The sequence below is a fragment of the Athene noctua genome, chromosome 1 (assembly GCF_965140245.1).
Source record: "Athene noctua chromosome 1, bAthNoc1.hap1.1, whole genome shotgun sequence".
NCBI lineage: Eukaryota > Metazoa > Chordata > Aves > Strigiformes > Strigidae > Athene > Athene noctua.
The window spans coordinates 199,027,698-199,171,876 of NC_134037.1; the positions used below are offsets into that span (position 1 = coordinate 199,027,698).

At 39.8% G+C, this 144,179-nt stretch overlaps 2 protein-coding genes across 9 annotated transcripts in view; one reads left to right on the forward strand and one right to left on the reverse strand.

The window, feature by feature from the left end:
* Window positions 1-18,190, reverse strand: part of ATP11A (ATPase phospholipid transporting 11A) — a 130,609-nt gene extending 112,419 nt beyond the window's left edge. For 2 of the 6 annotated variants that reach the window (XM_074910115.1, XM_074910106.1), the window contains exon 1: window positions 17,670-18,190. In XM_074910115.1, the coding sequence (XP_074766216.1) occupies window positions 17,670-17,708 (39 nt within the window). In that variant the 5' untranslated portion in view covers window positions 17,709-18,190. The remainder of the gene's footprint in view (window positions 1-17,669) is intronic. The other 4 variants (XM_074910079.1, XM_074910096.1, XM_074910087.1 and 1 more) reach the window with 3 other exon arrangements.
* A 39,186-nt stretch (window positions 18,191-57,376) lies between these two features.
* On the forward strand, window positions 57,377-115,270 carry TUBGCP3 (tubulin gamma complex component 3). 3 transcript variants are annotated; one of them, XM_074910131.1, is made up of 23 exons: window positions 57,377-57,696; window positions 70,101-70,208; window positions 72,021-72,088; window positions 75,414-75,491; window positions 76,015-76,232; window positions 81,761-81,787; window positions 82,175-82,347; window positions 84,829-84,947; window positions 88,099-88,224; window positions 91,682-91,750; window positions 95,827-95,959; window positions 97,265-97,431; window positions 99,208-99,318; window positions 99,713-99,821; window positions 104,488-104,677; window positions 105,981-106,116; window positions 106,976-107,044; window positions 107,835-107,970; window positions 110,503-110,591; window positions 110,726-110,857; window positions 111,255-111,395; window positions 111,972-112,088; window positions 114,133-115,270. In XM_074910131.1, the coding sequence occupies exons 1-23, from the start codon at window positions 57,621-57,623 to the stop codon at window positions 114,289-114,291; spliced, it is 2,751 nt and encodes a 916-aa protein (XP_074766232.1). In that variant the 5' UTR covers window positions 57,377-57,620; the 3' UTR covers window positions 114,292-115,270. The 3 variants fall into 3 exon arrangements, with proteins under 3 accessions (XP_074766232.1, XP_074766252.1, XP_074766242.1); XM_074910151.1 differs by lacking the exon at window positions 81,761-81,787 and having other exon boundaries at window positions 57,378-57,696; window positions 75,414-75,495; window positions 76,046-76,232; XM_074910141.1 differs by lacking the exon at window positions 81,761-81,787 and having other exon boundaries at window positions 57,378-57,696.
* Window positions 115,271-144,179: the final 28,909 nt, after the last annotated feature.

Here is a 144,179-nt window from a genome sequence, read left to right on the forward strand (position 1 = left end):
CTAAACTGAGACCATTACTCCTTCCATCTGTGTATCATAAACCAAACAAACCCAATCTCCTCGTGCACAGCATTTCATAAATAATTTAGAATGGCAGTTTCATTTCCCTTAGATCAGGATTTTAGCCTGTTGAGAACAAGAAATCTTTACTACTCTTATTAAATATTTACTATATGGCTGTTCTGGCATCATCACAAGAAACACTGCATACAAGCATTATGCATTAGAAAAAATACAAAAGCTACATTTAAAACATTTAAAAGATGCTGGCAAGCAGACAATAGTTAGGAAATGAAAATAAAGCTGACAGCCTAACTTTCACTGCTGATTCTTTCCAGGACAAAAAGCAGTCTAGCAAGACAGCTTAACCCTTTGCTTTAAGGTCAACATGCATCAAGTAGTTTTCCATAAGATGAACATTTGTCACTACCTGAAAAAAAGTAGAAGTATTTTTAGCGAAGCAAAAAGACAACAAACTTGGTTTCCCCATACAGCTTTCCATCAGCATATGTTACAAACCTAGAAAGGTCATAAGCATTTACCAACTCTATGTATGCTTTATCAACCTTACGTATGCAATGAAAATATATCTATCCCCTCTGCCAGCAACATTTCTACCTTCAGAACAGTAAAACTAATGAATCTAACTAGGAGTTTAACATCCACAAGACAACCCATAATATGACACAGAATGCGAGGGCCTTAAAGTGACACACTATCTTCAGTACCTCATCCCCTGTCTTCAAAGGAAAGTTTCAACCTTATTTAAAGCTATTGTTTCACCAAGCTTTTACATAGCTGTCCTGGAAGTAGTCATATAACCGTATCGCAAAGCAACAGGCACACAGCACAATGATGAGATTTAGCAATCCCGCTGCAACTTTCAGATATAAAAGCACAACTGCCTATCCCAATCAACAGAGCTCCAGCTTGTGCTGCAGCAGTAATCACCATAACAGCTCGTTTCTGGCAGGATTCAGCACACTGAGATGCAATGATTTTTCTTAGCGAGTCTCCAGTAAGAGGCCAAAGGAACACACTTCCTTCAGCCACTCACTCTCTCTACAAAACTGTTAGAAGACAGTATTAAGTATCACAACCTCCTGCAAACCATGTGCCTGTATAACAAGCTTCCAGATTTTAAGTTTTATTTGAAGTGAAGCAGTAGCAACCACTGCTCTCACAAAAACTTCCCAGCCTAAGTATGAGATCATTATTTAGATAAACAAAAATCTTCCAAAACAGACCTGGACAAGACCAAAATAATGCTGTCTGGGAATGTTTTTAGGTGATTCTCCCAGGTACAAAGCTTGCTTTCTAACTAGTAGGCCAGGCCAAAGTTTCAAGGCCTTCAGTCTCAGGCCAGCAATGCACCTATTTCAAAAGATGCCTTTATTTTCTAACTCCCTTCCTAGCAACAAGCAACCAGTCTGCAACACTGACCATTCTGCAATCCATTTCTCTGAAAGCAGAGGGCAAACACACTAACATTTCTCCATTGTAAAGAATGAAGTAGCCCTGAGCTACCACAAGCTAATCACTACTGTGCTCGGTACCAGCTTTCAATCCTCTTTTACTGCCAGTCTGAATTGCCACTTCCAAATGCATCAATTAGACAGATACCCACTAAATTAGGAACTGCTCTTCCTAGCACAGCCTGCCAAGACAGCTGCACTGTTTTCTGTACTAATGACTTGAGAAGGTACTAAAATAATGTTTTGGCACTGATGTCCACCAAGAGAAGGTACTCCCATCATTACTGGAGATGGCTATCATTGTGTTGTTCTTTTTAGTATAAGCAAGTCATGCAAAAATATATTTAGTAACCTAGTATGGCATAATCTCTTCAATCATACGCTTCAGCTCAGTTTGAGGGAGATAACAAAAGCACATTTTGCTGGCTGCAGTTTTCCAAGCAAAAGCAGTTGGATCTTGAAAGGAAGCAAGGGTCCATCTATCCCTCCTGAATAAGGTCCACCACACAGCAACAGCTGACATGATCAGCTGGTGATCAGATGATCCAGATCAGACTGTGGAAAGGAGGGAGGCAATTTCTCTGTTAGGCCAGGAGACCTCACTTGGAGTTCAATATGTCATTTCATGTAACTTCTCATATGCATCCCTTCTGAGAAGGTAGACAAGCTAGGGCAAAGATCCACAGAGAAATCCTACTGGCATAAGAATACAGACTCAAGGAGGATAAATGCAGATCAATAAACAGGGACCTGAGCAGAAGAGACCTGTAAGAAAAGGTTTTCAGAAGAGACAGGAAACACAGTAAGATTAGCTGAGGCAGCACTAAAGGGAAACTGAGGCACTGGAATAGGATGCATCCGGTTTTAAAGATCAGTGTATTTTTCTGAGACAGTGCACAGAAGAACAGAGCATCTTGAACCACCTGCAGAGGAAGCAAAGCTGGACAAACAGTGCTTCAGCAACCCATGTAAGGCTGCTAGATACCATCCAGAGCAAGGGTTGTATACTTTCTGGTATCGATTACAGCTAGAGCCCGGGCTCAGAATTTAAGCCTTTTCAGGAATGTCTCCAGTGTTTTAAAGGCTGCTGCAAACAGACTGCACACAAATGAACTGTGCAAAGTGAGACCCTGTGTTTTAACACATTTGCTAATGAAAAGTATTTTTAGTGAAGAGCAAGAGCTCACTTGTTTCATGTAAATGTATGGAAAGGCTGAGCCCATTGTGGAAGAAATATCATTCATCCTTTAGAAGTCTTCTTCAAAGAGATGAAGAAAAGTCCTGGTACAGTCTGTCAAAGGTTCCGGATCTTCTTTTAGAACATGCCTCTTAAAAGTGTATCTCACAATTTAAACCACTTAGGCAGGAAGATTCACTTTCCTTTTTTTTTTTTTTTAGAGCAATCTCCAATGGAAGCAGGAAAGGTGGTCTAATTTGCCAATTGAGTGGTCAAGTTCTAAATAGAAGTTCCAGCCAGCCTTAAATTGACCACATAAGTGGAGAACAGAGAAGTATTTATAGCTCGCTCTCCCTCAGTCACCAGCTCAGAAACCACAGAAGGACACATCACAACACATGACTTCAAGCATATGATATGAAGTGTTCGAGCTTCTCTTTCAGCCAAGGACTCTCCTCTCTTCTGTGAAATATTCTTTCACCTTCCTTCCCTCTTTGATGTTTTAAAACAGATAGGAACCCATTGCATTAACATGCCCCAAACTATTTTAAGAAAACAGTAAGTCAGGTACACTGAGATCAAGGGAGTTTTACTTCCATACTTTCCTTCCAAACAGTCAAATAAACTTCATGACCTTTTACTCAATTTAAGGACTCAGAACCTTTCCAGAACTCTTGCAAGCTCTTAACCCAGTAAGAAGCCTTTCAAAAACAGCTTACAGAGCATTATCATGATCCAAATTTTTTTTTTTTTTATGGTAATAGCATTGACTAGTTAAGTCTGTTTAATCATCTAGAGCTGATACTATTTTATATCTTCTTGCTGCCATTTCCACACTCCAACAGAATACACTTCTAGTTTCAACATCTAAATGCAGCTCCAGAATAACTTCTCAGAGCATGTGCACTGACAGTCTGTGCTCCATGGTGACACAACTATCTTGTCATGAAAGCTGAGACCAGCCAACTTAATTCTCAAGGGCACAAGCATTTTCACACTATTTGTTTCTAATTCAAGTCTAGCAGCTCTTCTCTTCCAGCCTCTCAGGTCACACTTACCCATCAGAGCTTCCAAATTAAGTTATAGGCATGTAGCCTCTTCAGGCTCCAGAAGAGTTTCCCATCCACAGCTCCCTCCCCACCTAGCTATTCACCACTATCCTCTTTCACAAAGGCTAGGGCTTCCTCAGATATTATGAATATCTGAATTAAGGAACAGGAACCACTCAACAAATTACCAAGTAGTTTGAAAAAAATTAACTTTTTAAATAAAAAAAAATCCAGAATAGCCACATTAACAATTAAAGCCAGTAGGAAGTCATGATAATAACTGGGTATAGGCTGACTAATAGTTTTTCTTTAACTAGAAAGGAAACAGGAACCAGAAGAAATACTTTAACCTGGTCAGACCCACGGCTGTTAAAGCCACTGCTCCAGCTACAGTATTTTTTACTGAGCAGATGAACACAAGGAAGTTGTTGTGACCCTGTATTGTGGAAATCTTAATGCATGAATGAACAAACACACCAAGTGGTTTAACTACTGCTCAGAAAAACAATCTGTGAAGTCTGTAGGTTATCACTAAGATGTTATGCAGCTTTATCCACAGAGCCTGTTTCAAACTAGAATGTCTTACTATTACTATCTGTTCAGAGATGAAAACCAAGATGGCTGCAAGAGGCAAGACAATATTTTCTCCTTTAAATTAACATTAAGCAGAAGTCAACGGTTCTAAAATTAGAATCAGAATGATGCAGGCTAGAAGGGATTTCTCTAGATTATCTAATCACTTTTTACAGAATGAGCTAAAAAGCATGAAGCATTTTCATACTAGTCTGACATTAGCAGATGTTTTTTGTTGCTTGTTTCAGAAATACCAAGTTTAAATTATTTTCAGGAGGAATTAATTCCAAATATCCTTAGTGAAACCAATCATGTACACTTTGTCTTCATGAAGAGAAAAATCTTGATTTAAGCATTTGACACAGGCCTTCACACTAAACCAAAGAAACCTTCCTTTACCAGTCTCCCACAGACGCCTGTGAAAGGGTTAAAGGTGCTACAGGCTTTCACAACCTTAACATAGGATTCCTGTGCTGGCTAGCATACTTATTTCAATAAAACATGTTCTAATATACACATGGGAGGAAATGCTAAGCATATAATGGCTGTTCCATTCTAAGTCATTATTCTTTGATTGCACTTAGAGCTCTGGGAAGGTCGAGCCACATGAGTGGTATGAGGGAGTGCACATGACAGGGTTAGTTGGGGGGAGAAAAGGCTGGAGTTATTTCCTGGTTGGCTGGTTTTTAAGCAACATTCCCTCAGTATGTAGTCCCCAAATGCTTCTCATTTGATAAACTGTAAAGTGTCTTGACATTTATATGAAGTGTTAACTCCCATCCCTCTCCCAATTACTCCTTCTCTGATGCCAGATGCTACCTACAAAACAAGCCAGTGTTCCATGGATGTCAACAAGTTGTCAAATCAGCCCTGACTCAGTCATCACTCTGGGATGTCACTGCATCCCAGTTAGAAGCACTATTGGAAGCCCAGCACTTGGCAACATTCTTTCTCACAGTGAAACTTGCTACTACTTTTCAGCTTCAAACCCAGAGCAACAGTTAACCTTTTTAGGAATGCACCCACATATACTCACTCATTGCCCAATGGTTTGTCACTCAGAGAAAAGTAAAACAGATGTCTCTATCAACAAGCCAGCAGCACATCAAAAATAGAAGGGAAGAGAAAGAGCAAATCTGTCTCTACTGCCAGAGTCCCTCTGACAGCTCTTACCAGATTACAAGAGCTGTAAGTCACTGCATCAGACTGCTTAACATTTCTGCTTTGGCCTTTTCTACATACTACCAGAAACTGAAGAAAAGTCTGGATCACACCTTTAATCAGTTTAAGGAAGAAGTGACAAGATGCAGCTGCCTTTTCCATCCGTTTCCACTCCTGTGCTGATCCAACAGCCCAGCACCAGGCAGGAAGCTCCTTACACTCAAGTCCAGGGCTGTAAAGACCATGTTTCTGCTCCTCCCCTGTGCATCTCCAAGACAGAGATACGAATTTGACACTTAAGAATGCAGTAGAATTTTCCCCCCTCATCATAATACTCTTCAAAGATCAGCTAAAAGCCACATAAATAAGCAGCTGCTATTCTGCAGCCACAAGAATTCATTATAAGCAGAATTAAATGGTCTGACTGGGGGCAGAGAGAGAAGGAAAGAAAAGAATGCTACAGTCTTACTAGCCTTAAACATTTGCAAGTATTTGCAGTTGTCTTAATGACTCAGCTACAAACATGACTCAATCCAACTTCGTTTGGCTTTTGTCATCATTTTCAACAAGCAAAAAAGCAAATGCATGTGTAAACATACAAGGTATTTTAAACTGAAAACAGAAATAATTTGTTATATGCAGGAAAATAGCAAAGATATACTGGTATTTTAATTCTACATGCCAAGCAAAAAATCTAGCTTCAAGTTATTTCTTTAGTTTTTTTTTTTTTTTAAACTTTATGTATATGCTGACATAAAAGCTCTTTGAACAAGTTACAGCACATACCATTAACAGAGTAAAAAGAGTCATCTATTAACTTCTAAAGAAGGAAGTCAGGGTCTTAAGAACTTTCCTTTAAGAAAAAAAAAAAAGATAAGCCTTTCAAATTTGAGACCTCCTTGGCTGAAAGAGACAGGAGATGCAAAACCACAATCCAGATTGCCCCTTTAAACCTGTTTATACCTGCCTGCATTCACTGTACACTGCTTCACAAAAGCATCTGAAGCTTTCCTATTGCTTCTGTGTCATTACAGCCATTAAGTATAAAGGTTTAACTTCCTTATGTCAGACAAAAACTTAAAGCATCAAGAAGTCAATATATTCATGAATCATCTTAAAGTGATCACACAGTTCAGGGCCGAGGACAGCTTTTTTCATTTTCCCTTCATTTCCCCTCTCAGTGCCAATACACAGACACCTCTTACCAAATTAGGCCATCTGGTCACCTGACAACTGCAAATACTAAGCAGTCAGTTAACACTGTTTAAGAGATTAACAATACTACTGTATTCACAGGCGAAGTTATGATAACCCTGTGGACTAGCTTTGGTTTTGTCTTGTTTTTTTTTATTCTTAGAAGCTGAGAGAATTTCTTTTAGTTTTGCTCAATGACCATCATGAAACAAAATTCTTCTCTCAGCTTTAACCCACCTGCCCCCATTCCCCCCACTGATATTGAAGACCAGCCATATATTTAAGCGGCTATACAGCTGTTGTATGGAAGACATGCATTCCTGCAAAGAGCCTGAAGTCAACAAGAAGAGTGGATTTGTTTAAAACTCCTACAACTGCTTTATTTTAAGCTAGTCAGGAATTGAAAATCTGGTACAAAAGGATAAAAATTCTGAACATTCTTAAAAATGAGACCATATAAAACATTTTTAAACCTATATATTGGATTTTAAACATTAACTTGACAATGTTGGTAATACTTGGGGTTACCTGAGAAATTTGGGGTTTTAAGCCTAAATGAACAGAAGATTTTTATTAGAGTCAAGCTTTCCAAAGTTCACATGGTAGTCAGGAGGCTAGAACGTGAAATATTTTAAGATAACTCTTAAGATCTCACTTACTGTTGAAGTAATTCCACTGATAAATCAAAGGAAACTATGCATGATTTACTAGAAAGGAGTTGTAGCTATTCTGTAACAAACAAAACACCAATGAATAACATTTCAGTATATTCCATGTTTACAGAAAAAATGCTGAGCATTAAACTAAAGAAAAGCACTAACATTAATCAATCAAAATCTGCTTACAGTGTAAGGAGTCTTTTTGACCAAAGCAAAATGTCCAGCCTAAACTTATTTACATTATATCTCTGCTATCAGCATGTAAGTTAACTGTTCTTTTAGGTATGACTCGGTCAGTGAAGTTTTGAGCCTACCTTCATAGTATCCACTCTCATACATATCATATTTCAAAGAATGAGTCTGTTTCTACATAGGCATATTTTATAGTAAGATTAAATGTCAGCCTGGTTTTTAAGAGCTTTCATGGCAGTTAAATTTTAAATGTCTTCTCCCTCTAGAGAAAGAAAAAAAAGTATTTTTTTAAAAATGCAGAATAAACAGGACATCAACTTTCCCAACAGTATTTCCTTCATATTTGTTACACTCTACCCAAAAAGCATTCAGTGATTAGTATGCCATTTCTGCTACTCATCAGCACAGCTTGATACTAGGCCCATCTACACAGCTAAAGTCATAATGATAGCCTAAGAGGTACCAGGATTAAAATGTCTGAAGATAGAAGGTGTGCAGAGGCATAGCCATCAAACCAAAGGCATAGGCAAAGACACCAGATGTTTTTTAACAGAAGACCACAGCTCTTGAAGTCAGCTTTGGAACTCCAGAGCCAAACACTCCACTTCTTCAGGAAACACTGTTTATGCCAGTCTGAGAAATTATAATTTATTCAATTCCAAGTCACCTGATCAATAAGATGAAAAGCCTTCAGCTTTTTCTAGACCGTCTTCTTCAAACATATTATCCAAAGATAAGATTATATTAAACTTTCACAACTAGTGTTCTGCAGGAAACAAAACTAAAGAAACTATGATTATCAGTAACCTACCTACAACTGCTAGGAATAAAATTACTAAATTGAGAAGAGCAGCTTCTCAGAGGCCAGTGCCAATTCAACTATCTTCTTTGTAGCTTCACAGTGTACTATCCACACTTCATGGAATTCAGTCAGTTGTATCATTTACAGGACAGATTTGGTAGCAAAACCTTCTCCAAAATGCACAGACATTTTTTTCCCCCCCTCACACCAATCATTATACTGTCTTATGTACATCATATATGTTCCAATAATAGTAGTATTTGTCATGGTTTTCTTTTGTAATGACCTCTTGACAAGTACAGCAGCTTAACATTAGCTATTAAATGCCACTGCTGATTCAGATCAGCTCAAGAGATGCCACTTATATACATCATGAGCGGCATAAAATAGTTACACAAGCACAGATAATGGATACTAGTGTTTGTTATAATCATTTGTGCAAACAACTCATTAATAGTACTTTAAAAATATGTTAAGGGATATGCGAAATGCTGAGTATCAACTGGAAGTCGCTGATGCAGTTCAGTTAACAAGAAATCCATTTCAGTTCATCTACATGTCTACTTCACAATGTAAATCAGAACCCCTAGAGACAAAAAAACTACTGGGTGAACAGTTCAATGCCCTCCCTCCCCCTAGTTTATCCACACAATTCTCTCCAGGCAAGTACTTCATACAAAGTTTCTTTTTCTGCATATAAGTATTTTGATTAACATGAATTTTGCAAAACTTTACTGGTACATCAGCAGATGAGGGGATTTCACAACATCCTATCTTAGTGGCAAAGTAGAGGAAGAGCCTAATTGTCCTTAATCTCTATTTAAAATAGGTTAGATGAAATCCTCTTTTGACTGAAGCAAAGAGATTAGTCAGTGCGACCAGGAAAAAGAAACACTATTCCACCCTCACCCTGCCCCATATCTAGACAAGTTTAATGATTAATGAAGAAAACACATTAAACAGTCTCCTATTTCAGAAAGGGAAATTAGGTCTACAGGGAAGAGCAGAATAAATGGATGTATCCCGAAGAAATCTCTAAATTCTTAAGTTTTTGTGTTTGTAGTAACTACCATGATAATGTAAGTAAGAACAAGCATCTCAGAACGATTTCAGACTAGACCTCATCAACAAGGCAGAAGAGATGGTATGGAGCCCTGAAGTGCACCCCTGCCCCGCCCCACCCCCCCTCTTTATTTTTTTTAAACACGAATACACATCTGTATCCCTGGTAAATTTCAGCATAATTCTTGACATTGCCAAATGATCTGCATACAATTTCAGGAAGTACATGTGCACGCATCTGCATGTAAACGCATGCGCATGTATGCAGATGAAGGAATAAAGGGTAGCAGAAGCAGTGTAGAACACTTAAGTAAGAGGAAAAAAACAACCCTAAAACAGTCATTACAGGCTTATAATGACATCCACTTTTCTTCCTGTGACAGTGATTTTATTACCTGAAAGCATTAAACTACCCTTACAACTTCTCTTTACGGAAGATCTGGCTAATACTCTCATCCCTGTCCTAAGGAAAGATGAATTCACAGAGAAATTGAAGTCAGATCCACAAAGACATTTAGGTGCTTTAGCAGCCTGTGGTCTTCTATGATGTCCCAAATAAACTCCCCAACCACTGGCTGATCTCACCAGCCTCCTAGAACTATCCAGGAGAGGCCGTCAAGTTTCTTCCTAGAAAGAGTACATTTTTAATACAGTAACACAAATACCCAAGACTTACAAAATTGAAATCAAAGTTAAATTGGAAAAAAAAAAAACAAAAAACCACAAACAAAACACCAAAACACTTCTCATAATGACTCAGAGCATCTTTGTGCCAAGGCTTCTTAGAGTTGCTACTGAGAGAGAAGAAAAAAAAACAAACAAAAAAACAACTGGTGTCTGTATGATATAGAGAAAAGATTCCTTCGTTTGCCTTGTCTACCTGCAGCTGTTGCCATGGCAATTATAGCAGAGAAGAGCATTCTAGTGTCATTCTGCCTCATAGCTCAGGATGAGCTTCAACTGAAATGTCCCTTGACAATTACACAAATAGAAATACTACATTATCCTGTGTAATGGTAAACCAGTAGAATAAGAAGCATTATGCAGGAAAAATACAATCTGACTAAGACTTACATGAGGAGAGGCAGGCTATTTTGCTAAAAAAAGTTGAATCCAGTTGCATAACAGGTGCTAAAACATCTGCTCAGTCTCTACTGTGGCACAGGCTTCCTTGGATTTTCTCTCCCTGCCACACCTGCACATGACAGGAGGCATCTCATCATCCATCCTCAAAAAACACAACTGTTTTCTAGTTGGACTTAAACCTAGTTAGGTTAAACAAGTTTATTATCCCCATCTCGACAGCACAAACAGTAGCCAGCTGTAATATTTGTGGATATTTCACTTGTAAGCCCAGTTACTGTTTTCTAAGTGTTTTGGGTTTAAAAAGCAGACTCAGGAAAATCCCATTCCACCCTCCCATTTTTCTTGTTTCAACTATTATTATATGACAGGAGCAAAGAATGAATGAGAAATGGTGATGTTAAGCTATAAATGTGCTATGCTGTATCTTGCTCTCTTCCATTCCCAAGAATGATTTTGAAAAGGCTTCCTGCTTTCAGTATTTATGTTCTGTGGTGCTTTAGAAAAAGCATAAAAGCACAACTATATTAGATGTATTTTTTAATAAAATCAAGAAGTAGGCTATCAAAAGACAAAAGCAACTATGCAGTTCTCATCTAAGAAGTATTTTTGGTGCTAAAAATGGCAAGATCAAAAGTTCTTGATCTATTTTAAGTCACTGAAACACTTCTTACAATTTAGATGCTCCATAAGCAATGTTTCTTACTATCAGGGAGCATCTGATGAGTGCAGATGAGCAATATTTTGTAGTCAATAGCAACCATCTTGTAATATGTACTCTGGCTTCCATTAAGTGAGCTGTTTTACATACACAATGTCCTATTTTCGTTTGTTTATTCTCAATACAAAAAGGAAATCATGTTCTTTAATGTAAATTAGCTAATTGATGGGGAGAGGGGGAAAAAAGCCCATGCAATTCTCTGTGTTTATGGTGAAAGTAAAAGTCTGGGGGTTTTTTGAGCCTTGGATTATACTGAAAAATCTTAAGCATACATTACAAGATCAGAATGAACACAAGAATCACTACGAGTACACCACAGCTAGTTAGATTTGCAGAAGTGACAAAACCTGTCAGCCACACTCAGTGTTCACCAGAATTAACTTCTGAGGTAAGCAAAGCTTTCAAACTTTGTCTTTTTTAAATGGCAGGCTGAAAAGTATGCAGGCAGCACTCCATACAGACTCTTCCCACACATACAAAAAAAAAAAAGGCAATTAGGAGAATAACAAAGCATGGTGCTTGGGAAAACAGGAATTCAGAAGTTACTCATGCTATCAGACCCACTCTATCACACCCTCCACACCAGGAAGAACCGGTACCCACAGCAAAGCAGACATGTGAAATGGGAAGTATCTCAGGTTTCAAGAAAAAATTGTGACACACTGACTTGCACAAGAGGTAACAAAAATGCATTACATACCAGGGATAGATACAAACACTTAAGAAATACAAGTTACTAGTTGCTGACCTGTGAATACATATATAGCTCCTATTGAGAACTTTTTTTGTACAATCAGGACAGTATAACAACAGAGTCTGTATATAAAAACATTGACATAACATTTTAAACAGTTTAAGACTGTCAAATTATATCCCCGGAATTAAAACAAAAACAAACCCAAACAACTTTTGACTTTTTCTAAGTGACAGTAGGAAAAAAAAAACCCTGTGTTTATGTTAACAGGCACCCTGGGTGAGAAACACCTAGACAGTACATTAGTTTGAGACCAGTCTGCAAGGGTGTAGAGAAAGCTGCATAACTACAAGCAAAGGCAAGTCCTGGAATATAAGGATACCCTCATATGTACTATCTGAGCTTAGATTAAAAACAGTAGGTTACCTGAAACACTGGAAAAATGGACTGCCCTTTTAGACATAATTATAGAGCACCGAGTCTTACAATTTCACCAAAATTGAGGACAAAGCAGTTACCAACCTTTGCTGTATCAAACGTACAAAAATGGAAAAAACCCTGAAGCTCAATATTCATTTATGACTAAATACTACATACACAAGTAAAATACCTAGGAAATCTAGTTAGAAAACAGTTTAAGAATTATAATGCCAGTAAAAACAAAATTGTCTAAACCAATAACCAAGAGCTATGAAATTTAGTAGAAAACTTGCTAAAAACCCCTAACATGATTTCCTGGTTAGGCTAGTCAATCATCTTCTCAAACTATGATTAAAGTTGACCCACTTCTATAAAAGTGAAAAATAAAGCATTTGTTTGTAAAGTCATTTATTCCACCTCCCCCCAAAAGATTTCAGAAATACATGCAGAATTAATAGGCCATCAGCTTCCCAGAGGCCAGAGCTGTAATAAATCACTGTTCCTTCTGGAAGCAAATCTTATCTGCTACTATACACATTTAGCAATATTTACACAGGCAACAAATTCTTCAACATCCAGATTTGTAATCCTGAATTAATAGGAGAACGTGAAAGAGGAGAAGCAATAAAGTGGCAGGATCTCTAAATATACTACATAATACGGGCAAAACTGTTCAGTAATACAGACCTCTGACCCAGTAGTATTTATGCTACAACCCAAAGCCACCAACCTGGGCAGGAGCATTTACTGATGAGGGCCAGCTGTCTTACAAATACAGAACAGACTGTCACCATAGGCTGCAAGATGTTTAGCAACCATTTAGTGTCCAAACAAACATATGCTAGAGTGACATTTTTCTAGATTGCTCAGATATATTCAAATCCACGATATTCCAGAATATCCAAATCCATATTCAGCCATAAACAGTTATCGTTAATATACAAGAGACATATGCACGTTTTATTAAGGTATGATAATGTCATCAAAACTTGTTTTAAGATTATAGCCATCACTTGACTATGAAGAGGAAGAACTTCAGAAGTCCCAAAATCAGCAAGGACTAAGTTACTACAGAAAACTAATGCAACTGCAGTTAAATCAGCAGAAAACATTGGTTAATATCCAGTGTCACAAGTAATCTAACTATAAACCAGAAGCTAACCTTGTATGGACACATTTTCAACTATCATTGTATGTTTGTTTTTTCCCTAGTGTACTGCTTAATATTAAGGTAACAAGTTCCTCTGATTACTGAGCGCACAGCAGGATCTGGATGATGCTTACAGGACAGTACACACTAATTCCATATTCTCAGGCTGTGAGGCTGCCCTCCCCCGGGTAAGACACATCCTCTGGGAAATGCACAAACAATCCAAGGAGAAGACAGATAAGCATGTTGTCCAATGCAGAAGGAACAGCCAGAAAAAGGTTATATTTTTATAGAGTATGTGACAAACAGTACACACACACCCCCAAGGCAGTTCTCATACTACCCCCACAAAGCCATTATTTTGAAAAGTAAATTAAACAATAGAGTTGTCAAAATCTATCTTACTGTAGAAGGCTTATTCACATTCTGTGGTTCCACACAGTGGAAAAGCTGTATATATCAAGATTTTCCCTCTTTGTTACTTAAAGATGCTGCTACTATAGCTCATACAGTCTGAAGCTGTAAAATATACAGAATAATCTCCTTAGACTAGGAGTAACTATAGCTACATCGCTGTATTTCAGCTTGCCGGATCACAAAGCATTCCGAAAACTACATCAAACTCCATGTCGGCTGTAGTGCAGTGAAACAAACACCTTTTTTACAGAAAGTTATTCTCCACCAACAGTCCTATAAATTGTGTATGACTACAATAATGTTGTAGTCATTAATGAAATAAGAGCTGAAGAAAAAAAAATCTGCAGGATAAATATAAAGAGGCAGAACAACAGAATGTCAGTTTAGAAATTTAGTAAGAGAAAGACATCACTGCCTCGGTCCTTCTAACAGTCTATGCTGTCACTTGGTGAAGGGATATGAACTACAGTATGACTAGCATGCTGAACATGTATCTTATTCCACTCACATCACTGAACTTTTCCAATGCCTGGAAGACAAAGACAACACTTGGTGCAGGTAAAACAGCAAATATTTGAAAATGCTAACCAGGAAACTGACTTCACTTGAAGTGACAGCACCTGGTCATCATTAGGCTTCCATAGGGCCTTGGAGATATGCACTATTTTGTATCACTTCAGGACAGCAGCTGCAACAACAGTAATGGAGAGAGGAATGGGGGGGACCTGCACATTCAAGAACCCTGGCATTTAACTTCTGTCTTTATGTCATACAACATGCAGTATGGAGAAGGAATTATGCAGAACTCTTAGAAACCATCCTATGAGAAGTCTCCATCAGTATATCACATAGCATCTTTGTTATCCCCAGATCACACCATGAGAGCTCCCAGCTACCTCTCCAGCCTGCATCAGCCAGGGTTCTCAGGATAATCCAGAGACCAGCCTGCTCTGCTCTGGGAAGGACCTACAGCTGAACAAGTCCAGGACACAATTCACAAAAAAACATGTAACTGTAGGACCTCGATCACTTAATAGTTTATGTATAGATTTTAACTAAACCCAAGCTTGAGCCTACTTTGATATAAGCACAAGACGTACCCATCTTCTCCAGCTCTCCTGCAGAAGTGTCACTACCTCTTTATTAAGGCACTTCCTGCAGAAGTGTCACTGTCTCCCTTATTAAAAAGCAGCTTGGAAAGAGACAAGCACATCCACACTTGTGAGGCCTGGCTGGGGAACTACTATGGAGTGATACTGCTGACATGCACATCTGCTACGCATGTACAACAGTCAGTTTCAGGCCCAGCATTCAAACTATTAATTTTCATTTTCACTGATGTAGCTGTACAAAAATAGTTGAACCATGGAGATGAAAAAGCATAAAGAAAACACACAACACAGGCATCAGCTTGCCAGATCTTAATGGCCTTACTGAAATCATGAACTCTAACTTACTTATAGCAGCTTTTTTCAAAATGATCTTTCCTTGGAAGAAAGGATTCAAAATTAAGAAGCTGAAGAAATACAAAAGAACGAGAAGCAACAGGTGAAAATATAAAAGCAGCCTAGAACAGCTAGGCAATTATCTAGACACTGCTTACTGGCATACATGCCATAGAGAAAGTAGTTGAGCTAGGAAATAGGAACACTTCCACACAGAGGATATAATAACATTTCATTTAGCGTTTAGACTGCTGAATTACTCTCATAAGCAGTGCAGGAGTGTGATGACAGTTCACAAAATGAGCTTTTAAGTGCTTTATTGTCCTGGTTTTGGCTGGCATAGAGTTAATTTTCTTCCTAGTAGCTAGTATAGTGTTATGGTTTAGATTTAGGATGAGAATAATGTTAATAACACACTGATGCTTTTAGCTGTTGTTAAGTATACCGAGTCAAGCATTTTTCAGCTTCTCACACACTGCCAGTGAGAAGGCTGGAGGTGCCCAAGAAGCTGGGAGAGGACAGTCAGGACAGCTGACCCAACCTGGCCAAAGGGATATTGCATACCATATGATGTTATGCTCAGTACATAAACTGGGGGGAAAGCTGGCCAGGGACTGCTGCTCGGAAACAGGCTGGGCATTGGCCAGTGAGTGGCAAGCAACTGCATTGTGCATCACTTGTTTTGTATATTCTAATTCTTTATTATCATTATTTTCTTCCTTTTTTGTCTTTATTTCAATGCACAAGTTTTAATTTTTTTGCCAATTCTCTCCCTCATCCCACTGGGGGGCCAGGGAGTGAGCAAAGAGCTTTGTGGCGTTTAGTTGCCAGCGGAGTTAAACCACAACACCTATTTTCAACATACTGTCTTCTCATGTACACCTTCATCTTTTAAAATAACTAGTGTAGCTACTCTCAAGCCCAGAGACCACTGTATGCTCTGTGCACAATGAATGCACTACTTGTACAGGCTCCAGATGTGAGCACACACACACAAAAATCTTAGAATACAACAGATTAGCACTGACAGATCACTATACCCAAAACTGATCCTGCCTGCTTCCAAACAGACCTCAGCACAGTTCACTTAAGCTTTGCATATCCATAGAGACTACTGTTTCTCTTGCACCTCATTATATTTTTCATATTTTCCTCCTTCCCTCAGGGCCACTTTCTAAGGTTCCATATACACACAGCTCCTTTCAGTACTCACCTCTCCACTCTCTCCTCATCCCACATAATTGTAAACAGGAAAAAAAAAATAATCCAGCCGTTTTTCATCTCTGCTATTTTAATTTGTTCATACTTAAAAGAAACAACACTCTGGCCTGTATGATGTGGAGATAGTTCCTGACATACACAAAACTAACTGTATTTACTTTTTTTTTTGTGCTTGGTCAGTGCATTACAGTTCTTCCTCCATGGGAGAAAAAGCTCTATGTATTTGGAAATCGGCAGTTCTCTCTCCCCATCCGTTTTAAATCTCTTCTACACGCAAACCCAGAAGCTTACAGTTTCCTGGTCTTGGTGGTTCACAAACCTTGCATTGTGTAACCCCGCACTTACTGGCATTCTGCCGATTTGCTAAAGCCATTATCCTGAACATTTGTTAGGGGTTCAGTGAAACCGGATTCACACTCACCGACGCACCTCAACCTACACCTGGATCCGCTCTAACGCACTGCTGATCGGCTCTTTTAGACGGTATGGGTGGGGGGAAAAACATGCTGACCGACAAGCAAGATGAACTCTCTTTGCCCAAAGTACACCAAGTTTAGTGTTTGAAGTTTACCACGAACATCTACAAAAACCTGAGACTATTCCGAGCACTCAGTGTATTTAAATTGGACAATTCCACAAAACGCTGCTTGACTGAAACAAGGAAAAAAAAAACACCCAAAGAACCAAACAAAAAAAAAGAAAAACACGACATAGAGTTTTTTAATCTGCCCTGATAGCTACATATATCAGCACACTGTAGATTAGGCTGCTTCGAACTTAGGTCAACCCGTTCTGGTTTAGCGGAGGAGAGCCCCGCAGGCATCTCCTCGGGGAGAGGGCTGCAGCGAGCCCACGAATAACCGCTGCTTCCTCCGTTTAGATAGAAAATCAAGTGCTGCGGCCCCCGAGGCTGCCCCGGCCGTCGTGCGAGTCCTGGGACCGCCAAACTCCAGACTGAGCCCCTGCTGCGAGCGCGGGGCCACGGCGCGATGCAGCTGCCCCGCGGAGACTCGCACGACCGCCCGCAGCCCGGCCGCTTCCCCCTCCGCCCCCGCTGGGGTACGAACTGCGTCGTGAGGGGAAGCCCCGCGGCTTCCTCAGAGGCGGCTTCTGAGAGCTTCCTCCGAGGCGGCGCCGGGCCCCCCCCGGGACGGGCCCAGCCGGCGGTACTCACGTATCGGCTCACAAGGGTCCGGAGGAGGCTGCAATCCATGGCGGGCGGACGGGCTGCCGCCGGTGCCCGGGCGCTCAGGACCGCGCCGCCAGGTGCTCGCCGGTGCCGCCGGGCTCCCTGGCTCGCCTCACTTTCCACATGCAGAGAGCCGCGCTCGCCCCGCCAGACCGCTGTTACCCCGGCCCGGCGCTCGCCGCCGTCCCCGGCGGCTATACCCTGCGCTCGCCGCCGCCGCTGCGGCGCGGCGCCCCGCGGCCCCTCATGCTCCCCGCTGCCGCCACAACACTTTCGCGGAGGGAAGGCGGAGAAAAAGCTGCTGCTGCTGCTGCCGCCACCAGCCGCCGGCGAACAGACCGGCTCCTGTGGGAGGGGAAGGGCAGGGCTGGCCTAGCGCCGGGCCGCCCGGGGATTTATCGGGGGGGGGGGGGGGTGAGGGGGCCGCCCCCACGCCGCTCCCCCTCACGCGCGCGGACCCGCCCGGTACGGGCCCAGCCCCGACCCGGCTCGCGCCGCTCCCGCTTTGATCTCGTCGGGCGGCCCCGGCAGCGCACGTCACACGGGGCGGGCGGGCATGCGCGCGGCGACACACACACGCACACGCATGTACATGCATACACACACACACACATACATGCTTACACACACGGAGCCCCCGCCTTTTCCACACGGGTCGCCGCGGCCGCACGAGCGGTGGGCTCCGACGCCCGCCGTCGTTAACGGCCGGCCACGGCTCCCCGGCTGGGGGCCAGCGGAGCGGAGCGGAGCGGGATAAAGCCTGCCTGAGAGGAGCCTTTAAAAAACACCTCCTTTCCCCGCCTGCCCTTGCCCCGGTGCTCCCCGGCCCCGCTGTCTGCCGTGGGGTGGGAGAAGCGAGGCGGGCGCCCCACGCGAGGGGAAGGCAGGTGAGGAGGCAACCGGGAGCGGCCGCCGCGCCCTTCCGGGGCGCTCCGGGACGGGGGTGGGGTGGGGTGGGGTGGGGTGGCGTCCCGCCGGCGCCGAGCCCGCAGCCGGGGCGGGAGGTGGCCTCCCGTCGGTGCCGGGAGCGAGGGGACGCTCGCCCACCCACCCACCTGCGGCGGCCCGCCCGAGGAGGGCGCACCTCTTGCCGTGTGTACATACACTAACACGTTTAAATAACTGTTACCGACAGCACGCGGCAGGTCTAAGTGGCACTAAACGCCGAATGTCCTCCGCACGCCCCCTGCGCCCGTTGCCGTACTCCCGAGCAACCGCAGCGTTCAGGATACACGGCGGCCAGACGCACCGCCGCTGCGAACCGGTGAGAGCTTCACCGTTTGTCAAGCGCAGGAGAAACAAACAGTTAAATCCTCCCAGTGACTGCAGCCCAAGCGTTACAGCCCTAATAAGCCTGCAAACAGTAGAAATGGCTTGTCGTAGGTGAAGGGGTAAGCAGAAGTCGGCAAAAACGTGCACAACGGGAAGTAGGAGTGTGTCTTTATTCCGTGGTTTTTTTAAGGTACCTGAAAGAACACCTTTAAGGCCTTTGTTTTCCTCAGCTGTTGTGGTTTCATGCCATTCATACCAAAGGACTCGCTCAAGTTTGCAGGAGACTTGTAGGTACTCTCAGTTAATTTTTGTATTATTCTATACAACTTCATATAAATCTGAGACTTTAAGCTAAGTATCTTCTCCAAAATTAATCTGAATTCATTAATTTAATAAAATCCAATATTTTACTAAAAAGCTTAATTTTGACGAAAGCAAACAGAATCAAAAGCATTTTATACTTATGAAAATCCATTCCCTTCTTTAGCAGTGATCACGTAAGCTGCCCTTTATCACCTAGGTCGTGGCCAAAACTGGGCAATTTTTGCTCTTCTGATTTTTGTGTTGTCACAATTCAGTTCTCTGGATACCAAAAAATCTTCTAACCCAAAGAGTATCTGAATTTCTAATACAACTAACATATATGGAAAAAATAGAGATTACACTATTTGAGATCGTCACATAAATACTAAGAGAAAGAACATATGACTGATCCTTTACAGGTCACCTTTAGTTTAGATGCATTATATACGTTCAGCATTTTTTATTACTGGTTAGATTGCAAAATGTATAATTTAGTGCGCAGTAAGTGCAGTGTGGTCAAGCTAATGTTGCTATTCAAACTCTAAAGTGATGTTGGTCTAAAACCCAATTTTCTTAATCTTAGTTACTACTAATAATTTATATTAATTTTGCAGCACTTCCCATTTTCATGATCCTATTTACAGACCCAACAGTTCTGTAACATAGGTTTTTGTACTTACATTTCACTTTCAAGAAATTATCATTGAAACTGAAAGGGAAAAGAATTAAAGGATCTATGAAATTACAGGAATTTTCCTCAGAATTAGCAATTCTGCATGAGTTAACACAAAACTACTCTCCTATCTATTTATGTGAACAATACATATTAAAATAATATTATGTGTGCATATCATCAGTCTTTAGGAAACTGGTTTATACAAAACACGTAGAAGAACCTAATTCATAAACATAAAGTGATCATGTCAAATACACAGATTGTGAAGCTGAAACAGGGAATTGTTTCAGTTGTTTTTTAGGATACTTCTCTGCCTAGCCATTCCCTTTTCCAATAACCTATGGAATATTCATATTTTGTAGTATTTTTAGGAGTTATTCCACTTTTAGTCAAACCATGACATTTAATCAATCTAGCGTCTTTAATAACATCGCTTCTTACCCAGATTCTGAATGAAAGCAAATTTCCAAATTATGCATAAAATTGCATTTTTAGTTTTTCTTTCTTTTAATACTTCCAATAGTTTCTTTCATCCAAATACCACCATATATTTTCTACATAAATGTCATTTCTTCATAGAAGCAGGTAATTACTTGCAGGGTTAAAACCTGCAATAGCCATACCCTATTTCCACTGGAGAACCGGTGCGTCATGCCCATGCTACTTGGTGCTCCACACAGAGCATTTCTGAGGGGAAGGAAATTCAGAACCTGATGAGCCCCTAACAGTTAACAACAGCTTGGTGCTGAGCACAATCATCACGGGGATATTTCTGAGCTCTTCAACTTAGGCAAGCAAGACAGAGCCACAGGAAACATTTTCCACGGGTCCAGAGCCTGGAACCCACTCGTGGATGTAGGTCTGATGTGGATGCAAAGGCTGGCTGTATTCTCTAAGGTGAAAGGGGACCATGGCTCCTGTTCTCACTGACTCCTTCAGCCAAGGGCAGGGGGAAGGGACACACGCGCTCAGATACGTGTTTGCCATTTCCAGGCTACTGCTCAAGCTGAGCTGAACCATTTTTCTGCCCTTCCCCTTGAACCTGTGGAACTATGCTGCCAAGAAAAAGAGAACAAAGGAGCATAGCTGGATTCTGGGCATGTACTGAGGTGAAATCCCAGCCTGTGTTAGTTGTCCTTTGTGCCTGTATTTCCCCAAAAAGGAAACCCAGACATGCTGCCCAGAAAAGAGAACTGGTAGGTCTCTGAAAGTTAACATGGTGCACCCTTGCCAACTGAGTGACATTTGTGCAGAGAGAACTGAACAGCAGAGAGATATATATACCTTTCTGGAGTGGCAAGCTCCTCCAGGGTTAGTACGCAACTGAGCAGGTTGTTTAGGTCATACTTTTAGACTTAGGTACCTCAAATCCACCCAAGTCAGACTTAAGGTGCCTGAGTCCTTTATTGGATCTAGCCTGCAGTGACTTGCTAAAGGTCACATTGTGACTTAACTGTCAGGCCGAAGGAGGAACCTTGATCATATCAGTTATGGATCTGTTCTGCCTATTATGCAATGTTTCACTTTTAAGCAATTTATTAAACTAATAGTCTTTGTCTTTGAATATGACATCACATTTATTTCACTCTTAATTTCTTTTTTTAAAGTAAATTCCTGAAATTACCTGGACGCTGTCTCTAGCTTGTGTGACCTAGCTGTCATTTCTAAATTTCTTGCTTCTTTTCTGACTGCAGATTAGACCTCCTGTTCTATCACTCTCCATTTCTCCTTCCTGTTCTTGCTGAATGATTCCTTCTGATCCATTACTGGCTTCTCAGCCTACTCCTACCTGCCCAGCTGAATTAACAAATGCTCTAGAGCTTATTACTTACCACAGAATCTCACATCCCTTCTGATTTACTTATCATATCAGTACAGCTCTGTTTAAAACATCCCACCCATTGTTTAAATAGCATGAGACATCAAGGTTAATATGTTAACGTGCAAAAGGTTTACTCTTTGGATGTACAGCTGTACTTTGCTACTTTGCAATCCTCATTGAGTTATCCTGTTTCATAACTGCAGTGAAAATGTTGAGAGAGTGATCCAAGGGCAGCAGCTCACTACATGCTGAATCCTCTTCTTGAGGCAGTGATACTCTGAGGTTTAGTCCACCTCAGCTTTGAAAGGTGGGAAGGCAGGATTTAAAGTTGGGCCCCAGTAAAGTTCCACAGTTATCACGGGCACAATTATGATATAGTATACATTAATAATATGGTAGACATCAGAGTCACTAGAGTCCTAGCTTCTAGGATTTTTAACACCCGTTTAGACTGCTGGTTCCTATTACGTTAGTGACTATGTAATTCTAGTAGTTCCGGACAAAGGGATGAAATAATTCTTGAAGAAACTGTAAGTGGTAAGAATTGACTTGGGCATATGTGAGAACAGTGTGAGGAGAAGAAAATGACAGAGATTGGAAAAGCATTAATTGTAAGCAGCTCATGTGCTTGAGAAACTAGTGTATGCTTTGAGTGAAATCGCTTATCTTGCAGTGTTCCTGGCTTTTCCCCTACAAATATATCACTTCTTAATTGTGTCTCTCCTTCTATTATATTTCCGAAAAAGTAATCAAAAGAACAACTTCTTCTCTTTCTTGTGTCTACACCATATATTTAAACCAGTTAATTTGTATTAACAAGGGAAATTATTCCCTCAGTGGAACAGATGTTTGTGCTTTGATCTATTGCAAATAGTATTTTCTCAGATCCATCTGAATATTGTTTGTGAAAAGAGATACCAACACTAATTCTGAAGTCTTTGTTTTATGTTAAAAACATTTCACTGCCCAGTGTTTGTGCTAGATGTACTTCATTTGAAGAAGAATATAATTAACCGTTATTGTGGTACTCTGAGGACTTACCTGCCCAGGCCAGTTAACAAACTGAAGCTGAAGCATGAAGCCAAAGCAAGTAAAATGGCCAGCATCAAACCACTGTGATGATGATTTTGTTAAAAGTAGAGTGGCCTGAAGGACGGAGGATTAAGCACTGGAGATTGAAGATCACTTCATTCTTGCTTGACATCCTTTGTCTAGATCTGTTTTTTCCAGAAAATACATGTGAAAATGAGATATATTTCTCACTCTTTGACCTCTCTGTTTCTAACCTCTAGCAATAACGCGCATAATGTCTGTTATAGTCAAAAGCTAAATGCACTGTCATTATGACAAAATGTAATTCCCACATCCTTGCTAACAAAGGTGACCTTTGTTACATAGTTTCTTAACAAAAGCCCTCTAAAAGAACAGTTTGGTTTCTAAGTATCCACAGGATCGAATAAATGCACATCAGTTAAAATAATTTGGCTGCAATCTTCTGCCAGCTCAGGCAGTTCTCTGCAATTACAACCAAGATTTGTTAATCTGCATTACCTGTGTATGTGTAACTTAATGAGTCGCAGGGAAATTTTGGTCATTAGCAAATTAATCTCTGCAAGAGACCCAGTCCCTAGCTACTGCAAAGTAATCCTGTTCATCAGGAAAGGCACAGTATTCAGAAAGGTCTTACTTGTGACACAAACCAGTAGAAGGTCCCATCACACGGACCATTTGGAAGACTGGTCCCACCCCTGTGAAACAGTGTTATTAAGCTCATTAAAAGGAAGCCCAGCCTCTACCAGAGGAGGCTTCTCCTGGGATGAAATGCTGTTGGCTGCTATGGTTACTAATGTGATTTTCCCTTTCCTTCCTTGTTCACTCACCTGCTTTCCCATTCAAACACCACACACAAGTACCTTCAGAGATATCTGTTGTTGGAATAGTGACAAACCTCATTAGTGGCAGTCACGCATAACCAAAGAGGAAAAAAAGATACAAATGAGCAGCAAATAAACAGAAGAAAGTGCTGGAATCTATAGGTATTGAGAATAATATTCTGTCCTTGCTGCTGTGTGAACTTTGTGTTCTCTTCTCTTTGGATTTGCATTAATGTTAGTCTTGCCTTATGTCTCTATTTTACACTTCAGTGCCTCGATCCGGCAATGAACTCCCCACAGTCAGACTCCTGTGACTGTAGAGCTGAGTGCAGTATCAGGATCTAGAGGAAGAAAGTATTGTGGTTTATTTTTAGCATCTTAAAGGGACAGAACATTATTTTGTTATATCATTTTATCTTTGGTAGCACATCAAGTCTACTTTCCACCTGTACATAGATTTTTTCCACCTTTTTCATTGTATTGATCAGCCTGTCTAACTGCGTAATAGTTCTGCACTGCGATAATGTCAGATTCCAAATAAACTGCATGTCTTGGGGCTCCTTTTTTCCCCCCCAAATATCAAGAAATTATTTTTTTTTAAATGAAAATTCCTGCCATATTCCATGATAATAACCAGATGGACTGGTTAGTTCAACTAGTATTCATCATAACATACTGCCAGCTTAGGAAATACTTCTTGGGAATAATTTCTAAGTTAGTACAACTAGTATTTATCAAAACATACTTCCAGGTTAGGAAATACTTTTTGACAATATTTTCTAACAATAAAAGCAAGCAGCTGATCCTCCAAAAGGAAAGTAAATAAAGAGGGTATCACTTTCTGGCTACTTTAATGTCATCTGTAAAATTATTTTTGTTCTGATGTAGCATTCAATCGAAGCTGGAAGAAATCTTTTAGTGGTTTGTTCTTTCCCACCAAATAAGGCACTAAATATAGCAGTATCAGCATTCTGGGCTTCAAAAAAGCTGTGGTTCAGGTTTCTCAGGAATATCTGCTTTTTCTCCTGACTGTGTTCAATTTGTTTTATAACTGTTTATTTAGGAAGCATGAGTAGTTACAAATCAATACATAAAGTACCCGAAATATTAAACACTACAAAAATGAACCTTTTGCTTAGATAAAGATGATGCAGTGATACAGTCATCAGATTTTCCAGTTTGAAAGTTGCAACCAGCTGGAGGACAAATTCCTGAGGAAGAGACACAGCACTGCAGTCTAGGGCAACCTGACTTGTCCCGTGGAGAAGGGCCGCATACCTTTGTGTCGTTCTGCTCTTCCCCCGCCCCCGAGTGTGCCTCGCAGCTGCATTCTCACCCGCGGGGAGTGGGCACAGCAGGGGTGGAGAGGTGGTGGGAGGAGAGTGTCCAGGGTGAAGTCCTTTCGTCTTTTCTTCACCCCTCCAGGCCTCCTGATGGCCCCCCACAGGCAGTAGGGATGGGAGTAGGATAGATACGGTCCAGGTTCTTTTCTGTCCTGTAGGTAAATCCCAGATGACTGTGACACAGACTGTACCTCTTTCATTTCCTCTGTCCAAAAGGCATCAGCATTTTCTCTCAGATTAGCAAAACTAACGGTATTCCAAGAAATGTTTTCAAAATACTTTTGGTGATGATTTTGATATTAATGCTATATACATGGCTGTTTCATCTGCAGGTAGCAAGTATTAAAACCTGCTTCTATGGCCACAGTTTATTTGATTGAGAAGTGGTTGTTTAGGACGATGCTATGTTTTCCCTTACTGCAGCTATGTCTGGCTCATCTTCTTGAGCATTGCAGAGGCTTGGCATGATGAGCATTGTGTGGACTGGGAATCTTGCTGTGAGGGAACATGGTGAAACTTAGCATTTTGTAGACAGACTCAATGATGTGTATGAAATCCCTGGAGCTTTCAACCATGACAACATTCAATTCCATCATGTCACTTGCTGTGAAATGTGTAATGGCCACAGCCATTGCTTTTTTTTCCTGCAGGAGTTTGCTTGTAATTTCAGTAAAGTTGTGGTGACAAGTTTATTCCAACTTATCATTTCTATATTACTAGAAATTATTTTAGTTAAGTAGGCAATAATTCTAGGAAAAACAGAGATGCACTAACACAAACCTTTGCATCCTTATGAAAAGGCTTATAAAAATAAAAGCCAGAGTTGCATAAAAAGCCAAAACTAAATATTATATTAGCATTTTTATTGTCTTATCTTTCCTTTCCAGAGTACAGTCTGTTGACTTGTAAAATATCTCTGTATTATATATAATTACAGAAGTGTCAATTCCATATTCTTCTGTAACATTCTGCTCATTTAAATCCTGGAGAGGGGGACAGGAAGGGGAGCCAGACTGGTATAGAGGCTGGTATTCTCTGTGGACAGAAGTATTAATTGGCAAACCTAAGAAGCAACAGAGATCTTCTGGTCTCTTCACAAATTTTATAAGCAGGAGGAAATTTGTGTACATTGCTGAGTGTGCAAAGGTAGATTTGTATGACTATGAAAGTGGCTCACTCCCACATAGATATATATGTGCTTTTGTTGTACCGGAAGTTTGTTTTTTCCCCTGCCTTGCTTTATATCATATAATAGGCATACAAATTCCATGCTTATTAGAAAAGGATTAATAAACCATGGTGACAACATCCATGCCTTGTCATGAGATTTCCCAAAACTGCCGTTTCTGAAAGCAGGAAAACCACCTGACTTACAGTTGAGGAGAAGGAGAGCCAGTCAACAATGTCTACACAGCCCAAAAAGGCTGGAGAGGGACAGATTTTAACAAGAGGCTGTGGTTTGCTAAGCACCAATTTTTTCTGAGTTGTTAGGTCTATGCAGACTAAGATGACTTGTTCTGAGAAAGAGCATGTTTGTGTGTAAGTGGGCTTAAGTTCTAGTTTGGCAAACCAAAGCTTTTCCTGACTTCGTGTTTACACTGATTCTAACCTGAGACGTCTGTTTGCTGGAGTAGGCTGTCCTGGCAAGCGAAGTCAGTTAGCACCCTGTCAGCATGTGAAAATCTCTGCTGGACCCAGGCAGAGGCTGTTGAAAGAGGGGATGTGACCTTCTAGTGTCCAGAAATGTGGGACAGAATAAAGTACCCTTAGCTGGGAATTATTCCAGGGGAACTGATGCTTAATAGTAGTGAACTTACAGTGCAGGTGGATAATACTGCCAGAAACCATTTAAGAGGGATGTATCTGGTAGTAAGCTAAATACTATGATTAAATTCCTGCAACAGTATTTGATGCTCTATAAATAGACACATATATTAGGGCAGTCCTGCAGCAGCCATGCAGTGTTGACCGATTTTAAGACAGTCAAGGCTACTGTTGCTTTGCTCCATTTTGATACTACCACTTCTGCAAACCTGGCTGGTGCTGGAAAGGAAGGGCCAAAGAGTTACAAGTGCATGATTTATTCCCTCCACGACTAGTTCTTTAACATCCCCAGGTGAAAGGAGAGAATACAAACTATCTTACTTCTTGAGTATACCTCTTTTTTTTCCTTCCTAAAATAACTGTTTACTGGCAGTTTACTGCCTCAAATTAGGCCACCATTACAGATCTTCAGAGTTACCACAGAAAGATGAATGTAGCTGAATTTTCCTATACACAGAGATATAGCCACGATTTGAAGCCACGTTAAGTATGAATGCTGTCCTAAATTGCTCAGGCCTGCCCTGATGCATCTGAGCTGGGAAGCGTATGTGCATGTGTGACATTTCTAGAACTAATCATCCTGGCAGAGTGAATCGTATAATGGGTATTGATTTATAACTGGGTGTTGTCATACTGCTGTTGAAGTAGTATTCTATCAGTTAGCAACCACTTTGCCTCCTCTATACTGAGAAGTACATGAGCAAAGAACAATTTCAATTTTTTTCCTTATTTTTCCATATTGCTTAGAGAAGGGAGTTAGGGAAATGTCAGCTTGTTCCACTCTTCCCTGCTGTGCCCTTCCTCCCCCTTTGGAAAGACGAGGTGTCTCAGGCTCATCAAAGGCAAGATATTAAGGGAAGAATCCAGTAGTGGGATAAGTGATTAATGAAGGCTTTCATGCTTTAAGGTCATGAGTCAGGGATTCCTTCTTTGAAATACCTAGCCCTTAGGTCCTCTTCCCATCTTTGCTTGCTGTTGTATAGCCCCATTGATGTCAGTGGGCTGGCATAGGTGTAACTGAAATGAATTTGCTCCTAACGTTCAGCACATTTTATCAATCTGAATGGCTCCTTGGATTTCTGAGGAACTGCTTCAAGAGTGAAGGATGATGATGGTAGAGACAGAAACAAAGCCTTATGAAAAAATTTGACCAAGACTTGGGTAACTGCTAGCCAGAGAAGAGACAGATGAGGGGAAGGGAGGAGATGGAACAGAGGAGGGATGGGTATTTGATAGCTCTTTATTTTATCAGTTAATTCCTGACCTAATTATTTATAAATGTCTACACAGCCAGATGCATAAAAACTTCTTTTTTCCGTTTAACATTTTGATTACAGTGAAGCTCTTTTGTACTAGTCATTGTATAGACACCCACATGGTGATACAAAATCATGGCACCTTTCGAATAAAGCGTAACCCAACGACTGATAAATATATATAGCATACATACAGCACAATGCAGTGCATATACATATGCATTACACTATTCATAAAGAACCTGCTGCTAAAAAGAATTGGGATACAGTAGCTGAAACTGTATTACTACATTACATTACATATCCTTTAAGTGTTACGGTTATGGGTCATATAACCTAATTTTAGTAAAGAAGCAGCACGTGTTGTCTGAGTTCCATGACTAGACTGCTGCCAGTACCCAAGCTACTGAGTATAAAGAGAATTTGGATGGCCCCATTACAGCTCTGTAGTTTTTAGACAAGCCCTTAATGGCACTGAAACCCTGGATAATAAAAGCATTTGTTAAGTCATAGTACTTTCTATTCAGTCTCATACCCTGTTAAAAGGCTGTGGGAATACTATGTTACACTCAGAAAATTTTAAAAAGCAAACAAACAAAATTTTATCTCAGCTGTGTGTCTACTGCTATCAGCAGGACATATTTAGCTCTGTTTGAACAGAAAGTAAACAGGTAATTGGACTTCAACAAGAATCAGTGAAGTACTCTTGATGGGATTTTTTTTTAGAAGAAAGATTTTATTTTACAGTGAAAGCATGGTTGGGCATTTTTACTGTATGAAATTATAAACTGCTAGAAATATGAGTATTGAGTTGGTTTATTCCTGTGTTCATCACATAAACAAAATACTGTAAAAATAGCTTTACTGAATAATGCAAGAAAATAACATTTAGTAATAAAACTGTAGTCATGTTCAAAGGCCTAAAGAAGTATTGAGGTATTGTATATGCCTATAATGTTATACAAAGAAACTAGAAAGCCTGGTCTAGAAGCCTGGATTTTTATTTTATATTAATTAGTGGACAAATAATAGCAAAGATCAGATAGCATGAGACCACCCTACTTTTATTACACTTCTAAAGATGCTCTTATTCCAAATACACAAGCATTATTACTTGAAATAGATACTACTTATTGCTGCTTTTACTTAAGTATTATTTTCACCAAGAAAAGCATAACTGTGCTTCCTTTTTGCCTAGCAATTTTGCTCCTTTTGTGATACAGTAATATGGTTCTCCATAACATCCTGCACTATATACAGTTTCCAGATGTACCAGCCACTACTGACAAAACCTAACATGTCACCTCTTTTTTATGTAGCCTTCTAAGTTTGCCAGGAAAAGATGAAGTCAATGAACTTTCCTCCATGACTAAGGTAAAAAAAAATGCTTTCTGAGGAAATATCCTTTCCTTTTTCAATAAGCTTGCATGTTATTCTTCCTATACTGATAGGCTGCCAAGGCTTTTTATTAAAAGCTAGAAAATTTGGCACGGTTTCCTCTCAGATCTGAGTGGATTGTGCATACATCCAATGTAGGTACATATGAGGCAACTGATTTACCATGCTTGAGTTCTGTGTCCTTGTCATTTATATAATAAAATCAAAACAGCCTGGAATTGCATAGCACTTCATTGAATACAGGGAGGTGTGTCCCTGCAGACGTCAGCTACTTAGCGTGGGTTTAATGGTAAGGGGCAAATAGCTGTAAAGTGGCATAATAGCACTCTTCTCACATATATGTCATATTTAAAACTCTACAGATGCATTGTTTCTCATAGGTAAGTATCAACAATATCATAATTTGATGTCAATCACACTCAGATTACTTTTTTTTATGATCTGTTTCAGGGCAGGATTCAGCATCAGCCTGAGAGAGGGGAGGCAGGGGATTCCGGTTGTAGCAGCTGCAGTATATGTCAAATACCGTGCTACATTATTTCTTAGCTTCCATTCAACAGGTGAAGAAAGTCTTAGTCTGTCCTAATCTACAGTGGTAATGTGAAATGGGAGGGGAAGGGAAAGTAGAGGCAATCAGATATCTCAAAATGGCTTGACTTACCTAAATCTGTCCGGTAAAACTCATCATTTGTATTTAGTAAAGTCATCTGAATTGTTAGGTAACAAGAAAGGAGACTCCAGAAATGCTTCAAAGACCATTTTGGTCCTATTTGTGAAAAAGAATTATAAACAAAAATCTGTCTTCACAGTAAACAAAGGAATGGAGTGACTTCTTTGTTTGAGATCACAGCCCTGAGAAGCATATTACCAGGAATACAAGCTCAATAAAACTTTGAAGGACTTGGCCAGATTTACAGAATCACTTACTAAAAGTAAACCTCTGATGGAAGGAAGCATTAAGAAGGCAAAAAGAGTCTCCTGGCATCTACTAGGTACTACAGTCCCTGGAAAAATTTTTCTTTGTGCTAATGTGATTTATGGGATGTCATCAGGATTGATATTGTATGCTAGAAAATCTGATGCTAAAGTTGTGATAATTCTCATACGATAGGAAGAGGCCAAATACAGATTAAAAACTGCATCTATATATTGCGGCCAATAAAAAGGGAAAGAGTCAGTTCTATAATAATATTCTGGCAATTCAAATTGAATGTTATTAATCCTGCATGATGTTACTGGTGCAAAAAGATGACTGGAAAATGCTACCGTGCTTTGACCAGAAGGAATACGCTAGTCCTGTTTAGAAGAGAGAGGTGTAATGATAAGTTAAATTGCATATTGTCTGTCAGATAAGGATATCATAGCATACAGTTAGGAGACAAACGAAATTTCCTTGTTTTTACAAGCTTTTACCTTGCTTCCATATGTGATGCTACCAAGGTTTTGCCAGTGATTGGAGCTAGAAGTACAAAGAGCTCAAAGTAACTTGTTCTCTGAAGAGTGGAGGTGGTCAGTCTTCCTGAAAACAGGAGAATGGGAATATACATGTTTTTTCAACCTCTGAACTCACTTTCATTAGGCCAAGTTTTTGTCTGCCATCTTATTTCAGGTCCTTTATGAAAATCTCTGAATCAAGGAAGATTTCAAAGATTAGAGAAGTCGATCATAAAAGCAATTATTTTTCAGAAGAAATACATTTTAAAAGTGACTTTTCTACATAAGAACAGAGCAAATGTATAAATGTTAAGGGCAGTTCTTTTCCTTTCTCTGCTATTTTAGAAAACATGCCTATTTCTGCTCATCTTAGATTGTCAGTGATTTTGTTGTTCTAGAAATATTTCTATTCAGTTTTGCTTCTACTGTTTCTAAAGATTTCAGACTAAGTATATAGCTGCAACTTTCACATATTCTGTATTCTCTAATACCCTAGATATTAAAGTTCAAGAAAGGGTTAAAAACTGGGTTAAAAACTGTCTGGATGGCTGGGCCCAAAGAGTTGTGGTGAATGGAGTTAAATCTGGTTGGCAGCCAGTCACAAGTGGTGTTCCCCAGGGTTAAGTATTGGGGACATTTCTGTTTATCAGTGATCTGGACAAGGGGATCGAGTGCACCCTCAGTGAGTTTGCAGATGACACCAAGTTGGGTGGGAGTGTTGATCTGATCAAGGGTAGGGAGGCTCTGCAGAGAGACCTGGACAGGCTGGAGCCATGGGCTGAGGCCAACTGTATGACGTTCAACAAGGCTCAGTGCCAAGTCCTGCACTTGGGTCACAACAACCCCATGCAACACTATAGGCTTAGGGGAGAGTGGCTGGAAAGCTGCCCAGCGGAAAAGTACCTGGGGGTGTTGATTGACAGCCAGCTGAACAGGATCCAGCAGTGTGCCCAGGGGGCCAAGAAGGCCAATGGCATCCTGGCTTGTGTCAGCAATAGCGTGGCCAGCAGGGACAGGGAAGGAATCTTACCCCTGTACTCGGCACTGGTGAGGCCGCCCCTCGATTCCTGTGTTCAGTTTTGGGCCCCTCACTACAAAAAGGACATTGAATGACTCGAGCATGTCCAGAGAAGGGCAACGAAGCTGGTGCAGGGTCTGGAGCACAGGTCGTACGAGGAGCGGCTGAGGGAACTGGGGGTGTTTAGCCTGGAGAAGAGGAGGCTGAGGGGAGACCTTATTGCTCTCTACAACTCTTGAAAGGAGGTTGTAGTAAGGTGTCTGTCGGTGTCTTCTCCCAACTATGAGATGAGATGAGATGAATGAGAGGAAACGGCCCAAAGTTGTGGCAGGGGAGGCTTAGATTGGATATTAGGAAAAATGTGTTCATCGAAAGGGTTGTCAGGCATTGGAACAGGCTGCCCAGGGAAGTGGTGGAGTCACCATCCTGGAGGTATTTAAAAGATGTGTAGACATGGTGCTTAGGGGGATGGTTTAGTGGTGGACTTGGCAGTGTTAGGTTAATGGTGAGAGTTGATGATCTTAAGGGTCTTTTCCAACCAAAATGATTCTATGATTATTAGCGGACCATTTCCTTCAAGGTAACCTATTTCGTAGAGTCTCATGTTGAACCCAAGAGATGTACCAAACCCCACAATTTTTTGTTGTGCTTGATGTATATGGCTTAATTTCAACCATGTTTGACTAAAATGAGATCGTTTAATTCAGTTCAGAAATTTCTGCTTGTTCAGCCATACTACAGCTTAGTGAAACTGATTTAAAAATACACTGGTACTGCCAGCAATCTGAGAGTATCTTCACTGCTCTTCATACTACTGAGGCTTTTCCTTTATTTTTTTTTGGCCGTAATTTAGACTTTTGTGACTCCTTTTTTTTTTCTCTGTGACTTTTGTGACTTTTCCACATCTTTCCTCTCTCTGTTGGGTAGATTTTATATGTTTACCAGGTTTAAATTAATGTAATACAGGACAAAGACATTTAAAGAAACTCAGGGTAACAATCCTTGCCTGTAGCAATTTATAAAGTAACAATTTAACAAGTATTCTTCGCCATAACTAAATATGCCTAGTTTTAATAGAGAAAAACAAAAGAGCTAGTAATGCAATTACTGATTTTGTTGTGGGTTAAGGTGCCCTGTTGGTCTACACTGATAGGGAGGTAATTGGCTTATGTGCTAAGAAAGCTGATTATGTTGCCCAAACCCTTAGGGGTCTGAGCGGGGGGAAGGTCTGAAAGATGTAGAAAAGATGTAGACCAGAAGGATCCCCATGTGGGAAGATACCTATGACCTGTGCAAAATTTTCATTAGTTTAAAATCTACTTTTCTCTTACGTACTTCCTTTCTCACCATGCTTCATTACTTCTAAATGCTAAAAATTATGTTTGCTGCTGTCTTATCTTCCAGAGAAGAGCAAACTGGAGGAACCAAATACATATTAGAAAGGCTGGTCACTGGGGTTGGCCATGGGACACAGCAGCCTGGAGCCCAGAGAGAGGGAAAATCATGAACTGTAGCCAGTGAAGGCTACAGGAAATCAGGAGACGTCAGGGTTGTAATTAGCCTAGTATTTGCGAGAGCCAGAGTCTCTCATTTTCTTGAGCTCTGTCTTCTCACACAGAGAATTTGGAAAAGAGTAATTCTGTAAATGATTGCCTGAAAAAGCAGGACCAGGAACTGCTATTCCCAGCCAAGCTCCAGCATAACACAGAAGGAAGTCAGGCACACCTCTGCATACTAATTCAGGTAAAGCCCTGCTGGAAAGAATTCTTAAAGCCAATCAGGCCAGACACTCCAAGCACAAATAAGAGGACGTCTAATACCTTTATATCCTAACCATTGCCCTGATGTGACAGATAAGACTTTGGTCTGTCCGTTCATATCTGGTAAAACTATGAAAAAAATTCAAATCCTGTTGCTTCAAAGGCAGAGTGAACTTGATACTGTCTGATATGTCATTCTGGAATAGCTGACATGCAAATCTGGATCCAAAACGTTTGCTCTTTTATGCTCAGCCAGGTGCAGACAAAAACAAAGAGGGCCCTAAAACCTTTGATTTATTGAAGGGAAATTAGGAAATTTGTCCAGAGCAAGTAGAAAGGAAGAGAGGACCTTGAGTAGAGAGATGGGCAAGAGTGCAAAAGACACAGAGATAAAAAAAAAATATCTGGACACCTTTTTCCTCACCCAAATGATATTTCTCAGTCTACATTGCATTAGTGAAATTCTGAAGAATCTCTGAATGATGTCTTTGATATGGTGGTGAGGTCTCTCACAGCTTTGTCTTCAACATTATTCACAGAGTATGAAAGACTGGGATGTGAGGGTCCTTGGATACCATAGGCTCCTTCTTTTGGTTGATACTAGATGTCCTAGGGCATCAGAATACCAAGCCTGAAAGTAGCCTAAAAGACCGGGTTTTTAATTGATAGACCACCAAGACAAAGACACAGGGAAGTAAGATAAATGTTTTTATGTTATAAATTATCCACATTTTTCGCTGTCTACACAATTGTTATGGAGCTCAGAATAGGTATATTTTGCTTACTGTTTCTTCTAAACAAACAAGATTTTCAGTCTTTTAATAAACATTCTCTTGAGTAAATCATTTGAATCATAGTATTGTATTTTGGATTTACAAGTAGAACAGTTTTGGGGGTGAAACAGAACTCATTTTCTAACAGGGTTAGCCCTTAAAACATTATATCTTAAAATTTAGATGCTAAACCTTGGTGTCTCCCACTTGGCATTAGACAATAAAGCAACAGACAAGAAAGTGCTCTCTCTTCAGTATCTTGTTACAAGAGCATGGGCTAAAGGACATAAATAAGGGTTTAACTAACACAGAGAGTATTATACTAAAAATACTTTCAAGAATACATCAAAATTTGCTAGACTGCTAGCTTTGTCTCTTCAAGCAGTGACAAGAAAGAACACCATCATATTAGGTTCTATGGTAGCTGCCTAAGAACAGGCTTTTAATGGAAAAATTGATAAATGGTAACCGATAGTGTTCATCCAAATCTGCATTATATGAGTTTTTATTTAACATGCAAAGACTAAGAAAATACACAACTTCCTAAAATATTTGTCCCTTTTATCTATAAAGAGGTACTTTAATGGCCCACAATATTTTTATTTTTTGGTATCATTGCCTGGAATTTATTTTGTCTTTGAAAAACACTGTGAGGCAGAGAACGTTCTTTTCTCCTTGTCAAAGGAAACTGTGACCATCCATAGTGCATTTCATGTGTTGTTCTATGTCTTGATTTTACCTCAGACTTTCCATATTATTTAAATGCAAGTGCACACCATGGCATGAAATATAGGAGTGCAATTTGACTTGCTCTAAGTTTAAGTGTCGGCACTGTAAGAATCTTCACTTGAGCAAAGTGTCTGAACTCCTACTATAGTCAATGGAGAGCTCGTCAGTTCAGGCAGGGAACTCAAGGAGGCTTTCAGTTGACCAAATATGTTTCCTTTAGGATCAAATTAATTCTCCTCTGCATGCATTTGATCATACTGGCTCGTTGATTTAACAGAACTGTAGACATCTGTCTATATGCAGACATTTCTACTGTAGACACCTAAAGGTTGAGAGATTTTGAAAGTGACCTGTGTTATTTTACATGATCTGTGTTCCCTACTGTTGCACAGTGCCTTAGGTGCCTTCCCTTTTCTATTGCTAAGGGTCTCCTGTTGGTCCTTCTGGGCCCTGCTTCTCTCTCCCAGCTGTGTGCTCCTGCCCCCAGGCTGCCCCACAGCCTCTGTCCTTTCCCCTTGGTGCACCCCATGGTTGTTCTTATGCTGTTATTCCCACAGCCTCAGCCCGGCAGACCTACTGCAGCGGTGGTGTGAAATGCTGGGGTTTCAACCCCAAGCCCCAAATTAAGGTTGACATATGGGTGATTCCCACAGCCCTTCCCAAAGGGGGGGTGAGTTTGCCTTTGGGCTTCCCTCCAGGGTGCGGCCGGCCTGGCAGGGAGAGCCATTGGGTAAATGAGCCCCAGGTGTCTGCATTGAGTAACCAAGGGTCAGGTGTCCCACTGAGGGATAAAAGCTGGGACCACTTGCAGGCAGGGGCAGTGTCTGTCTGTGAGGTGGATGCCCTGTGCAGAGAGTTCCCTGTTGGGGAAGGACCTCCTGCCTCCCTGGGACTGGGCTCCAGTCAGGTCTGGCTTTTGTGGATGTGGGCTGTGTAGAGATTCAGTATGTGGCTTCCTTGGTCTTATGTGTTTGGCTTGTTGACTCAGTTGTCTCCTGTCCTTTCTATGAGAGACTGCATGTCACCATTTATTGTGCCCATTGTTGCTTGTGCAGTGTTGTTGTTGGGGTCAGTGGGATTGATGTCAATTATGTATAATCTGACTGATTTGTTTGTACCCCCAGCACTCACCCATGTACTGACCTTTTTGTGTCAAATACAATTTGGTTATTGGTTCATCTTTATGCTGGCTATGTCCTTTATGCTAGGCCTAATAATTGGCAAAACAAGATGGTGGGTTTTTCTGGGGAGGGACCAGCACAGGCCAAGACTGAGGCCTTTATGCCTCTGTCTTCCACCCCTGGGTTGTAGTGGCTGGCTGACCTGAGGAGACCCATGACTGTCTGCACAAAGCTTACCAACCAGTCAGCATGCAGCACTTAATGCACACCCTAATCCGTGCTGAGACAACATCATACCCAGAAACAACTGACAGGGCCTGGGGCATTACTGCAGGGAAAGTAAGCTGGTAGGTACCAGCTGTCCTGGGCAGGGATGCTCATCAGAGGATATGCCATCCTTTCTTTTCCCAGCTGGCCACAGGGAACTATTTTTTTCTCTCTCTTCCACTCTCCCCTTCCCAAAAAGCAACATTCAACATGAGGGCTACTTTATATCATCTGCTGTGGGTAACTGTCCCTGCTAACAACAACTTGTGTATGTGAACCTGTCTCAGTTTCCTCTGCTTCATCTTAATCTTTGTCAGTTTAAGGGCATTTTAGGCCAACTTTCTTATAGTCTTCATCTTTGATAAATATATTTCATGATATATCAATGTACTAATTATTGAGAGGGAAAAGTATTGCTTTTAAACCTCTATTTGTTTCTCCTGCACCTTTACTTAAATGTATCCCTACTCTCAGAATCAAGTTAACTGACTTCTGTGTAGGACTGATTTTTGTCTGGGAAGAAATATTGTCTTCACTTTGTACTAGGAACTTGGAGTTCCATGTCTTCAGTTATGAAAGAAAGGGATGTAAAAACTGTTATTTGCTCAGTTGCTTGCATGGCTGGGATTAGAAGGCCAAGTCTATAATATTTGCCCTGCCATTGCCTCAGAAGAAGCTAAATCCCGAAGAGGCATGAACCTGCAGGGTAGGTACAGTTAAATCTATTTTCAGAGAAACTTCACGCTGTCAGCACTGATTTTTCTATTTACTTCAGAAGTCAATAGATATTTAGATCACTGGAGATTGGATTTAAAATCAGTTGTGTGGTAGAAGCTCTATAATATGCATAACAGGGTATTGCTATAGTCTTGGACCAAAGCATCTTGATTTTGTCGGCTATATTAATCATGAATTTTTTTTTATAGAGAACACTTATATTGTTCCTATAGGAATGTGTAAGCTAGGCCATTGTAAAGGCTGAGACCAACCATGTTTCAGATGGATAAGCTTATTTTCCTAATATTTGAAATTGGTTGTGTTTGTAAAGCTATGATAGCTAATAGAGTAGGAAATAATCGCATCTATTGTTATGTAATGTGCAATTAGTTTTGTATCTAACATCAAACAATTTTTCATTGAATTCATGTCAGTCCTGTATGATCAACTATAAACACATTTCAGAGAGTAGTGGGGTTTTTAAGGACAAATATGGTTATTTTGAATACTGTTTTTAACAAGATAAAGACTGAAGTCCTCATCCATGAGAGAAAGATGGTATTATTTTTCTTTTACTGGATATTTTTTTAAAACTGGTCATACCCATTAAAAAGACTTGAAATCCAACTCAATGGCAAATGGAACGAAATTAATTAGTTTTAATAATTTTACTGTATTAAAGTAAAATTTACTTAGGCTTTTGTCCTGTCCACTACAGCTGATACCAGCTGCCTAGCATGAATAATATTCTACAGACATCTGTACCAGTTAAAAAAAATCTAGAAATTATGAAAGCTATGCCAAAATAGTGTCAATTTGAATATGCATTTTAACTGAGTACTTATTTTTACTTGTAATTCATATGAATATCCATTCAAGTGTTTAAAGGAGAGTTATATAGAGAGCAGCCTTTAAAATATTTTCTCTGCTGTAACTATATTTTAAGATTTTTTTATCTTGCATTTTAATTCAGGCTAAACTTAGTCTATTATATGATGTTTTAGCTGATACTTGCCACTTAGCCTTTTTCCTCATATACATTTTCCTGTGTGTCATGAAGATATATGCTCTATATCACTGAGCTGCATGTGATCATACAGATTTGTGATCTAGATGTTTGTATGTAACATATATATATATATAAGTTGTTTTACAGATCAAACAGATTCAAGTTATTGCTCTGATTTAAAGCATTCTACTTGTGATGCAATTCTACCCAAGTTAGTGCTCCTTCATGACGTTCCCGGGCAACATTTATTTCTGTGCATTAAGAAACTCTTCACATCTTGGTTAGATTAAACAGTAACACAATCCAAGAAAATGACTGTAAATCTTTAACTCCTAGAGGTAAGGCTGAACCACCTTGGAATGTTACTAGCTGTAATCAAGTCACGGAATCACAGAATCATCTAGGTTGAAAATGACACTTTAAAATCAGAGTTCAGCCATTAACCTAACACTACCAAATCCGCCACTAAACCATGTCCCTAAACACCATGTCTACACATCTTTTAAATACAAGTCATTTGAATCTTGATTAAAAGTGGAATACAAATAACATTAGAGTTGTGATAGCTTACCTGTTTTATATACATCATGTCAAAGAAGCATCTCGGCTGACCCTCGCCGTGCCTTTGTGTAAAGGTAATTAGGAAATAATAAATGTAATATAGAGGAAGAATTAAATTAAGTGTTCAAGACATAGGTCTGCTTAGAATTATTTAACACATACTACTAGTGACAGCTGCCACTAACATAACAGGTGAACGTTGATATTAATTTCACATTAACATGATATGGTTCTCTTTTCCCCTCTTACAGATTTTTTCCTCTTTAGTACATGAATAACTCTGATTAACATAATTTTAGCACTCAGAGAGCACTTGCAAGGATCAGAAGCTCTTTGCAAGAAATGTTAACTTTCTATGGCAATGGGGCCAAAAAGGGGTTCCCCCTCCTTGCTAGAACCTTTAGGCACAATAGTTAGCATAGTAACAGTTATGGTCATTTTCATTTGCCTTGAATAAAGTCAGTGATGTGCATTCAGTTTGCTGGTATGGAACTGTTGAGCTACGAGGAGTATAAAATAATCCTGTATATTGAATTTGTGTAATTTCTTCTTTGAAATATGCATACTTTGCTACTGGTTTACTGGCAATTATATCCAATATAAAGAACTGAATCTCAAGATACTGTGAAGGAATAACTGAACAGGAATTGCACTCAGTAACTAAATCTAGTTTTTCAAAGTCCAAATTAACTCCTTCAATTGATCTGTATTTGGCAAAAATTTTTTTGTCATGGGAATATGGTTTACAAGGAGAAAAAGAATGTGTGTCACATTGTTCTTGGCACAAAGTGGAGAATGGTCCAGAAAATTACCATATGCTGCATTTTTCTCCTTTGATATTTTTTCCATACTGGGAACTTTTAAAAGGCATGTAGTTTTGCAGATATCTACAGTGGATAGCTGGTACTTTTAATTGTGTTTCTAGGTAGGAGTAGAAGAGCAACAGGAAGGCTTCTAGCCCTTACAAAAGTGCAGAACCTCCATGAAGTTTCACAGACTCCTCATGTTCTTATCTGCAGTACTGCTATTCCTTCAGAAAAGGGTATAAAGTATTTAACCTGGGGAAACTCTTGCAGGTACTAGCTCCCATGACAGAATGTTTCCTTTAGTGGAAAAAACCAACATGGCCCTTTGGGGAATTTCCATCTTGTCTTGCAAGTCATCTGTGCTGAATTGACAACTTGTTTCACCACAATTACAGTGACGTAAATTAAGGTCATTCAGAATAATTGTATCAGTGTTAAGTTAACCTTCATGTATCACAATATTAAAATATTCTGAGTTGTTGTTACTTGTATTTTTACACATAAGGATGTAAGACTAAAGTCTCTACTAGGTCATCATAGGAAGAACTGTGTAAGACACATTACATTTTTCTTCTAGATTTTAATCATAAAATACAGTTATCACTATGTTCTGCTCTGTGAATTTTCAGACGGAGGTAAGTATTTCTGAGTAATGTAACTGCCCTAGAATAGTGTGGCTGTGTGAGTGCATGTGGCCAGGGCAGGAAGGAATACATATTTCAGAAGAGTATTTAACATGTCTTCTTTCAAAATATATAAAATAGATATATGTTCTTTCAAAATCCTATCATCATAGTAATGGGGAGATGTTCAGAATTAATTTAACATAAAATCTTCCTTATTAGTTTCAGACTTGCAGCAGCTGGAGCAGCCCATTTTCATTTTATATGAGCAATTCTCATTCTAAATGAATGGAATGTGGATCAGTGTTTCCATATTAAGAAATGGTTCTGCCACAGCTCATCTTTTCCATCAATAATAGATGCCTGTCACCCTTGGCAGTTAAGAAATCCTAGCTGGTACTGACTGTTTTTAGATGTGTTTCAAAATGAGACTCAAGCAAAGGTTCATCTCTTGGCAGTCTGAATAATTATTTGAATTTACTCAGTTTGCAGATACAAGCAGGTCATGTCATAAACACACAATTATTAAATACACAATTAATTATTAAATATACAATTGTTAATTCTTTAAGTTAGAGATTGTCTGTTCATCATCTGTAAGAGGCAGATTTATTGGGATGGGCTAAAGGACTTCTAAGTCCTTTCTCTCTCCTCACAGCCTACCCCATTAGCACTGTCAGACTTCATCATGATGTTGAAGTAAAATATCTGTACAACAATGTTTCTCCCATAGCCGCATCATGACAGTTAAAGCTTATCCATAACAACGTCTTGATTTACTCAAAACAATTTAATTTTCTATTAAAGCCTAATGATACTTCTCGCAGTCTTCTCTTAGCTCTGACAAGACAAAAGCATGATGATAGTTTAGCAGCTAAGCAGTTTGTAGGAATCCCAGAAATATACTGTCTTATATTTCATTGACATTGTGTGATGCTGCTTTCATGCTGGGGGGAATGGGACTAATTTTCTCACCACTCTAAGGTTGTTTTCTAAAGGATTCCCAGCAAATACAAGCATGCATATAATTCACAATCAGTTTTGCAAGCATTTTCACTGTCCTTCAGGTAACCATGGTGGTGTTCTACCAGTGACTGGTCCCTAACCAGTACCGTCAAGGAGCAGCAAGGGCCTAACTGCATAAGAGAAACATCTGCAGGAGCCAGATTGGAAGTGGAGACTCTGGGGCTCATGTATATCTTCAGAGGTGTTCCTTACAGGAGGACTAGGTCACAGCAGAATTTTAATCAGAATGACCCATATCTGTCCTTTGCCTAAGTGAAAAAAACCTCTGCTGAAGTCCGTGGAGTTGATTTAGGATTAAATGTAGACTGTGAAACAAAATGAGGTAGAGTCCCAGTGCCATAAAAAGTTAAAATAGACTTGTGTGGTATGTACCTAGAATCTTTATGGCAGCAGCAGTACATTCCCAGGAAAATGGCCAAGGACTTTATAAGGACAACTCTCAGCTATAGAAAACAGATGAGGACCTCTTCCTAGCAGTAAATAAACTTGCTCATCTTGTGTCTGAGTCATCAAAACTTGTCTGTCAGTGACCTTAAAGGTATTTTTACTTTTTGTCCTTATTCTTGCCTACTTTTCCTATTAGTGAAATGTACCTAGTATATATAAATAAAGCAATAAAATAATACATATTCAGGAAAACTTATTCCTATTTTTACAGGGAGAATCTGACAAAAGATTTCCTTCCTGAGCTTTTATCTGCTATGGTATTGTTATTGTTTGGCTGTTCTACTTTTTATCATGTGTACACACAACTGCTTTTCAGAATGCAATCATTTCAGATCTTAAAATTTCACCTGTGTCATTCAGCTGTCTGAAAATTTACATGAGAAGTAGTTTTCTAGTGATGCTGAATACTGAGATTTGTGCTATGTGTTAGCACGCATGTCAAAAGAATAGTTTGGAAGAGACAAAAGGCTGCTTTTTTAACCAATCCACCATTTTTATATACCGATGTACATAAAAGGTTAATACTACTTCAGCTGTAGAGATTAAAGGGAAAGACCATAAATCTTGGGAGGAAGAAGCTGATGATGGTCTGAAAGGACATATTTTCCAACTACTTTGCAAATCTCAAGACTAATACAAGGATATATTACATTACAAAAGGGAACTAAAATGTTCATCTCCTTGCTGCCTGCTTCTCCAATTGGGAGCCAAGGATGTTTTTCAGCCGGAAAGTGTTTGTCTGCAGGGGAATGTAAGATTATGAATCTGTTTTGTCATGAAAAGCCTATGGGAAAAAATGTCTTCAATAAGTTTTGAAAATAGTAATGGGTTATCATAACTGTTCATTAATTTTTTTTGTCCTGATCACATCATGAATTACAGAATGTTGCAGCAGATACATATACAAGGCAGACTCACCATATCTATAGCAGGCTCACTGAATGTAAAGGAAGTTTGCTGTCAAGAGTCCTCAGCTATATCAGCAGTTTGGGATGTGACCACCACCTAGTCTGTGGGAAGCACGAGTGTTGCTTCTGAAGCTCACTGTGATAATGCCTGTGCTGTCTAGATAGAGACCAACTACACATGTTTCTGTAATCTCTATTGAGATCCACGTGGCTCTTGCTCAATGCATACTATGCATACTCTGCCTTGCACAATTCTCTTAGCATGGAGCTAAACCTGGCTTGATTGCTACAGATGCTTCTCTGGCCAGAATTCCTGGCAAGAATTTTAAGGAAGGGTTTGCTTGCAATTAGCTGATAGAAGGATATAATCAATGATTACTTGCAGCAGAGAGCACAGTAATCTATTGTTAAACTATAATGGGAAAACAAGATGCTATTTGTGAAGAGAATCTAACTCTTATATTGTGATTGTTCTTTATTCTCAAACATTTACAAAAGTACAAGTGCTGTGGTTGGTGGTGTTGCCCTTGACTGTTTTTTCAGTTCGAATTAAGCTATGTCTTTTAGGAAAAGTATAGGAAATATAGTTAAAATGTTGTTTAAAACTATTATAGATAGAATTCTGTGCATTACTGTGGTGAAAGTCTCAATGGGTTGATCTCTCCTAGTAGGCAGTTTATTGGTAAAGAGTCATGGTGTGAAAATAATTGCCTCCAGATGCATAATTTTTTAAAAGTACTTGGCAAACCAGATATCCAGAGTGTTAGATAACAAGTACCTACTGGGGCTTCTCTGTAGTATGGTCTGGGCTGTATCAGAAGGATGTGCCCACACTCTGGAGCTCTGAGTTCAGATACCATTGAATGTGGGCAGATTATGGTAAGATAGCTAAATAGTTTTCTCTCCTATCTGTCTGTTCTACTTCTTTTTTGGAAGCTTATATTTCCATGATAAGGGGATGTAAAAAGCCTAAAAAGGGCCATTAAAATTGTATGGGCTGAAGGTGGAGAAGGTGGCTGAGGTGTATATATTCCTTTGTGAAATGCGTGTCATGAGACAAAAGGGAGGAAGCAACTGAAAACCAAACAATGTCTGGAGTTCTGCACAGCCTTCGTTTCCCCTCTGGTACAGGCCAGATAGATCCTATTTCATTTTATTATTAAAACTTTTGCTGAACTTCTGGAAGTTGATATCAGGGAAGAACATATTTTGCATGGCAAAGGGCTGTAGAATACCCGTGAAGTGAAAGTGACTGCGAATGACAGTGGAAGTGTTTTTATTTCCTTTAAGTCTGAAATAGGAGAACAGGATAGACTGCTGAAAGCCACTCTAGCAATGCAATATCCAGTATCGGGCGAACAAAATCCTTTTGTTTCCTGACCTCGGCCTCATCAAACAAACCAGGAGAAAAGTGTTATTGAGCTGGAGGAATCTGTTTACTGGAAAGAATACTGAGGCTCTACAATGGCATCTTACAGCCCAAAGGATGCTGGAAAAGAACAGACCTATTTTGGAAAAGAGAAGCAGCAACGATGCACAGATAATAGCAAAGTCAGTGGAAAATGAACTTGCATGAACTTCAAAGTAAACCCTGTCAATAATTTTGATTCCTTTATTTATCTGACAGCTGTACCTAAAATTGACCTCAGTTATACCGACGTAAGATGTTTTAAGGACTGTTTAATTGGCATGTGCATTTAATTCTGCGTGAAATGTCCAGTTAAACATGCTTGTGCTTTCAAAAATGCATGATGTGGTTGAGTGAATAATGTTGAAAAATACCTATCAAAAATTAATGTTAATTTGCTGTATTGTAGAGTTAATGAAGTTGTTTCTTAGTGCTTTACTGCAATGAGCTCTCAAAGCTCCTGATCATCTTGCTGTAATATCAGAGACTATCTTTAGTATTTGTGCTTTATTTTCACTACCAAACAGGCTTCAGTATGAGTATTCTTATACATCTTGATGTTCATTCTTTGGTATATGTAGTTAATCATCTAAGTTAAGTACTTTGCCTCTTGACTAGATGGTACACTTTGAAAATAGGAAAAATATAATGTATCAAATACTGCATTTTCACATTAGATTATTTTATTAATTTCCTTATTTGTATTTTATGATTTTTCTGGAATTTATGACTACTTTTGAATACTTATAGATTAGTGTAAGTAATAGCAGCCAACTGAATGCTGCTTTTATTCAAAATCACTTATTATTAGTAAAAATATATTAAGTATGATCCTACAAGTTCTAATATACTATCAAGATTTTTCCACAATTTTATTTACATTTCTAAGAATTATGTACAAAAAGACATATGACAAAAATAAAACTTTGAATAATAGCCCAAAAGTTATAAAATGCACTTCCAGTTTGTATCTTTAGAAAAAAAAATCCTATAAATTACAAGATGGAATTCATCATTTGAAAGCCATTACATACTTTGATTTTTATTAGACCCATTTCATCCTGTGGGTGAGCTACACACACCAAAAAACCTACCAACTTCAACAAAACATACACAATAAATCATACGACCCTTCCTCACACCTGCAGAAAAGAGTTGGGTAAGCAGTTGAATCTTGCAGGGTGTCCTGAAGGTCATCACAACCTCAGGCTCTCATGCACCATGGAGGTGAAAACAGGTCTCCTGCATACCTCATCTTGTTCAACCTAATGCGACATTGTGCCTTTTTTATTTGACATAGTTCCTTTGGCATGCCTGACAGTGTCATGTCTTTTCATACACTTGAGGAATTTGTTTATCTAGGAGAAAAAAAAAATCCATTAACTGTAGCTCCCCTGAAGATTCCCAAAGGGCTGGGACATGATGCATTGGTAGACTCGAGGGATCAACCCAGTTTAAGAAGCATGTCATTTTATCAGGCATCTAAGGAAACAGATGTAGGAGGTGTACAGTTTTATATTTTCTATAGTTAGATCTGACTTCTGCAAACCTTTTCTTAGCATCTGAAACTGAACATCCTCTTGATATTTAAATCCTGAGTGTTATTATCTCTCTTGACCAGCACTGATGTCACAAGCTGAAATCTTGGATACCTGCTGAAACAACACTGACAATTTGTTGGATTCTGAACAAATTTTAATCCATCAAATTTTATTTTTGTGCTTGTTCTCTTTTCACAAGCTGTTCTCCTCCCCCACTGCTACAGAGTCCTGTTATTCTGGATTATATGTGGCAAAAGAACAGAATGGCAGATTGGACTGCTCCATATTTAATATATTTGGGGAGAAGAACACAAAGGCATGCAGAGCACATGTGTAGTCCCACAGCAGTCTGTCAAGTCAAACCCTCAGAAATGTGGGAAGCTAGTGCCTGAAGACTGAGTCATGTAGACAGATCAGCTCAAAGAGCCACACTGCTGGTACAAGAGAACTTACTATTCTCTCATGAATTTATGAAGCATTCAATCTGATATTTTGTAAATCAGAGGTTTTGCTCAGAAGACTGGGGAAGATTTGGAAGAGAAGGCATCTGAAGAGGGATACAATCACCTCCCTATTTCTCCCATGCTGGGAGGTGATACAGTGGATGGGTACTAACAATATAAAAACTAAATCGCAACTATATTGAATCTTTGAAGCTGTACTTTATGTAGTCATTTACAGAGACACTGAGCAACACAGTTTGTATAATGACCTGTTTTATGGTGTTCATATATCCCTTGTCCCTGTGTGTTGTTGCATTGTTTAGTGATCAGCACAAAATCTGTCATTTGCCTTAAAAGCAGTGATTTGGCTGGTGAGACAAGGTAATGCAATACTCTGAAAGAGCTGTACAGATGGAAGACCTTTTTCCCTTCCACTATACTCTTCTCCAACTTTTGAAGCAGTCTCAACTGTAAACAGAACTTTTCCTGGTCTTCAGTCTGCTTTCTCTGGCTAGCTTCACGTGCTGGGAGAAAAGAAAGGGAGTTAGATTCTGGGCCAGTCATGAGGGGGATGACACGTATTCCTCTGTTAGATGAACAATAGTAGAAAGGAAAGAAAGGTATTAATCTGCTGTGCCACACTTTTGGTTTTTCTTTTTTTTTTTTTGTTTTTAACAGCTGAGATGATTAAGTGTGAGCCTGTAGAGCTAAGCTGCTGCTGTGGTGTTTTCCTGAGCAGGAGAAAAGCTTTGGGAAGGGTCCATGCCCTGGGGTGTGTGTAGGGAGGTTAGTTTGGTGTCTGGACAAGTCTGAACTGTCTCTAGAGTATGCACAAACAGCAGCAGCCTCAGACAGTGGGCAGAAACCAGCAATATGTGGTGAACAGTTAATGCATCCTGTAACAGCAAAGCAAAACTGAGCAGCCCTCTTCTTCCAAGGGAGAGATGAGGTCTGCATTCAAAAAACTTTATCATACAGGCCCTTTATTAACTAGGTGATACATGCTCTTCTCTTCATCTCTGCTGATCTGCAACCGCCACTTCTGATAAATGATAACGTAACTGATGGTGGCTACCAAGCTACTGCCCTTGCATTTGGCAGAGGACCCCGGTGGTGCAGACACCGGTTGCCTGAGTGAGCACTAGTCTTTTTAACAACTGCTAAATTTTCTTTGCCTTCTGTACTGCCACCTGGCGTCGGTTCCTTGAATGGGGATGAATTGCAAACACTTTTTTACAAGCTCCTCTGATCTTCTGCATGTAACCTTTTGAAGGCCCAAAAGATCGGCCCTGCCCGAGCTTTTGTATGGATGCAGTCATAATTTCCCTCTGTTATGGCAGAAGACAGCTAATGATATCCAGTATTTGGGGGAAAAGTACATGGTCCTGCTAACTGAAGCTTTCATCCTTTCTGCCAGCCAGAAAACTTCAGGGAATATTCCAAATAAATGTGCTTTCACATTCTTATGCCATTCTCCTTATAACAAAACTAATAATAACATTACCAATTCTACTATTTCATTCTGATAAGTAGTAGCAGGTTTGTAACACAGCTTATTGATAAGTTGCTGTGTCAAAGAGAGAAAAGGTCTGTGCAATCAGGCATGAGCTCGGGCCTGTTTTACTGTTCTGTTTGCTACAGCAGGAGAGTATTAGATTCAGATCCTGGTGCTTGTTTTACCAAATGTCATGTCTCAGTGTTTGTGTTTTACTCGTCCCATTTCTTTCTCTGCTCTGGTACTCTCATGTTCTCAAGTTGCAGTTGTTCAGCTGCATCTTCTGAAGCTAGCCTAGATAGAAATATAATCTGGAGAGCTCATGAGGCACAATCTCTCCCAACGGTCTATAACTGGTTCTTATCATGTAGCCAAATGGCCTCATGTTTTTATTAAATTACATCATAGAAGATCAACTTGGTTTTAGATATCAGAAATCCAGAGTTTGCTGATTATTTGCTCTGCCTGTCATTTCCAGCTGAAAGTCATATTTTCAAAAATGTTAGCTTTCTCTGGACAACTTTTCCCATTTTCAAACAATGAGTAATTATCCTTAAAATGTAATAGGTGATTAAAATGACAGAAAATTTATGATTAGCAGATGCACACAGTATGTTAGTTGAGCCAGTATTCATTAACATAAGTTCCCTTATTACATTAATTTTTTTAAGAGTCTCCTCAGAACTTTTTTCTCCCCCTCTCCATGAAGGTATGTGGAGTCCGTCATCTGGTAGTATAACTACATTGATATATAACACCCAGAGTCACTTCTCACAAGTATAAGCTTCCAAGTTCCAAACTCCATACTGGAACAAGCCTTGGGCATCCAGTAGTCTCCTCCCTATGCCCTGCTCTCCATGTGGAAGTAGGGAACGTGTGGGGCCCAGATGTGAGCCATGCTGCACTCCCAAGTAACCATCACCCTCTGGTCTGCTGGAGGTAGGCTCTACAGCTGTGCTGCAGCAAATGTCAGTGCAAGGCACAGGTAAGGCTGTAATACTGTGGTACATCATGAGGAAACATGCATTTTCTCCTACCTACCTAACCTTTTAAAGAGTCAACACCAGCGCAACACAGGTAATAAGTATGGGCTAGATAAATGCAGTGGTGGTATTGTCTTTGTTAAAGAATTGCTATAGCTCCCTATAACACAGGGCCTTACATGGTAACAGTAACAGTAAATGGAAATTGAGAACCCTGAGCTAAGGTTGAATGTGAGGCAGTACTCCTGCCTCACATATGCAGGGTAGTCTATAATTACACAGCTAAAGACTTTCTTTTTTTCCCAGCAGCTCCAGATACTGTGAAGGCCTCCCACAATAAACATGACTACCTTTCTCTTAGGCAAACATAATTAGGCACCTGGAATCCTAAGATGACCATAACTGAATTTAGATGTCTTGCTTTATATTAGACAATTCAGGAAAATTTCTGATTTTCAACCAACTTATTTTTCAGGTATTAGTTCATGTAAGGTTTGCTGTTGAAGTTCCTTCTTCATTCAGTAAATCAGACTGTGTTGGAATTACTCGGTGTAACGTTTTCCATCTTAACTGTTTGATAAACAGTTCTGTCTGGTTTCTGTTGTGTTTCTGTCCAGCAGAGAAAGCGACTGAGAAATTAAATGAACCTGCACAGTATCCTGGACAGGACTCTGCTTTGTCTGATCACACATTTAGTTGTGTCATATTGTCTGTATAAGGCAGAACAATAATCCTTGATATTCAGTTCTGTAAGAAATCAGAAAAAACTGAAGGCAAACCTCATTTCTTCAAATCACCAACAACTCATTTTGGACAAAACATATTCCTAAATAAGGTAATTAGAAGACTTTTACACAAAGATTATGCCACTGTTGTTATACTCTCCCTCATAAAGCGATAGTAATAACTGTAGTCATAATCCAGTGAATTCCAACCTTCATAAGAAAAACTATTCTTTCTAAATTATTCGGAATATATTATTCACTATTTTTTCTTTGAGGATAAGAGGGTTTTCTGACTTTTAAAATGCTTTTGGTATTAGAAAGATAATAATGAGTTCTTCCTTCAGGTGTAGGAAACCTTATCAGTCTGTTCATAACAACTGTTTGCTGATGGTGTGCCTTCTAGAGATGTGCTGAGTACTTATCCCTGTCTTTAAATAGAAAACTGTCAAAGGATAATTGCAGCATTTAAAAACACTGAAAGCATTCTAAGTAGGAAGGAAAGATGGTTCTGTGGTTAGAGAAAAAGAGACTATCTGGGTTATATTCCTGGGCTGGGCAGATATTTCCTTTATAACCTTGTTCAAAATGCTTCATCTGTGCCTGTCCACATTTCCATTGGGTCTTTTTGTATAAAATGGGGTTTCTAACCCTCCTCTGCCTCAGAGAATACTAAAAAATGTTTGTGCAGGAATGGACATCCTGAGATGGAAGGTGTTATCTGACTGTTATTATAAATGGAAACACAGGATATGTCTACATAGGCTCTCAGTTAAGAGCTGATCTAATCATACAGAGGAAACCCAAGAAATAGAGTCAACAAACCTCATTCTCAAAGGCTCCAGTTACTATCTGATTGTATCTCTCATGTATTTATGTCTGTCTCTGGGAGCCTGACTCTCCTAGAATATGTTTTTAACTGCCGCAGATTTTCAGGAAGGACGAAGTGTTGAGATCAGTTTCTAATCCACCAGCGACTATATTTAAGAAATCTTTGAGGAGTGTAACACAAAAGAAGTTACCTACAGAAAAACTACCCTGCAACAGGACAAAGAAATGTTCCTGCAGTTAGGAACCAAACATGGTTCCCCTGCTAAATCACACACCTAAGAACTGGATAATCTTTGTAACTCCATTGCTGCTCTTTTTGTCTATAGCAGCTCTATTGCTACCAGTTCAACAGTGGTAATAATAAGCTGTACTTTGAAATTCTATAGCGTCCTCTAATCTGAGCATCTGGGAGCATGTAATGTAGGCTTGAATGCACAAAGACATTTATAAGCCTAAAACCCACCAATGTTTTAACAGCCATGGGGACCCGTATTCCTACATCCCTTTGTAAATTCAGGCCTTAGAAGTCACTTTGTTAGAGCAATTTATTGCCCCTCTTAATAGAATATTGTAGCTTTTTAACCAGGCATAGCAAAATGATTCAATAGTTTAATGCAGGAAGCAGAGAAAAATACTATATTCACCGATTTAGATACACAGGATATTAATCATCAGACTAGAATGTGGCAGCAGGAACACTAGGAATTGTTCTTATTCTCTTAAGAATGCTGTGGATTGAAGTTTGTTTGTCTTTCCTTACAAATATATAGTAATATACACAGATTCCTCCTAATTCTGTGAATGAAATATGCTGTAGGTGGGAACTGTGCTAGGCGAACAGTTGGACTAGATGATCTCCAGGGTTCTTTCCAACCTAGATGATTCTGTGATTCTGTGAAATAAGTAATCTTCAAGAATTGTAATGGAAAAAAGCTCAGGTTTGTATAATTAGGAGATGGATGATCAGCTTCATGATATGAATGCTTCACTAAAGTGAACAGCAATTTTTCTTCCAATATTTGTAGGAAGATGAAGCTCAAGATGTATTCTGCAGGGAATATTGTTACCTTGACAGTAATTTTTGTCTGGAAGTATGGTACATATTGTTACAAAGTGACTAATTGCTATACTCAAACCTACAGGAAAGAAAATGAAAATATTTTTCTCTATTTTTAAAATTGTTTACCCTATACATTTAACACAGCTAGAGATATAGCTAGTTTCATCATTTTCTTGACTAGTTTATTGGAAAGGAAAAAAAAGAGAATCAGAAAAACTCTCCAAACACTGAGAGCAGAAAAATCAATAAACGCTTTAAAGAGCATTACAGAGTAAAATCTGCAGACTGACCCCTTAAAGAGTACACTGTCAGAAAACTGACTAAATACAGCTAGTTCAAATACAATCACAAGATGACATCTGCTTATCAATATATGATTTTTTTTGACATTTTAAAACAAAAGCACGGGAAGAATTGGTTCCTCCTTTGACAACTGGTTGCTGTCTCTTCTTCCCAGTGAATAAGTAAAAACGCAAACCTTGACCTTGAGGCTTTCAGCTCACGCAGATGTGAGAGTTGCTATCAGCATGAGAAATATGCAGCTGGGAAAATGAGTAAGGAAAGTAAGGTTAATAAAATAGAATTTTAAAAAAAATAAATTGCTGACCTTATTGCTTTATAGTAAAATTAGCTAAAACACCACCACCAAAAAAAAAAAAAAGAAAAAAAAGAAAATTGATCCAAAACTCCAATTACCTTGTTATTTCTGTTTGCACAATACCGCAGTGTTTTGTAGACCTTTGTTATGAACTTATGCTATATTTAAAGAGTTACTTTTGCCTAGTGATATTATCACATTTATAGAAATAATCTCCTTATAAATACATTAGTACATCTTTTTTGATTGCTACATACCATTGTTGTATTCAGTGTCTTATTTTGAAAGTTTCCCCCCCAACTTCTTTGTCTAAGGCTAAGAAAGATCAAAAGCTTTTGCTCTAAAATACTGAAGTCTGGTACGGTCAAAACTCCTGCTGAAAAGCTGATAGATACAAAATGAATCATACATTTGTAAATATTAACTCAGTTTTATCACAGAGCTTCATTCTCCAGGCTCCCTTCCAAAATTATTGCTCTGCTTTTTACAGCAAAGTAATTGTCATGAAGTGGTTTTAACTTTCAAAAATATTTTGACAGCATTTTGGGGGGTTTTGACAAAATAGAAGCATTCTTGCAAACTATTTTCACCAAATCATTTTCTGGTAGAAGATGATTTGATGTGATTTCTCATCTGCAGCTCCATATATGTAACCTGACTGTGATACTATGTGCAGCACAGCAACTTGGAAAATACTGGGTAGTTTTACTGAGCTTGTGGGAATGCCTGTTTGCTGGCTGCAGCTATGCTATTCATTAGAAAGACATAGAATGCTGTCCACCCTTGTGTGATCAGTAACATTTAATACTGAGTGGGCTTCAGTGTGTGTGTGTCTGTATATCTTCATGTTAGAAAGGAATTCTGCTTATGGCTAAGAAGTACTGGACTGACAAAAATGAAACTTAACAGATAGTGGAGGTACCACCAGAAGACGACTGTTGTGAGAAGCAAAGCATTAGTACTACTTCCAGTTTATAGGATAGCTAGTATTATTCATCTAAAATTGTTATTTTACTGTAATTACTGAAAAAAAATCCAAAATAAAAAGTGGAAATGTCCTTAGTTTTGCCCTTATATAGCTTAAGTCATAGCTTCTGGCATCTCTTAAGTATTTCAAAACACTGGTTTCTTTTTTGATATACAAGCCAATTCAATGGACTTTCTGTAGGTATATAGCATTATGGAATACACTTCAGGCTCCTCAATCAACAGAAGAACAGCTGAAGGGTTTTGAAAACAGAGAGGTAGTAGCAATATTGTGAAAATGACAAGTAGGCTGCAATGCAGAACTAAGACACTTAGGAGCATTAAACTGTTTAGATCAAACTGTCTTCACCCAAGCCCTGCTTGTGCATGGGGAAAACGTCTATCTGTAATCAACTCACAGCACCTCATCCTAAAACACATGGCCTTTCAAAACAGATCTGTTGGCACCTTTAGTAACTTTCTAATACTGCAGACTCAGCATTCTAGGGCTCTAGGCCATTATAGGGTTGCCTGTGTGGAAAATACGTGCTTAGGTACAGAAGCCAAATGGTGCTGGAGCCAGAAGTGACCCAGCTGCTGCTCCTCCAGGGCTGCCATATGCTAACTAAGGCACAGACAGTATCCTCTACTGTTTCCAGCCACTATTTTTCTTGACATCAGTTATATGACATAAAAAAAATATGTCTATCTGGCACAGTGAAATGCTGGAGATGTCAGCATGATGCTCTACTGATTTTGGTGTGTCCCACCAACAGTTAGAGCTATCTAAGGTAGACATAGCTATAAAGGAGTTAAGAAAAACAGAGCAATTATCCCCCAGGTTTTTATAAGAGTAAGAATCTTTTCTTAGCATTATTGCTTAGATTTAGAAAGCTTAAACCCAAAAGGGACTATGATGTTCTCCAGTCTGATTTTGTGCATAACATACACACCACTCAGTAGCTTCTGTGTCAGTTTGTATCTGGTCACTAAGCCTGTAACAGAAGGCTTATTTAAAATGTTTGCAAAATGGAGAAAATGCCATGTTCTTATACATATCTCTCTACTGGTTGAATATCCTTATTGAATTAAACCAATAATTATTTTTCTAGCCTTATTTTGCCAAGCTTCAGCTTCTGTCTCCTGCTGGATCTCACTGTACATTCTTCTGTTATAAACCTATTTACTATTAGAAATATATTCTTTATGTAGCAGTTCTGAACACAAGTCTCTTTAAGCTTCTGTGGATAAACTAAATTCCTTGTAAGTCACTGTCATACTTTCAAAAGCATGCATTTAACTATGCTAACTGATGCATTTTCTGCACTACAAAAAATCTGAATAGCACTTAATTTTTTTTTATTTTTTATTTTTGAATGCTCAGAGCCAAGCAGAAAGGTGAACTGAGTTTATATGGTAAAAAAAAAAAAAAAAGTTTCTATTTTTTCCTTCTTGCTTTTCAAAAGACACGATTCTGCATGTCCACAAAAATGCTGGGAGATATCCTAAGCTGATTTATGTGATCACAGCTGTACTGGAGTTGGTAGAACCATAATAACTTGCTAGCAACCTGCCTTATCAGGACTAGCATTTCTAAGAGAGGATTGCAGTATTAATTATCTTCATTAAGAAAAAAGGAAGGAGTTCTGTGAGCAGCAAAACTAATGAAGCTTGGTTTCCTCTATTTCTCAGAAATTTGCATTCCTCCTGTCTCTTCCTGACTACTTCTCACATTACTTCCAGAGCTTTCAGTCCCTTATACCCTTAGTTCCTGCATCCTACATCCATCAGGCTGAGCAAGAAGTAGCTGGTGCTGTATCTGGTTCAAAGTTAGGCATAGCATGTTACCCAGGGTGTGTATACCAATTAGCTGGTTTGCTAATAGCAAACACTACTTTCTTTTCAAGAGGACACTAACTTGGACCCTAGGACTCTCAGCCACTGAATTCCATAAAATTTTTATTAAGTTAATATCTTTAACAACTGTATCTCTCTACTAAATTTGGTTGAGATTGGTCAAGAGATCCAACAGTTATGAGGAGACACTGACACACAGAATAACTGCATAAGCCTCATTTCCTTAGGAAAAAGGCTAGAAATGAAAGAATACATTCCCAGTAAGGTAACAGAACAGTCGGCTATTACAGTACTTCAGAAGCATAATGTAGGATGTGGTTTTGCTGAAGCTGAAAAGCTTAGATTAGTAATTGTACTTTTGCTTGCAGGCACACACGAGTGAGCCCATTTTAATGACATGTTCTTATTGTCCTGCTCCATAATGTGTTCTGATTTCAGAACAGTGACTCAGTTGCCATAGGTAAAATGACCAGCATAACCAGAAAGAATTAGTAATACTCACTTAAAAGCAGTAACAGGGTATTTGTGGGTGACTGGATTCCCTTGGAATGTAAAGATTTTGTAAAGGAACACTATTTCCTGGTATTATTGCCAAAGTTTATTTTTCCCCATGTGAGCAACCATATTTGCTGCTTGATAGATTGACACCTTCCATGATAGAATCTGAATCTGAAGTTACCATCAGTAGCAGTGAATCACTGGCTCTTTGTAGGACAAACAACTGTGTTTGCTTCAGGTGGAGAATGGAACAGAGATTCTTCTGCTGCTTGGTACAAAAAAAAATTACACGATCTTGAAGTCTTTCCTTCAGAATGAGATGCAGCTTACAACACATAGGATAAAGTTCTGATAACTTTATTAATTTTGGCTTCTACCTTACTTCTCAAAAGAGTCTAAAGTATCACTAAGATTTGAAGAGTTATAATGTGAGTGGTGAGACTGCAATCATTCCACCACAATATTCCAAGTAACAAAAAACCATGCCTCCTCAATGAATTTCAGTTCTTGGCTTTGCCATAATGATTAGTTTCTACCAGTGATGCTGGTGATGAGCCATCGTTTACATCTACAATGTTCCCATCCTGAAAGGCATGCATGTATGTGTCCTTAGAAGGCATACACACAAAACTGTGACTGCACAGAGATAATGAAGTCAACAGGGGCTGCCAGAATGCAGTGTGTTACACTGCAGGAACATACTTGTTTACAGTCAGTGGTGCATCAAGTCTACCTGTCTACTGCCATGTTTCAAAGCCCCTCTTACAGGACAGAGCAGAGGTGGGTTAGACAAGGCTCCAGTAGCACAAGGAGAATAATTATTCCCTAATTATGTATTTTGGGCTGGACCCAGCGTTAATTTACTGAGTAAAAAAAATTGAAGACAGACATCATGGGAAGTCAGCATCTGTGTTGGTGGGTGATGGGCCTGAAGAGCAGGTCACTGAGAGCACTGCAGGCCAGCCACCAGCGTGCTGCCCCACACCCCGCTCTCCTGCGCCCGCTGTGGGCTGAGACCTCCACAGGGGACCAGGGCCGCCTAGCCACAAGGCCAAGCAGTGCATGTGGGTCAAGGGTCTTCACACATTTTTCCAGATTTGCATTAATTTGTAACTACTTTGTGTGGAAAAGTTACAGACTCATCTTGACGTCCCATGACAGCGAGTGCAGCCACCCCGTGGCTGCACATGGCTTGTTCTTCTCTGAGTGTTACCTGAAATAAAGACTCTCAAAACCAGAAATTAGTTTGGAGAGGAGACACTGCTTTATCCTGTACAGGGTGCTAGGTGGAAAGCATCCATAAATCAAGCACACCATATCAAAGAACTTAAAAGTATTTACACACTCCAAACTACATGATTACATATTTTCTATAATGATTATTAGTTATTTGCTTATTAATGACTTATTGCTTCTATCCCTTATTGGTTAGTAACATACAGTGGGTTTGTCAGCCAGCTCAAAGGGTAAGGGTCTGTACCTGGGTAGGGGTCTTAAGCTTATTTATGTAAAACAATTTTAACAAGCTTCTATGTTCCAGGATGTTTCTCTTCTTCAAGGACGGTAGCTCCTGATTAGAAGTTCCTTACTAATTATTGTTGACGTTCTGAAGAACAGGTTGACCTATCTGGTGCATCCAATTTGTCCTTGTATTTGATGAGAAACAGCTGTATGGATAACAATAACGTACTAAGTGGCCTTGTGTGTGATGAGAAGCATTGGTGTGATGTGTGATTCTGTGATCCAATGTATGATTAGAAACGGTTTTGTGGCCTACGATTCCGGGTAAACAATACATTCTTTCCCATGGGTAACAAGCACATGTAGTTTAAGCAATTCTTGCGCAAGGCCTCTTATTCAAGCATCAGGCACATACAGTCTGAGCAACTCTGAACAAGGCCTCTTGTTCAGGGTTACATGAGGAGGAATGAGCGTGCCTGCTGTCCCTGAGTTTTTGAGGGATGGGTGAGAGGCTGTTTTCCAAAACCAGAAAGCTGTTGCAGAATGGGAATTTTCCATTGCCATTTTTGTGGATCTGGCCAGGGCTGGCGCACATAGCAGGCCTCGCAGCAGTGGCCTAGGCCTCGTCACCACCGCACTGCTTCCGAACGGCCGGGCTTCCCTTGTGTGCCCTCTCCCTCGGGTGTTCCAGGCCCGGCGGCAGCTTAGCCGCCAACACGAGGCGGCGGTGGGGAGAAGGAGGAGAAAGAGGAGAAGGAGGAGGAGGAGGAGGAGGAGAAGGAAGGGGGGTGTGGCGCCGGCCCCGGAACCTCCGGGCGGGGACGGCGGCGGCGCGGCGGAGCGTGTTCGTGGCGGCGCGCTCCAATGCCGCCCCGCGCACAGGGGCATTGTGGGTGCGGGGCGGCCGCCGCTGCGGCTTTCGGCGGGTTCTGTTAAAATGGCGCCCTAGGCGGCGGGCGGCGGCGGTCGGGTGGGAGGTGTCGCCGGGTCCTTGTGCTGCTTGAGCGGGGGGTACGGCCTCTCCTCCATTCTGCTATCATCCTGCCGTGCCTCTGGCTCTGCCGTCCGCTTCCCTTCACCCACCACCTTCTGCCTCCCGGGCAGCGATGGCGACTCCAGACCAAAAATCTCCCAACGTTTTGCTGCAGAACCTCTGCTGCCGCATCCTGGGCAAAAGCGAAGGTAATGGTTTGCTCCCGCCATTCCCCCGTCAACAACCGTTGGAGCCCGCGACCGGGGGCGAGGAGGGCGTGTGAGCCTTGGGGGCAGCCCCGGCGGGGCGAGGGTGTGCCGGCGGGGGTCGCCCCGGCACCGGGGGTTGCGGCGGGGTGGGGGTGGGCAGCCCGGACAATCCGCCCTGGGCCTCCAGGCCTGCCTGCCCGTCGTGGCAGCGGACCCGTGAGCCGGAGCTGCGGGCGGCCGGGGGGCCTTTGGCGGGAGGTGAGCTTGAGGCGCCTCCGTGTCCTCCGCCCCCAGAGCGCCTCGGTGGCCGCTCCTCTTGCCGGGAGTGAGGCACCGCTCCCGGGGTGTTTGCGGCCAGAGGGGGCTCGTGTACACGTTCAGGCATCTCCGCCTCCCTCCGGTGTCTGCTCGAGTCGAGCATTGACGTCTGTCAGGTCCTTTTACGTCTTGATGCTGCTGTGATCCTCCAGCAAGGGAATGAATCTCTTGCTTGTCTGTGTGTTTCTATCTGTTGCAGTCAAGGCAAAGACTGTTTTTAGTAAGCAGTTGGAGGGTGGACAGGAAGACATGCACCTGTTAAATCTTTTTAAATTGCTCTGTTTATAAGCATTACTCATTAGACAAATTCATGCCATAGCTTTTGCCGTGTCTTATTTTCTTGTATGAGGGATGGCTTTCTTCCTTGGTGGCACTGAATGTTAAGTCTTCTATGTGTTCTTTTCTCCCTCCTTGCTACTCTCTTCTGACAATCACTCCTGGTTACCTTTAGGTATTTCTGTGAGAGTAAATAATTTTGAGTATTGATGTTTTGTAAAGAATTGTGTTCAAACTTACTAAAACATAGCCTATATGTGAATTACTGCTATCTTGGAAGTCTAGAAAATGAGTGACAAGTTGCAAATGTACTTGTCTGCCTAACTATATGTTTCTGTCTGAGATGGCATCTCATGGTCTCGCATACCATCCTTGTCTCTAAGTTGTAAAGATACAGGTTTAATGGATGAACTATTTGATGGAGAAGGAACTGGCTGGACGGCCACATCCAAAGAGTTGCAGTCAATATCTCAATGTTGAAATGGAGATCAGTAACAAGTTGTGTTCATCAGGGGTCTGTGTTGGGGCTGATGCTGGTCAGTATCTTTATTAATGACATAAAGAGTGGGATTGAGTACACTATCAACAGGTTTGCAGATGACACCAAGCTGAGTGGTGAAGTTGATATGTTTGAGGGAAGGGATGCCGTCCAGAGGGACCTCGATGGGCTTGAGGAGTGGGCCCCTGTGAACCTCATGAAATTCAACAAGGCCAAGTGTGAGGTCCTGCACTGGGGCAATCCCCAATATCAGTACACACTGGAGGACTTGGGGATAATGTTGGATGAAAAATTGGACATGAGCTGTTGATGTGTGCTTGCAGCTCAGAAAGCTAGCTGTATCCTGAGCTCTATAAAGAGAAGTGTGACCAGCAGGTTGAGAGAGGTGATTGTCCCCCTCTGCTCTGCTTTTGTGAGATCCCACCTGGAGTACTGCATCCAGCTCTGTGTCCCCAGTACAAGAAAGACTTGGACCTGTTAGAGCAGGTGCAGAGAAGGGCCATGAAAATGGTCAGAGGCCTGGAACACCCCTGATTTGAAGAAAGATGAGAGAGTTGGGGTGGTTCAGCCTGGAGAAGAGCAGAGACCTTACTGTGGCCTTTCAGTACTTTAAAGAGGGCTTATAAGAATGACAGACTGTTTACCAAGGCCTGAAGTGACAGGACAAGGGACAACGGTTTTAAACTACAAGAGGGTAGGTTTAGATTGGACATAAGGAAGAATTTTTTAGAATGAGAGTGGTGAGACACTGGCACAGGTTGCCCAGAGAAGCTGTGGCTGCCCCCTCCCTGGCAGTGTTCCAGGCCAGGTTGGACGGGGCTTTGAGCAACCTGGGCTAGTGGAAGGTGTCCCTGCCCATGGCCGGGGGAGTGGAACTAGATGGTCTTTAAGATCCCTTCCAACCCAAACCATTTTTTGATTCTGTGATTCATTTGAGGAGCTTGGAAGAGTTAGTAAAAAGTTGGAATATCTTTGTCTTCATTGAAATGTTGAGTAGGGACTCCTTCACAGAAACAGTTTGATTAGTTGATCTTGATCCTTAAGAGTCTTTTCCAGCCTAAATGATTCTATTATCAACAGCTCTTGATTGCTATGTTTTGTTGTGGTTTTTTTTATTTTTCAAAACCCTTTCCCTCTCCATTGCATGTTTTAAGTCTTCTGCAAGACCATAAATTTTCCATTTCCAGAATTGTCAATCTATAACAATTCTGTGACAGGAATTCCTGATGTGAGATATTATCAGGATACGCCAAGTTTCTACTCTTCCTTTATCTCTGCCAAATCAAAGGTAGTTTCTAAAGTGTTTAATACTGCTTGTGTTTTTATGTAACCATGTATTTTTAGCAACTGGTTTAACTGTATATTAAAGGGTATTTCACATCAGCCTACAATTCTAAGGTGCCATTATAGCTCTACTTTTAAAGCTGTTTCTTGCTTTTAACATCCCTTGGAAACTTTTTTTAATACAGTTGGTGTGCATTGTTATTTAAGAGCACTTCAGACTTTTTGCTGCCAGAAATCTCAAATTACTTTGCTAGTTCTGCTTCCAAAAAGAAAAAAGAAAATTGAAAAAGAGATTGTCTTGCTTTTATTGGAGTAGTGGAGGCCTCTGTGAGGACATTATTTCTGTATTGCCTAATCCGGTTTTCTTTGATTCTTTTTCTTACGTTTGAAAGGGACTGCAGTCTAAACTCGGTATAAGCTTGTTTTTCACTATTGAGTATCTTACCTAGGTCTGTGATGCTTATAAGACCTAAACAGAACATGAGAATAGAAACAGAAACCTCTGTATTTATCAATCAAGGTATCAGTATTAAAGAGAGGTGGTTGACTTCTATCAACTTTGGATCTAGCCTTCTTTCTGAAGCCATTGTTTCTATTCATCTTGTCTCTTCTGACTGGAACAGTAAGTTTATTTGCACACAGTGCGTGCGAAAACATGCAAGAGAACTCTGATTTTTGAAATAAATGTTGAACCTGTTCCTGTACTCTGGGATTCTACTAATGTAGCTAAAATCTTTTGTCTGTATGACTAATCAAAGGGGAGATTTTGCCCAAAATCATGGTAAGCTGCTGTGGGCAACCTGTAGCCTGCTATGTCTGTTCACTTGTGGGTTATCTGAGGACTTCTTTGAAGTAACAACTTTAAAAAAAAATAACAATAATGTGGGTTGTCTGCCACGTTTACCATCACCCATATTTTTGTGCATGTAACAGATTGGAAGCCCATCCCTACCCTGCTCTTGATTCCTGTGTTATGAGGGACTCTAGCACTGAAGGTTCACCCTTCTAATGTAAGACTTGTCTTGAAACAGTCAACTGTATTATGTGTGTTAGTTTGTCATAAGCTCAGCTATTGATTTAAAGTGTATATAGACTGATAAAAAGTCATGAAAGGTGTGTATGGTGGTTGTTCCCTGTCTCCATCCCGTTTCTATGTCCATGGGACAAATAAAGGCAACAAGGGAATTTTGTTAGTACCAGCATCCTCTGTGTTGAGGTAGATGCATGTATCCCTACGTGGTAAGGAAAGCACCAGAGAAGTTATTTAGCATCTTACTGTTTCCTTTCAGCACAGGGTAAGTTTGAAGTATGGTATTTGTGTGTGGTTAGTAGTCTACATGCAGCTTCTCCCCTCCTTACATACTGATGAATTTAGGCTGCTTTGTATATGCACGTTTTCTTTTTTGAAGCAAACTTTACAAGTGTAATCAGTTTAGTCTTCGTTAAGTAATTCCTGATGTTCAATTACTTCTACAGAGTTTAAGGTAAAAAGTTTAGATACTTAAGAGATCTTCAAATTTATTAGAGAAACTTCTAGTAAAAATTAGTATCAAGAAGCTGAAGCTAGGTACAAACAGCCATCTTTAACCATTTGTGTAGTTAGCCTGCTGTGAATTCCTTGAAATCACTTTTCATACCTTCCTGTAATAAGTGCTCTAGTAAAATACAAGGTACTAAAGTAGTTGGGAGAAATGTAATGGGTAAATAATGGAAAGGAGTTGAGATTCAACAATCTAATGGTTGTTCCTTGAGTTTGTACTTCACAATGTTTGTTCTCCTTGGCTATGTTCCTGCTCGGCACTTGTGTTCTGTTATGTTTGTGAGGAAGTGATGGCTTCAGAAGGATCTGAAGGATTCCATTTATATAATGTCTGTATCATAATAGTGGTCTTACTCTGCATCTGTGTATACTTTATGCAATCCCATGCATGAAGTTGTCCATAAACCTCCATCAAGGCTTGTTTTGCTTCTAGCTGTGATGGCTTTAGAAGGCCTTCACTTTTCCACTTGTTAAAGATTTATGTTGAAGTGAATTTGTGCCTTGATAGAATGTGACTGCAGAGGCACCCAGTGGTATAAGTATCGTCCTGCTCTCCCCCCTTTTTTGAGGCCATCCAGTAAGTAGATGGCTTGCTTTGTTTCCAAAATGAGTTGGCTGCACAGGCCTACTTGCTGTTTTTTGGCGAACAGCTCTTCCTCTGAGAAATTCATTGCAAGGTCTGCAGAATTATGTGGAAGAATTCTATTTAAAATTAAAAAAAAAATCTACCTCATCAGGTTTTTTTGGTAGAAGTAAGGTTTGAAAGCCCTGTGCTCCTGTGCTTTAGCCAGTTCTCAAGTAAGGGCTTAAAGGTAGCTTCCCATGGTGCTGTGTGTCTGCAGTCACCCGCTGTGGTTAGCTGGGGATCTCTGCACTCTGCAGTTGGAGCCATTGCTGACCTGTTTCTTCCTCATGTCCTCACAGGGTCTAGTGTGTGCCAAACTAGTGCACTGGGTTTGTATTCTCAATCTTTCTGTGTTTATCTAGGCTATCCACCTTACTCTTATACTGATACGTGATCTTGCAGAAAGCTTGCCTGCTTGTGCAGTAATTTGTGATTTATTTTTTTTCCCCCTTATTAATTCCAACAGTTACGCATGCCTCTTTGGGTGGTGAATTTAATCCTTCTGACAAAAAGCTTCTTGTTCTTAGCTGTCTTTAAGAAACCTCTTGGTCTTACAGACTTTATAGATTGCCGTACAAGCTTGTCAGTTGTAAGAAAGTGCCTCCAATGGAATCAAATGGTATTGCTTTAAATATGCAAGCTATATCTATCTGGTTTTGAATCCTAAAAAGATGATTGTGCTGAGTACTTTTGGAGGCGTGCATGCTCTATCTAGAAAGTAGTATTTCAGTCTTCAGAGGGCAGTTTGCTACGTGAAGTCCATACTGTGGCTTTAATTTAATCTGTGTGATGTCAGTAGCAGTTTTATTACTGCTGTTTGTTTTGGGTCTTTTTTTAAACTCTGAACCATTTGAATAGATGTTAAAATTTCATGGTGGGGGGAAGGTATAGAGTTCATTCAAAAGGAGAGGATTTTTACCTATGCAACAGAAGTAAATGCAAGTTGTCGAGTTAGGCAAAAATTCAGTGAGGGGAGGTTCTGAGAAAATTGTGTGACCAAGTTGCTGAATGTGGGCTGTTTCTCAGATAAATCTGTTTACTGACATATACTTTTTATAACAAGAGCCAGCAAGCAATATTAGCAGAATTAAAGAATAGTTCTGTTACCTGTGCTGTGCTTCAGAGTTTGTGGACAATTTCAAAGTGAGGAAAGACATGGGAGTGTATGGTATGAGTTTTATTGTGTGGGTTTGTTGGGTTCTTTCCTTTGTAGGAGAGGAGTGTGAAGACTAGGACTGTTAATTAAAAATAGACTTAACATGCTTCAAATGAAAACTTGCATGAACAGAATATTTTTATGTTTAATTTTAGAATTTGCTCTTACTGTTGTTTTTCTTTCTGAAAGAAATGAACATAAACCAGAGAAGTTTAAGATAGTTGACTAAAGCAGAAGATGGTTGCAAAACTAAATTTTTTCAGGAATACTTCATAACTCGGCTGGTCCTAAAATTGCATTTCTCAAACACTGTTTTCTACAGGAGCAAGCAGTTTTGCTTACAATGTGTGTAGATTCTCTTCAAAATAATAACACTAATGGCATTCTAGACTAGTATTTTAGTTTATCAGTATATGATATCATATTGATGCAATTGCTTTTTTTTCCCCAGGTAATAATTCATAGTGATGTAAAATTTCTGATATAGTTAAAACAGAGAAGGTACATCAGCATTACTATGTTGACAAACACAGTATCTGTTTATGGTATATTCAAGAATATCCTCAAGTTCCACAGCTTTTCTTCCAGGCTTAGTTTTGAAACAGGAGCACATTAGGTATTTAGCAAACACTTTTTAACAGGAAGGATGTTTGTTGTTTTTTTTTTCCCTTCAGCATGTGTTAGATGGCAGCATCTGTATCTGAGTAGTTTGCTGCAGTAGTTGTTAGCTGGTCAGTGCCACCCCTAGAGCATTGAATGGGGTTTAGAGTGTAATTGTTTTTCAATAATTTTGCATCTGCATTTAAGCAAAACTGTCACGCGGGATGGCAGACAGCTGACTGGAAGAAGAGGTAGTGAAGAGTTTGCTGATCTCCGAAGTCTTTCAAGAAAAAAAAGTGATTACTGTTTAGTTTAGAATTGCGCTATAGTTTAGAAATTATGATTACAGAAAAATTAACCAAATGTCTTATTTCCAGGAAACAAGGTTTCTCACAAACATGGTACATTTATGTTTGAAAACATAATTTCAATTGCTACCTTGCCTCCCCACCCCAAACTTCAGTGGACCTGCAGCCAATGGTGTTTAAAGAAATGTTTAAGACTGTAAAGTGAATTTCAGTTTGCTTCCTAAAATTGTAGGTAATATTAGAATCTTCTTTTTAGCAAAACACTTCTGATTTTCAGCATTTCCTCTAAAATACTGGCTTCTTGGTAGTATATTGGCCAATTGTCTCTTAGTCTCTTGAGCTTTTCCTTTAAACTTTATCTTTTGTCCTATTTCTCCTTACTTTCTTTACAACTGAACTTTTCCTGTGCATTGCTTCTATTTTTTTCCATATGCTACACTTGTACTTTCTGCAGCTATAAAATGCTGTTATCTGCCTTTTGAAGTAGTTCCATTTTAGTACTGCATTGTTTGTAGGAAAGTTTGAATGGCTGGGTGGAGTATAGATCTTTGAATTATTGATAGATTGCTATGCTCAAAGGAGAGAGTTTTAAAAATTTAATGTGAGATCTTTGGTGATTCACAAGTGCAATTTCTTTGTTCAGCTGTATGGCTGCTTATCAGTAACATTAGTTGTGTAGGTACGAGTGTATTACTTAAGTCTGAGGGAGAGTGGCTGTCTCTATTCACTGCTCTGATCAGACCTCTGGAAAACAAGTGACGATAAGTGTTTTTTTGCCCCCCAAACAGCTGCATCGGTTTCACGCATCAGATACGTTGACCTTGCTGTTACATAACACAGTCATGCCGTAATCACTTTTTGATGAAGAAGGATATGCCCATACATAGATAGCCAGCTGTGTGTTTTAAGCCTGTCTGCTGTTACAATGGTTTGTCTTTGAGGAGGGAAGCAATTAAATGTGTCTATTAGTTATAAACTATGTGAATCTTTATTTTACAGACAGATATCTGTATTATGTTTAATCACGTTAGGTACTGAAGTTCTTTTATAGACTTACAAGAAATAATCTGCCAAAGAAACTTCCACAGCAGGGAGTTTTGTTTGTAAAAGAGAAGCTGGAATTTTTATGAATAAAACATTAAAATCGGCATAAAATATAGTATAAAACCAGTCTTGTTACAATGCTGTTGAATTGCCAGTGCAAATCTGTATGTGTAAAGAGCAGAAATTTTGTTCCATATTTTTAGTAGTGTAACAGGTTTAATGATAAGAATTTTTTGGATGCCATTGTCTTTCAACTAGAGATCTTTCTCAGATGCCTTGTTAGAGCAGTATATAAAAGACTATACTAAGTTTCTGTGCTTTAACTAGTCTTGCTATGGTTGGTGTTGAAAGAGAAGTTTATTATAGAAGGTTATATATCTTTCTTAAAACTTCCCCATTACAAGAAAAAACCTTGCTACTTACTGTTAATAATGTATCTGTTGTGCTTTTTATTAAATTAAGGACTTATGTTTAAATCTTCAAGGTTTCTGTCTAGAAACTTGCAGATGTGTTTCTTTGTCTCTCAGTCTTGCCATCAATATTTCTTTGTACAACAGGACTGGAAGCACAGGTAGTCTTTTAAAAGCTGTAATATCAGAGGCAGATTGGAAAAACACACAAATGGCAAAGTCCATGATTTTCTTCTGTTATTTTGAGGTAATTCCTATTCCAATATAATCAACCAGAAAAACCCCACTGAAACTTGTGGCAGTGTGTATCTCTGTGAGTCAGTTCTTCTGGAGAATTGAAATTCCAGAGACCTTAGAGATTTTGTACACATCTTTGCTGGATTTTGTAATTATCTCATCAGTTGATTAAAGACAGTAAACCCACTCGTTTTTGTGGATCTTAGTTCACTTGAATTTAATTGAAAGCCCCAAAACCACAGGGAACAACAGAGAGGAAACAGAACTTAAATCTTTTTGTAACACTGATAGGAACATTTTGTTCTGAAGACAAAAGAATTTTAAAAAATTGAATAACCACAGTAGATACAGCATTGCTTATATGGAAAATTGTGCATTGTTGTTCAGTGTAAATAAATGTAATGCTCTGATTTTTAGAATTTTCTCCAAGTGTTAAGCTTACTGATAGTCAGAGTATAAATCATAGTACATACAGAAAAATTAGCAGAAGCAGCTGAATGAATAATGCTCAGTTGTCTGGACATAGCAGATTTTTTTTTTTCAATCAACTACTTATTTTCTTATTCAACACTGTTTTTAAAATAAATATACTGTGATATACTGCAAGATAGATCATAAATGTATAGGAAACAAGTTCATTCAGTAAAGTTAAATATGTCTTTATTTCATGCATATTTGTGTTGCAGGTCTTCTCTTCAGTAAACCTCCCAGCATTCCTCAGCTGCAATACTTCCAGTTTGTACTTTCATTCCCTGTAACTCGCTTCAGAAATGCCTCTTCCCTCATCTTCCAGGTCTCTGTTCCTTCGTTCTTGCTGTCTCCAGTCTGGGCAGGAGGCAGTACCTGGGATTGCTAATTCTGTGCAGGCAGATGAGAGGAAGTACTTAACCACTGAGTTTTTGCTTCAATCTCTCCCCCGTGGAGAGTTGTTTGGATGTTTGTTCTACCAGTCCCTGGTTTCTATGAAACCTGTTTAACTTGATGTCCCTAAGACCTCTACCAAATTTGTATTAAAAAAAAAAAAAAATTTAAAGGGCAATCCCTAAGGGATAATAAGGTGGTGCAGGTGGACATGGAAGTTAATTTCAGAGCATAATTTTCCTTAGAAAACTGGGATAATGCATCTAATGAACAGCTCAGAAATCATGTATAGTGATAACGGGGTTGAGAGTGTTTGGATTAAGTTAAGGGCCAATAAAGCAGATCTTGCTGTGGGAGTCTGCTATAGACCCCCCAACCAAAGCAGTGAGGTGGATGAAGCTTTCTATAAACAGCTGGGAGAAATCTCATGGTCACTTGCCATTGTTCTTGTGGGGGACAGGAGGTTGCAGAGAACTGGGGATGAGTCTCTTTAACCAAGTAGTAAGTGAAAGGACAAGAGGTAATGGCCTCAAATTGTGTCAGGAAAGGTTTAGGCTAGATGTCAGGAAGCATTTCTTTACAGAACGGGTTGTGAGGCATTGGAATGGGCTGCCCAGGGAGGTGGTGGAGTCCCCAGCCCTGGCGATGTTTAAGGGTCAGGTTGACATAGCACTGAGGGATATGGTGTAATTGGGAACTGCCAGTGTTAAGTAAATGGTTGGACTGGATGATCTTCAAGGTCTTTTCCAACCTAGACAATTCTGTGAACAAGGAGGAACTGTAGGGGGAAATTCTTGTGGCTTTGTTGTGATTGGGGTGTATGTGTCTATTTGTTTTGGTTTTTGTTTTTAAGAGACATCTATGTTTTTTTCTTAAATGCTTCTTTCTTTTTATATTTTTCTATAATTTGTGTTGAACTAGTTTACTGGAGATCCATTCTCTCCTGCTGTGGGGAAGGGCAGAGCCGGTTGAAGTGTGCTAATGTTCTCCAGTAACTGGGTGGCTAATTTGTGAAGGAGTTTATTTAATGTCATAACTGATAAAGTACTTTGGTATCAACACTTGATCCTTCTCCTGACTTTAGTTCATCCTAGGTGCTTGGCCTGGAACTCTTTTAGCAATTTTAGTTTTAATTTGTAGCCCATATTAAGTCACTATAACAACATGCGAAGCAATATGACTAAGAATTACTGGAGAAGCCTAGCTCTTGCCTAACTGCTGCTAGGTACACATTTGAGGAATTAAAGAAAGACAAAACTCTTACTATTGTTTGGGATAACTTAGTGCCAGTATTTGACTTTTAATTGGCCTTGCAGAATATTTTTGGAAATCTTGAGGTTTTATGTAATGACATGCATTATACTTAAGAATTACTCAGAAACACTTCCTCACACTTAACTCTTCCCAACCTGGTTCATCAGTTCACTTTAAGATATCAATAGCTGAACTATTAAATTATTTTAGATTTGTATTTTCAAGTCCTATTGAAAATGAAAGGTTGCTTAGTCCAACAGTAGAACTATTCTTTCTGGGAAGCATTTAACTCATGCAGATTTGCAACCTTACAGTAGTCTGGGTATTGGCATTTTCTTCCCTGAAAGTCGAATGATACCCTTGTTCCTTTTGTAGGCCAATATTGTCAAACACTGTTAAATATGAATGATTCTGTCTGAGCAGATTTTTTTTCCTGATTGTGTGAAGTATTGCTTTGTGTGAACTGGTGAATGTTTGCTGATCTACAGTTGTATTCTAGTAGATTAGGACCAGTGGGTGGCATTATATAAGACAGTAAAAAACAGGCATTCAAAAAGAATGTAGTGCACACTGATTTCAGATTTTTCCTTTCAATACATTTCTGGAGATTTTAATGCATATAACCAATAATTGACTCCTAGTATCTCCCAGGTGATTTTTTTTTTCAATTATAAATATTAGTTAATTTAAGAGATGATTCAATGCTTAAAATATTTCTGCTTCTAGTGGACCTTTACCCTACTCCATTTTTCTTTTCCTTTTGTACATATTGGTCTAGGCCAGCATCCTTGCTTTTTCCTTGGCTGAATCATTGCTGCATTGCTCTACAGTTTTCTCTGAAAGTTGATTGCTTAACTGACTAAATAAAACATGAGGAGTCTGATGCATTTGCACACATAATTGTTATATACAAAACAGACTTAATATGAAGAATTGTTTTGGTGGTTATTTTTTTTCTTGAAGTCAGGAAGTGTAAGGATTCAAGTAGCTGACGCAACACATTCACACTTGCTTTTTCTTACATACCTTTCCCCTCATGTTATTACAGTTATTCCTATATGAGGAGTAGAATTTTATCTGACATTTTGTAAGGGCATTTGACATGTCCGTATGGTTGTTAATTGATGGATTGATTTTTCAGGTCAGTAAACAGGAACATGACTATGCTGTAGAGGCAGTAATACTGAGCATTACCAGACTGTTAATCTTCCCAGAGAGCAGAGTTACTTGCACTAAAACAGTACTGTTCAGCAACAGTATTAAAAATAGAATTGCATGAGGAAGGAGTAGTGGAGGGAGGTTGCTAGCTTATGACCTCTACATTAGTAGATTATTAGTACATTATGCACTGGGATATGATGCCGATATCTCTGAGCTAGCTTTGAACCTAAGTGGTGAAACCATGTGAACTGTTTAAAACACAAAACAAAACCAAACCTAAAACCAACATTCAAACTGGTATGATTCAAACTGGTATGACACTGTTCTGGATATCTGAGTGAAGATCCATGGGTAGGGTAATGCAATTCAGGTGGGTGGTGAGAGAGTGTTCCTGCTGAACATGACTGTATTATTCTTATGTGTGAGCTGAATTGTGTGACTTTGTGCCAAGCCTCACAGCATTTCAGTCTGTGGGGAAGAGCAGAGCCAGCTGAAGTGTGCTAATGCTCTCCAGTAACTGGGTAGGCCTAAGTGTCTCTTCCATCAGCCCAGAATAGGAAAGACTTATTTAAAAAATTAAGTGCAGTTATTTTGCAGAGTGTATACAGGTGAGTATGTTTGAAGTATACCATTGATAGCTCATGGGTAAACCGGACTTTACTGCCCTCTGGTTAGAAATATGTATAAGTATTATAGTATAACATCTGATTTAAGCCAGGTACATTTACACCAGATTTCAGCCATAGCAATGTAATCTCATGTCTAACTTTTAGAATTTAATAGAACTTTAACAGTCTGCTTAACTGAGAGAATGTTCCTTTTTTCTTTCAGCTGATGCAGCCCAACAGTTTCAGTATGCAGTGAGAGTTATTGGAAGCAACTTTGCTCCCACTGTTGAACGGGATGAATTTCTTGTAGCTGAGAAAATCAAGAAGGAACGTAAGTACATCTTTGCTTCTTATTACAAATGGGAATGGAGGTTATTCAAGAAGTTATTTGATTGGTTTATTCCTCTGAAAATGGGACAACTCTGCCTCACAGATGGTTATCTAATCTGTTATTAATGCTCACCTCCTGAAAATCTCATGATGGAATTTCCATTAATTCCCTAGTTAGTATGCCTGAGTGGCTATTTGTATTCACAGCTCAGATTTTTCTGAATGCTCGGCTTAGACTTCCCTTGCTGCCATTTAATTGTATCTTAGACTCCATGAAAATAAAGAGCATTTAATATTGCGCTTCTTTTAATTTAATAGTACTCAGACTTTATGAATTTATAGTTCTTTTTAGAAGACTGATATTTCTGTGATGTTAGTTTGGCACAATTAACTTCATGAGCACCTGTGTGAAACTTGCTGAATGAGCATCCTGGGAATTGATGGAATTGTGACTTACCTGTTATTTCTTGCCTTCGGTTTCTCTACAAGTTTTCTGCAACACGATTTCAAAGCCAAAACAGTAGACTGTGACAGTGTAAGTTACGTTGCAGTTACATTCCACTGTGCTCTGTGCTGCTCCAGGTGTTGCACTGTGTGAATCCAATAGGGATGTGATGCATTCTTCTTGAAAAGCCAAATACTGCTTTCAGCAGATTATCTGCTCTACAGTAGAATGTCCAGAAACAATTACTTGAAGTATGCTAATTAAATTAAAGCTTCAAATTTGAGCTTTGAATATTCAGTCAGGGAGATTGAATTAGGGTAACAGAAGTTAGTGGTTGTAACTGTTTTAAAGTACACGTGTATTATTTGCTAATGCAGAGCTTCCATGACTTGCTGATAGGCCAATAAGCCCATGAGAATTTCTCTAGATACAACTCCTAAACACTGCAGTCTACAGTATACACTTTCTGCAGGATTAGTTTCTACATGCTTTGGCTAGTACTAGAGAGAACACCATATATTCTTTGGGTCTGTTGCCAGGAATTTTGAAGAAGGCTGTCTCCCTCATCTTCCTTCTCCCCAGCTTCAGCTTGCAGGCTGATGTTAGTTGTCATGTAACAAGTGACTGACTTCTACCTTTACATTTGTTTTGGAGTTACTGTGCAGGAAGGGGCTTATTTGGTGAAGGTTTTTTGATGCTAATTAACGTTTCTAATATTAATAGCACTTTTTTATTATTAAGATTTCTTCAGATGTCTTTGTTTTATCTTCATTTTTGTTGTTGTTGAAACATGGTTCTTTCTGATATAACATGGCTTTTCTGAAGACATCTTAAAGCTAGAAGATGTTTTTCCTCTTAGCAAAGACTTTTGTTAGGTAACTGGCAGTGATTGAGACCGTTACTTTTCTTAATATATAAAAGTTGTGTGGTCTTGAAATTCTGCTTGGCTTTGAGCAAGTGGCATTACTACTTTCGCGTCTTGCTTGTATTGCCTAAAATAGGAACAGTTGCACTTAGTTTTGTGAAGGGCTTTATAGCATTCTTTAACCCATATCTGCTTTCAGTTATGTTTTAATTCCCTAAACCTACAGAATGGCAGACTAGACTTCAAAAGGGCACTTTTTTAGAATGTGTATATTTTGATTGCTCTAAGCAAAACAGATACTTATGCTGCATTGTTTCTGATGCAAGAATTTTCAAGGCTGAATGCAGATAACAAGAAAACAGGCAAAACTGTATGAGTAAATAGAGTGAAAAAGTTAAGCATCATTAGGCTTTCTTGGATACATTTTCCAATTTGCCACAAATATACAATTTCAGACATGTCTATTGTACTTATTAAATTTTTAATCTTTTTTTTTTTAATAGTTGTGCGACAAAGAAGGGAGGCAGATGCTGCTTTGTTTTCAGAACTCTACAGAAAACTCAGTTCACAGGTAGTGTAATAAAATGCATAAAGCGTAAAGAAACTGAAAGCACACATATATATCCTTCTGACATGGAGTTTTTCTGGAGAGTGCTTGGGTCATTAACAATATTTTTACTGAGAAGAGGGTTTAATACTGGTACAGATTGTCTGGGGAAGTTGTAGAGTCTCCATCCTTGGAGACAGTCAAAACCTGACTGGATACAGTCATGGGCAACCTGCTCTAGATGATCCTGCTTTGAGCAGGGGGGTTGCACTCAATGATCTTCAGAGATGCCTTCCAACCTCAACTATTTTGTAATTTTTGTGAAAAAGTTTGAGTTGTGTGTGGTTTTTTTTTTTTTTTTTTTACAATGAGATGCTTGCTATTAATTAGAAATTAATTTGGATTTAATTGTAAATCAGATGAGAATAAAGGATACGTTTCTAGTTTGAGTCCAGTTACATGAAGGGACACTGCACATGAATAAAGGAACTGTGCAAAAATAGAAATGTTCATTTTATATGTAAAACTGATGAATTTTCTCACTGTCATTTATTTTACAGCAATGCCTTGCAAATATATTGATTTTTATTAACCTAGGTTTCAAAGAGTCCTCATGCTCCTGAATTTTGAAGTGCTCCAAGTCTTTAATATTGAAGGTTAAGGGTTTGCTGACTTTGATGGTTCTGCTAACATCAATGTTAATCAAAGAATACTGCATGTTGATATTCTGACAAAAGTTGTTCGTGTATAGAAAGCCCATGATGCAGGAACATGGAGCAGGTGAAAGGGGGGGAAGATGTGAGGATAGAAATTTAGCTGAGGTAGGTAAAAAATGGCTGCTACTAACCTGTTTTGGATTCTCCATAAAATTGAACATATAGCAAGACAGAATATGGTGGACAGTAATAAAATTAGATTCCCAGTTGTCATTTGTACATATCTGATTTTTGACACCAAAAATTAGTTAAAGGTGACATTTTCTATATAACAGAAAATTTGTCGTTATTTTGCTCTTTGTATTTAGGATAATGTTTTGATCTGTTCTGCTCTTTATTAATTATGTATGGATCATTGCTGAGATTTGCAGGATAATAGTAAGATTTTAAGATTACAAGAAAGTGATTCTGTGGAGAGTATGACTAGTTAGAACCCAGTTCTGTCCCTCCTCTCATCCATACTTAACTTACTCATTAGTTTGTTAGTGCTTGGAGCTAAAGTTACTGTGCAACTCTTCCTGTTTTCCTTAACCTATGAGTTTGTACAGTGAAAGAAGTGTCACTGGCTTGCAGGCATCTGTTCCGATAACCTCAGCAGCCATTGGTTTCAGCCTCTTCTTGCATGCTTTACACTATGTGATCTTGCTTTTTAATACAGTTTTTTTGTAATGTGTCTCTGTAGCTTACATACTACGTTGCCGTACCATTGCATTTGGCAAGCAATATAGCTGCAGAGCATGATGGCTGTAAACTTTGAAACAAAATGCCTTGTCTGTGTTCGTATCAGTGTGGTTATTCTTCCAGATGTCGTACAAGCTTACATCAGCTGTCTCCTCATATTTTGCTGCCTGCTCAAATGTTTGAGGTTCTTTGAACCTTCTGTCTTTTTTTTATATATTTTTGGTGCTAGCATCTTCTGTACACAAAATGGTATAATCTGAACACTGCCTTCTTTAAAGTTCACTCTACCAGTTATTATTCAGTCTGCTGTGAGGTTTACTACTAATGGTGGACAATCATTTCTTTTCCCCATGAGCTTAGGAGAGGGCACAGAATCAATGTGTGTTTTCTGAGTCAATGAGGCTTTTTCTTCCTCCAGCAATTCTCTTGAAAGTGACTAGGGAAAAAGAGGAAAAAAGCTTGTGTGAATCTGTTTTAACTTCATTTCATCCATTACTCTAAAGAGAAAAGGAGGTCAGCGCTTATTTTAGTGGCAGCTTGCCAGTTGAGCAAACCATGCTTGAAACACTTAGACTTACTCTATCCTGGCCAGTAGAAGACGCAGTGATGTTGCTGTGCCTTCTTCACTGGTTGTTAATGAGTTGCTGGATTAGTTATTTGCAACAGATCCAATCCCTCTGCTTTAGATCAAAGGGGAAGATAATAGACTTCTGCTCTACGTAATAATATAGAATGTCTCTTTCTAGTCTTATATAACAATATAGACCTTTGGTAGGTTTGGTTAGTGGACTCTATTCTGAAGAAATAAATATTCTGTGGCCAAAATTCTTCTACCATGTAACATATACACACACAAAATATGTAATTTCTAGAGAAATAGAAAAATAGAAGAAGATGAGAACGAAAATGTGTTTAAAAAAGAGAATTTGAAAGTGGTCTTGAAAATGCTTTTTGCAAGACTAATAGCACTGAATTACTTTGCTTCATAAGGGATGGAATCTTTGTTAAATCTTGGTATGACTGAAGTTTCTTTTATATTCAACATTGTTTAGTATTCCAGACCATAGCTTGATCAACATTGCGAGGGAACTTGTAAAAATTTCTTTGACTTACTCCGCTACTTAATGTCCATTGTAAGGGTTTGTGTCCCTGATCAATTCAGGTGCTATTGTTAGCATCACAGAACTACAGAGTAACATCTAGAAACATATGTGTATCTAAAATAAAACATTCTAATATTTGCCATAACTCTTCTCTTCAAAGTGTTCTTGTAGCTTGGGCTTTTGCATTGTTCTGTCTTCTGCTGGTAAGCTTTCTGCTGAGATCTAAAGCTGCTAAGAATATTATTCTAACAGTCTGTATGTTTCTGTCTATTTGTCTCTTTGCTAGAGACTATACTGCATATTCCTCAAGTTTCATGTTAACAGTGTCTCTATCTTAAGCTGTGAAAATGTTGGTAGCACTCTTAAATGGCATATAAAGTAATAGAAATTGAAACCCTCAAACTTTTGAAGCATCCCTGTAAAGGAGAGTGAAGGGGTAAGTGGAGAAAAGAGTTCTTTGCTTAAAATTGTACCAAGATTTTTTTCTTCTCCTTTAGGTTAGAATAGCATCCGCATCTGAGATGTTTTAAATGATGAGAGTGTGTGGGAATGTTGGTAAAAGTTCAGCTCTGTATAAACCTCTTCTGTAGTAGCTATGAATTTTAATTTGAGTGTCCTTGCTGATCTCAGCAGGTGGGAGTTCATGATTTCATCACAGTGGAGAAAATTCCTAAAATTAGCAGTACAGAGGCTGCACTGCCCATTCCCCAAGTATGTGGACCTGAGTTGGTCTTATTTGTGTAGAAAGTTGATTTATATGTGTACATGTTACTAGGCTGGATAATTTAAAAAAATCTATTATTATCAAGAGTTAAACTAATTTCTGTTTGTCTTCATCTTTTTTTAAAGGGCATTTTGAAAAACAAATGGTCAATACTCTACCTCCTGCTTAGCCTTAGTGAAGATCCACGTAAGCAGTCTAACAAGGTAGGTGAGGAGACCTCGTGTTACTTCTGAGAAACAGTAAATGTGTGTCACTTAGTTTAGATGTCATTAAGAATCACTATCCAGACTTAGCCAACACCTCAGGTTGTATTTGTGGTGTTTGTGTGTGAGGCTGAAAGGAAGAACACACTTGACACAAGTATCTGCAATTTTTTTTCTGTGTAATTTTTGTATACTAAATAAATATAAAAATAGGATCTGTCCAACGTCTGTAGCTGAAGTTGTGACTTTATTAGATGGTTGCAGCTCTACTAGCATCAAAGTGCTTTTTGCAGCTATTGCTAATGAAAATCTGCTGGCAAAAATAAGCTATATTGCTAACAGTACTGCTTACTGAAAGGGACTTGCTTTTTTGTCATTAATTGTAACAACAAATTTCTTGCATAAACGTGGTCTTGAGTTATTTTTGTGTTCTTGAATAATACACTCCTGTTAACTAAAGACATGACTTAAAGCAATTCAGAAATCTTTTCTTTCTATTCCTCCCTTTTCAAATCCTTTTCAGGTATCAAGTTATGCCACGCTTTTTGCTCAAGCATTGCCACGGGATGCTCACTCAACTCCTTATTACTATGCCAGGCCTCAAAGCCTTCCATTGAATTACCAAGACCGCAGTGCTCAGTCTGCCCAGAGTTCTGGCAGCATGGGGAGCAGTGGGATCAGCAGCATCAGCCTGTATGCCCTGAATGGGCCAACGCCAACTCCACAATCACTCCTGCCAGGGTAAGTGAAACTGTTTTACCTTACAAATAGGTCTGGAGAAGACTAGTCATGATTTGCTTTTTTTTTTCATTTTCTTTTCCTCATCATCCCTATTTGTATGCCATTGGAAATTTCACTGTAGGTGCTTAGAAACTCAGTACCTTAGCTGAGCAGTTCTGAATATCAGGTGCTGTCATATGACCATATGAAGCCATGAATGTCTGGCCAAGTGTATCTGTTCTTAAACTTAATCTTAGCTATCTGCTGAACAGCTGGTATTTTACTGGATCCACTCCTTTGTATTCTAGTTTGAGGGTTTTTTCTAGATATCTTAGTTCTCTGAAACCCTTTAAAATAGTCTTTATCTTTCTTCCATAAACACCTTGGATTTAGAGTCCTCACTCAAGCTCCTTTTACAAAGCATTCCTCAGCCAGTGTCAAATTAATAGACTTATGTCACCCATTTAAAAATGGAGGATGTTTTCTTACATGGTCTGATTTTTCTTCTAAGCCTGTTCACAACATGTTGGCTGTTGTACTAGAGCAGTCTCGTATTGTGTGTGGACAGCAGTTTTTTGGAAAAAAAATCTATACGAGAGTTGATTAAAATTTACCCATTAGAAGAAAACATCTACTGTTCAGAATGGTTTAAATGTATGATCATACCAAGGTGAATCTACATTTGGACTGAAACATTCAAATACCAAATTAGTTCAGATTTTTGATGAGTGAAAGCTGGCCATTGTAAGCCATAAGATGATTACCTGGGTATTGACTGTTATATAAGCTAACACAGAAAGTATTGTGCTCAAAATCTCAACCCTTCTTGTGCCATTGAATATCATGTTGTATTACTCATGCAGCTCTACAAAGCCTGATAGAGATGCAGCGCACAGTCTGTGCTCTATGGAGGGAGAGTGAACATAGGTTTGTAATCTGTAAGAGGGATTGGTTCAACAGTGACTCTCTACCATGTGCCTGGAAATACATTGCTTCACAGTGGTTGAGCATGGAAAATTGAACAGAATGTGATGAAACTTGTATAAGTGAGAACTGTACTTACTTGCGTAGCTGTTTCAAACTTGAATGAGAAGATCTGGAAATAAAGCCTTCATCCAAAAGTGATGGGGATGTCACTTTTCAAAAAACTGCGGTTAATGTCCGAAAGATACACAAGAACATAATAAAAGGGAAAAAAAAAATAAATCTTAAGGGATGCAGAAATGAGTAAAGTCCTATTATTTTGTCCTTATAGGAGCTTCATGGGTTATGATTTCCTAAATTCCTAATGTAAGGCAAAATTATGGAAATTGTTATTTTTTTCTTTCTCATAATTGAAAAAGAGAAAGACACCATATTTTTGTCTTATTTTTCCTTTCTACTCCCAACAGTTGTGGAGCAAACAGAAAATTGAAATAGATGCATTTTCAGAAAGTACCACAGCCTTATTTTGAGTTGAATCTTAAATACAATGTATTTGACATGACTTATTGAATTCATATTATGGAAATAATGACTAGTGGTGACACAACTGGATTTTTTTGTTAATAATATGCTTTAAAATACGAATACTTGTTTGGCTGTCGGTACTAGGTTTGTATGGTGTATCTTCAATACAGAAACAGAGGATACCTTTAAACTAAGAACATCAGGGGAGGACTATGCCCCACAGCTGAGGGTGTGACTGGGTTCCACACAGTGAGGAAGTGGCAGACCAGGTCAGTAAGCAAAAGGTGCAGGGTGATGTGGTCAAGAGAGACCTTGAAACCAAAGAGCAGGGTAGCAGGGGGTCTCAAGTGTGTGCATGCAAATGAGGAATGTGGAAAGGATAGCCTTATGGGGGAAGTTCTCATACCTTTTCTGGAACATCAGCACAACTTTGCTGCTGTGCCTACATGCTAACAAATGCAGCAAGGGGAACAGACGGGAGGATTTAAGAGGTGTGTGTGCAGTACTAGGACTGTGATCTCACTGAGATCACAGAAACATGGTGGGATAGTTTGTACCAGTGGAATGTTGCAGCCAGTGGATACAGGCTCTTTGGAAAGGACAGGCTAGGATGGCAAGAAGGAAAAATTGCTGTTTACATGAGAGCAGCAAGAATGTATGGAATTTTTCCTAGGGACAGTTTTGCCTTAGTACCAGCTAAGACTCTATGGGTTAGGTTTAAAGTGCAGAGCAACATAGATGATGCTGTAGTAGGCATCTGCTGTAGTCTGCTTTATCAGGAAGTAGACGACAACATCTTTAGAAAGCTGGAAGAAGCTTTACATTTGCAGGCCCTGGTGTTCATGGGGAGCTTTAATCACTGCAATATCTGCTGGAGGGAGAGTGCTGCAGAGCACAAGCAATTCAGAAGCTTTCTGAAGTGCACTGATAACTTTTTGACACAGGTGATTGAGGAGCTGATGAGGAGAGGTGCTTTGCTGGACCTGGCTTTTCTATGGACAGTAATTGATTGGGGAGGCAAAGGTTGGGGGAGGCCTCAGCTGCAGTGATCATGAGATAGTGCAGTTCAGAATTATGAAAGGAGGAAGCAGGGCAAAAAGTAGGATGCCATCCGTGGCCATCAGGAGAGGAGACTTGGGCCTCCTCTGGGATCTGCTTGAAAGAATTGCATGAGACACTGCCCTGGAGAAAAGAGATGTTCAGGATAGAATAGAAGAGTTCAGTTTGAAGGGACATACGTCAGTCATCTGTCCAACTCTGTGACCTGAGAGCTGGTTGATATTCATGTCTTTAAGCTTAAGAATGGCTCACCCTGACAGGCAGGAATTCAAGCAAAGGTGGGAGAAGGCCTTCGTGGATGAACAAATTGCTTCTGACAGAACTCGGATGTAAAGAAGTGTACAAAAGATGGAAGCAGGGTCAGGTGCAGAGAGGCATCCAGGGCACCTCAGAGGCAGAGACACGGAGTGTACAGGGAAAGCCCAAACTCACCTAGAGTTGAGTCTGTCAAGAGACATGAAGGGCAACAAGAAAAAATTCTACAAGTAGATAAGCAGTAAAGGGAGGCTAGAGAAAACATGGGCCTGCTGCATGAGGGGCAGGGGCTGTGGTGACAGATGTGGAAAAGGCTGAGGTATTTGGTGCTTTCTTTGCCTTGGTCTGTGCTGGTAACACCAGCTCAGGACCCTGACACCCTTGAGAAAATCTTCATTGCTCCAAGTTTACCCCTGTCAGAGGATGATCAGAGCCTATGGGACCTGATAGGGTGCATCCACAAGTGCTGAGGGAGCTGGCCAGTGTCATTGTAAGGCCTTTCCTGGTAATATTTTAAATGTGGCAATTGAAGGTGGGGGGGTGGTTCCTGAGGACTGAAAGAAATCAAATATCACTCCTTTGTTCAAGGAGGAGGATCCAGGGAGCTACAGGCTGGTTAGCCTCACCTCAACCCCTGAAAGGTGATGGAGCAACTAATCCTGGAAAGCATGTCCAGACATGTGAAGGACAAGAAGTGGGGATTAGGAGTCATCAGCACAGATCTAAGAAAGAAAAAATGCTTGACCAATCTTACAGCCTTCTGTGATGAGACAACTAACTTGGTGGACAAGGAAAAAGCAGTGAATGTTGTTTATGTCAACTCTAGTAACATTTTTTTACGTTATCTACCTATAACATCCTTATTGACAGACTTAATAAAATAGGGACTAGATAAGGTGACAATGAGGTGGACTGAAGACTGGCTGATGTACTAAATTCAAAAGGATTATGATCAGTGACACAAAGCCCAGTTGGAGCCCAGTCACTAATGGTGTAGCCCAGGGGCTGGTTCCTTCATTTCACTTAATGGCACAGGGTGCACCCTCAGCAATTTTGAAGATTATACAAAACTGGGAGGAGTGATTGATAAAGAACTGTCATCAGCTGTTGCTCAGAGGCACCTCAGTAGGCTTCAGAAATGGGCTGTCAGGAGCCTTCTGACGTTCAGTGAACCTGGGGAGCAATAACTGTGCACCAGTACATACTGGGGGATGACTGCCTGCAGAGCAGCTTTCCAGAAAGGGCTGTGACATTCCTAGTAGACACCAAGTTGAACATGCATGTGGAATGTGAGTTAAAGAAGGCCAACAGCCTCCTGGGCTGCATTAGAAAGAGCACCAGGAGGTTGAGGGAGGTAAACCTTCTTCTCTGCTCAGTACTGGTGAGGACATGTCTGAAACACTGGGTCCAGTTATGGTACAAAAACCCCACAGACAGACTGGAGAGAGTCTGGAGAAGGAACTTAAACTAATGAAGGGATTGGAGCATCTGAGGAATGAGGGGAGGCTGTGAGAGCTGGGCCTGTTCAGCCTGGAGAAGAAAAAGCTTGAGGGATCTTACCTATGCAATTATACCTGACCAGGGGAGTAGAGAAGACTGAGTTAGACTTTTCTCAGCAGTGCCCAGGGAAAGGACAAGAGGTAACTGGCAAAACCTGTAAGACTGGGAATTGCTGTTAAACATAAAGGGAAAAAATTTCTTTTGCAGTGAGGTGGGGTGTGTGTTTGAAGGCAGGGAGGATGTTGTGAAAGACTGAAACAGCTTGCCCAAAGAGGTTGTGTAGTCCCCATGCTTGAAAACATTCAAAACGTGACTCAACGATGCACCAGGTAACCTTCTCTAGTTCACCCTGCTTTGAGCAGAACAGTTGGAGGTGATCTCCAGAGGTTTCTTACAACCTCAACCATTATATAATTCTGATACAATGTAGAAAGATATGTCAATGAGATTTTGTATATTTGCTAGCTTAAAAATATCATCAGAACCTACCCTGTCCCTGACATATTCTTGGTCTGACCTGTTCAGACTGTTCCATTTTATAGCAGTTTCACTGCTCTCTTTTTAGTCCTGTAGTCTGTCAGTGGGTAACTCAGATCTGTGAGCTTCATTCCTCTTGAACTTCACTTCATACATGTTTTCCTTTGTTTCTAGAGTACATTCTTCTTGAAGGGTAACAGCCTAAATTCAGTGTTGTACTCTAATTGAGGTGTTAGAAATGCTAAGGTCAGCAGTTGCGCTGTGGGCTGTGTTCTTGTTCACTAGCTGCAATCATAAATACCATGCATGACTATCCCACGAGTTATGTGGCCGTTGAGAGAAAAGGCATTCCTCAACTTATTTTACATGGATGTTGGTGTAGTAGTTTTATTCCATCTGTCCCTGCAACTACTTTCACAGCTTTGTGGAATTAGTTGGTGTTTGGTTTTTTTTATTAATATGTGTATATTTTGGTGTTGTTTTTTTATTTTAATATGTGTATATTTCAAAATTTTTACTTTTAGTTGTGGGGGGAGAGGAAGCAGCAAAAATCCCTTGCAAATATTTTCAACTTTATTTTTCACCATCATGATATAGAAATAATCAGCAGGTTAACTTCTAGTCTTAACATTTTTCATGTTTAAGAATTTTTTTTTTTTGAGACAAATTGCCAAGTTTGAGAAGAAGGGAAATTGGAGCTTGTCTGTCTGCTCCCTGCTGATCACACCTTCAGGGACTTGATACAAACTATCCTAAACAGTAAATTAGCAGGAAAGTGAACTTTCTCCTCTTTCTCTATTTTCCTTTAGTTCTTTGGCATGTAACTACAGTTTCAAGTAAGTAATAACAAAGCTTAAATATTTGTTGTTTATTATGACTGTTTATTGTAGTTGACTTCACTTTTAATCCATTTCAGCATATCTACACAGTTCAGCGTGAACTAAGTCAATCTTCAATATGAAATTGTATTTGCCAGATTTGTACCTCCTTTTCTACAGGTTTTTTTTGTTTGTTTTTTGAAAGTGTAGTTTTCTAGGAAACAATAGAAGTTGCTTGTATGTTCTGCACCCTTTTTTAATTAAAAAAAAAAAAAAAGAAACCACAAAAGATCCACAAAAAACACACTCAGGCTTGGGGCATCTTTCAAAATTTGCATACCCCAAACTAGGTGATGTGTACAGAATCAAAGTTTTTAAAGATGTTTCTTCCTTTTGTCCTTTTAGACAGTCCTATCAAGCTCCAGGTGTTGGAGATTGCCTCCGTCAGCAGTTAGGGTCACGTCTTGCATGGACTCTAACTGCAAGCCAGCCTTCTTTACAAAGCACTACCTCAAAAGGCTTTTCAAATGCTGTCTCTCGTGGTGTGCCAAGGTCAAGGCGAGAAGGGGATACAAGTGGTGAGCAAAGATGTATTTATTAAAGATAACTTTTTTTAAATTGTTACTTGTATCCTCCATTATTTCTTAATGATGTTGAAAAAGGTTTATAGCATGTTGAATTTTTTGAGGAGTGTTTTGCTAGAATGGATTTGATAGAAGAATAGAAACAAATATGCAAGACTAGTGTATTTGGCCACAATCTCTTTGGCTGGTTGTTAATTTTTTTGCAGTGTTTGATTTGATGATGTGTTTTGATCCTCTGAAAAGACTGACTTCATTGCAGTGTTTGTCAAGATCAACTGATAGTTATTTGTGAGTAATGATCACTCTTTTGATGATCAGAAGATGCTACTGCTTTTAGAAAGTCAGAAAGAGCTCAATGAATAGAACTTGTTGGAATAGACTCACCCCTTTGTGGTTCTGTCTTCTAAAACTTGGAAATGTGCACTTGGAATATAAAGCTCTTAAAACTTTTTTTTTCTTTAAATTAGCACACTGTTGTAGTTAGCAATTGACATAAAATAGTGTCAGTAAAAAAATAGATAAATATTACTAATTTATTTCCTTGACTAAATGGCTGTAGACGGGAAACTGATGCCTAGAGGATCTATTCTGAATTTACAAAAGTGTAATTAGGGAGGAATGGTTTAACAGATGATCTCTGTGGCAACTTTGTGAGCTTCAACTCACTCTACTTTTACTGTAAAAGTGGGAGACTTTTCTGAATAAGAGCTAACAGCAGATGTCATCCTACAGTACTGTTACTCTCTGGCAAAGAAAGATAAAAGATGTGGGTTTTTATGTTTGGGGTTGTTTTTTAATGCTTCTGTATAAAGAAGTATGGATATAGTATATCTGCCAGCCCCTGCAACTTTGAGTGTACAGAGCAACCGCTAATAGACCAAAGAGTGTATCTGAGGGCAGCATTTGTCATTTGGAACCTAATTAACAATGCTGTTGGTGTGCAAGAGGATGCATGTATATATCTCTTAATAATATATAAATATATATAATTTTATGTATTATAAATTTAATATATATGAATATAGGAAAAATATAAAAAAATCTAGAACTGCTGTTATTTTTGTTGTACTAATTACCATAAAGAGCAGTAGAAACTTGTTTCAGACAGACAGCCAGCAGCTGTGACTCTTGATTCTTATGTGAGATGAGTGTAAGGACTGACAGTTGTTTTAAATGTAGGCACTTGTTGATGTAGAAATAGAAGTAGGACAGTGTTCAGAATATAAAAGGCTATTGTCAAGAAGATACACTTCCATGAATATGATTTTTTTTCTAGCTAATTAAAGGGTGATGGTGGTTTTTTTCTTCTAAAGTTGGTTGCTGTTAATTGGAATGTTCTTGCTACACCTACACAGACAGTATATTTAGGAGCATTGTATGGTTGATACTAATACCTGGTGCCTTATTTACCAATTAAAGAAACATGCACTTGAACCTTTTACCATTCCACTAAGAGCTCCTAAAAGGGACGTCTTAGAATTATGATGGGAGTCTGCATTTTAAACTGCATCTTGAGATGATGGCTACTTTTGCCAAAATAAGAACAGAATTTATTTTCTGTTGTTTTTATTCTGGGAAGGCAAACTGATGAGAGTATGAGTGCTGTCAAATTTGGGAGAAGCATGTGACATCACAGTTTCCAAATATTTGTTGAAATTGTTTCATTCTTGATATCTTAAAGTTAAGTTACAAAAGCTGTTTTGCTCAGGAGAGGTGGGTGTAGTTGCAGTGGCCTGCACAGCACCTTTTTCAATCTTGTTTTCTTTAAATCAATAAATATCCTAAATCTTAAACATAATCCAATCTCTAACTAGAGATACAAGCCAGAAGCAAACTGGATGCTGCAATAGCAAAAGCTTTACTAAATCAAAGGTATATCTACCTTCAGAAACAGTATTTACACTTTTCTATTTGCCAGCTCTATAGCTGTTATGCAGCTGGCAATCTGGTTTTGATCAATCTTTTCACTGAGCAGTGGCATATATGATTGAAAGCAGGTATTAAACAAACAGTTCTTTCTTCTGGATTAACTCTGTTGTTTTCCTGCTGAATGTAGAAGAAATTATTCTGTAAGTCATGTTTAACAACTTCAACTGTTCTTTCAAAGAAAGGTAAAGTAGTTACGATGTTTGCCTCAGAACTTGCACTGGTGACTGAATCAGAAAAGATAGCAAGTTTAAGAACTGGCTGAAATGTTGGTTAAAATAGAACATGCCTTGTGTCATACAAGCCAACCTACTCTACTGATACCTGGAATTGTCTCAGAGGCAGGGAAAGGGAATTCTTGGCTTTCCTGTCAGGCTGTAAGAGGACTTAAAACATTTGTTTACAGGTGTTAAAACACAGGCTTTCTCTCTTTTTTTTTTTTTTTTTTTTTTTTTTTTTTTGGTCTAGGCTTCTAAATACCTTGTTGAAGTTGTAATAAAAATTATTTGTCCCAACAAATCTAAACACTGGTTGTTTTTTTCTTTCTAGGCTCTGTTGAAATAACTGAAGCAAACCTTGTAAGAGATGTTCTGTATGTCTTCCAGGGAATAGATGGCAAAACCATCAAAATGTGCAATTCTGAAAATTGCTATAAAGTAGAGGGAAAGGTACTGTATGGTGACTTGTATTTTATGTGTGAGCAGACAGGTATGTAGGGGAAAAATATGTTTAAAAAGTTAAAACATTATCACAAGTCTTTACTCCTTCCCCCAGCTTTTTTTTTTTAATAGTACAACAGAGTAGTTTCAACAGTGCTAGTTTAAAACTGATTGTGTCAGTTAGGTCCCAGAAACAAACTGTAGCATTTCACAAGATGTGAATAGACTCCCAACTATTAAGCCAGTACAAAGACTCCTGAATTATGGCTTAACGGATTTTTTTCATCATTTCCCCTCCCCAGTGTACCAGTGTATAAGGAGGAATATAAACCAGATGCAGGCTTTTAACCACATTATTATTGGATTAAATTTAACAGTCTGATATGTGGAGTGGATGCTAGTCACTTGATGTTGTGGTCTTGATTACAACTTATAAATGATCAGATGGAATAATGCAGATCACCCAAGAAAGGGCTGGTGGTACTTTCAGCTTCTGTTGTTGATAGAAAATCCAGCTGATGTGAATTGGAAGGAAGGTGTTAAATAGGGAAGAAGTTTGAGAGACACAAGATCTTGCTTTAAGCTGGTGAGATGTTAAACATATTTACAGTGTGGAAAAAAACCAAGGGTGAGATTCAGTCAGCCGAGGAATGAAAAATGGTGCTAGCTGCTTTAGCACCTTTTCCTTATTCGGTATTTAGACAGTACTGCATCACAGTTCAGTTTCAGCGTGTTAATTGGTTTTCATATTCTTGTTCAAGTGGAAAGACAGTGCTTCCGATTTGTCACTTATATTAAGAAGTTTAATCTATGACAATATGACACAGTTCTAAAATGGTGGAGGATTGATTTTGGGCCTTTTCATGTGTCAAGAGCACAGTAGACTTATCTTAATGTTGATAAGGGAACTAGTTTTCTTTTTCTTCATAATAATAGCAAAAAGTTAAATGCATAGTTGTTGCCTGTTACTTTACAATGACATTTAGGGCTGCTTAGTGGGGGGGAAAAATGGAAAGCTTAAATCTTGTTAAATCAATTAAATGTTGTTAATATAATAAACAGATTCTTAAGAATGTCATCTTCTGTACCTGTAGATGCTGCAAAGTTTGTAATTCCTCAACACCTGCACTGAGTTAGTTGTTTCATATGTGTTAAATTATCTGTGGCAAAGGAAAGGTAGCATAATAGATTTTTCTAGAGGAATGTGGAGAAAACAGTGATTGCAAAATTGTCACTATGGGTTTTGTTAGTTTTTTGTGTAGCTTGCATATCAAATAGGCTAGTTTGAGGTGAATAACTCTTGGTTTGAGTTTCTGATTCTTTTAATACAGGGAGTTTCATTATTCAGATGATTTGTGGTCAGTAATGCTTTTTCTTGAGAACTTTGTGTCTTCAGTTATTTTTGTGAGGTCAGTATTCCATCCTTCTTCCTTCTTGGTGCTTGACTGAGCTGTTGGACTCAGGATGAAATTATTTGACTGCCTAGAGCTGCAGCTGGAACTTTTTCTGATGAACAAGGAGGACCAAGATTGTATCTCTTCTAGCTGTGTTGACTGCATGTTAGGCAAAATAGTAGTCAAAGCATGTAGTTTTTCCTCAGCTGCACAGAGAGAGTATCATTGTACACAGTGTTTTTCCAGAAAGAAACACACTTTCCAAGCTGTTATTGTTGCCTGAATGCTTTCTAATGTCAGTGTTAATATTAGGTCTGTTGGTAACATTCAGCACGGCACAAGCTAGCAGCATCTCATTTGATCTAACAGATACAAATGTAATAACACTAAGCCAATTCTGCTTGTTCCTCATTTGATTCCAGAAGATGTGTGTTGTATGTAATGCTTGCCAAGTACTGTGTAGTTGCAGAATTCTGAATAGTTCTTAGGTCATCTCTTCCCTTTTAGCTTCAGGCAGAGTTTTTAACTGTCCAATTATGCTTGTTTGGGCTAGAATTTATCCTATAGAAGTTGTTTGAGAAGTTAAAGCTGTGCCTCTATAGCTAAACAAGAGGGCCAGGGACTGAACTCTGGTCTTATAATCCAATGCAGCTTCCTGGTTCAAGTTCACACTGCTGTGACTAATATGCTCTGTAGCTGATCTTTATCTTAGAGAATGCCTGTACTGTTAACTAAAAGGCTGAATGAGTTTAATTCCTACTTCTTTGGCAATCCGTTCAGCTTGTAAGTGCACTTTCTTGCTTCGGTTTGGACTGTTCCAGCTGGCTCTCCAAGTTAAAATTGTCTGTAGAGGTGTTATAGGCCCAATCACTGTGGACAAAAGTCAATCTCTGTCTCTTGGCCTAATGTATCAGTCAGATTGTTTGGGGATTTTTGTCCAATCAAATTTTGCAAACTTGATGATAGTGCTCTTGGGTAATGTGACAAAATGTGGTAGAAGCAAGTCTCCAGTAGGAATAAGAGGAACATGTCCTATGTGTGGGCAATTTAAAGAAATGTGCTGATTCAGATGAAAATAGTAGTAGTTAAATAGACTATTGGGACTAAGGCAGGCTTGCAGGGCTGAGGTACTTTGTACAAGTAGAAACAGACTAGAACAGCTCAGAGGGACACGTGATTAAATAGCTTATAAAAGCTGTTACTGGTGGATTGAACTTAAACTTGGAATTTGGATTCCATAAGTTTTGGTTCATGATACCTAGTCTGGCATTGGGTCATTTGACTTCTATTAAAGGTTTGTTCCACATGAAGTAGTAACTATTTTCTCTAAGTTTCTTCATTAGTTTTAGTCATTGACTCCTCTTTTAGAGCTCTAGTATTTTCAGTCTTGCTGATGATCAGGATAAAATGAAGTGTGATTCTACATCATAAATTTTAGATTTCTTCCTCTTTTCTGAAGACCTTTGTGTTACTGCCATAACTGCCTAATGTAAAAACAGTGTATGAATATTGTTACATTTAGATTTCCAAAAGGGAAGGTCACAGAGTTGCCAGTAGTTTGTTGCTGCTGCATTTCAATACTTATATGTATAAATTTAATGCTAATTACATGGTTGTCTGCTTTTCTGGCCCTATCTCTGCTGTAGAATATAAAACGATTGTTTCCTGAACTGGCTTGTTTTATGAGAGAGGCTTTTGTGAAGAAACAAGTATTGGCATGGTACATTTGACTTATTTGCAAGTTACTGTTTCTGTTAACTTTGTAGGTGAGCTTGTCCAAATCTCTCAGAGATACTACAAGTAGACTTGCAGAGTTGGGTTGGCTGCATAATAAAATAAGAAAATACACAGACCAGAGGAGTTTGGATCGTGCATTTGGACTTGTGGGACAGGTAGGTCAGCTAAAAAAATTGATTTTGCTACAGTATTTTGGTCTAGTTTCCCTTAGAAACTACTGAGTAAATGCAGTACTAGAATCATGTGTAAACTTTGGAGCTTGGATCATTCATCTTTTGATTTACTCTTTTTATGGACTGCCATATTTGGTATGGGTCGTAGTCTGAAGGCAAGGGAAAGGCATTTGCTCTTGCTGGGTGTAAGGAGTTGCACCTGTCATTTGTAGCTGGAAAGTCTCATGCATAGATTCCTTTTCTTAGTCTCCTTTTTTAAATTCATATTTTTTGAAGTACTCATGTATGTTTATAGACAAAAACATTTCTTAAATGGGATGGTGGCATCCCTGAGCTAATTAATCACTAGTACGGTTGTTAGTGACCTATGCAGGAGACACTTGTCAGCTAATGATGTTTGTGTGTTAATACTGCACTAACTTACATAAAATGCAAGTACCCCGTTATCTTCTGCCATTTCTTTTGAATATAGCATCAAAAGAATATTAATTTTTGTTTTTATAGGTTTCATCATCATGATTTGTAGTCTACAGTAACTTCACAGCTGCTGTAATACCCAAAACCACATTTACTGCTAAGGCATTCCCGTTTCCTCTCACTTGCTCCCTCTGTAAAACTGGATATTATCCCTTCTGAGTCGACAGAAATGTTATCCTTGCCTCTAGCCATAACATCCTACCTAATCTGCCAAGAAATTGAAGTTCTTCTCCCTTCAATCTAATTTTTCTTAAGAGGTCAGTAGAGACACTGTAGTGCTTCCTACTTTTCTAATGTTTTATTCTGTTCCCTTCTGTCTCTTATTCTAAGTAACCCTTTTAGTTACATATAAATAATTATTTTTCTAGTAATCCAATGGTGATTTCCATGTTTTATATGGTAGTGCTACTGTATATGCATTTTCTTCAGACTCTCCCCCCTTATATCTGGTTGAAATTTCTTTTTATCTAGTAGCTTCCTGCTTACGCTTATTTTTACTTTCTCTGGCTTTAATTTTCAAGTTTACAGCAAGGGGAGAACATTAATTCTTCAGTGAATTTAAATGTGTGATATCTTAGCTACCATATGCAGATTTCCGATCCTGTGCAGAATGCTGTGCAGTTAGCTAGCTGAATCTGCATAGCTCTGATGCTGTTTGTTTTGCTTTGAGACAAGCACTTACATTTATTTCTAGGACATAAGTGTGCAAATAAAAACATATATTCTACTCCTGCTGACAGTATCTGTGCATAAAGAGTATATACCAATGATCTTCGTGGCTTTTATAGCTGACAATTTCAGGTGCCGCACACTGTGCATTAAGAATTTAGCACAAGAATATATTGTGTATTCTAAAGCATCTTTTGCTTAAAGTTTTAAAAGAATGTGTGTGTAAACCCCCTGTTTAAACTACATGTAGGATAAGATGTCTGTCACCTCTTTTATCATGATTCTGGTGACACTTTTTACCATGCAAAATGCTGGGTATTGACAATTTTTAGGAGTAGAGATACAATCATATACACGCTTTAACATTATATTCTTCTGCCTTTGCTGTTTAGTATCTAAGTTCAACTTTGTCCTCAGAAAGCAAAAAGAATAATCAGCCATGAAATATAACTTGCCTTATTTGACTTTTTGCCCATTTAGATCCTGTTGAGGTAGTGGGCATTTTAATTTTTTTACTCCTGAACAAGCATTCTGTTTCCTTCCTGAATTCTCTTTTGCTGTAGATCAAATCAGAATTCTAGGATAATGTCCAGTTTTCTGTAACAGTTTGGGAAACAAAAATCTGTAGTTTGTGATGCAGGAATTGGCACTGGATGTAAATTTTAACTTCTAAAGCTCCTCTGAAAAGTTGATGGCCAGTTAGATCCTAACTCCTTTTGGCTACTGAAATTCGTGATTACTGTTCTCACACTTTGAGTAGATATGTAGTGCCTTTGAATGTCTTCTTGGAGGCTCTACTTCACTCTCTATCTTGGCAAGTGCTACTGTAATAGGTTCAAAAATGTACTGAAGAAGCAAGTGAGAAGAAATGATAAGTTACACATAAGGGGATTTATTTTTGCCCTCTGGAATAAAATGAATATCAAATTTATTTCTAATTTATAATGTTAAGTTAAAGAAAGGAACCCTCTTTACTTATAAAGGATACAATGGCAAGATTAATGCTTTTTTTTTTTTTCTAGGCTTCTTAGCCTCTTAGCAGGAAAGAAGATTTATTTTCTCCTTGTGCTTGTAGTAATGATTTCTCCCTTGTACATACTGTAGTGAATACATACTTTACTTTAAGCTCTTGGGTTCTTTTTGTAAGGTTTTCCTTATTTTTTCCAAATTACTTTGGCTGTGATGATTTTCAAAAGGGTTCAGGGGAAGTCCTGGGGAATTTCCTATTAAAAAAACCCCAAACCCCATTGAAATAGATACCAAAATCATTAGCTGAGAACTGGTTAAGATATCCATTCTGAAGAATTTGTGTGTGTGCATGGAACTACTCTTCAAAAAAACAAACAAAAACTCTAACTAGTGTTTGAAGTCCAAAATTTTCAACTCAGTCCACAATTAATAAGCCATATTTTTAATTCTGTTTTAAAAAATGTGTTGCAGGAATTTTTTTATTCTGTATGTTAGGTTAAGAACATTGCAAAAACAAAGAAAAAGTCCAGGACCCCAAACTGTGGAAAACTATCCATTACTAAACAAGTATTCTTTCAGGAATTGTTTTTAAAATCTACCTTCATTTATTTTTTAAAGAACACAAAGTAGCTGTGATTAGAATTGTTTTACAAAGAAGAATCTGAGCTTTAGTTCAGGCCTGTTAATTTCTGCACGTTTTACAGATTTCTTAGGATATGCTTACTGTTACTCCTTTCTTCCATGTCAAGTGAAGAGCCATACATGACTGTCAATTGATAAGACTCCAAACATTTAGAGTACTTGATCCAGCAAGCACTTACTGGGAGTACTTTTTTGAGTGTTGTGTTTTCTTGTTCATGTCAAAGTATATAGTGTAAATACAATGATGGTTCCCTAAGTTCTGTGTTCTGAGAGGCCTTCCTGAAATTGAAACTATTACTACTACATACTGTATCTTACATAATTATTAAAGAAAATTTCTTTTGAGTCATGTTATGATTTTCACATCCCTCTGGTAATTATTAATGCATTTTTTGAGGTGATATATCTATTTGGAGACTTATGGTTATCGTAATTTAATCTTTTAATAGAATTAAGACAGCAAGAATCAAAGTCATTTGACAAGGTGTATATGTTCTTGGAAAAGTCTGTGCATCTGTTAGGGAAGCACTTATACATTGGCCATTTTTCTGAGATGGCTTTTGTGCTGTAACTTGTAGCTCGATTCCTTTTAGGAAATTTCTAACTACCTTCACAGTGTGGTAATAGGAGAAAGATTTCTTTTTTTCCTGATATTTTTTTTTCTTTTTTCTCTGTCTTACAGAGTTTTTGTGCAGCCTTACATCAGGAACTTAAAGAATACTACCGACTTCTGTCTGTTTTACATTCTCAGGTAATTTAAGTGGTTCTTATTTAACTTTTTTATTTTGCTTCTGTTTTGCCAATTATTAGGCCTCGCATAAAGGACACAGCCAGCATAAAGATGAACCAATAACCAAATTGTATTTGACACAAAAGGGTGAGCGCTGGGGGTGCAAACAAGTCAGATTATACATAATCGACATCAATCCCACTGACCCCAACAACACCACCACACAACCAACAATGGGTGGAATTAATGGTGAAATGCAGTTTCCCATAGAAGGGACAGGAGACAACCGAGTCAACAAACCAAATATATAAGACCAAGGAAGTCACATACTGAATCTCTACACAGCCCGCATTTATAAAGGCCAGACCTGACTGAGGTCCTTCCCCAACAGGGAACTCTGCAAAACGCACCCACCTCACAGACAGACACTGCCCCTGCCTGCAAGTGGTCCCAGCTTTTATCCCTCCGTGGGACACCTGACCCTTGGTTACTCAATGCAGACACCTGGGGCTCATTTACCCAATGGCTCTCCCTGCCAGGCCGGCCGCACCCTGGAGGGAAGCCCAAAGGCAAACTCACCCCCCGTTTGGGAAGGGCTGTGGGAATCACCCATATGTCAACCTTAATTTGGGGCTTGGGGTTGAAACCCCAGCATTTCAGCTTTACATTGTCTGAATATCTCCTAAAAGGTATACCTAGGTATCCCATTTAAAAGGGAAGTATGTACAGCAGTTTCTCTTGATAATGGACACAATTCTCTAACTTGTACATTTCCTACTCTTTGGATGTATGTACCAATGAATATTTTTCTCTTAGACATTCACTGTTAGTTGATGTTATTACATAAGGAAGGAATATGATGTGTATTTCTAAGCCTCTATCCCTTTTTTGGCATCCTTTTTTGTCAGTTTTGCCTTGCATGATACCTTTATCATTCAAATCCCAAATAACGTGACACATCTTTGAAGGCAGAAAACAAATCTTTCTGTATTTCAAGTAATATGTGGTTCAGCAGCTAGTAACAACGGTTCCAAATTCTTGTTCTGTTTGGGGTAGTTTGTGCATTTTCCTCATCCCTTCTGTTGTACTGAGAGAGTAAGATGTTTCAGTGTTACTAAAAGGCAAACTCCATCATCACAAATGTCCCCCCTTCCTCTTCCTTTCCCTGAACTTTACTTCCTGGGAAAAGCTTTTTGTATTTCATATGTTTGGAAATGGTTTCCAGGATTAGTTGCTCTGTCATCATCCCAGGAAATAAGGTGAGTCTCACTGCTGTGTAGTTTTGTAGATCCTCTTTCTTGGAGAGGAGTGCTATTTGCTTTTCTCAGTCATTGGAAACCTCCTTTGATTGCTATGATACTGCAAATATAATTGTGAGCGGCCTTGCAGTGACATTGGCCAGCTCCTTCAGCACATGTGGGTGCATCCCATCAGGTCTCATAGACTTAGGAGCATCCAGTTTGTTTAATGTTCCCTAACCTGATCCTTCTCCACTCAGAATAAGTTTTCCTTGTTCCAGACTTCCCCTCCAGTCTCAGGTGACGTCTGGTATTGCCAGTGGCAAATCTTACCAAAAAAACAAGGCACAGAAGGCATTAAGTACCTCAGCCTTTTCCATTTTTCCTGTCACCACTTTCCCATCACCATTCAGTAGCTGGACCCACATTTTCCCTGTCTTCCTTTTGATGCTTTTCTTGTTGCTCTTCATGTTCCTTGCCAGACTTATCTCCAGTGTTAGAGTTCACGAATGTATTGAGCACACTGATTAAATGCATTCTGGTAGGAAACAGTCAATACAGTGTCTGTAAAGTTTTGCTGCACTAGCAAACTGGAGTTTCTGGGGATTACCCTCAGCACCTGACTCAAGGGGATCCCAGGAGGCATATTATGTTTAGAATTTCAAGAAGCCGCCAGCAAGGTTCCCCCCAAAGTCTGTCAAAGAAAGGAAGGAGATGCAGCAGTGGAGGAGAGATTTGCTTGTGACTTGAAGGCTGGGAAGCACAAGATCACACTGCAGGATGGAGAAGGGTCAGTAGTGTGCTCCCAAGATAGGTGCTGGCACTGGTTTTAGTTGATGATCTGGAGAGGGTAAGGCAGATTGAAATCTCCCAGTCTGTCAGTGAAAGTTTGCTAAAATTTGTACTCTGGGTGCTCTGTCCATGGCAAGGAGCAGCATGAGACAGTGGGTGAGCAAATAGGTGCTGGGGAGCCACAGTGGGTGGTACAAGGTGGTTTGTTTTGTTTTGTTTTGTTTTTTTATCAGGAGGAAAGCTAACCTAATGCATGCTTCCTCAGTGCTGGACTTGGCATCAGCAGGACCAATCTGGGAAGTACCTTGGTGTCCTCACAGGTGGTTGTCTGCACTGCTGGACTTGATGTGCATTTGGGCCCTGAGATCAAGGCAGCAGGTGTCAGTGTGTGTAGTCCTGATGGCAGTCTCTCAGACAGTGGGGAGGTAGACAGTGAGGAGGGAGAAAGTAAGCTGAAATCCTCAGGACTGTGGACAATTGCTCTGTCTGGGGAGAACGGAGATGGGCTGAGTCTATTGAGACTGAAAAGACACAGGAGAGCTGTGGCTGAGGCTTCCAAACTAATGAAGGATAAACGAAACATGAAGCTGTGGGACTTGGTGAATGGCTACGAGAATTGAGGAGGCACTGTGAAATTAGCAGGAGGTTGCTATAAAAGGTAACTTGCAAAATTTGTTTCCCTGGGATGTTATGGCAAAAGGCAGTACTAACAGGTTGAAGAATTGATTGTACAAATTTGTGGAAGGCAAATATGTAAACTGCTATTAGAAGGGCTGAGCAAGGATGCATCCTCTCATATTCTGAATGCTGTGATTGGGCTGCAAGGAGCCTAAGGATGACAGGCTGCAGAGAGAGGTCAACTTTGCATGCTCTTCTTGTACAGCACTGCCTTTTGTTGTTATTGGAGATGGAGTGGCAGTTCACTAGCCAGGATGCTGACAGAGGATGGCATTTCTTATGTACCTAATTGATGGAGCAGAAATCTTTAAGAAGTCAGGATTCTCAAGACTTGTGCCAAATTACTCTCGCCCAGAGGTGAGCTTGATGACTTCTCAATTTTATTTTAAAAAGTAATAGAAAAACTCTACTTTTTTGGAAGACACTTTCTTTACAAAACAGTACATTTCAGTTACTTGAAAACATGTAGAAAACAGTGTTTTGGAGTTGAGTACATCCAGAAGCTAATGAATTTAACTGGCTTTAAGGCTGAGTTTAATGTGGATGACACTAGTCTTAATTTTGATACGTTGTATTTGGCAATGTGTTGGATGTCAAACACAAGGTGGACTGGTTGTCACATACAGGAAACAGCATCTTTTCTAAGAGTTTGTCTGTTTGGACTGCTATAGGAAGTTGCTTCTGTATTCTTAGGTTGTGTCTTTGTCATGCTTACCCTGTCTTTACTTGTATGAGATGTGCATTTGCATATCAGATGCAAATATTTGGCTTTAATTTTCCAGGGTGTTAGAAGATTCACGATAGTTACATTGTGACAGATTTTTCTTATCATAGCTTTTAATGTGTGGGGTTTTGGGTATTTTGGGTAATTCCTTAATCTCACTGTATAGCTAATTTAAGTTCTGATGACTTCTGGAGGAAGACATTGAACAGAATTTGTTCCATTTTGAACTAAATTAAGCTGGCTGTGCAGTAATAAAAATTTTACCTCCTACACCCTTACTTTCCTTTAGATGTTTTTTCTGAGCATCTCTTTGGCCAGTGTTTACTGTCTTTCACAATCTCTGTTCACTTTTTGTTTGTTCTTCTCTCCTTTTGTTACTATCTAGCACCTTGCTTTCTTTTAACTTTATTTGCCTTCGTGCTCTGTCAGCCCTGCTACACATCTACTTGTCTCTGTCCTTTCACGTGTGCTTGACTCTCTATTTCCACTTGTGTGGCTCTCAGGTTTTGACCCAATGATTTAATGAGAGAGCATATAATAGTGGGTATTTCAAGTGTGTTAATTAAAAAGCTAACTTCAGAGCAAAAACTAAGAAACATCAGTTCTGCTTCAGTTTTGCCAGTTTTGTTCCTTGATGTGTATATTTCTGTTTCTAACTTGTTTAGTTGCAATTGGAAGATGACCAGGGTGTGAATTTGGGCCTTGAGAGCAGTTTAACACTTCGCCGTCTTCTAGTCTGGACATACGATCCTAAAATAAGGTTAAAGACCCTCGCAGCACTTGTTGATCACTGTCAAGGTCTGTTTGACATTAAATTACTGTTTCTGGGGAAGTTATGTTAACTGGGTGGTTGTGCATGCCAAAGGTGGATATCAATAATAGTACTGTTAGAAAATTAAGTAGCTAATTTAAAGGATTCTCTGTCTTTTAGTTTTAGCAAAAACCTGACAAATTATAGTGCTGTTTTGATACACTTAGACTTTTTCTGACTTTTTTTAAACTTGAGAAATCCTTCAAATTTTAAGCATGGATTTTTCATGCTGTTTTCAATTACTCAGTTTTAGTAATCTTTCAAAGAATGTTTTACTGTTTTTTTTAAAAAGTAAACCTCTAATACATCACGAAATGGTTGGCTTAGTCTCTTCACTGTGTATAAGTATTATGCTATTCCTCTATATATAATGGCATATAGGAGTCATTTGCAACTTGTCTGCAGATTCATTTGAAACAATTAAACTTTACAAATCTACAAATAGTGTGTGGCTGTATTGGCAATCAACAAGAAAATATTGAGGAGTGGTGTTGGAGTTGACCGGTAACTGACCCATAGGCTGTGCTTCTCTCTGAGGATACTTCAGCTTTGCTGTCTTTGAAAATAAATGGAGATTGTGGCCCTTTGGAAAGAGCATCTTAACTAAAAAAGCTTGCAGCTTCTGTTTTACCTTGATTATTGAAATTGGGGAGAATTTTTAAAATAAGGTGGGCTTTACTTTCAAGACATAAAAATTTTGAATGCTACAGCTTGTGCTGCAGGAAGTCTTCAAGCTGTGCAGCATAACAGCAAAACAAGTACTAGTTTGGGGGTTTTTTGGTTGTTTGGTTGGGTTTTTTTTAACAGCCTCTTACCTTTGAATTGCAAGAAGCCAGGAGATATTATCTAAAGGAGTTATGGGGGGAACTATAACCAAGAATCAGAAAAGATGTGTCTGTGTGCACACAGAATATCTGAGAGAGAGTCCAGTACATGAGAGCAGGAAAACATACTAAGGCTCCTTTAATGCTATTCTGGTGGAGCAGTGCGAAAGAAAAGAATCATAAAATCAACCTTTGTGTGTGATCTGATGCCTTGAAATTTGCATTTCTCCAAGCTACGGTAAAGTAGACAGAATACCGTGTCAGAGAACTGTGCTTAATGGTTCAGTGAGATTATTGATTCATACCTCAAAACCTAGGAATTCCCTGTCAACATTACAAACTGTACTTTTGCTACATTTTAGAATTGCTGTTCAGCAAGCTCTGAGTGACATGACTACCTAAAATCAATGGCTGTTGAATTTAAGGATGGTGTGTATATTTTTTCTTTATACATTTCTGATCTTACAGGGAGAAAAGGTGGTGAACTAGCCTCAGCAGTTCATGCCTATACTAAAACAGGAGATCCCTACATGAGATCCCTGGTTCAGCACATTCTTGGCCTAGTATCCCATCCTGTACTGAATTTCCTTTATCGCTGGATTTATGACGGAGAGCTGGAGGATACATACCATGAGGTAATGTATGTGATAGAATAAATATTTTATCTCTGTCGGTTTGCTTTGTGGGAGTATAATCCATGGGAAGTTTAGAAGAGAATTTGGAAAGTAGATTGTGATGGAAACATTTAACATAAGTAATATGTACAGTAATAGCATGAAATGTGACTCTTCATGGATTCAGTCAGTGTGATACCTGGAGGTTGCAATGATGCAGTATGTTGTCTTCAGTGGATCATACCCTTGGTCTGTTTAGTAGAGACAGAACAGTAGGCTAACAATAGATGCCTGCTTCTGAAGAGAGCAAAGTCATCTCTATCTTTTCTTGCTTAGTGTAACAGTAGTAATGTGTGCAGAGTTCTTTGAAACTGTTTAGAATGCAAGCCTTTATTCTTTATTTGAATAAAGTTCAGAATATTCCACTCTGACGACCTACTGTTAACTTCATAAATAACTTCTGTTTGCCAAATTGAGTAGAAGAGGCTTATGGTTCCAGAGTTCCTCTAGAAATTCTACAGTGTTATTTGTTCTGACTTCTGTAACAGCAATTTCTAGTAACTGTCCTTTTTCTTCATAGAAACATTTTTATGCCTTTTTAAGCTCTTACAACTTTTTCCTGTCTCCAATCAGTACAGTCTTTTTAAAGAGACATTTTTTTGTTCCAGGAAGCCAAAAAATCATTTTTAAAAATGGAGTACTTTTGAGACACATCTGAGTAACTTTACTTGAGTGTGAAATATGCTGTCTGATTTCTGAAATTGTCCATCTGAGTCAAAATTAACATGAGTACAAATACCATCCACAGCTGATCTTTAAGATCAGCATTAGGAGACCTGTGTGAAATGTCTATGAATTTTTATGGCTAGAAGTGTAAAATAGATTTTACTTTTTTCCCAGTTACTCCTCAGACATTTTCTCAGTTGTCTTTTGTTTTTTGTTCTATATCATTCATTAGCTTTCAACTCTTTGTTTAAAAATTCACATATGCACTCTTAAGAGTGTTCTTAATACTGAAAATCACTGTTGGATGTGGTATGCTGAAAGCTCCAATTGTCATACCTTAGACACAATTTCTGAACAAAGACAATTGGCCGTTCTTGGTGGAAATGGTATTTGGAAGCAGTGAAGAAAGTTCTTGTCCAAAAAATGGTTTGACAGCATGAGGACAGAATCCATCCACAAGTCATTTTAACAAAACTGACTATGTAGTTTTAGTTTCTTACAAATGAAAGTATTCTCTTGTGTGGAGTTGAGAGACCTTAGCATTTGATCACTAGTTCAGTTGCAGAATTTCTTGGGGGTTGTTTGTTGTTGTTTTTGTCTTTTTTCTGCAATTCTGCATTTGTTAAAATAGGAGGAAATCCAGAGGGGATTGAGTAAAAATAGAACCAGTAAAATAAAAGCATATTATAGTTATATTCTGAACTTTATCTCCTACCCTAACTGTATAACTAATTGCCAGAAAAAGGTATATGCTTCTGTATTTAATAGTGGAGGCTTTACAGAGAGTACACTTTGCCCTGAGGTAGTCAAGATTTCATAACATACAGAGGAGACTAAATTATTTGAGCTGTTCTTTAACTTTATTCTTCAGAGTTCATATTCATCAACATAAAAGTTACATATCAATTTTCAGGACAGTGCTGCATGTTAGCTATGAAAAAAATACTTTTTTTTTTTTTAGTTAAAAAACCAACTTGGAATATTTTTACTGTTTTCTGAATGCAGAAATGAAAGAATAGGGGAGAAAGTTTATGTTCATGTTTTGTTTTTAATATTTATTTCAATCTACAGTTTTTTGTGGCTTCAGATCCTACAGTTAAAACTGATCGGTTGTGGCATGACAAATACACTTTGAGGAAATCAATGATCCCTTCTTTTATTACAATGGAGCAATCAAAAAAGGTATGAATTCAAAAATCTTCTTATGATTTGTTTGCCCTATGCTGCTGTTTAGATTTCCATTAAGAAAACAGACTAAATTTAACAATAAATAATTAAGAATTTTAGAATTGTTTCCTGTGGAAGGCTCTAAGACTGTTTCTCCTTGCCATTCACTAACCGATAAATTTGTTTCAGGAGATCTCAAGGAGGGAAAAGAAGTTTGTGCTAAAACCTTTTTGTGTTAGCATTGAAGTTCTGGATTCCTGGGATTGGGATTGTGAAACTAAGAGCACAGAAAGATGACAAAATATCCTGTTGTTCTGGTGATTGCGGGTGGCTCTTTTGTTTGGTGGTCAGGTGGGGTTTTTTTTCCTTGCATGCAAATCACTTTTAAAAGAATTCCTTTTTTATTCAGGTCCTCCTAATAGGAAAATCCATAAACTTCTTGCATCAAGTTTGTCATGATCAAACTCCATCCACAAAGATGATTGCTGTGGCAAAATCTGCTGAGTCTTCGAAAGATGGTAGAGTATCAGTGTTGGTCAGCTTCTTCCCTTCGAACTGAGCTCTGTGAAATATGTGGTTTAGACTGTAAACTGACATTTTGGATAGTGGGGTGGAAAGGAGTACAAAAGTTCCATCTGCCCTAAAATACAGGTATTTCAACGGATGCTTGCATTTTACAAAAGATGCATGAAGATGCATATGTATAATTTTCTTTTCTTAATTTGATAGTTTGCTGGATCGTTGTTAATGTACTGGATTTCAGAATGAAACCATTTGGAAACCAGCCTGCTTTCAACTGACCTTTGTTGAGAGGGCTGGATTGGGTGTGGGGGTATTCTAAATTCTTACTGCAGCATTCCAGTACTTATGACTTCTTATCAAATATACTGCATCATACAATTCTATAATAATACTGAATTAATTCTGTGATTAAAAAATAATAAATAATTAATTGTAAATAAGAGAATGAGCAATAAAAACAGGCAGGACAAAAGCCTTTCTGTAAATGCACTCTACCACTACAGTATGTCCAAAGAAAACTGAGTATGTGGAAAGTTAGTAAAATCATTTTTCAAGATTACTTAAAATTGGGGTTGCTGTCTGTTGAAAGTTAAACCAAAACTTAACTATCAGAATTCCTTCAGGTTATTTCTTTCTATTTAGAAGAGATTTCAGTTTTAATGAATGAGAATTTATATAGTATTTGTGATTATTCTTTGGTGGCATAGTCTTTGCAGTGAAATTAACATTGTTATGATGAAAGATAGCAACTAATAAATGTCTAAAACAAGGAGACTTTATGTATAAATACTAAGCAGAGAAGGTAAAGCAGTGTGTAAGATGCTTCTACACCTGGGAGAAAGGACAACTTCCTTTCTTCTGGTGAAGGTGATATTTTACTACCGTAACTTCTTTTTATAACACATTTAATATACCAAAGAGAGTCTGACTGTTAAGATGTAGATCACTAGGATAATTTCTCTGCTGCTATTTTGTATGTAGTTTCTAGAAGTTATAATGATGTCCTACTCCTACTCGTATATCTGGCTTTTGCCAAGAGAAGAGTTATCTAAACATTAGTTTCTGTCAAATTCTTGGCTTACGTTTTCTAAGAACATGCTTCTTTGCACTTTTTTTGACATCTTGTACAATATTTCTATTGTGCATATTGTATTATAATTTTCTATTATCCTTGTAGTCAAATGACTTTATTATATATAACTTTGAAGCTTGGTTTCGTCGGATTGTCTTCCCCCCCCTCCCACCCCTACAGATTACTTTTGGATTAGTTTTCATATTAACTCTTCACAGTATGGACTTTTAGCGGGAGAACCTCTATGAAAGATATTTTTATAATTATATCCCATTCATGTCTGCAAGAATATTTAATCTAATAATATGGTTTTTGTACCGTGCAGTGTGTGCCTAGTGAAAGATGTGCTTAAAGTGTAGAGAGGGGTTGGGGTTAACTGAATAATGGCTATAAATGCATTTGAACCATTATGCTGCCAGTTACTCCTGAAAAAGGCAAAAAAGTCCTTTGGCTATACTACTTTTACCACTTTACACAGCATTTATGGTCATGGTTTTCCAGTATTTTTTTTTTTAATTTGCATTTGTTTCTCTCCTTCATTGAATGGAAGATCTGCACAAATACAGGTTCCCTATTATGTAGAGGATGAGAGCTTCTAAGCAAGTACTTTATCTTAAGTGCTGAGAATATCTGTTTCAGGCAGAAGAGCAGTTTTAGAAATGGATGTTATCCACTATATCTGCAGTGTGTTGAAGGTGTGCTGAGCTTAGGGCCTGCAGCCTAAATACCTCATAGTATTGCACTGCCTTAATTCTGCACGAAACTGCCTTTATATTTAGGGCTTTTCACCCATTCAATCCTGAAAGAACATTCTGTGTCAGTGATGTTGGAAATGCATCCAGTTGTCCTGGTTTGTGCCATCTGATAATATCCTGAGAGTCCTTTCAGATAAATACTTATAATAAGACAATGGAAGGCTAGGATACCAGCCTGAATTCTGGATGTTTTTTCTTATTTTAAAACTGACTGTTTCATGGGTCTGGCTGTATTTTTTTATTTCTTTAATTTAGTTTGGAACCTTAGCGCTCATGTTTCCCCAGGTTCCTTTTGTTGCTGGAGTCATCATGATGTAAAAAACTGAACATGTATTAAAACAGGAAGTCGGAGATGAAGAACTGTATAGAAGTTCATCATCTTGCCTGACAGGGGATTGTAGTAAGCACTTGGGGAAGAAGGACAGTAAAAAAAGCAGATAAAATGATCCCAGCTCCAATCTCTAGCTCTCCAAAGTTTGTGAACTTCTGAACCCAGGAATGACGTGAGACCAATATGTTCAATAGCAACTCATGGACCTGTCGGTCAGTGATTTTTTTTTGCCAGACCTTTTCTTGATCCATTTCTGGCATTTCACAGTGTCCTGAGATAACTTTGTACAGCTTTAAAAACTTATGCTTAGGCCTCTTGTTTGTTGATGTAGGCAACCTTTTTGGTAGTTTTGCATGTCAAGCAGGGATGTTGCATTACCTGTGCTGGTGTGCATGTATGCAGAGGTGGTGTTACAGCTACACACGTAAACTTCGTTTTTCTGGTCTCAGAGATGAAGGGCTGTGGCCAGGTTCCTTCCCTCAAGGCAAGCTGGCAATAGTACTAAGGAGAGGGGAAAGGCTGCTTTTTTTTTTTCTGCTTGGAGTAACAAGAAGTTGAGACTGGTTCATGTGTCCTCAGCCATAGTTACGGACTAATACACGCTCACCCCTACTTGAATGGAGGCAGGACCAGCATGTGTGACTTGGTAGGCTTGCCATAGGCAGACTGGGCAATTGTCTGTTGCCTGTTGGGTTTTGCCTGTGCCTTGAGTCAGTCCTAGGCCCAATCCCTGTGTCCAGTAGCTGAAGGTATTAGCTCATAACTCTTTCTGGGTTGGCTTGTTCCCTCTCGCTTTGCCCATTAGGCTCGCAGCATCTTGTGGAAGGACACTTGCAGGAACAAATAATTGGGGTATTGTAACTTACTGTGTTTTGTCTGTCAAACTCCTCTTAGCATTTTTTTTTCCCCCTTCTAAAAGTTCCTTCTTCTGAAGACAGCAGTGAAACCATGTGGCAGATCACATGGCTGGTACCACTGTGCAAGCAAGCAGCCACACTTGAACGCATCTTTGGAAGGCAGCAATTGAGGACAGGATCTGCTGATGAGAAAAAACTGGATGAAAGTTAGAATTGATTGGACTTTCTTGCTGTCCTGTACCAGTGAGACAAATACAAACAGATATTTTTCCCAGCAGTGCAACACTGCTGCATGCTTCTTTACCTGAGCAATGCAAGAATTGCTTTGTTAAATCACACCAGATCTTTGCTTGGACCAGAGTGAGCAGAGACCTTGGTGAATTGTTTTGCTGTCCTGGTTTGTTGCCACGGACTGGAAAGGGGAATTTGAGGATTCCTTTACTGCAGGCTGTATTAATTCTCACATCTCCTAAGCTTGATGTATGTTACTTGACTAATTAATATTCTAGTGTAGGGATTTTGAGCACAGCAATGTATTGCACGAGTGTTATCTCTTTGCCATCTCTGCATATGCTTGTGTTTTTGCTGTCTTATGGAGAGCTTCACAGGTTACTGAATGAGAGTTTGGAAACCTCAGGGAATGTTATTGAACGAGACAGTGTGAGGTTTCCCTCATTAAAGAGTGACTTCTTCATTTGAACCAATGTTTTATTTCTTCTTTAAAAGCATTTTATTAATTGAAGCTGAATCTCATCACAACATGAAACTTGGTTTTAATTTTTCCTGTCTGCAGTACAGGTTGGAACTAATCCTGGAGCAGGCAGTGCGCTGTCTTACACTAATTTGGTACCTGAATCTTAATTTTTTACCTTTAGAGCATTAATTGTGTAATTCAAAATTGTTGGAAGTGTGAGTATATCCTTTAATGCTGAATCTTAACAGTAGTTAGCAGTCCAGTGTTTGGAGTTTTACTCCATGTTGCCTGAAGAGGCCAGATTTCTTGATATCTCATAACAGCCTTATTGCAGTCACTTTTTTAATAAGCTTGTTGTAGAAGACAGTGAAATATGCTTCCTACTGAAGGGCAGTGTCCTACTTTCTGCCCTCAAATTGCCATGCATTAAAGGTGGAGAAGAAAACATTGGGTTGCTGGATGTCCCTCAGATAGCACAAGCATGTTCCCTCCTCTTTCATTCTGGCTTATATGTGGGAGCTCTCTTCTGTTGTATATTCTGACTGATTCTTTGATTTTTTTTTTTTTTTTTTTTTTCCTCCCACCCTTAGAAGTGACTTCTGATTTAGATTGCCCCCAGCAAAGCTTATCCCTAACTCTGAGCTTTTAGATCTCTTTCAAATTAATTTATTCTGTAAATTGTAGTATTTCACAAAGCTAAAAAAGAATCACTTTCCTGTGTGAAAGTGATTAAATAATGAGCTGTTATTGGAAAGTACAGGCTGGGCACAAATTAAAAGTAATAATGTTGAAGTATGGGCTGCTTTAGATTTGCTTTCACTTTGCCTATGCCAAATGTATAATATAGTGGATCGGACAAAATATCAAGTTGTCTGCTTGTATGTTTCAGTTCCAAAGCTTGTTTGCCTCAGTTTTTGAAAAATACTAATTTAATTTTAACTTTTGTTTTTTAGCTGCTGATTTGTTCACAGATCTGGAAAATGCATTTCAAGAGAAAATTGATGCAGCTTATTTTGAGACCAGCAAATACCTGCTGGATGTTCTCAATAAGAAGTACAATTTACTGGAACACATGCAGGCCATGAGGCGCTATTTACTGCTTGGTCAAGGAGACTTTATCAGGCATTTAATGGACTTGCTCAAGTAAGAGAGTGGGAAGGGTAATTAATTATGATGAATTTCTGATGCTTGCAAATGTGCATGATCAGCACAGAAACTGTTTCACTTTTGGAAGAGGACCCTTTAAGTATCTTATTGCTCAGAGGTTTAATTGAACAACTTTTAAATTCTATTTTGGGTTTAATTTCTTTGACCCCGAGTCTTAAATTTTGTTCTTCCTTTCGGTATGAAGTGTATAGAGTACCACTTCAGAATGTCTTGAAAATTTGCACTAATATAGATATCTTGACGCTGACCCTGTAACAGCCTTGAGGATGTCAGCGCTTCTCTCGCTCCTGTCAGCAAGTTTAAGCAGAAAAGTTCTGTTGCTTTTGATGCCACTAGTTAGCATTGCTGTGAATGTTAGGCTTTTGTATTTTGGAGGTGTTTGGTCCAAAGCATTGTGTCAACACCTCTCTACATTTTTTAAAATGTAATTGGTGCCTCACCAGCCTCTATATTAAGCACTCAGGTGCACCCAGAAGTATCAGTTTCAGTTCTTAAAGTGTATTTGCAAGCTCACTGTTTTTACATGCTGGTGCTACTGATGAAACTTAGTCTATCAAAAATGTCCTTTACAAAGCTTTCCTTTGGCCTAGAAAGGAGGCTTTGTAATAGAGCTTCCACTACCTTGTTTGTAAATCAGAATCAGCATTGTTTGGTGATGACTTGTACATGACCATGATTTTTTAATTGAAAATTAGTGTGAAGCAGAATAAGGTTGATTTGTGGAGTCAGTATTACATTTAAGGCAGAAGTAGTGAGGGGCTTTCCAATACTGATCATGGGGGAGAGGGGTAGTGCAAGGTGGTTGTTACTGGCATGTTGCAACTCTTTGGAAAGTTTAAGTTGCATGGATGGGGTGAGTTTTTGTGCTTCTGCCAGCACTTCTAAGCCTGTGAGATGGATATCAGTAAGTCTCTCAAAACTGAAATGAAACTATGGTTTGATGTGTTAATCATGTAATCTAGCTCATTTTAGATATGAATGCAACTCAAATTACAGAATAGTTATGCTATCAATCCTGGTAACTTCAAATCTGGCGTTAAGTGAGGATAAAGTTACTCTGCATGCTGATGGTCAGGTGTATAGCTGCATATGAATAGTCTTGTTCTGCTCAAATATTTTGCCTTTTAGTTTTCTTCATGGTTAAGACTGAAACAGTTAATACGAGAGGTTTTGAAAGTCTGTCAGAAAAGTGTTTTTACTGTGTGCTGCAGTTAGTACCAAACTGCTGCTGCAGAATAGCTCAGTAATATGCCATGACTGTTTGTTTCATAACCACCAGGCCAGAGCTTGCACGACCAGCCACAACCTTATATCAGCATAATCTAACTGGAATCCTTGAAACAGCGGTGAGGGCAACTAATGCCCAGTTTGATAATCCTGAGATTCTCAAACGACTGGATGTTCGACTTCTGGAGGTCTGTTGCATCATGGTGTCTATGACCTGAAACATACCCTTTTGTGTGTGTGTATACATGAAGACATATATGTGAAACAAAATTGTCATGTGTATAAGTAAATACATTCACATGCCTTTCCACTGAAGTCTACTTTGAATTATGTAAACCTCATTTAGTAAGTCATCTTTTCCCATTTCCTGCCTATTGTCTATTTTTATATCAAGCTGTGGGTGTACAGCTGTTTCATTGACAATACAAAGTTGGGTATTTGGAGGTCTAACAGTAACTATATGCATATCAAGCCATGGGTTTACAACCCTTTAATTGACAATATGGAGTATTTGGGGTCTAACAGTAATTGAAGCTCATGGCCCTGATTTGAGGTTCTGCAAACAGCTCCTCCTGCTGTTGCTCTTACAAGCATCTGGGGGGTGGTTTCTTTGTCAGCAGTAGTTACAAAGAGTGAAGCAATCAAAGTGCATTTCATGAAGGGAGACCTCTGCTAAGAAACTTGAGTTAATGAGAAAACTCCTGCCTCTGGAACTGGAGCTATCTGATGAACTGTAACATCTGAAATAAGTCTATATCTTAAACTGAGTCCTACCTAAGAAGTTTTTCCTTCCCTTCCTTTACTAGCCCCAATGGAAAAACATTGACAAACATGAACATTTGGGTGAGATGAATCCCACCCTTGTGTCAAACTTCGATTTGTTTTTGCTTTATCTACTACTTTCAAGAAGGAACTCCCTGTATCTCGAATTGATGTGGGTGCTTGTTTTTTCATAGGCTGTCAAGAATGGAAGAGTATGCAAGAGTTGGTCTTGAGCACTAGTATGCTCTGATTATACACTGAAAGTAGCATATCTTTTTAATACAGGTATCTCCTGGGGACACTGGATGGGATGTCTTCAGCTTGGACTATCACGTGGATGGGCCAATAGCAACGGTAATGTCATATACTGCTGGCTGTGAACATGTCACAGATACTGAATTGAATTGCTAAATATTTTTTTAGTGAGATAACTTTTTTATTCTGGAATGTAAGATCAGAGAGACTTCTTTTTTTTTGGCATCTAAGATGCACCAGCTATAAACAGTAGAGCAAAAATCTCAATTCTTATAAATTAACTGAGAGTGATGAAAAGCTACATTTAAAACAATCATTACCGAAAATCAGTAATTCATTTGTTACAGCAGAGCTTTTAGCAAGTATTTAATAAATAGAATGGTTCTCTTATTATTAGTCTGTAGCTGCTAATTTGGGATAATTTGCCAGGAACTGAAGAAGGTATTTGAGGAGAACCTATTTGTACTGTCTAAATGAAATTTGATAGCTAGCATTCATTAGCACTACTGAGAAAATAGCTGCAGTATTGATCAGAATGCATTTAGCCTCTATAAAGAACTTGTAAATAACTTTTTTTAAACAGGGTGTCAAGATATGAGTCTGGCTGAAGGATTTTTTTATATGTAGTTTGAAAAGAGTGAAATGCTTAGACTTTATCATATTCATCCCTTCTTCCTGCAGTGTCTTGTGCCTACTTGAATGTTTCAGTATCTCAGTTCAGCTTTTGAAGAATCTTTCCAAAAGCTCTGGGGTTTCCAGGAATTTTGTTTTGATGATATTTAGCAATAAACTACATGGGTCAGATAGGATGGACTGTGAAGAGGTTCTTGGTCCTTCAAAACACATGGTATGTCTATTAATTTATACTGATACTTTGTTTGTTTTGTAGGTCTTTACACGTGAGTGCATGAGCCACTATCTAAGAGTATTTAATTTCCTTTGGAGAGCAAAGCGAATGGAGTATATTCTTACTGATATATGGAAAGGGCACATGTGCAATGCAAAGCTGCTGAAAAGCATGCCAGGTGAGAAAGGCCCAAACGGATGACGTATTTGTAAACTGAATTTAGAGAACTGCATCTTATTTTCAACTGGGGGGGGGGGGGGGGGGGGGGGAGTTTGTTGGGACAGACGAATTTTATATTGTGGCTCCTTGATTAATGGTACATGATGATGAAGATAAAAGAATGTTATTGTAAAATGAAGTTTCCTGCTTCTTGGTTTACTTAATCCTTGGCTGTGAGTTTTTGTAGCAGTGAGCAAATGAAACATCCCATGTCTCTGGAAAAAGACTGTTACTTTCCATCCCCTTTTATTCATCTTCCTTGATGCCTTCCTATCTGTATCCTGTGTCTCCCTCTTTCTTGTGCTGGAAGTAGTAAGTCTCACACATAGACACTTGTGAATTTACTAGTTTTACCTTCACTCATTCCCTGTGCTTTTGTTTAGCAAAAGCAGAAGAGGCTGAGAAGAGAAATGCATGTTTGAGAAGAAACAGGAAAGCTCTTAAGTGTAGTGGCTCTGGTGTATGTTTAATAGACTGAGACTTTTTGATCCTGCTTCTTGGCTGAGAATATACTCATACTTGTGACCATCTGTACTGGCTCACTCTTGACTTTTTTAACCTATGTATATTTCTCTCAGTAAGAAATAGCTATTGAAGGTTATGCTTCTTTGTGGCACAGTAATATTTACAAAGATATAATACATTTGTGGTTTCATAATTAAGAACGCTTTGGTGTGTGGACATCTTGGCCTCAGAAGGTCACTGGGAAAGAAGCTCTTGTGAAGTCTGCTCTAGTGCACAGGGCTGATCTCTGGAATTGCACAGGATGACTAGGTTTTATTTGCTTCTGTGAGATAGGATTTGGTTTGCTGTCATTTCGCTGTCCCAAATAGGTGCTTGTTTGTTTCAAAACTAGTGGTCTATTGCATTCTTGCTTTCTGTTCCCTTTGAGAGTAGGGTGCAGTTAAGAAATTTTATTCTCATCACCTGAGGGTCTTCAGGCTGGAGCTGTCTCCATTGCTAGGGTTTTATTTGTTCTTTTGTTCTCCAGAGGAAGTTTGGGGTTTTTCTTCCTTTTTTACCCCCCTGCCCACACACACGACTACCCCTCCCCCTTTGGGAGGCCTTTCTTACGCTTTGCCAAGGTGCAGTCTTCTGTAGATAAAACCCCAGTTGCAAGACCTGTTCTGCCTTCTGCCCAGAGGTACAGGGGTCTCTTTCTCACTGACATGTCTAGGTTGGAAGCTGCAAATACAATTTTTTTCTGAAACACATGGATAGTTTACCCCAGCACTGATTTGTGAAGTAGTAGAACTTGCTTTTATTTTCTCTCTCCCTCTCCCCCCAAAACAACATCTTGCCCTTCCAGTCACAGAGCACCAAGTGGAAGACAGTAACTGATAGGAGGAAGCAGCTGCAGGGTCTTTTGTTTTTCAGCCAGAACGAGGTAGCATTAACTTTCAAGGATAGCTTCATTTGCAATTGCCAAAAAGTCTTAACAGCCAGGGATGTTAATGTTTTAAAGGAGTACTTCTAGACAGTAGTGTCAAGCTCGCTCTTTTCCTGTCAGTAGTTGGAAGAGAAAACACAGATGTCTCCAGCTCACCAGTGTTGAAGGACTTCTGTTGTTTAGACAACCCTGGAGGTTTGGTTGGGTTTTATTTCATTGATTCTATTTATAAATGCAAGATAATGTGTTAGGGATAGCCTTCCTGAAAAGGCATAAGAAATGGAGAACAGAGTAGCACAGAGTAGCTTGTTGTAATATCTTTCAGATCATTGGATGGTCCTGTAACATACCAAGATAAGAAAATTTTATAGTAGTCTCATATCTTGTCTGCAGTGGCAAATTACTTTGGCAGCTTCTTAGAAATTACTTTCTCTGTCTGAATATCTGCCTGATTCCAGAAGGCTGAATATCTTCATTTCAGATAATTTTTGCAGCTGATGGTAAGCTTGATACTCCCCTTCTGCAACAGAGGTACCTTCTCCTACAGGTGGGCAGCTGAGGCCATTAGTGACTTAACTGTGGACTCTATCATGGATCAGGGAATTGCGCCTGGACTGCCTCAGCCACAACTTCCCTACCCCTGTCACAACCACCCTCTCTTTTGGTCTCGGTGTAGAAATACAATACTCGGTGCAAAAATACGCTGTCTGTGACTTGAAGGCTAATGGTAAGAGTTGTGAGAGGCTTCAGAAGTAACTGCAAATCTGTGGCCTCAGGTTTTCAACCGAAAGAACGCACGGGACATTAACTGTATTTTGGTGTCTTGGGACTGAGAGGTTCTTTTTCACTTGTGATACTCAGCAAGTTTCCAGCACTGTCTAATAAGCACAGTCAGTGTCATTTTTGTCTCACGTGTTCTAGGAGTTAATTGTGCAATGTTCTTTGCTTATCTGTTACCAGCCAGTATTGCTGCTACCATCCAAGATTAGCGGCTGTTTTCTGAAGTATTCAATTTGGTAGAAAGAAGTTTACCAAGCTGGTTTGATGGCTGTGTATGTCCTTGCAGTCTTTAACATGCCATCTCTTTGGATTTTTTTACAGAGCTTTCTGGGGTGCTGCATCAGTGTCACGTTCTGGCATCAGAAATGGTCCATTTCATTCATCAAATGCAGTATTACATTACATTTGAGGTATTCTCTATCCACCCAATTAGTTGCTTAAAAATGAAGTACTTTTAATATTCTGTATGTGTTGTGTGTCTTAAATTTCAAAGAGCTTGTCATCTAGCAAATCAAAACAGCCCAATCCTGAATCATTGCTCCAGGTGCTTGAGTGTTCGTGGGATGAACTCTGGAACAAGGTCCAACAAGCACAGGACTTGGATCACATCATTGCAGCTCATGAAGTTTTTCTAGACACAATCATAGCTCGGTGCTTGCTGGATAGCGATTCCAGGGTAAGTGTTTTCCTTTGCATTAAATTGTAGCTTTGTGACCTTCGCTTACACATTAGGAAACACCTTATGTTGTAGGAGCAAGGGGAAATGTAATTTTTCTTCCTTTGATATAAGACCTTATTATGGTAGGCTCTGTACATAATCCTCAGACACAGTTGACAGATTCTCGTTACAAAACTTGTTACAATGTGGGCCAGTTGGTTTTGGTCCTAAGAAGCTGTGTGATTATGCAACAGCAGACTTGGGGCTTTGCAAAACAGTCTCTCCAGCTGTGTGTAAAAAATTAAAAAAAATAAAAAAACAAAATCAATTTACTCATGTTCTGAAGAATGGTAACAACTTAAAACTCTTCTGCTGTACAGCCGTTTCATTGTTTTGTTGCTTAACTGTCTCACAGGTGCTTCTCAACCAGCTTCGAGCTGTTTTTGATCAGATCATTGAGCTCCAGAATGCCCAAGACACAATGTACAGAGCTGCTTTGGAGGAGTTGCAGCTGAGGTTGCAATTTGAAGAGAGGAAAAAACAGCGTGAGCTGGAGGTACAGTAAGGATATTACTAGACTCTGAAAACTGAGGCAGATATACTTGTCTTCTGATACATGGAAGATTTTAGATATCACGTAAAGGTGCAGCAAAAATGAAAAATGTAGTTGGGACAAATGTAGAAGTCATCAGCAGTAGCTGGTGAATTCAAACAAAACTGCTGAATGGTGTTTTTTGTTTATCTTGCCCAAAACCTCTAGGTGAGTAGATCTAGTGGGCTTTGGAGGATGAGAAATTTAGGGTACTTTCAGGTGAAGGAAGTGGAAGAGGCTTTAATATTCTGAACCCTTTTGCAAAACTGCCATAACTCCATGCCTGCCTCCCTGCTGTCAGTCTGTGGGACACGCAGTGCTGATGTGAGACTCACCTGCTTTGCTAACCTCAGATTTCTTTCATGTGCTGTACAATCACCAAAAGTGACTGATAGTTTCAATATTAGAAGTTCCATGTTTGGCTTTCTACCGCAGTGGTTGGTTTGTATAAACATGGTGGTTTAGCTGGGCAGAAGTGGCCCAGTTAGCAACTTTCATCGTGTGATGCTTGACCTCTTAATTCATTTGGTCTCTATGTAGGGCAAGTGGGGTGTAACTGCGTCAGAAGATGAAGAAGAGAGCAGGAGGATGAAAGAATTTCAAGACTCAATACCCAAAATGTGCTCACAGCTGCGAATACTCACTCACTTTTACCAGGTGCCCCTTAAATTATATTTTTTTAAAATACGGATGCTGAGCTTTGATATGTAGAAACCAATTTCAGATGCTGAGTAGGTGTAACTTCTGTATTTGTGTGAAGTTTGTGGATCTAGGTCTTCATTTTTTGCTTCTCTACTTAGAAGCCTGTATTCACTGTTCCTCAGCAGACGGTAGGTTTTCTGATCGTGTATGGGAATGTGCCCAGGCTGTTGTCTTTAATGGTAATTATTCTGGCTTTGTCTTAATTTGTTATATCTGATTCTAAAGCTCCCATTTCCCAGAAATACCAACTGTTAGATTTCAGGGAAAGCATTCCAGAAAGCGATGAAAGGGAGGGACACAGCACTGTGTGCCACAGCAGCCTTTCAGGATTAGACCTCAGGTCAGCTGAAAACCAAAACCCTATCACAACTCATCGTTTGACTTGGACACACGACATGCTCTTGGTGTAGATAATCTACCTTTTAACTTCTCTTACTACCTTTGGCCTGCCTGGTTAGGATTTTTGAATAATGTCGATACTGAGTTTGACTTAAAGCTGTAGGGCCTGCTTTCTTCCTTCTTAATATTGATATTTCTTGCATCTTTCTTTCTTATTTTAATATCCACAAATACACATTCAGACAAATACTAAACATGTAAGCATGCATTGTTTCCCTAGGTAAACAAATGAGGTTGAAGTGGTTTTATTGGGTTGTTACCTGTGCGTTTGTTTTACCTTGTAAGAGTACAATTAGTTCTTTATATCAGTTACAATTGTGACTTACTACCTGTACGGCATGTGCAGAGCACTTCTCAGTCCTTCTCTCTGGTAGTTTGCATCAGATAAGTTTCTGTATTGCCTATAGCTTTGCCAAGCTATAGGTAATGTGGATGAAGTGCTGCATTGTCAAAAGCGTTCAGTTCACAGGGAAGTTTGAGGGAAAAATAGAATAGTATCCAGGTTATAAAATACTGGTGGCTTTTGTTGAGGGTTGTAGAGATCCTGAGCTTTGATGAGAGGACTTCAAATCTGGGAGGAATTTGCTCCTGGGTTATATTGCAGTTCTCTCTGCCAGAGGAAAATGGAGCCAAATTCTTTAAGTGTAGGCTGTCAATAGATTATAGTTTCTGTGCTCTACAGTGTTGCTCTAAGTTGGCAACATAGCTTTTGCCTGCTTGGACTGTATTCCTGCTGAACCCTACTATGGATTTTCCTTGCAGGACTCCCCTGGCCAGCCTTGGTCATCTTTGGAAGTGATGGCGGGCTCTGTGGGCATGTCCGTGTTGGTATTTAGCAGAGATCAGGAATGAATTCTTCAGTTGAGTCTTTCCATCCTCCCAAAGCCCTCTCCTTTCCTGAATGCTATGGAGCTCCTGCAGCCCCTTGGCTAGAGCTGAACAGGAGGATGGGTTCAAGAAGTGTACTTACTGCATGCCAAGTGCAAGTCCCACATAAAAACTGTTCCAAATGTGTAGAGTCTAGCTGTTGGGTCAGTAGCACCGACTGAGCTATTGGGCAGGTGCTCTGCTGTGCTGGGGTGCCACTTGTTGCTGGATATCCTACATCAAATACATAGTTTTGAAGCAAGCAGTGGTCTAACGTTGGCCTGGCCTGTGTTGTACGTATAACGTGGAAAGACGTTGAGGTCTTCTGTTGGCCTGGGTTGGGTCCTGAAGGTGTCCCAGGGGTGGTGGGGCTGCCTTGGGAGGGCTGGGGCAGGGGCACAGGGGCAGCTCCCCTGCAGCCTGGAAGCCTTCAGACAGATGGAGGGTGCCTGCAAGACACAGAGTGGGAGCAGTTTAAAAGACTGAGCTGTTTACATTGGAGACTGATGTGCATGGCAGACATTTGAAGATAAAATAAAGCTCTGGGTTTTTGAAGAAAGAATTAATCCAGCTGATAACTGATTTGCTAACAATTGGTATAAATGCTTGTGCTTGCCTTTTTCCAGATTCCCTCTGCCTCCTTGCCAGGCCTGGGCACTACCTGGCACCCCTGTGCAAAACACACCAGTGATGTCTTCTTAGCTGTCTCTTGGGTTTTTCTTTCTCCTTTTAGGGAATCGTCCAGCAGTTCTTGGTCCTGCTGACAACCAGTTCTGATGAAAGCCTTCGGTTTCTTAGCTTTAGATTGGACTTCAATGAACATTATAAAGCAAGGGAGCCAAGGCTTCGTGTGTCGTTGGGCACTAGAGGCAGACGAAGCTCACATATGTGAAACAGCTGCTAAGGACGGCACCTCGGTATCCGAAGGATGTTGAACCTCTTGTTGGACACGGCAATCAGTGTTGACATCATACAACCAAATTGTGCGTGATCAGTGTCTACCATTTCTGCAGGCAATATGTTTTCAGTCATGTGATTGTGTGACACTGTATAGCAGAAAGCAAAAAAGTAGGGTTTTTTTACACTGACATTTCTAGGATTACCAGACTAAATGAGCTGATTGAACCTCTTCCAGTCAACTTCTTAAATCATCCTTTTAAACAGATGGTAATTTTATTTGAAGCTTTCTGAGCTCTCTCCATTGTAACTTATATCTGTGTCAAGGAAACTGCATCTTTTGTTTATAGAAAGCACCATTTCCTTTTTTTAACAAGAAAATAAGAAGGTTATTTTTTCTATATGTACTTGTTCTATTTGAAGAGAGCTTTTGTTAAAGCAAACAGATTAGGACCCAGACCTAATGTTCTTGTTAAGAAGCTATACAGCATTTCATTATGCTGATTTTCAGTGTTGTGATGTGTTTGATCGTGTGAGAAACTTTGTATCAGGAGACATAAACTTATATTTAATTTTTTTGCTGTTTTCAAAGTTAACAAACTGAAATAAAAAGTTCAGTAAGGAAATTCTATGGTTACTGTACAGGAGAAAACTATAGAAGCAGAGCAGGAGTGTGTCTGTTGCACCTAAGATCTAAAAAATGAAGTTAAAGCCTAAGCAGTGTGAAAGGAAAGCATTGGTTAAGATTGAATTGAAGGAAATAGTTGATGTTCAATATCAGATGTGTAGAGACAAACTGACTTGGCTAATGTTGATTTAATTCTCTTCCCTTCCCTATTTTTTCACTGTAAATATTTATATATTGCTGTCCAGATGTTGGGGAGAGGGGGACTCTTCTTTGCAAAGTTGTCATTATATCAGGTCATTTATTATGTTCCACAAGTGCAAGCTTAGAAAAATAAAAACACAATTATCTTTCAAACAAGTGTTTTGCTTTTTGTAATTGAACAATTATCATTTTTCCACAGGGTAAGAAAGGAGAAGTTTCCAGTTAAGAGTGCATCGATTTACAGTTCCCTACCCATTACAGGATTTTGGTACTAGTCTTATCTATACTTAGAATTGTGATCATTTAATTAACTAGCTAATTACCCTCAGATCAACCATGTCTGTGGCCTTTTTTGCCCTTTGCCCTTACTCTGCTTGAACACCTGGGAAGCAGAGGTGCCTCCCAGGCCACACAGGCGAGGCTGCTGTGAGTCATAATGGAGGTGAACTCTGGTGGGGACAATGCGCTGACTTGCAGCTCTGTACTAGCAAAGTTTGCCCTCCAGACACCAGGATTCCTGTTACTGTGCAGGTCTTGGCATCCTTGCTTTTGTTAAATAAAACATGTAAGGCTTTTAACCCTGTGCCCTTAAAGGGCCCGTTGGTGCAGCTACCCTTGTGGGGACGGTACTTGCAGGCATCATTTCAGCTGTTAGAAAATATGGTCTCTGAAGCCAGTGATATTCTGTGTGCCAAAGGAAAGCTGAAGGATGCTGAGCTTGGCTTCACAAGGCTGCAAATCACTTGACAGGCAGGAGTACTCTGGTTTTGTGGGAGTGTATTGTTCTTGTAAAGTCTGAAAGAACTCCAAAGCTTTTGTGATTGTGTTTTGGCTAAAACTGTTGGGGGGAAAAAAATTAGCTTCATGGGCGCTCTTTTAGCCATTGCCTTGAAAGGCATATTTCATGATCCTATATGTCAGTAGACAGTCCACAAGCCAGAGAGGCAGCATCAATGGCAGAATGAGAGAACAAGTTCCAGAGGAAAGTTTAGTTCCCTTTGCTGCTAAAATGAATTCAGCAGCATGCAGGAAACCTGCAGTAGTGGCCATGGTAGGAACGATCATTTTGAGATGATTCTACAGAATCTGTTGATCAGGGAGGAGTCCTTCACTGCTGCAGGTTTTGCTCTGACTGTCAGGCTGAGGGGCGCATTTTGAACACATGGCACAAATTACCTGGGTGGGTGGGGACCTGCCATTGTCCTTGGGGCTGCTTTGTGGGTAGAGACCAGTCTTTTATCCCCTAACCCAGCAGCTGTCATCAGTGTTTCAATCTACATGTTTTTTGTAGCTTCCAATCCTACAATTAAAACTGATCAGCTGTAGCATAACAAGCATAGCTTCTGGAAGCCAGTGACACCTTTTCAGGTAAGATGGAACACGGAAAAAAATGTATAGACAAAAAGATGGATCTTTGTGATCATCTATTGCCCCTATACTGTTAGGGCCCAATTCTCAGCAAGAGAGTGGATCCGAAGTTCAGCAATAAATACTTCAAAGCTTCCTTTGGGCTGGAAATAACTATGTTAACAACACTGTCATAATAAATTAGATGGGAGTTCTAACACTTCCAACCAGAGCAGCAAATTATGACTGGATGCATTGGTAAATATTTGACAGGCGAGGCATGGAATAACCTGTCCAGCACTGCCGGAGAATTCCCTGGAAGTGGATGGGAACTGTTCCTGAGATCTTCAATTTCTTAGACAATGGTATCTACTCCTCTCTCTTGCCCAGAGATTGCTTTGCCTGTGCCTGTACATGGGGAAGAGCCATCAGCTCTCTCTGACCCTCTGACTGCCAGGTGGAGGGAGGGGTCTGAATCCCTGGCCTGAAGTAACCAGGCCAGCTCTGCTGTAATATCCCCTGGAAGTGGATAGGAGCTAGTGATGTCACCTTTAATTTTTATAGCAATTTCAGCCATTTTTTTATCTTTTGCTGATTTATGCTTTGCCTTCACCGGCAGCTGCGTCTTCCCTCTTTGGGGCACTGTCAGTGTTACCTAGTGCTGCTTTGCTGCAATACAAAGAATGGCTTTTGTGAAAAAATCTTCATATGGATGAAGGAGGAGCCTTATTTTTATAAAGCTCTTGCAGCAGACATGCTAACAGCACTGCCTACAGCTAACTGTGCTCCAGGTTGCTGTCCCTAGATATGCTTCACTGTGCAGAGCAGCCATCTCACCAATAATGCTGGTTAGATGTAACTTGAACAGCAAGTTACATAGGTGATCCAAAGGTGATTTTGGAAGGAGAAAGTATGGGAAAATAGTGTCATAACAGACAAAAAGGGATGGTTGTGTCTAAATAGGATGCTGGTCAGTATGTTTTTCTACCTTTGCCCTTCACCTGATCAGTGCAGCCTTCCCATTTTCCTGGGTGTGTGTGATGGGGGTCTGAGTGCAGCAACTGGAGTGGGATTGCAGGTGGGAGGTGGCCTGTGGTGCCAGCAACTGCGCACACTGCAGTGAGAGGATGTACGTATCCCGGGGTGCACTGCTGGCAGGACTGTGTGTAAGCCCAGCTGCTGGAGAGAGCCACGTTGGTACTGTGAGCCTTGCAGAAGGTGTTGGATTCAAGGAGTTAGTGATGTTGAACAGGTGTGTCTGATCTGCTGGGGCTTGAGCAGCCTCAATGTCAGCATGAACAGCCGCTGTATGGGAACCTGCTCCAGGGCATGGGGAGAAGGAAATCCTCCATGGGTGGGACCTGCAGTACACCATGCGAAAATCCATCCAGGTTCTGCCCAGTGCTGCACAAAGTCGGGGTGCCCAGCAACTGAAGGGGTATAGGTTTTACTTGCTACCTGTATTCCTCTTTTTATCCTATTTATAGTCCTGGTTTTATTCTGTTGTATTAAAACAGCTATTTTGTTAAGCCATTTGTAGTCAAGCCTTTCTTACTGAGATCCAGAAAGAACCCTGAACCTCTCTCTCTCACTGGCCTTCTGGTGCAGAACATCACTGTACTGGTAAAAATAAGTTTTTTATATATATACACTATATATATAGATAGACACACTATATATAGATCTCCCACTAATACATATCTGTATCTCCCACTAATGGACCTCCATGTAGCTCAGCCAGAGAGGGGAGCAGGGTGAGGCTGTTGGTGCTGCCTGTGTTCATGTGAGTGCTCAGTGTGTCTGTCTGGGTTGACCTTTGTGGCCGGCCGTGTACTTATATACATATGTGGTGTGTGCATATGCCTATAAGGGATGCATCCTGAGCCTTGCTTAGGGTGGAATTGCAGCAGCCTCGCCTCTGTCAGGCTGCTGGATTTAGCAGTTCCTAACAAAAGTGAACGACAGATGATCTGACATTTCATTTGTGCCTGGAGACCAATACTGAATTGCTACATAAATGTGTGCAGTTACTATAAAAGTTGACAACCTCCTGTCACAACTGGACAAGTGGCTTACCTTACAGGGGGTGGCAGCAGCACCGTTCAGGTACGTTTCTGAAGAGAAACTTATGAGTTTTACCTTTTCACTTTATTTTTTAACACTGAACTGCTTATCAGTGTTACAGTCACTGTAAAAGGCTAATCATTTTTTTGTAAGGTATGTAATGTGGGCTTCTGGCTGGTAATTTCTATGTTTTGCTGTTGGAGTTACAGTGTCTGAAAACACAAATACAGCTCAGTGCTTAAGCAACCATGTCTCCAGGCTGAAACAGGCCCAGCCCGTCCTGCTCTCTACATCCTATCCTTGGGCCATCACGTGCTTTGCTCCTTCCTTTTCAGAGTTGCCAAGGTCTAAAGAAATTTCTGAGAAACTGCAGTAAAATGCATAAATACGGAAACGGAGGATAAAATAATCACTCACCTTAGGATGTCATACAATATGCAAAACTCTTCTGGGGTGAAAGGCTATCCATGCGGTGCTACCAATATTAAAGATATTAAAAGGAAAAGAACTGGAAAGTATTTATGTCTTATTCTTTTAAACTATAAGGGTATTTGTTGTGGTAACTGTCATGAAAATTTTATCTTGACCAATATGAATTTTGAAGAAGAAAAAAAAAACAGTTCCTGAAAATTTAATCTCCCTCTGTAAGTTACAACTTGACTGCGTCAGTGTACAGTACTGTCCTGGTTTCAGCTGGAACAGAGTTCATTCTCTCCCTAGTAGCTGGTACAGTGTGTTTGAGATTTAGGATGAGAATAATGTTGATGACACACTGATGTTTTAGTTGTTGCTAAGCAGAGCTTATTCAATTGCCCATGCTCTGACAGCAAGGAGGTGCACAAGAAGCTGGGACGGAGCATGTCCAGGACAGCTGACCCAAACCAGCCAAAGGGATATTCCATATCACAGAGCATCATGCTCTGTATATAAACTGGGGGGAGTTGGCTAGGAGGGGTGGATTGCTGCTTGGGCATTGGTCAGCAGGTGATGAGCAACTGTGTTGTGCATCACTTACCTTTCTTGGGTTTTATTTATCTCTCTCTTTTTTTTTTGTCTTTATTATTACTATATTTTATCTTATTTCAATTATTAATCTGTTCTTATCTCAACCCACAAGTTTGGGGTTTTATTCCAATTCTCCCCCATCCCACTGGGTGGGGGAAGAGTGAGTGAGCAGCTGTGTGGTCTTTTGTTGCCAGCTGGGGTTAAATCACAAGTATGATCCAATTTACTATCTTAGAAACACCCACTAGGAAATGCAGAAGCCCATGATATAATGTATTTGTCAGTGAATTAGTTATAGGTTTAGGGTAAGAGATCAAGGACAGAGTATAATCATAATCCAGTTACATTTTAGTGATTATTTTTCACTCAAGGCCCTGTAGATTTTCTCCTCTTATACCAGATGCAACAAATGCCAAGGTCTCTCAACTCTACATAGGAGGATACTTTTCTTTATATAAACCCCTAAATCTACATGATAAATTTTATTGAAATTAGTGGTGGAAGGATTTGGTCTTCCTTCTATTACATATGTAAGATGTACATTTTTTGGACCTTTTTCAACCCTTTAAATTAGAATTTCTATTAAGAATGGCAATTTATCTCTGATCAATATGAAACTGTAACTTCCAGTATGCTTCATCTAACAATGATTTTCAGTATTAAGGACAGTCTTCGAGTGCCCATGTAAATTTTTAAACACACTAAGAGTTGAAAGGTAATGAATGAAAAAAGAGAGGTATCTGGACAGAAAATGGAAGTTTATTTTAAAACTCTTAAACTTAAAGGTTGGAGTCCTCTGTGACATTTCGTGAATGTTTCCTAATGCTGACTTTAGAAACCAGCTGTGGTTGTACACATTTATACTCATTTCAATTTTCACTCAAATGAGCAGCCTCAGAAATGACAGAACACATTTCACACACACGTAAAGGTGCTCAGAGACATCTCGGAAGTGCCTAATTAATTTTGAAAATCATCTTTTGGCTACTTGAAACCTAAAATATCACTTTAATATCTAATAAGATTCTACTAATTGGAGAGAGGAAAAGAAAGAGTTGGGAGACCTGCAAGAGATGTGCAGACATTTGTAAGTAGAGTGGGGACAGAAGTCAGAGGAAATAATTCTGTATGGTTTCTAGAAGGGCATTGTAACCATCACCTGCTCTACCCGATTTAACAGCCCAAAATTACTTCCAGTGCCAAGGGTAACAATAAACAGTCACAAGTAAGATACTCTCTTTCTTAGTCTGCAGTTGTTCCGAGTGAGTGAAAAGTTTCTGTAGCCATTGATTTAACTAGTCATATATCACTGTGGGGGCTTGCTAAAACACAGTTTTAAAATATAGTGAAAATACGTTAGTTTTACGTTGACAAGGAATACTACAAATTTAACTTATGAACCACTTGGTCTCTCTAAATTATTAAGCCAGGCTCCCTGATGTAGTATTTTATCACCTTTATGTTAGTTTGGAGCAATGCAGTCTTTAGGGCATCAGCATCACTCGTAAGGGTTAACTTGATGCTTAACCCTCTTTCACCAGAAGAGCAGCAACGGTCCCTCAGTCAGTGTTTATCTTCTTTTTTTCCCCAAGTTAATTTTTTGCTAATACACTTTGACTACCTAATATTGTACATTCTCTCATAAAATCATTGGGCCAAAACCTGAGTGCCACATGAGTGGAAATAGAGACTCAAGTGCAGGTGAAAGTACAAAGATGAACAGAGGTGTACAGGGTCAGAGAGAAAACAGAGATCAGGAAAGTTAAAGAAACTGGGGTGATGAATAGTCGCTCACAAAAGAAGAGAAGGGCAGAGGAGAAGAGAGCAGGGATCCTGAAGGACAGCAAATGGGGACCAAAGAGATGCTCAGAAAAGACTAGAGAAAGAAAAACATAACAAGAAAAAACTGAGGAGTGTAGGAGGTGACATTTCTCTCACTGAATTTTCTCTCACGAACATTTCTCTCACTGCGCAGTTAATTTACTTTAGCTCTTTGCGGAACAAATTCTTTTAAAATTTTTTTCCTCCAGAGGTCATCAGAACAGCAATTAAGTTAGCTAAACATTAGAGTATGGAAAATGCAATCGGCATGATTGTTACCAGCAGTCTGAATATTAAAAGGTATGATTAGGAAAACGCTGTCGCAAGGTGATTACCCTGTATATGAAAACTTCCAGTGTCATGGAGAATGAAAACCAATTATTTGCATTTGAGATACATGCCACAAGAACAAGGTAGTTAGGCATCTAGGATCCCTCTCACTTGTACAATGGGAACATTCACAAAACTAGTCAAGGCCACTTCAACGACCTTTAAAGTTTTTCCAAAAATTGCCAAGAGAGAGGCAAAGAACACAGTCTCTTGCTTTGCTTTCTAACAAGGCACTGCATTCACTCCTTAAAAGAGCGTATTTGTGCTGAGTCTTACCTCTTGTTTCTAATGGACAGGACTGAAGAGTGTAAAGAAACAGAGGGAAATTACAGACAGGCTTACAACAGCAACTAAAAAGGCAAATGGGAACTTTCCTTCAACAACCTGGTGTATAAAAATAAGAATTAAAGCATATTATAATAGGCAGAAAATAAGAAAATATTATCCAGAAAACAAGCAATTGAACCATCAGATGGAGAGGAGTTAAATCACACCATTTAGTGGAGAACACAAAGCATGAAGAGAACATAAAATGTGGGGTGAAAATGGTATGGGCTAAATACGAAAAGCAGGAGAATTCCCGCTCATTGCGAATTTATTAACAGAACCAAAGTTTGAGACAAAACTAGAATATATTTTTGACAGCTGTGATCCAGGTTATTAAAGCATCCATTAATAAACTGAAATACTTTGTTTATTATCCTGTAAAAGAGACTAACGCAGCATAGATTTATACTCTTTGTGTACATATATATGTGTGTACATAATACATGCACATAATAAAGTGCTAGTAGACCAATAGGAATATAATTATTATGTCATTTTATTTGCTAAGGAAAAAGTTATAATACAGATTTCTCAGCTACAACAGAATGGATGAGCCGACACTATTTTCCTCCAAAGTATCAGATAGGGTGTTAGATGCTACAGAAAATGGGTTTCATAAAGCTCTGCAGACAAAACAAGTGCTGTGCTTCTGCAAGAGCCATTTACAGCCTATCTGCAAGAACAATTGCAGATCAGCCTTTCCCAAAACAACTGAAGAGGAAACATGTAGTGACTTTACTTCCTAAACCTCTCATCATTCTTGTTTTCAAAGAAGACTGAGAAATGAAGACGACAGATACATTCTGAAAATAAGTCATGTCACAACTTACCTTCCACCTTGGTTTCCGTCCCCACCAGCGTCATTTCTCCCTTTCAAAAGTCTAGGGGAGTTCTGGGATCCTTGATACAATCAGGAAGGAGAGTTTATTATGAATGCAGCTCCTGACAGATGAAGTTAGGCAAGAGTTGCAGGAAAGGTGTATCCTTTAGAAAGCCTTAAATGAACAAATAATCGTAACTGCAACATTACACAAACATCCGCTCTGAATTTCCCAGAACAGCCTCCTAATAGCATTCAGAAGCTGAAGAGTCCTGTGCTCCGATTGCCTTTGTACTCCACCATTATATGGTACAGTCTTTACAAGCAACATACTCCAGGTCTTTCATATTTCCATCAACCAGGTTACCTCATTGCCCACAGGAGCCATTAGTTGATTAGATCTACTCTGTAAGCCCTTGTGGGCAAGAGTAACATGTATTTCTCAAAAAGCCTTCAGAGGACACCATAGAAATAGGCAAAAGATAGTTCTGACGTTGTGGAGAGACACTGATAAGATGTCCCATCTTCTCAGAGAAAAGCAACAAAGCAGTTGTAAGAGGTGCAGCAGCAGAGGAATGGTACCTGTCAGATCCAGACTTACCCTAAAGTTAGAACATGTGCATAGGTTCCAGTATTTCACAGGTGAAAAGTTTTGGAAACTAAAATAAATCAAAGCTCCTGCAAACCAAAAGAGCAAACCAGACATTAATAACAGAATAGGAAATAATTGCAAAAAAGAATAATTGGATGGGAGCCAGGAAGTATAAGAAAAGAATAAACGTTGCCGTTTCCATAATTAAGATCCTTAAAGGGCAATTCTGGAAGTGACTCAGAAGAAATAGCTGTGTAGAAGAAGTTTACAGGCGCTTGTGACTTAAACTGTAGGATTTATTAATGGGCAATTATATAATTGTAGGCTTATTTTAAGGCTTGACCTTTCTCCGTTATAAATAAAGAACTCCTCAAGAGCACCTATAAAGGCAGAGGTACCAAACAAGATCAAATTTTTAAGTTCATCCTGGCAAGCTGATTTGGATGCACATTCCGATTTGCAGCAGGCGCCAGGTCATGCTAAGGGACTTCCAAGCCTCACCAGCAGAGTGAACCATATGGGGATGCAGAATAATAGAAATCCTGCTGGTCCCATCCCTTGCCAGAGACAGCGATGCTGTCGGTGCGGGGTCACACACCTTACAGAGGTGGTCTCTCCGTGTCTCTGGTCAGACCCATCTCTTGTAGTGGCTTGCAGAGCTCCTGCTGTAGCTCTGCATAAATCTCCTGCTTTCTTCGAGCTGCTGGCCTGTGCTCTAGTACATGGACATAGAGCAGAAGCGATTTGCTGTTCAGATTCGCAGGCTGAAATTCCCGAAACAGCCTTTAGAGGACAGCGGAGAATTGCAAATGACACATTTTCCACTCCGACCTCCTAGGCTGGGATCCTTCGGGGTTTTTATATGAATTATGAGTTCGGGTTCAAAGTGCAGATGAAGTGCAACTTCTGTATTAATGTGTGCTGTTTAGCTACTATGGCTTTCTAAGATAAGGTTGGGGCTCATAACAGCCATATATTTTTAATTATATTGTAGCCTTTTCTATTATTAAGAATTCCAATTTCCACCTGGCTAAGCTATAGACTCACTGAACAAACTGCTGCATTGTTAAAAGGAACTCAGTGCTTCATGTCCAGGTCTAATGGAAAAGAGAACAGTGTCCCCAAATAAAAAATACTGCTGATCCTTGTTGGAGGCTGTAGTGATCCTGGACTTTGACATGGGAACTTTAAACCTGTGAGAAATTTGCCACCTGAGTCCAAATGTTGCCCTTCTCCCTCCCTGAGAAAAGTTGGGCCAAATTTTTTAAGAGCTGTTAGCAAAATTTAGAGTGTAGTTGGGCTTTGCTCTAAATTGATAGAATCTGTCTGGGCCAGCAGCACTGACCACCCTATTGGGCAGGTGCTCTGCTGTGCTGAGGTGCCACTTGTTGCTGGATATCCTACATCAAATACATAGTTTTGAAGCAAGCAGTGGTCTAATGCTGGCCTGGCCTGTGTTGTACGTATAACGTGGAAAGACAGTGAGGTCTTCTGTTGGCCTGGGTTGGGTCCTGAAGGTGTCCCAGGGGTGGTGGGGCTGCCCTGGGAGGGCTGGGGCAGGGGCACAGGGGCAGCTCCCCTGCAGCCTGGGAGCCTTCAGACAGGTGGAGGGTGCCTGCAGGGCATGGATGCCAGCAGGGTGGGAGCAGTTTAAAAGACCAAGCTGTTGGCGCTGGAGACTCTGATGTGCATGGCAGACATTTGAAGATAAAACCGCTGACAGCCAGTTCTGATGAAAGCCTTCAGTTTCTTAGCTTTAGATTGGACTTCAATGAACATTATAAAGCAAGGGAGCCAAGGCTTCGTGTGTCGTTGGGCACTAGAGGCAGACGAAGCTCACATATGTGAAACAGCTGCTAAGGACGGCACCTCGGTATCCGAAGGATGTTGAACCTCTTGTTGGACACGGCAATCAGTGTTGACATCATACAACCAAATTGTGCGTGATCAGTGTCTCCTGTTTCTGCAGGCAACATGTTTTCAGTCATGTGATTGTGTGACACTGTATAGAAGAAAGAAAAAAAAAAGCAGGGTTTTTTACATTGACAGTTCTAGAATCACCAGACTAAATGGGCTGATTTGAACCTCTTCCAATCAACTTCTTAAATCATCCTTAATGAATGCAATATTTAATTTGGAGCTTTCTGAGCTCTCCCCACTGTAACTTGCGTCTGTGTCCAGGAAATCACATGTTCTTTTGTTTAATAAAGCACTATTTCCTTTTTTAACAAGAAAATAAGATTGTTTTTCTATATATACTTGTTCTATTTGAAATCACTTTGGTTAAAGCCAAGAGTTTTGGACTCAGACCTAGTGTTCTTGTTGAAAAGCTATATAAATCATGTAATTATGCTCATTTTCAACACTGTGATATATTTATGACAAACTTGCATACTTTAAGGTTTTTTCCCATGGTTGTTTTCAAGGTTAATATTACATATAAAAGTAATTTACTAGGGAAATTCTACAGTTACTGTACAGGAGCAAACTGTAGAAGCAGAGCAGGAGTAAATTCAGTGCATATGAAATATACTAAGAACTGAAGTTAAAATGTCAATACTGTCAAAGGAAAGTATAGTTTATTTTCAAAATCTGATGTTTTAAAAAGAAAATGTCTTGGATAATCGAGACTACTTTATTTCTCTTTCCTTGCATATTTTACTTTTGTAAATATTTATATATTGCATTCTAGATATTGGGGTAAGGAATCTCTTTTTTTGTTTACAGGGATATCATTACATCATGTATTTGGAGTATCTATATATTATGTTCCACAAGAACAATCTTAGGAAAACGCAGTTAACTTCCAAAGACTTGTTTTGCCTTTTGCAAGTGAAAGACACTAATTTTTGAGCAGGGTAAGCAAGGAGAAGCCTCCAGTTCAGAGTGCAGTCGGTTTACAGATCTCTCTAGCAATCAAACCCCATTACAAGGCTTTGGTACTAGTATTAACCATAGTTATAGTTATGTGAAATTTGTTAATTAAAAAATGCCCTCAAATAAACCATGACTGTGGCCTTTTTTGCCCTTTGCCCTTACTCTGCTTGAACACCTGGGAAGCAGAGGCACCTCCCAGGCCACACAGGCGAGGCTGCTATGAGTCATGGCGAAGGTGAACTATCTTGAAGATGATACTTAAAACTTAGAGGTCCAGACTAAGAGATTTGCCCTCTGGACATCTAGACACTTCTGATGGTAGAAGCAGTGTTCCTCAGTAGGTTATCCTGCAAGATAACTTCCCTTTCCCAGGTGGGATGTGGTTTAAGAGGGATGGGTCCTGTAGAGAAGACCTAAAGTTCAGGTGGTGAACAAGTGCTGAGAATGGAGGTGGCAGAGGGTGAGGGAGGTGGGGATTCTGCTGTGATGTCATTTTCTTTCTGGACAATTAGACATATCACTCTCAAGAGGAAGCCTTTTAAATCGAATCAAAAGAGACTGATTAACTTCTTAGCAGCCTGCCAATCCTTTGAAACAAATCCACTGACCAAGACTTTGCAGATTCTGTAGTTGAGGCAAAGACTGTTTTGCCTCCTCCCAGGTCCAATATATCGTCCCCTGTATTTTTAACCAGAATAATCTGGACGATACGACCTGCAATTTACACTGACAGTCTGTTTGATTTGTCTGTCATTTTGCTGTCTCACAGAGGAGGGTGATCTCAGCAGCCAGTCACTTAGTTCGGGGAGGAGCATGTCCCTGATGATGAAAAGGTCTGGCGTAGTATAAACTTAGACTAAATTTTCATTAGGCTTGTGAAGCAGTCAGAGGTCAACCTCTAAGGTTAAGTAAGCTGTTTTACTACCAGGAGAGAAGCCTGCCCTACATCAGCTTCTTCCTCACCTGTATTACGGGATGGCTGAGCTCTGCCCTGACCTAGGTGAGCTGTGCTGAGATTCTGATCTTTGCTCAGAAGCAGTTACTTTTAGCAAGATGAAATCTAAATCTCCGATTTTTGCAACAGAAACATCCATTATGGCAATGTATTTAACAAAAGTAGTTGTGACCTATGTAGAGGATGAAAACCTGTAATACCAAACTGTCGTGTCTTTCATTGTGACTTGCAGCTCGTGTGCTTGTTTGAAGAAGTGAGTTTGTCTCATCTTTCCTTGCATCCCCTTCTTTCTGTTTTGCCCCCTCTTCACTTCACTAAGATAGCTTTAATTGAATTCTTGCCATGTTCTTCCTCCTGCAGCTGTACAGCCCTCTGCTCTTCCTCTGCTTCTTGGAGATCCTGGGACTTGCTTGGTGCCTCCCTGAGACTTTTAGCTGAGACTTGGGGATGGGCTTCCAAAAGTCTTACTTCCCCTTCTCTTCTGGGGTTTATTTTTGTTCCTTTTAGCTATAGTTAGAGCTATGTTTATTCTTTAACCCCGAAGTCAGGCTTTTTGCCCCCTTCTTTTCACTCTTCTCTCCCAGCTAACTAAACTCTGCGTTTTTATTAAGTCATTTCAGCAACTCTCTGGTTTCACCAGTTACAGTTATAAGTTCAGTCACATTTTAGGAAATGTATTCTCCACTCCTGTGAAATAAAACATGTAAAGTTTTTATTTCTGTTCCACTTAAAGGACCTGCCAATGCAGCTTCGTGGAAGCACTTGCAGGCAGCATTTCAGCCAAAAGAAAATTTGTCCCATGAAGCAAGGGTTGTTTTGTGTGCAAAGGGAAGGCTGAAGGATTCAGAGGAAACTGGTTTAAAGAATTGCCAAGTTAAGTTGCGTCTGGAAATCCAAGTACATTTACAGACCTCTGGCAAATATCCTGAGTGGTTGGTGACTGGTTCACTCTCCAGTATAGGCACTTTCTGTGTATCACCTTTACAGTAAATGTGTTGCCACACCAGCTCTGGCCATTTGTAAAACCTCAATATTCATTTGCAGGCATGTTTAATTACTTTAATGGTCTCTGTATGTGCTACTGTAGCTGTTACAGAAGTGTCTCTGAAGCCCCAAATATTTATCCTCTGCCCCCTGATCTCATATAGTCAATACTTGCAACAAACTCTTTGTTGGTGGACCCAAATACCCAGACAGAAATCACCAAGAATGTGCTCCGGTTTAGCCAGACATGTTTATTTTGGAGAGGAAAAAGCAGATTTGGTGAGTTCATTTCTCACTGCTACTTAAGATGCTCTTAACATGCAATTAGTTCCAGTATCAGCAAGTACCCAAGCCTCATAGAAAACCTTTTTTTTTTTTTTTAATTAGTTTGGTTGCAAAAGAAAACTTGACTTTCAGCACTTTTAGGACAAATCACACCAGGAAAAATCACAGATGCCAAGCTCTAATGGTACAAAATGATTGGTACTGAAATGATCAAGTGGGATTGCAACTTCTCCAGTGTTCTGAGGCACACACTGCGGTTCTTGCAAGTTTTCACTTCAGAACAGCAGTTGTGGTATTTGTGAAAGCTGCTCATGGTTTTGCCATACAGTTGAATTTCAGAAATGCTGGTCTTCTCATCATCTGATTCTGATGCTGAGTTAGTGTAGGATGTCTCATGAGCAGGCTGCTCTTCTGAAGCTGCTAAAGTCCATACCATTGCCCTAGGATTCCTCTGCTGGCACAGATAGTTGACTGCAGTTATTGTTGAGATTCACATTTTGTATGGCAATCACATGCTCTTTTTGCTTATATTCCTGAGTTTTGTCTGTGTTCTGCTTTTTATTCTTTTCTTTTACAGGCAGTGTTAGCTAATGTTAATTTTCTGCTATAATAAAAATGTTTCAGAAAAAGACACTCACTGTTACGAACTAAGAGGCCAATTAAAAAAACCTTACAGTAAAGATCTCAGTAGAGTGTTGTTAACAGCTAACACCACACTCCAGAGTTCAGTGGTGAATACTACAACTATAAACACTTAATTGCTAATATCAAGCATCTAATAAGGAATTATGTGTGGGGAGTGGGGGACGACAGATGGATGGGAATGAACTGTTTTCTTCATCACTGAAGTAACTACTGAAGTCAACACTGTCCCAACCGATAGGAAACGAGCGACTGCTGCAGAGACTAGTATATGGTGTTTTCATACGTCTTTATGATCTCAGCCTTTGTGTTCCTCCTATCTGGAAGGAAACTTGCAATCCATATGTTAGAGGGGGAGATCCTGCATTGCTGATAGAGTGTTTGACATTCTTGTGTAATCTTGTGTGATCTGTCTCAACATTGACTGGAAATTTTCTTTTTCACTTTGTGAGTGTCTCTCAATGAGTGAAAAGCCTGGAACAGCAACATTTTCTTGCGTTCAGTAGCAACCAAGGAACTTCTAAGTCATTGCAGATTAATGTGCTGTGGAGCGCTTTTATGGCTATGGCACTTCTGACTCTTAATGATCTGATTCAGTGAGATGCAGCCACATTCCCTCTTGTCCTTACAGACTATCCAGGCAGTTACAGAGACGGTCAAACAGAAGGGAAGTCATCACTGTCTCCCTACATACCTTGTTTCCATGTCAGGTACTGAAAGCTTTCCTACTAAACAGTGTGGAGCTGAGCCTTTAATGAGCACTGATTTGGAGAGCCATGATTTCAACATCGAAGGGATACTTGCCAAGCTTTTCTAACTAAATTTGCCATTGTGTTTAATGTTTTTCTATCTCTGCACATGCAGTCTGGGCTCTGGAGCGCAGGCCTGGACTTAAAGCTGCAACCCTAAAGGGGACCTTATCATCTAGATTGGGAGGCTGTGGGAGGAAAGAGCTTGAAAGAGCTTGCTGGTGTATCTATCCTATTGCTACTGATGTGTTAAAGGATCTTCTTCCATCAGTGGACTCAGAGTTCAAGGAGTGTCTGGATGATGCTCTTAGTCATATGGTTTAGTTTTAGGTAGTCCTGTAAGAAGCAGGGATTTGGACTCAATGATCCTTGTGGGTCCCTTCCAACTTGAGATATTCTATGGTTCTATGATTCTGCAAGCTTGGCCCTCAGAGTGGTTAATGCTGTTTCTTCCCACTGTTTCTGCTGGAACACCCATCTTGCCACTGAATTACTTTAATGGTTACACATCACAGCTGTTACAAGAAATGGGCAGCCTACATGTATATATTCCTAGGCTAACATCAGTGTAAAGAACAAGTTTCTCTTCTCTCCTTATGTTCACACAAGACCACATGATGCCATGATTACCCTTGGCCCACAATTCTTTCTTTTCCTACCTAGTTAGGTACAACTTCCATTCCTTCAATACAGCACTACCCTTGCTTTGCAAGCCCAGAGACTACAGTAATGAGTTCCCTCCTTTCCACTTCCATGTTAATTAATTTTTCTTTCCATATCTCTTCTTTCCTGCTTTCTTGTTCCTTTCTATGTCATCTGTTATTTTGGTATTGCCTCCTTTCCCCTTTTCAATACTTTTTAAAAGCAAAGGAAATGAGAGACCTTATAGTACTCCTTTTCTTGGGTTGACATGTTTCTTAAAAGAATAATTTCTATCCTTAAGAGTGTGCTACAATGCAGACCTAAAGCACTCCCTTTGCTGCGGTATCTTCCCTGCTGAATTAGGCATCCCCCAAAATAATCCCTATATATGGAAGCTCAGACACTAACTCTGGCTCACAAAAAAACCAACTGGGGGGTCTGTTAGGCTAATTCCAGTGCATAGCCATATGTGGTGGGATAGCCACAGCTAACAACCAAACTCCCACCTAGCCACTCACTCACACACCTCCTCAGTGGGACAGGGGAGGGGAGAAAATAGGAAGAACAGAAATGAGAAAGCTCATGGGACAAGATAAAGCCAGGGAGATTACTTACCTATTACTGCTGCAGGCAAAACAGACTTGACTTGGGGAAAATTAGTCTATTGCAAATTAAAATAAATATTTAATTACTGAATTGGGTAGTGAAAAACAAAGACAACATTAAAACAATACCTTTCCTTCTCCCTTTCCCATGCTTAAATTCACTCTTTCACTTTCCTCCTCCCCTTGTTACCACTGCAGATACACTCAGTCCCTTCAGCAAGGCAATGAGCGGTGCAAGGGGGGTGTTTATGGTCAGTACATAGTGGTTTCTCTCGCTGTTCTTTTTCCCCCACATCTTTCTTCTGCTCGAGTGTGGGCTCTCCATGGGCTGCAGCTTCCTCCAGCAATATCCAGCTGCTCTGGTACAGGGTCCTCCCTCCACAGACTGCAGTGTGGATCCCTTTGACATCCAAAAATCAGCTTAAAAATGGATCTCTATGGGTAAAAAAAAGGACTATAAAGGAAGATATCTTAATGTAGTATAGGGAGACTTCTGGGATAAGCAGCATTTCCACTGAACTCCTCTTCCTTCTGTCCAATAAATACTGTTCCTGCCCATCTCTCTATAGTCTACTACCTACAAACTAAAAACTGAAGATGTGCTACATGAGGAAATCATGTACCATATGCTTTTACTGCATTACTATTATTATTGTAAGAGCATTACTGCATTTACTTAACTTTCTTTGTTCTGTAGAATACATTTCAGCTGAAAAATATTGCTCGGCTAGACCCATTAGTAAGCTTTAATTTGTAAAGTGTTTTCTTAGGGTCTGTTTGACGAATTCTCAGACCAAATTTTCACAGCTGGATTTCAAAATTAATGCAGCATATAGACCATTGGTTTTGTGCAGTGCCTCATTCTGAATTCTCATGTCTTGCCTTACCAGAGTTTTCCCTTGTATTCTAAATGACTCAGTAACAACAGCAAAATCTGCCCTGGTATTTCTGTAACTGGGGTCATACAGCAATAGAAAAATATTTGCTGTCTTTCAGCTGAATAAAACCCAACTGTAAGCCCCAAAGCAAGGGTTCAAAACCAGCATGAAGACAGCTGTATTTTACTAAATTAAGAAAGAGGACTGGAAAGCCAAAATGATACCCCTCTTGTATTAGGTTAGACTCAGTTTAGCTACACAACCGTTACATTACACAATGATGTGCAGGAAGAGCAAACAGAAGTTCACTGACTCAGTTCATTCATTAGTCTACATGCTAGTATGCAAGCAGTCGTGACTGGGTGACCTTGGGAAATACTTACTCTGCCTAGTGAACTGTGAGGGATATTTCAGGCAGAAAGATCTTGGAAACAGAAGGAAGATGAACTTTAGTATTTTAGTTGGGGATGAATTGCACTTGGATGTGACTATTTTCCACATTGACTGAGTGGTGTCTCTGGTGACCACTTAGCTTGGATACCTCAGCTGAAAACCTGAAATGAGCTTGGACACCACAGTGAGAAAGAGATAATGAGGAGCAGAAGGCGTCTATCATTATGCTAGGGCTCCAGCCTACAGTTGGGTTGCCATACTGGAGCTGGAAATCATAAACTGATATTTCTGTGCATGTGTTTGGCTACTGTTTGGGTACTGTTGCTCCTTGCATTGGAGTGATCTAACTGCTCTTGTTTAGGACTAGGCAGAGCTAGTAGATACTTCTGGCAGCCTCTTTATTCTCCCTGCCATAGGGAGGTAGAGGCTGCTGGTGGACAAGAAAGGAGTTCTTCCTGTTCTTCAGAATGCCTGTTCTTTTTCTTGCTTTTTCAGAAAAATTTTTAGGTGCATCTACTTTGCTGGTATTCAGCATCCATCCACTGCCGAAGTTTCTATGAGAGAGGTGCACTGTCACATGCCCAGGTACAACTTACTGCCATTTTCTGTAGTGAGAAGATTCACAGAACCACAGAATCTTCCAGGTTGGAAAAGACCCTTGGGATCATCGAGTCCAACCATCAGCCCTACTCCACAAAGTTCTCCCCTACACCATATCCCCCAGCATTTCATCTAAAAGACCCTTAAACACATCCAGGGATGGTCACTCCACCACCTCCCTGGGCAGCCTATTCCACTGCCTGACCACTCTTTCTGTGAAAAATTTTTTTCTAATGTCCAATTTAAACGTCCCCTATTGCAGTTTAAAGCCATTCCCCCTTGTTCTGTCACTAATCACCTGTGAGAAGAGACCAGCACCAACCTCTCTACAATGTCCTTTCAGGTAGCTGTAGAGTGATGAGGTCTCCCCTCAGCCTTCTCCTCCTCAAACTAAACAGCCCAGCTCCTTCAATCGCTCCTCATAGGATTTGTTCTCCAGGCCCTTCACCGGTTTCGTTGCCCTCCTCTGCACTCGCTCCAGCACCTTGATATCTCTCTCGTATTGAGTTCTCCAAAACTGGACACAATCCTCCAGGTGTGGCCTCACCAGTGCAGAGTACAGGGGGACTATCACCTCCCTACTTCTGCTGGCCACACTATTCCTAATACAAGCCAGGATGCCGTTGGCTTTCTTGGCCACCCGGGCACACTGCCGGCTTATGTTCAGCTGTTTGTCAATTAGAACTCCCAGATCCTTTTCTTCCAGACAGCTTTCCAGCCACACCTCCCCAAGCCTGTAGCCATGCAGGGGGTTGTGGTGGCCCAAGAGCAGGACCTGGCACTTGGCTGTGTTGAAGCTCATCCCATTGACGTTGGCTCACCGATACAATCTATCCAAGTCTTTCTGTAGAGCCTCCCTATCCTCATACAGATCGACACTCCGCTTAACTTGGTGTCACGCAAACTTACTGATAATACACTCTATATTCTTACCAAGATAATCATTAAAGATGTTGAACAGAAATGGTCCCAACACCCGGTCCTGAGGAACACCACTTGTGACCAGCCGCCAGCTGGATTTAGTTTTATTGCCCACCACTCTCTGGGACTGTCCATCCAGCCAGTGCTTGATCCAGCAGACCGTATGCTCATCCAGGCCATGAGCAGCCAGTTTTAATATGAGAATTCTATGAGGAACTGTGTCAAATGCTTTTTAAAAATCCAGGTAGACAATATCCACAGCCTTTGCTTCGTCCAATAGTTGGGTCATCTTGTCATAGAAGGAGATCAATTTTGTCAGGCAGGACCTGCCTTTCATAAACCCATGCTGACTGGGCCTGATCCCCTGGTTGCCCATTATATGACTTGTAATGGCACTCAAGATGACTTGCTCCATGACCTTCCCTGGCACTGAGGTCAGACTGACAGGTCTATAGTTTCCTGGATTCTCCTTTCTGACTTTCTTGTAGATGGGTGTCACATTTGCCACCCTCCAGTCCAATGGGACCTCCCCAGTTAGCCATGATTTCAGGTAAATCATGGACAGTGGCTTGGCGAGCACATATGCCAACTCTTTCAGCACCCTTGGGTGTAACCCATCCAGTCCCACAGACGTGTGTGCATCCAAGTGGTGTAGCAGGTCTCTGATCTCTTCCCCTTTAATTGTGCTGATGTCAGTCTGCTTCCCCTCCCCATCTCCCAGCTCATGAGGCTGGGTGTCCAGGGAACAGCCAGTTCCACTACTAAAGACTGAGGCAAAGTAGGTGTTGAGCACCTCAGCCTTTTTGTCATCCTTTGTTAACTGTGTTTCCCTCTGCATCCAATAAACGAGGAAGATTCATTTGGAAAGATTTTGTCTGGCATGAATTTAACTGACACCAGGGAAGAGAGTGCTTTCAGAACATATATCATTGTTTCCCTTTATGCAATGATGCTGTAAAACACAAATCAAAAGACAAAACATTACTTGAGCAAAAGATTCTGCTTCTTCAAGTACTCTTTTGAACCAGTATGTAGTATCCAGTCTGCTGGGAAAGCAGAAATTCTTCTTAAATCCAAAAGATATAGGGATAAATAACAGCCAGTCCATGTAACTGCAGTAGACTACAAATCATGCTCCAAGGCTGGGCTAAATTTTGCCTTCAAGGAATATTAGCAAACCATCCCCATGCACCACAACCTGCACCACAAACAGTGATGTCAAAGAGTGACATCTGTCCCCCAGACATCAATGAGTGACAGAGACAGTCTCTCTGCAACTAAGAGAAAATGTTTAACTATGAACAGGATTGGGGACCTATTTTAACAGATTTCTTCAGATGTGACAAAAAAAAAAGACCATTGACAAATCATATGAGGTGAATGGCTGACCTGCATTAGTAAATTTTTCAAAAAGAAATACTTGAAAGTAATGGAAAATGATTTGGTGCTTATTATTTTGACTTTGGTCTTTGGAAGCCATGATGGAAAAATATGTCTTGTTGACAGTAGTTTTCAGTAGTCAAGAACTGGTGTAATTCCAAGCTTGCTAAAATGTAGATCAATTTTTCTTCAGTTGTACCATGACCTTGTATTTCCTTTAATTTTATCTGGTTTAAAATGCTCTCTTTTCCCAAGGACAAGGCTAGAAGCTAAAAGCTTCTAAATGCTAAAATCTAAAAGGAAAACAAGGCTAGCAGGCAGTAACCTACACGGGGATAGGACATGGAGCCGGACCCAGCCTCGTGACCCAGCTCCTGTCTCTGTGCTGACTGTCTCTCTTGCTTATACTGGACCATCACACTGGGGCAATGAGTGGGACAATTCCTTCTATCAACCACTGCTTTCTGACAATCACACATTTAAGAAGTATGAAGGTCCCTGCAGATGCAAAAGCAGATGGAAGCATAGAAGCTATGGGGGATGATGTCTCCAACAGCGAAGGGTCTTCAACCTGGGCCACACAGTACAGGTGCACAGGTAGCATCCTGCTCTGATGTGTTGATGAAGGTCCTTAGAGGTAGAGGAAAAGAAGGGGTCTGGGTCAGCCTGGCTTACTCCACTTCAGACTGGGAGACAGTCTGCAAGCCAGGCAAAGTCTGCCAGTCTCAGCAACCCAAACCTGGCTGTGCATCTTTCCCAAGGCCCAAGGTCATTCTCCCCTTGGGCAACTTGCCCCGTGACAGCTAATAAAGAGCTAGCCCCATTGAGTCTCCTGTGCACTTCACTGTAAGCACCATTAACAGCCACATTTGTCCCATCCCAATTATAGAATCACAGAATCACAGAATGGTTTGGGTTGGAAGGAACCTTCAGAGTTCATCTAGTTCAAACCCCTGCCATGGGCAGGGACATCTTTCACTAGATCAGGTTGTTCAAAGCCCTGTCCAGCCTGACTTTGAACTCTGCCAGCGATGGGGCATATGACAGTTTGCAGACTGAAAACTAAGCACTGATAGCAGTGCCTGCAGAGCCAGCATCATGACCTGATTTCCTGCATGAGAAAAGGGCAGGCAGTATTGTTGTTAACATCTTTCCTGCCTTGAACTTGCCCAGCTCCAGTCAGGACTTGTGCATGAGCTGAAGACACTCACCAGTTCCTGACATCTGAATACCAATATCTGCAGAGCATAAGTCGGAGCAGTAATTGTAAAACTGGAGTAGCATCAGCCTCTGGGGCTCAGCTTGGACTGGAACTGGTAAAAGAAGGTCTGGATCAGCTCTGCAGCTCACCACCAAACTCAAAGCGTGACATAGAGTGTCACTGCAGCATGGCTCTGATCAATCCCTTCCCACTGAGTAAGCAGTTTATCCATATATGCTTCTAAAAGCTCAGGTTTACAAGTCTTACAGTTCACACAGCATGAAATAGACCCATCATGCTTTCCTCAATTCCTACAGTAACTCCACCATCCTTTCCACTGGCACTTCAGAATGTTTTGAATGTTTCCAGGGAGGGGGCATCTACCACCTCTCTGGGCAACTTGTTCCAGTGTTTCACCACCCTCACTGTAAAAAATTTCTTCCTTATATCTAGTCTAAATCTATCCTCTTTTAGTTTAAAACCATTACCCTTTGTTCTATTGCTACAGACCTTGCTAAAAAGTTTGTCCGCATCTTTCTTATAAGCCCCCTTTAAGTACTGAAAGGGTGCAGTAAGGTCTCCCTGGAGCCTTCTCCAGGCTGAACAACCCCAACTCCCTCAGCCTGTCCTCACAGGAAAGGGGCTCCATCCCTCTGATAATTTTTGTGGCCCTCCTCTGGACCTGCTCCTACAGGTCCATGTCCCTCCTGTGTTGGGTCCCCCAGAGCTGGACGCTATTCCAGGTGGGATCTCATGAGAGTGAAGGGAGACGATCGCCTCGACCTGCTGGTCACACTTTTCTTGATGCAGCCCAATACATGGTTGGCCTTCTGGGCTGCAAGTGCATGCTGTAGGCTCATGTCCAGCTTTTCATCCACTAGTACCACCAAATCCTTCTCCATAGGGCTTCTCTCAATCCCCAGCCTCTATTGAGACCAGGGACTTCCCCGATCCCTGTGCAGGACCCTGCACCTGTCCTAGTTGAACCTCATGAGGTTCATTCAGGCCCACTTCTTGAGTTTATCCCGGTCCCTCTAGATGGTTCTGCTTTTATATCTTCATAATCTGCTCTTTGAGTGTCCCAAGAGAATATTTCAAGTCAAAGCTCATATGAATAAAATATTTAAAAGTATATTTTAATTCTGTCAAATAAATAGCTTTTTATGACTGGAGTTGCACCGAGTCAAATAAGTACAGAAATTATTTCCAACACAACTTTACTTTAGTAAATTGTACAGCATTAAACATGTCTTTGCAATGTTGAAACTGAGAAGACTGCACTTTCACATAGTGTCATATTGATGATATTTTATAATACCTATAAATAAATTGATGTTCCCAGAATGGTATGCTGGTTTCCTCAGTTACAGGAGTAGCATAACAACACAAGTGTGGACACTGACAGCAGCAGGGACGTGCGTGAGGTATGTCAAGGGTCTCTTGTACATCTAGAAGACCCCTGTGATAGAGAAGCAAATCCTAAAATCTGTTACTTAAAGAAACTGCAAGGACATGTAGTAATTACGAGTGAAAATGCTTCTAAGAGTGGCAAGATGGCACAAAACTCTCTGTAAATGATTTTGAAGTGGGTATTTGGAAGTGTAAGCAAAACGTAACCTTGTAATCTGTGCATGAGATCAAAAATCAGGTCTGATGTCTGACATAGTATGTCTCTGGTGTTATAGGGCCACGTGGTACCACCTACTCTGCAAGCAACAGAGGGTGTGGGAAGCAATGCACCCAGCTGGAAGAGAAGCTGGAACACTGAGACACAGGTGACCTTGCTATTCAACATCACACAGGGGAAATCACTTGTACAGCTTCTACTCCGCATGCTGTCAGAACTACTGTAACTGGCCAATACTTTCTTACTGACCAGAACATCCCAAATTTATGGGATTATTGTATTGTATTGTATTATTCCTAACTTAATGAGTGATGACTTCTTCAGCCTTCACAGTATTTTATGAACGTGTGCCCATTTTGGTTAATTTACCCCTACAAGGATGAAAAGAGAATCTCTCCAGACAGAATCTCTATGGTGACTGGGTGTCTGGACTAGTGCATATAGCTTTGTCCTTAAGTAAGCTATGCTTTTTCAGGGGATGCTGGGAGGTGGTTTCCAATGCCAAGACTGTATTTCCATTAAGTCATCTACAATGGTACTTCCAGTGGCTGTTCATCTGTCTAACTTAGATTTTTTGCATAACTTACATGCTATTTTGCCATCACTGTGGTAGAAAACATAGACATTACAAAAAAGTCTGGGTTGGAAAAGAGTTCTGTAGATCATCTGCTCCAAACTTCTGTTGAAAACAGAGACTTCAGTTAAGTCTTCCAGGGCCCTGACAAGACGGTCTCGAATATTTCCAGTAAGGGAGATGTGTCTGGCCAATGCTTTTCAATGCTTAATTATTCTCACAACAAAGGCTTTTTTCTTGTATCCAGCTATTATTTCTCCTGAAGAAACTCATGTCTATTACCTCTTATCCTGGTACTGTGCATCCTTGTGAAGAGAGAACCTCCATCTCCTCTATAACTCTGGTTTTGGTATTAGAAGACTGTGATTAGATCTCTTCCGTGCTTTGTCTTCTCTAGGTTGATAAAACTCAGTTCTTTCAGCATTTCTTCATATGGTGTTCTCCAGCCTTCTAATCATCTTTTTGGCCATCCAGTGGACCCTCACCAGTTTTTCAATGCTGTTCTTGACCTAGAAGAACCAAAACTGGACACAATGTTCCAGGTGCCAACAGCAGTGGAATAATCACATCTCTGGAACTGCTGATTGTGTGCTTGGTGACACAGCCCAGGAGGATGTTTGCCAGCTCTGCTGCCAGGGCACACTGCTGGCTCATGTTCAGCTTGCTTCCCCTCAGGTCCTTCCAGCAGAACTGCTTTGCAGCCAGTCAGACCCCTGCCTCTACTGCTGCTTGAGATTATTCTGCCATGTGCAGGGCTTTAAATTTATTGTTCTTAAATCTCATGCAATTCTTGTTGGCCCTATCTTCCAGCCAGTTGAGGTCTATATGTATGCTGTCTTTTTCCGAGTTTGGTGTCATCTGCAGTCTCAGCAAGGGTGCATTTATACTTGTTCATCCATATTGTTTGTAAAACTTTGGATAGTGTTGAACCCTGTATTGACTCCTGAGGAAATTCTCTTATGAGTGGCTGCCAGTGTGACTTTGAAGCATTAAATATCACTTTTGGTCACAGCAGTTCACACAGTTTTCCATCCATCTTCTGGTCCATCTGCCCATTCCATAACTTTCCAGCTTGTCAACAAAGATGTTTTGGGAGATGCTGTCAAATGCCTTGCTAAAATCAAGGTAGTGTTCTCCACAGTTCTTCCCTCATCTACCAAGCAAGTTGTTTCATCATAGAAGGCTATCACCTACTATATGGCTTTTCTCAGTCACCTTCTTGTCCTTCATTTGCCTGGAAATACCTTCCCTGAGGACTCAGTGCACAGTTTTCCTAAGGAAAGGAGTGAGCCTGACTGGCATGTTGTCTCCCAGATCTTCCTTTTTGCAACCTTCCATAGATGAACATAATATTAGCCCTTTCCTACTTGTCTGGGACTCCTTGACCTGCATGATCTTTCAGAGATGATAGTGGTTTTGCAATGAGGTCAGCCAACTCATTTAGCTCTCTCAGCTGCATCTCTTCAGGTCCCATAGACTTGTAAATACTGGGTTTGTACAGATGATCCCTAACTCAGCTCTCCTTCACGATTGGTAAGAATTGTATATCTACACTTCCTGTTCTTCTAAACCTCTGATAAATTGCACATTGTTAAAATAAACATTTCCTGTCATTAAATCTTTTTATATAAATGTAGTTTTAAATTTTAACTTTCATTTTATTCTGATTATGATTATATTGTTCACTTGTTAAGGAGAAAAGACTTTTATGCTATTTGACATGTATACAATGCAGCTGCAAATAAAAATACTTTTTTTTTTTTTTTTTTTTTACATAGAAGTCATTAAAGTATTTTTGTAGATGAGTAAATCCAGGTTATGCACCAAGACCTTGTGATACCTGAATACAAACTGCCAACCGCCCCCTGAGGAAACTCTAAGTATGTGAAGATAGAGAATGCAAGTGGCTTTTAATTTTTGAAGCATTATTTCTTGCTCAAAGCTGAAATTCAGTAGTAAAACCAAAGCAGAACACTCCACCATGGGAGCATGTGAACTTTGGATGTGTTCGGACAATGATGCGGGTTCAGTGCCATCGGCAGCAGGGCAGATACTAGTGCAGGCAGTGCCAGTAGCTGTGGGAGATGTGACACCTGCTGGAAACATGGGACCAGCTCTGGGGCTGACTCCTCTTCCAAGGTGGCTAGGAAAAACTTTTGCAGCCTTTTCAACAAATCACACTGAGGCAAAAGACAACCGAGTGAATAGAGGAGAGGAGGGAATCTTACAGACCTATCACTAGGGAAAATTTCCCCTGAATTCAGCAGAAGTTCTGCCAATATGAAAACCAGGACCGGTCCCACATGAGGTTGGCACAACTGCCTCACCGCACCCATGCAGAACAACGCATTACATTCAGGAGGGTATGCAAGCTCCAACGCTAAACCAGCGACAAAGCTGATTTTGAAATGGTTTTAATGATAGACAATCTGCATACCAATTGACTCATTTGTGTATACGATAGCTTGGAACAATACCAGAGAAATATGTAAAAAGTCTGCAATGCCATATGACAATAGCTTCCAAGTATGCTGACCTTCGGTAAATGAAACAAATGGAAAGTACAGTACTCTTTTGATGAGGCATTAATGAAGGATTAAGAGCGGATACAGCTGCATCACACGAGCACTTTGTTAGGCACACTGTTTTCACTCCATGCCTTTTCCCTAATTACAACAGAAACACTGTGTGAGGCTGGCAGCAAGTATACGCTGTAACGCATTTCTGTTTTACGACAACGAGGGTGCAGTGCAGTGTGGCCTGACATCTCATCTCCCCAGCCCCACACCGGCCACTGCAGCACCCACTGGGTGCTCCAGGCCAGCTGGTCTCAGGGCATCCCTGAGTGGAGACCAAGGGGAAAGCGGGGATGGCAAGGGACCCTGCTCGCCTCTGCAGAGGGGACACCTGAAATGCATCCCAGACAGCCACAGCGCTGCAATGCGGGAGGGTAAACAGAAGGTAAGAATGCAAAGCCTAGGGAAAAGCATGTATTAATGAGTGAATGGGAAGGACACGAACACTCATGCAACTGCTTTGTCACCAGGCTCTGACGTTGCATGTTAACAGCTGCAGAGCAGGGCTCATGGAAGAGTTTGCAGGCTGGACCACAGCCTTTCTATGTGCAAGACAATCTTCAAGCGTACAGTCGCCCTCATCCATTTCAAGAGACTCTATCTGTTTGAAGTGGTGCTCATATCCTCACTGGGTGAATAGTGACTACTTAGGTTTTTGCTCTTACCTTGTTACCTTCCCTTGGTATCCACCTCCAGAGTAGGGAGGCATGCCATATATGTATACAAAATAAATTATATATATTTCCTTTTTTATATGATTATATCATGTTTTTTTCCAAACCTTATCTGTAAGGAATGAGTTGAATAAAACTGAACCTGCTAACATGCCAGGAGGCTTTCTAATTTAGTGAACTGACTTCAGTCCAGACACTGCACAAGTCTGCTTCCTGACTCTTCCCACTGTCACATACCCAGGGTAACTCCCATGGAGCAACTGTTCCAGGCAAAAGGTTGCCCTTTCTTTTTTTTATCTTTTGAATTTTTTACCGTTTTCTTTATTTTTTTTGTGTTTTTTTTGTTTGTTTGTATTTTTTGTTTTTTGTTTGTTTTATTATTCTTCATAGGCATATACTCTCATTGGGTCCCAGGTGCTGCTCTAGAGTACACAATCCAGACTAAGAATCATTAATCCTGCTTTTCAGCTTGGTTAGTATTTGGTGCTTCTGAATCCATGACTTGATGTTGTGGTTTTTAAAAGACTATTAGGGGTCCAGCTGGGAACTTAAGTCTCACAGTCATTTCCATTCCCCTAATACCAGCTATGGATGATGCTTGCTCTGGCAGCAAGTGCAAGCTTTGGTGGCCTTGTGGTTCTGCCATCTTCGTTGTGGAGCAACGGTACTTGCCCTTTCCTCCAGACAGTCCTGACAAAGATCACTTGGATGGTTTGGTAAACCTCTTGTCTTCATTTATTTTCAATGCAGGTCATTTCAGTCATCTGCCTTGGGGCTTATCCAGACCACCATCAGTGTCGGCACAAGTGCAAGTGAATGAAGCAAAAAGGCAAGACAAAAAGGTATACATCTTAAAGGCATATATTTTAAAATTAGTTTTGATGTAGAAGAAAACATTTGTAGCAACATGAGGAGCCATTCGAGCCACCACAACAACAATGCTTTGAATAGGTCTTAAATATCTGTGTTTGGGACAGTGATGTTTTACTAGTTCCATGTAAGAAATTCTTTCTTTCCTTGAGCTGGTTGCAGATCTGATAAAATCAGATCACTGAGATGTGAGTACTCAGCATGTTTAACATGTTTGAGGATTTCTGAGCAGTTTAACCTTTCCACTGCTATTATTTAATAACTTCCTGGTGAGTTTTTCAATGGAAGCTGTTCACATACATCTTTTCTATGTCAGTGACTACTAATTAGTGCAACTCGAAAAGCACTAGAATTTACTGAAAATGGTCAGGGCAACTAAATGCTCCATATTGCTATAAAAAGCTATATGGACAGATAGACATTATAGACTTTCCTATACTGAAATCATACACAGCTTTTTCAAACTGTCCAGTTATTATATTCACAGCCAGAATTCGTGCAATATTTTAATTAACTGCCTTGATATTGTATAAAATTTTTGTAAGATTAAATTTGGGGCAGTCTATCAAGCACTTTGGAGGACAGATTTGTAATCCAGAATGATTCTGACAAAGTGAAGAGATGAACTGATGTTAAAAAAAGAACAAATTCAATGTGAAGTGCATAACACTACATGTAAGAAGAAGAAATCCATGCACAAATCTGGAGAATATGTATTATCTCTCAAAGTAGCAGCATTACAGGGAGGGATCATGGATTTCAAAGAGATCAGAAGCCTAATCTGATTCAGTGATATGATCCTCTTCCAGAAGCACCTAATTCTGGGCTGTCTTAGAAGAAACATCAAATATAAGACATGGGGAAATGCTGGTGAAGCTTGCAGTGAAATCCTGTGACTGGCTTTGCACCCTAGACTTCAAGAAAAAAGTAAGCAAGGAAGACTGCCATATCTGTGGTCATGCGGTACCTAAGAGGATAGATGAATATCCTGTCCTGTCCTGTGGGAAGTTATCAAGAAGCTTAATTTGCCATAAAAAATTTGTAGGTCGATTGTAAAGAAAAGATTCCTCAAAAAATGTAGGCAAGAGAACAGAGCAGCTTGGCAAACCGTGGCCTGCTGGTGAAGACAGCTGATCTGAAACCTGCTCTGGAGTGGTGTAGGTCACTCAGTCTTAAACTCCCGCCTACTGTTGCTTCATTTGTATATGCTATGGCTGCATCTGAGCAATGTCTGCCTGGAAGTCCCATCTTGATCTCACAGCAGTCCACAGCAAATGGATTAGATGGCTTCTTGAGGCACCTTCCAGCCCAACAC

Bases quoted from the DNA above. Each gene is read 5' to 3' on its own strand.
- TUBGCP3 (XM_074910131.1), top strand. From the start codon at position 57,621: ATGGCGACTCCAGACCAAAAATCTCCCAACGTTTTGCTGCAGAACCTC. The intron at 82,348-84,828 runs GTGAGCAAAGAT...TTTTCTTTCTAG, and splicing joins GCGAGAAGGGGATACAAGTG to GCTCTGTTGAAATAACTGAA. The intron at 110,592-110,725 runs GTATTCTCTATC...TCATTGCTCCAG, and splicing joins AGTATTACATTACATTTGAG to GTGCTTGAGTGTTCGTGGGA.